At 30.9% G+C, this 144,179-nt stretch overlaps 15 protein-coding genes and 1 long non-coding RNA gene across 24 annotated transcripts; 9 read left to right on the forward strand and 7 right to left on the reverse strand.

Moving 5' to 3' along the window:
• Positions 1 to 9,348: 9,348 nt before the first annotated feature.
• LOC107930972 (tRNA-specific adenosine deaminase 1) lies at positions 9,349 to 10,048 on the reverse strand. The gene has a single exon (XM_016862752.2). It carries the CDS (start codon positions 9,847 to 9,849, stop codon positions 9,439 to 9,441), a length of 411 nt encoding a protein of 136 aa, XP_016718241.1. The 5' UTR covers positions 9,850 to 10,048; the 3' UTR covers positions 9,349 to 9,438.
• Positions 10,049 to 17,211: 7,163 nt separating this feature from the next.
• On the forward strand, positions 17,212 to 17,757 carry LOC121211487 (ethylene-responsive transcription factor ERF117). Its single transcript, XM_041084253.1, has one exon. The coding sequence runs from the start codon at positions 17,212 to 17,214 to the stop codon at positions 17,755 to 17,757; it is 546 nt and encodes a 181-aa protein (XP_040940187.1).
• A 3,800-nt stretch (positions 17,758 to 21,557) lies between these two features.
• On the reverse strand, positions 21,558 to 26,573 carry LOC107931064 (carbon catabolite repressor protein 4 homolog 5). Of its 4 annotated transcripts, XM_016862848.2 has the most exons (15): positions 26,127 to 26,573; positions 25,746 to 25,909; positions 25,560 to 25,625; positions 25,420 to 25,472; positions 25,152 to 25,250; positions 24,952 to 25,033; positions 24,377 to 24,423; positions 23,814 to 23,901; positions 23,514 to 23,606; positions 23,367 to 23,399; positions 23,125 to 23,222; positions 22,546 to 22,684; positions 22,286 to 22,371; positions 22,127 to 22,211; positions 21,558 to 21,978 (listed from the first exon to the last, which is right to left on the reverse strand). In XM_016862848.2, the coding sequence occupies exons 1-15, from the start codon at positions 26,455 to 26,457 to the stop codon at positions 21,910 to 21,912; spliced, it is 1,533 nt and encodes a 510-aa protein (XP_016718337.1). In that variant the 5' UTR covers positions 26,458 to 26,573; the 3' UTR covers positions 21,558 to 21,909. The 4 variants fall into 4 exon arrangements, 3 of the variants coding, with proteins under 3 accessions (XP_016718337.1, XP_016718338.1, XP_016718339.1); XM_016862849.2 differs by lacking the exon at positions 25,152 to 25,250; XM_016862850.2 differs by lacking the exons at positions 24,952 to 25,033; positions 25,152 to 25,250 and adding an exon at positions 24,903 to 24,951 and having other exon boundaries at positions 26,127 to 26,559.
• A 6,959-nt stretch (positions 26,574 to 33,532) lies between these two features.
• LOC121211241 (CRM-domain containing factor CFM3, chloroplastic/mitochondrial) lies at positions 33,533 to 40,257 on the reverse strand. The gene is made up of 10 exons (XM_041083808.1): positions 39,296 to 40,257; positions 37,972 to 38,425; positions 37,753 to 37,883; positions 37,178 to 37,522; positions 36,611 to 36,767; positions 36,240 to 36,532; positions 36,091 to 36,150; positions 34,429 to 34,512; positions 33,984 to 34,260; positions 33,533 to 33,816 (listed from the first exon to the last, which is right to left on the reverse strand). The coding sequence occupies exons 1-9, from the start codon at positions 40,118 to 40,120 to the stop codon at positions 34,042 to 34,044; spliced, it is 2,568 nt and encodes an 855-aa protein (XP_040939742.1). The 5' UTR covers positions 40,121 to 40,257; the 3' UTR covers positions 33,533 to 33,816; positions 33,984 to 34,041.
• A 792-nt stretch (positions 40,258 to 41,049) lies between these two features.
• Positions 41,050 to 49,858, reverse strand: LOC107931020 (synaptotagmin-5). Of its 3 annotated transcripts, none has more exons than XM_016862794.2 (15): positions 49,701 to 49,858; positions 49,295 to 49,498; positions 48,108 to 48,182; positions 47,924 to 48,031; positions 47,587 to 47,619; positions 47,385 to 47,474; positions 47,127 to 47,252; positions 46,566 to 46,709; positions 46,046 to 46,462; positions 44,970 to 45,104; positions 44,089 to 44,307; positions 43,721 to 43,993; positions 42,627 to 42,761; positions 42,013 to 42,315; positions 41,050 to 41,613 (listed from the first exon to the last, which is right to left on the reverse strand). In XM_016862794.2, exons 2-15 carry the CDS (start codon positions 49,484 to 49,486, stop codon positions 41,392 to 41,394), a joined length of 2,472 nt encoding a protein of 823 aa, XP_016718283.2. In that variant the 5' UTR covers positions 49,487 to 49,498; positions 49,701 to 49,858; the 3' UTR covers positions 41,050 to 41,391. The 3 variants fall into 3 exon arrangements, with proteins under 3 accessions (XP_016718283.2, XP_016718282.2, XP_040939743.1); XM_016862793.2 differs by having other exon boundaries at positions 49,594 to 49,802; XM_041083809.1 differs by having other exon boundaries at positions 49,295 to 49,808.
• Positions 49,859 to 53,216: 3,358 nt separating this feature from the next.
• Positions 53,217 to 56,119, forward strand: LOC107930981 (uncharacterized). Its single transcript, XR_005906555.1, has 3 exons — positions 53,217 to 54,097; positions 54,166 to 54,267; positions 55,553 to 56,119. It is a non-coding gene; the product is annotated as an uncharacterized lncRNA (long non-coding RNA).
• A 7,194-nt stretch (positions 56,120 to 63,313) lies between these two features.
• Positions 63,314 to 65,021, forward strand: LOC107930975 (transcription factor MYB62). The gene is made up of 4 exons (XM_016862754.2): positions 63,314 to 63,500; positions 63,587 to 63,790; positions 63,867 to 63,996; positions 64,369 to 65,021. Exons 1-4 carry the CDS (start codon positions 63,368 to 63,370, stop codon positions 64,925 to 64,927), a joined length of 1,026 nt encoding a protein of 341 aa, XP_016718243.1. The 5' UTR covers positions 63,314 to 63,367; the 3' UTR covers positions 64,928 to 65,021.
• Positions 65,022 to 70,272: 5,251 nt separating this feature from the next.
• LOC107930994 (40S ribosomal protein S7-1) lies at positions 70,273 to 71,971 on the forward strand. Its single transcript, XM_016862772.2, is given in 5 exon segments — positions 70,273 to 70,299; positions 71,023 to 71,196; positions 71,459 to 71,589; positions 71,591 to 71,612; positions 71,683 to 71,971. Coding segments are annotated over 5 exon segments (474 nt in total). The 3' UTR covers positions 71,803 to 71,971.
• A 3,920-nt stretch (positions 71,972 to 75,891) lies between these two features.
• On the forward strand, positions 75,892 to 77,371 carry LOC121211242 (uncharacterized). Its single transcript, XM_041083810.1, has 2 exons — positions 75,892 to 76,124; positions 76,252 to 77,371. The coding sequence occupies exon 2, from the start codon at positions 76,427 to 76,429 to the stop codon at positions 77,108 to 77,110; it is 684 nt and encodes a 227-aa protein (XP_040939744.1). The 5' UTR covers positions 75,892 to 76,124; positions 76,252 to 76,426; the 3' UTR covers positions 77,111 to 77,371.
• A 930-nt stretch (positions 77,372 to 78,301) lies between these two features.
• LOC107930969 (protein ENDOSPERM DEFECTIVE 1) lies at positions 78,302 to 81,523 on the reverse strand. Of its 2 annotated transcripts, XM_016862748.2 has the most exons (7): positions 81,258 to 81,523; positions 80,541 to 80,804; positions 79,973 to 80,092; positions 79,086 to 79,202; positions 78,901 to 78,990; positions 78,712 to 78,819; positions 78,302 to 78,595 (listed from the first exon to the last, which is right to left on the reverse strand). In XM_016862748.2, exons 1-7 carry the CDS (start codon positions 81,471 to 81,473, stop codon positions 78,512 to 78,514), a joined length of 999 nt encoding a protein of 332 aa, XP_016718237.2. In that variant the 5' UTR covers positions 81,474 to 81,523; the 3' UTR covers positions 78,302 to 78,511. The 2 variants fall into 2 exon arrangements, with proteins under 2 accessions (XP_016718237.2, XP_040939745.1); XM_041083811.1 differs by lacking the exon at positions 79,086 to 79,202.
• Positions 81,524 to 85,397: 3,874 nt separating this feature from the next.
• Positions 85,398 to 88,588, forward strand: LOC107931021 (AP-3 complex subunit delta). The gene is given in 2 exon segments (XM_016862795.2): positions 85,398 to 86,093; positions 86,096 to 88,588. Coding segments are annotated over 2 exon segments (2,775 nt in total). The 5' UTR covers positions 85,398 to 85,585; the 3' UTR covers positions 88,363 to 88,588.
• Positions 88,589 to 91,812: 3,224 nt separating this feature from the next.
• Positions 91,813 to 95,786, forward strand: LOC107930958 (protein SAR DEFICIENT 1). Its single transcript, XM_016862735.2, has 7 exons — positions 91,813 to 91,986; positions 92,580 to 92,646; positions 92,982 to 93,525; positions 94,092 to 94,252; positions 94,350 to 94,544; positions 94,837 to 94,933; positions 95,311 to 95,786. The coding sequence occupies exons 1-7, from the start codon at positions 91,895 to 91,897 to the stop codon at positions 95,535 to 95,537; spliced, it is 1,383 nt and encodes a 460-aa protein (XP_016718224.1). The 5' UTR covers positions 91,813 to 91,894; the 3' UTR covers positions 95,538 to 95,786.
• A 1,709-nt stretch (positions 95,787 to 97,495) lies between these two features.
• LOC121211243 (kinesin-like protein NACK1) lies at positions 97,496 to 103,248 on the forward strand. 3 transcript variants are annotated; one of them, XM_041083813.1, is made up of 16 exons: positions 97,496 to 97,641; positions 98,234 to 98,513; positions 98,609 to 98,695; positions 98,784 to 98,884; positions 98,984 to 99,100; positions 99,206 to 99,287; positions 99,371 to 99,438; positions 99,526 to 99,585; positions 99,755 to 99,879; positions 100,028 to 100,226; positions 100,310 to 100,420; positions 100,517 to 100,609; positions 100,704 to 101,663; positions 101,744 to 102,066; positions 102,474 to 102,816; positions 103,047 to 103,248. In XM_041083813.1, the coding sequence occupies exons 2-15, from the start codon at positions 98,276 to 98,278 to the stop codon at positions 102,799 to 102,801; spliced, it is 2,892 nt and encodes a 963-aa protein (XP_040939747.1). In that variant the 5' UTR covers positions 97,496 to 97,641; positions 98,234 to 98,275; the 3' UTR covers positions 102,802 to 102,816; positions 103,047 to 103,248. The 3 variants fall into 3 exon arrangements, with proteins under 3 accessions (XP_040939747.1, XP_040939746.1, XP_040939748.1); XM_041083812.1 differs by having other exon boundaries at positions 102,474 to 103,248; XM_041083814.1 differs by having other exon boundaries at positions 97,535 to 97,641; positions 98,207 to 98,513; positions 102,474 to 103,248.
• Positions 103,249 to 104,146: 898 nt separating this feature from the next.
• On the reverse strand, positions 104,147 to 104,747 carry LOC107930957 (non-specific lipid-transfer protein 2). Its single transcript, XM_016862734.2, has one exon. The coding sequence runs from the start codon at positions 104,664 to 104,666 to the stop codon at positions 104,373 to 104,375; it is 294 nt and encodes a 97-aa protein (XP_016718223.1). The 5' UTR covers positions 104,667 to 104,747; the 3' UTR covers positions 104,147 to 104,372.
• A 15,880-nt stretch (positions 104,748 to 120,627) lies between these two features.
• LOC121211244 (beta-1,2-xylosyltransferase XYXT1) lies at positions 120,628 to 123,041 on the forward strand. The gene is made up of 2 exons (XM_041083815.1): positions 120,628 to 121,189; positions 121,785 to 123,041. The coding sequence occupies exons 1-2, from the start codon at positions 120,745 to 120,747 to the stop codon at positions 122,945 to 122,947; spliced, it is 1,608 nt and encodes a 535-aa protein (XP_040939749.1). The 5' UTR covers positions 120,628 to 120,744; the 3' UTR covers positions 122,948 to 123,041.
• An 876-nt stretch (positions 123,042 to 123,917) lies between these two features.
• LOC121211245 (WAT1-related protein At3g18200) lies at positions 123,918 to 126,222 on the reverse strand. Its single transcript, XM_041083816.1, has 7 exons — positions 125,980 to 126,222; positions 125,831 to 125,893; positions 125,619 to 125,735; positions 125,323 to 125,524; positions 124,755 to 124,913; positions 124,503 to 124,654; positions 123,918 to 124,413 (listed from the first exon to the last, which is right to left on the reverse strand). Exons 1-7 carry the CDS (start codon positions 126,171 to 126,173, stop codon positions 124,245 to 124,247), a joined length of 1,056 nt encoding a protein of 351 aa, XP_040939750.1. The 5' UTR covers positions 126,174 to 126,222; the 3' UTR covers positions 123,918 to 124,244.
• Positions 126,223 to 144,179: the final 17,957 nt, after the last annotated feature.

Here is a 144,179-nt window from a genome sequence, read left to right on the forward strand (position 1 = left end):
ATAAAACAAATCAAATAAATACATTAGCATCCAGAAATCCCGACTCGATTTTGACTCGACAGTGGCATGTACTTCTAAACTCACTTCCGAGCCCAATTTAGCCCGAGAATCGGCTAAACCTGATAGCTCTGATACCAATAATTGTAACACCTCCTAACCCCAAGCCGTTATCGGAACGAGGTTATGAGGCATTACCGGACATATCAGACAACTTACTAATAATTTACAATTAATATAACTTTTACGGTATAATATAATAATTGAGTCCCTATCTTGAACTCTCAAAGTTCAAGCACGTGTTAAAAGTAGAAAGGAACTTGTTCGAATATTCTGAATTTTTTTTTATAAAAATTTCGGTCTGCTTATTTTTACCTAAAACCTTTTGCAAATTCAAACTAAAACAACCAGCACCAATTTTTCACATTCATATAACTAATATTTATATCATTAACATAATTTCAACTTAATAACTATCATAGCATCATTTAAAATTGATTAAAAACTTCATTCATTTAACAACTTAATGTTCATGTATCAAAATATCATATACTTTTCTTACCATTTCATTTAACCATCTAAATCTTATAATTCAACCTTCACTACCCAAAGTAATATGCATATTCAAGTGACTATATAATACCTATGTACATGCCACCTTTACCCAAAAGAAAAATATACATCACCAAATTTGTGTTGGAGTCGGGAATGTTCTGGATGCTGAACCGGGACACTTGACTTCTACTAACCTGCGCACGGAAACAACCGTACGCTGAGTATGGATATACTCAGTGATATTACCATAATTCAAATTATATCAACAATAGTAAAAACATAAATATTAAAATACCTAACAATTAATGTCATATGTACTAATTCATAAATCAATGTATTTTCTCAAACTTAAATTTATATCACTTATGAATATACATTTCATACTTTTCTCTTATTATCACAATTCCAATTTCAATTCATAATTCAATTTATTTTTCTCGTTTCAATGCCTCAAATTCACATTTCAATTTTTCACCCTATTAACGTAACTCGGACTTTGGCGGATACACGGATCCAACCAAACACGCCAATATGGCACCCAGTGCCTCATCGGATAGTTCGAAGTAATAGTTGACACCCAGTGTCTCATCGGCCTAGCCGAAGTAAAGTTGGTACCCAGTACCTCATCGAATCTATCCGAAGAAATATAGTGACACCCAGTGTCTCATCGACTCGAGGTCGAAGTATCCCTGAACACTTCCAATCCTATGGCATGCCAACTATATCCGACTCAGCCCGACTAGTTAATAGGGTATTCAATTCACTTTTTCAATCCTATATCACTTTCAATTCACAATTCAAATCACCAATCATTTTTCAATCAATACGCTTTTCAAATAATTACATCTTCCATAATTCACTTATTCAATTCAATTTGATTCAATTTGCATCACTTTCATTTTCACTCAATATTCATATCAATTTCATATACTTACCTCAAGTCTTACTTACCATACATAACAATAAAAAAAATTCAGCAATCAATAATAATTAAAATTCGAATTATAGTAATACACACCGTAATTCTCCCGTTTTAGTACTCGATGACTTTCTCCTTTCCTTTCGTTGCTGATGCTTCAGGTTCTTTGTTGGCTACGAAAATAATAATTTATAATCATCAATACAACATGATTCAATTTAATTCATGAGCCTAAACATGCAAATTTAACCATTTTTAATGTATATATATAATTTCACCATTAAGCTGTCTACTTGAGTCATTATTACTAAATTATTTATATCTTGAGCTACAAAACTCCAAATTAATATCCGTAAATTTTCCTTAAAACTAGACGCATATATCTTCTAATCATAAGACTTCTAAAATATCAAAATTATGAGAAAATGACTTGATTGAGCTTACCAATTAACTCCAAGCTTCATAAACTTATTTCCCCTTTTCTTTATTCTTTCCTTTCTTTCTCCCCTGTTCTTCTCTGTTTCGTTTGCTTTCATTATGTTTATTTTAACTTATTTGTTTCTTTTATATATAATAATAATATAATATAATATAATATAATATAATATAATATACTTAATTATTAAATAAATATATATTTTTTTTAATCAATAAAATCTTTGATATTTTCCACGGCTATAGGAAATGGTTTAATTTCCTCTTAAGTCCTTCTAATTTTTCTTTAATCTATAATTAAACTTTTACTCTTATTCAATTTAATCCTTTTTACTAATTACTCTAAATTAAGCTAAATTTACTTAATTAAAACCTAATTAAACACACTACTAGACTCATAAATATTTTTAATAATTATTTTCGAACTTATTTCACTAAGACGGAGGCCCGATAACACAGTTTTATGGTGCCCACGGATTTTGGGTTGTTACAAAGGGGCAATCAGTTGTAAAATTTGGCTATAAAAGCCATTCAAAACTATTGTAAAGGGGGAGTTTTTTTTGGACAAAAGGAGAGGAGATGTTGAATACGAACACAAAAAAAACGATTCAATAACGGTGTTTATTTCGAAGGATTTGCGCATCGTTTTAATTTGCTCCTCATTTAAATACTGTCTTTTGTGAGTTGGAATATTTGTATTTTAAATCCCTATTTATTTGGGCACATTTCATTCTAGTCCTTGTCTACGCTTTAGAAATTCTATTTGTTTACAAATTATCCCCTTAATTTTGTTTTTATTTCCATTGAGTTCTTTTAAAATTCATGTTTTTATATTCTTTATAATTCATTCATTCTTCCCCCTTTTCATATTATCTTAACATTTTGTTAATTGGTTCCACCTTATTTTAATTTTTTCTTGTTGTATTTTCTTTTGTATATTTTCATTTTGTTTTATTATATTTTATTTATTTTCTCTTTTATGGACATTTTTTAAATATTATGTTATTATTTTTATATATATTATTTATATTAAGCTATTTGTATTTTGTGTATATTATTTATTCGTGTATATATATTGTTTTGTATATCATTTATACTGTTTCGTTACAAAATTATTTCTTACACTTATATATATGTAAATGTTTCCTATGTCATCAGCTTTGAATTGTTGCACATTATTTTTTTTTATATATACATTGTTCATCTTATATAAATTTATGCCTTTTAAAGTTATTTTATGATGTATTTTTGTTTATTTCAAATGTTTTATATTATTATTTCTGTACATATATTTATAATAAGTTTTTCATTATATGTATATTATTAATTTAGATAGATCAATATTTTGTATTTTATGCATTAATTATTTTTATTTATTTTATAATTAATTTTAAAGTTTTGCATATAGTTTATTTTATGTATTGTTTGTCTGTATACATATAGTTTATTTTATGTATTGTTTGTCTGTATATATATAATTTATTTTATGTATTGTTCGTTTGTTTATTGTTTGTTTTTGTGTGTTTTAATTTACATATCTGCACCTTTCTAATATCGTTGATAAATGGTGTAATATATTAACTATGTACATGTTCCATATTAGTTACTTTGCTTTTGGATTTCTGTGTATTAATTTATGATCGAGCTTGCTTACTTTGTCATCTTAAATTGTTCAATTCATTTTTTTTATATAAACCGAATAAATGTACTTCACCGCTTTTATAATCACCCTCATTTAAAAAAACCTCTAAAAATGAGGCAATATTTCGTGTTTGGAAGTTTGAGAGATCGTGCTCAATCGTGCTAGGTTTCGATTTTTTATTCGACTAAAATGCAAAATATCCTTTTGAAATTTCATCCATGTTTTATCAAATTAAAATGAGGCAATGTTTCATATTTGAAAATTCGATAAATCGTGCCCAATCGTGCTGGTTTCGGTTTACCGTTTGGGCCGAATAGTCAAATATCTTTTTAAAAAGTTTTAAGTGCATGTGTTTTGGAAATCCTGAGATGATCTTGTGTCGAGCGTTCGAAATATTGTATCCAATCGTACTGGACGTAATATTTTATTCTTTCTAAGCAAGAGAATCTCAATATCCAATTCAAGTTATCCAAACGTTTTAAGGGAATTGTATTTTAAAATTTTTTTCAAAGCTTCAACATTAGGACGTAAATTGATCAATACGGTACTAATTTTGGGCGTTGCGAGGGTGCTAATCTATTTTCTAGTTTTTCGTAGACCAAAAACGTTGTTTTAATAAACCGAAATACTTTATTAAAATGATCTATCACAAGGTGACCTGATCACACCTAAACAAAAAGGATTGGTGGCGACTCCATTTTCGTTTTAAAGTCGATCCCTGTTTTCAAAATAAAAATGGTTTCGACAACGTGATTTTAATTTATTTGGTCCTATGACTTTTTGAAAAATCATTTTAGCTCCTCCATTTATTCTTTTACCTTTTTTAGCCTTTAAACTTATATTTTTTTATCAAATCACCCCAAAATAAATAGAAAAAGTTAAACATTTTTTTTACTATGTTTACGTGTGAAATACGCGTGGATGACACATTAACATTTAATTAATTTTTAGAATTTTTAAAAATTCAAAAATATTTAAAAACTAATTTTAAAATTTTTAAAATTTTTATTAAATGCTAACATATCATCGACATAGCAATCCACGTATATTCCACATCAGTAAAGTTAATAAATGTTAACTTTTTTATCCATTTTGGGATTATTTGACAAAAAAACACAAGTTTAAAGGCTAAAATATATGAAAATTAAATTGAAGACTAAAATGATTTTTTTTTTGTAAAGTTTGAGGGCTAGAAAAGTTATCTTGCCAAATTTAAACTTACGATGAGCATAGCGACTTATAGCATATTTTAACCTTGTTTCATCTCACACTAATGCCGAGCATAAAATATCAAGAATTTGGTAATAAAATACTAGTATTGTTAGTAAAGGTTGAGGTTTTAGGTTATGAGAATTAAAATTCGAGTTCCATCATTCACAATTACGCATTTTTGTGTCTCTAGTCTCATCAAGTGCAATTGTGCACGTGTGATTTTAGTTTGAATAATTTCATGTTTTTCATCCGTTCGTGCATTTTAATGGTTTGATATTATTTTATAATTGCTTAGACATGTACTTGCATTGTATTTGTACGTAAAAGATCTTTCAATAAAAATTGAGAAATCGAAAAGTGATCTAATTATTTGTTTTAAACAGTTTTAGTTCACGGATTAAAAAATCACGGTTAACTAAATTGTTTGAGTTATATTTTTTATTTAATTTACAAATGATTTTAATATTTAATCACGTAACAATAAATATTTATTATTTTATAATAATGAAATTAACTTTATAAAAATATTTCTCAAAAAATATTATAAATGATTTATTGATTATTTATTTATTTATTTGAAAAATTAATTTTTTATACATGTTCATGAAAAAAAAAACACTTTATCAAATAATGTATAAAAATTAATTTGTCAAAATAGAGTATAAAAATCCAAAAAATCAAATTTAGTGTCAGAGAAATTAAAAATCGAATTCACAAATAATTTGAAAATTATATAAAAAATCCGATTTAAAAGGAAATTTCATTACAACTTTAATTTGTTTCAATTAAATCTCTCAAAAATATTTTATTATATCTATTTTTTTATACAATATTTAATTATTTATAATCTCTTTCTAATTTTTAAATAAAAATATAATACGCTTTAATATATTTAAATAATATTAGTACCAATCAAATAAAAACCAATCTAAAGTAAAACAATCAGCAGTAATGCATTATATGAGAGGTCTGAATCAGTGAGGAATAAAGTTGTTGGTGTTTAGAATGTAAGAAAGGTGGATGTTTGGGCAGAGCATGAATTAGAGAAGTATCCTAGTAAAGGATAATATGATGAGAATGAGATATTGGTGGGACGGAGGAGTATCTTGTTGATTGGAAGTTAACGGTGGAGTCGTTCAACGTATTGGTTGTCTTAATAACGAATCCCCATGTGGGTTTCCACGTATTTACGCAATATCAAGCTCAATCGTTTAATGGAGATTAGCTTTTAAGGTCCCCATGATTAGACCTTCGTTTAATAAATTAATGGTCCATTTTATTTTATTATATTTATTTTAAATTATTTTATTAGAGCTAAGATAAGGATGGAAGATATTAATTAAATTGATTTAATGGGATGACAATGAGATAGAGATCATGTTTTTGTTAATCTCGACTAGATTTTTACTCATAATAAATTTTTTTAGTACAAAGTTTTTTAATTTTTTATTTAAAAATTTACCATGTTTACAGTTTAAAATTATTTTTATAATATGACATATGTGTGACAACGTTAAATTTTCTATTTATTTTAAGATAATTTGATAAATAATATAAATTTAATAATTAAAAAAATAAAAAAATTAAATGAATAAGTAAAATAATTTTTTTCTAAAATTAAAAGGTCAAAAAAATTATTAAACCTAATTTTTATACCTCTTACTCTGATCTTTCGTCCAACTCAATCTTATATAAAAAAATTTCCCCGACTTCGATGTAACATCCAAAATTTTAAATGATATTTTTTATAATATATTAATATTTACAAAATTAATGCAAATATATTATAAAATATATTTTAAAATTAGAACAAAATATATAACAAGTGTTTATAAAAAAACCTATATGTTATAAATTCTAATAATATTAAGAAATTATAATTAAAAAACATAAAAATATACTTATAAAATGAAAAAGGACATTCTAATAAACATATATGAGTAAGAATGTTAGGCCCGAAAATATAAAGAGGGGGTGAATTGGTATTTTAAAAATCTTTGCAAATTTTTCTAAAAGATGAGGAAATGAAAGAAAAGCTTAGACACTTCGATTTATAGTGGTTCAGCCCCAATTCTTTACCTCAACAAATAATTTTCTAATTCATTATACTTAAATTGATACATTTCAATGAAACTATATAATATTTACAATCTTTAGGTTTTTCATAAGACAAAAATGAATTTTCTCAGTTTCTTTTTATGGCTTAACTAGAACCATTTAATTTTTACAATAATCAACTATAACCTTTAACAAATAACAAAAATCTTAAGTAACTCTTGCGATATAAAGAAAAGATGTAAACAATGAAGGCCCTTAAAGGTGCGTGTTTACAAGTATTAATCTCTCTCTTAAAGAGTTGAAACGAAAATGATAAAAAAGAAATCTAACAATAAGCACCTAAGAGATATGTACAAGAAAAAATGAAGAATTTGAGTCTCTTCCCTTAATTTATATGCTCGGATGTTCATCTATTGTATCTTGAAGTGTTCTTGATGTGTATATATAACAAGGGAATATTTTGTGATAGCTTATAATCGTCAAGAATAATTTCTAGCTGTCGGAAGTATTGCAGATAGACTTGTATAAAATGTGTTTAAAACACTTGAAAACATTTAAAACATATTTTTGAGTATTTTACAAGTCTTTGAAAATATTTGATAAAAATTTCAATCATATTTTCATTAAATAATTTAAAACATATAAAATATATAAAATTTATCTTAAATATTATTATATCAAAAGTCCATGTTGTCAAAGCTAACGAAGAATCTACATGCGAGGATATTAATCAAATTTAATTATTATTTTTTAATTAGGTGAATGGGTTTGGGTTTTGAATAATGGTAATGGGTTCATGCTTTATTGGGTTAGATATTTGGATTTTGATTATAATGAGTGGGGTTTTAATTTGGTCCATTGTCAATTGGGCTGGTTCAAAATTTTTTAAGTTTTTTGCTTTTTTATATATATATATAACTTGGAAGTTTGGATTATTTAAATATTTGAGGATTACAAATGAATATGATCATGAACATATAATTACGTATAAAACGAATATAAATAAATTTTTTTCGTGTTTAGTTTATAAATGAACCTCAAAATTTTATTCATGTTCATTTATTTAATTTAATAAATAAACAAAAATTAAACTATTCATTTACAACCATAATGTAAATTGAATAATTAAATACAAATTTTTTTATTAATTCAGACATAGTCCAAACAACAAAATTTATATTATTTATTTGGATATTTATATGTTGGTTTGTTGGGTTTTTTTTTCAATTTAGAATATTTGAGAAAATAACTTTAAATGAGCTCTTACTTACTATTTTAGTATAAATGATAAATAAGTTACCATAAATTGGTGCCTAAATATCATTTCTGCAACAGAATTTCAAAAGTGAAGAAAGATAAATTGATAATAATCGTACAATAGAACTACTGAAAATTGCATCATCGTTCCATAATCATCAAACCAACCTAATGATGAACTTTTGGTTAACCAAGAAACTATTGTCAAGAGCCTTGAGAGATTACCGCATCAATGATGCAAAGAAGACTAAGTCTCAAATGCTCTATCCTCCTTTCATCATATTAACTTCCAATTTTATGATCATTATCACTATGCTTTATCACGATAATGTGTTCCGATAACAATTCTCAATAAATCTAGTGACACATTTATCTTGACAAAATCTCATATATATATATATATACTACCAGTAACATGATTAAAATTTAAAACTAAAACCTCAAAAAAGTGAACAAAAATCACGATATTGTAGACTAAAATTAAAAATTAAAAAACAAAAACAAAAAAAACTATCAAAGAAGCTGCGAGTAGCACCAACTCGAAAGTTGGTATATATCGCCAACAACAGAACAAAAGTTTAGGTTGAAAAAATCGAGCAACTAGAGTTTTTTAGAATTTTTTATTTTTTCACCATTTAATTTCGACTTAATTTAAAGACTTAGCTCTTGAATTAAATATATATTTTCACTTTGATATCTGCTCAAATTAAAGACTACTAATATTGTAAACTGAGTTTTAATTTAGTTAGCATCGACATTAGTATTAATATAGAAGTATGCGGATTTAAACATGTTGAAATGTATTTATAAATTGAGAAAAGTTATAAATAATTTTAGAGATTATATTAAAAAAATTTACTGGCATATTTTTATTATTTAATTTAATAATTAGCTTTAATTATTTATTTTTTCAAATATTTCTAGTATAGATATAATATAATCATAATCACAAAATACTTCTAAAAAAATAAGCCCAAAACGGATCATTAGCAATAATTAGCTTTACGTTTTTTTTCATTTGTTTTCTTTAAAAAAGCTGTTATTTTTTTATTTGACCGTTTTTTTCCTTCTATTCTAATATTAAAACGAAGAACAGATCATCAACTTGTGAGAGACATGAAGAAGAATTTTGCTTTTTTTAATTTTCGTTTTATATGCTGATTTACTTTACAATGATAATATATTAAAAATAACGTGAAAATGGATGAAAATGAAAGTATTTTTACTATTTTTCTTAAACATATAAAAATAAAATTTAGTTGAAGTACGTACGTCCATAAAAAAAAAACCTTCAATTAGAATAAAAAGGAAAAAAAAATACATATGGAATTAAACCACCGCCGTTCGGCGGCGGTTTTCATGATCAGCTAATCGGATCCTCCTCTTCCTCCGGCGCTTCGTTTAAGTCCAAAGCACCGTTCTCCGCCACGGCTTCCCTTCTGTTATTATTATTATTATTATTATTATTATCGTTGTTATTATCGATACCATCCTTGACGTCATCGTCATCTTCATCGACTGCCGCAACCGTTTTCTCAGACTCCACCGCCGCCCTCCACCCTTCGCTTCCTCCGCTTTTGTTGAAATACTTAACCACCGCTTTCATTTTCCTCAGTATAGCGAAGAACTCCTCCACTTCCTCCTCTTCTTCCTCGCCAACGCTGCCTTCTTCTTCCTCTACCTTCGTCACCTTCTTCTTCTTCTTGTTCGTTGACTCCATTGTTACTCCTCCTTTCCTTTCTTTCTCGCTCCTTTTCCTCTTCTCCTTCTCCATAACTCTCCTAAATCTAAATTTTTCACAAAATATTTGAAAATTTCTCCTCCTTTCTAACGTATCAATAGTTCCTTTATGGCCAATAAAATTTCCAAAAAGAAAACACACAAAGGAATTTGATCTGGTTTTTAAGAGTGGGAGGGTGAATGGATTTCTTATATTACAACGGCCATGACTAACATAAACAAAGTCATTCTTTAACCCATTTTTATTCTCTTTCTTACTTTTTTTTCCCTTTAATTATTTTAATTAATTATACTAATATCATAATTCATAAACTTTTGATTCTGTTGAAAAATACAACAAATATTTATATTGTAGAAATCTTTAGACAAACCATCTCAATCTTTTTTTATAAATATTTTCATCCATACAATAAATGTACCGGAACAATAATTACTTTTTATTTATGGAAAAAAAATTATCTACTTATTTTTATTATGATTTTTTACTTATTTCCTATATTTAGATTAAATTCCAACACAATTTTTACATTGTATAATAATATTAGATACATTGTTAATAAAATTTTTAAATATTAAAAAATAAATATTTAATTAGCAAATGCTGACCTTAAATTTAAATGCAAGAGTTTACTAAAGTAATATTTAATATTGAGGTTGATCACTTGATTGTCCATCTTTTAAAAATAATTATTATTTTATTTATATATTGAATATTTGGTTTTTCGAAAATTTCAAATATGCGTGTAAATGGTAACGCATGGCCAATAACTTATATGAACCCGACACAATCTCTTTCATCCTTTTGATGGCGTTGTAATGACGTCAGCATAGTTACGTAAGCACACGTTATGGAGTGGGTATCATGGGTACTAATGAAATGCTTGAAACGATAAGGACAATGCATCACGCGCATAGTCGGCAACGCGCTAACACTGTAAATGTAAGAGGGAATAATAATAGGTGGGCCCACTAGAACAATGGTGCTAGTCGACTTTATATTTGTCCGAAATGTAGGAAGGGAAAGGGTAACGTCTATGGTGATATTTTATTATAACGGGATTTTGGGAGTTTTTTTTTTAAATAATAATTGTGGCTGAGAGATAAAAGTGCGAAAATAGTACTCGTTTAATCAAGTTATATTAGAAATAAGAAAATTGTAAGTAAAAGTATCAAAGTCCCCGTCGTACTATGATTCAAATTATATTTTATTATTTTTATTTAAAAACAAGTAAATTAATTATTAAATTGTTATATGTTAGATTAAAGAGTAAATTAATTTTTTTGGTAAAAATATTATTTTTTATTGTTAAAAATTAGTCTCTATATGTCAACATGAGGTATACATGGTACACCATGTGTAACTATATAGTTATTCTATCAACCACAACAATTTTTAACAGAAAAAAATAAATGAAATTTTCAACATAAAATATTAGTTTGCTTTTTTATCTAATGTACAAAATCTAATTTCCCTTTTTAGTAAAGGGGGTAAAATGTAATTTGACTACTTTTACTGTAAATTGTACTGGTGACTGGAACATGTTAAATTGGTTATCGAATACATTGCTTTTATCTGAAAATAAGTTTTCTCATTCTTTATTGTTGAAACCAAGTGAACTGGTTAAAGGTAAACGTATGCTTCTCAAATACAAATCTTACATGGTATGATCAACGGTAGATTAGTGTTTATTGTTTTCTTTTTTTTTTTCAATTGTTGATTTAAAAAGAACAGACTATAATGGATCTTTAAATAGATGCCACCGAGTTAGAGTGAAAAAATTTAAGTTTGAAAGATGTGTTTGGACAAAAAAATTAAACTTATGTAAAATGTGGATCAAGCTTCTTGTACTTAGCTTGAGTCGACCCATTTTCAAGTTTTTAATATGTTTTTTTTCCCTTTTCCTTTATATATTATGTAATTTATAAAGTAAATATTTAATAATATGTTAAGTTTATACTTTTAAAAGTAAAAATAACTTGAGTTGCATTAAATTAGATTGAGTTAACCATTTACAAATTTAAATAGGTTCAAACAAAAATTGACTCATATTTCGAATCGGGCCAAACTTGAAGTTTTAAATTTAGTAGCTATATTTTTATTCTTATGAATTTAATCACTCTATTTTTTAGATTTTAAAATTTAAATTTAATTATTAACACTATTAATTTTATTGATGGGACATTTTGACATAAAAAATACTCATCGGTAGTCATACAACTAAAAATTGATGTCGTAATGAACATAAATTTAACAAAATAATTTTAACAATGTTAATAGTTAGACTTAAATTTTAAAATCTAAAAAGTAAAATGAGTGAATTATTATAAAAAGAAAGTTGAGGAATTAAATTCCTAATTTATAAAGAGCCCGAAAGATTTATGGTACATTTTAACCAATTATATATTGTATTGACACCCACAAACATCGCTTAAGTACTACAAAAGAAAAAAAAAAAGTAATGCGCGATTGTTCAATACGCGGGGAGTGAGGGACGGTGCAACGTGGCACTGTAAAGAGAGAGAAATTTCCGCGATGATTCATGAAGACCTTTCTTAAAACTAAGGTCAACATTTTTATTTGTAAGAATTTGGAAGTTATAAGCTGTAGCTCAATGTAGAGTAAGCGCTTGAGAATCGAATTGTATAGCCGTTTAAAGTTTGAATGGATTGGTGGAAGTCATCTGCATCGTAGATCAACAATATTTGAATTTGAATTTGTCTTCCTTAAATAAAAAGGAACAGGAAAACAAAGGCAAAAAGTGATTGATTTGAAATTTGGGCAACTTACTGCCCATATCAATTAAGAATCTCAAAAAGGGTTTTGGTATTAATATTTAATTTAAATTAATAATATTCCAATAATTATAAAAAAAGTGATACCCACATTATCAGACAAGAAAAATAAATATATAAAGAATATAAAATCGACAATAAAAATTAAATTCGCACTTAAAGGATTTTAATTTAAATTAATAATTTTCAGGGAAAGAGGAATTTTTGCCAACACCACCTTTCCGTTTCGTGACAACTTGTACGTCGCTATGCCATCTATCTAACTCTGTATTAGAATGACAAAATATGGCAACAAAATTGGGAATCCTTTGCACCGTGCTGAGGCTGACCCCACGTAGATCAAAAGAACCACAAGCTTACTGAATATTGCTTACAATGGTGTCCTAGATGTTAACAGCATTGTCGATAAATTATTGTTAATCCTCCTCGTATGCTCAATCAATAGTCTGTTGCGGGACGCTCAAGTCTCTGCATCAAATTTAGCTTAAAGCTCCCTCGCTACTAGTTCATTCCATGCATGCTTAAGCTTGCCATTCAACTTCGTAACTTTGGTCTCAAGATTGATAACCGGAGTTTCAAGATGGCAACCTTCACTCATATGCATCAAATTATTGACGTTATTCTCTTTCTCATTGAAAAACCTCTTCTTCCGCGAGTTTAACCTCTTGCTTACATGTTTTAGCCTTTTGCTCCTCAAAAGGTGAGGGGTTTTTTCACATTATTCAACTCGAATGAATAATGCTAAATTGCATCCTTTAGATCTTTATTCTTTGCTAGCATTAACTCAACCTCAAGCGAAGAGTTAGAAAACCCTATTCTAAGCAAAAGGTGACCTTAGAACCCTCTCCATCTATCCTAGCAAGGCAGGCAAGAGCCCTCAACACCAACACCAATTACCAAAGGCAAATTTAGGGGACTGGCAGGGCCCGTCCCTCTAAAAAGAAAAAATATTATTTAAGTACTTTAAAAAATTTTAAAATTGTAACATCCGCGTTTTAACTCGGGGTTAGGTATAGTGATAAATCGGGTTAAGAACTAGTGTAAAATTTTTGAAATATAATAAATAGAAATTTTAAGTATTAAATTAGGAAATATATAGATCCAATAAGAAATTAAAAAAAAAAACTCTTTAGATAGAAAATTTTAAAATAGATACATTGATTTAGTTGAAAGAATAAAGAAATTGTTGTTGCCAAAGTAGGAAAAATATTAAATTAGGAGATTTATAGTAGTAGAGGAAAGGAGTAAATAAAGGATTAAAAAGAAATTTAACCAAAGTGTGGTATGAGTCACCTAGGAAATATGAAAGATGAGGAAGGACAAAGTGGTAATTAGCCAAATAGATATTTATTAGATGTAGTGATGATGGTAAAAGTATAAAGATGAATGGCTTAAGGACTTATTAGCAATTTGACCATTTTAATTAAAAAGTGAAATATTTTAGTAGAATAGTGTAGAAAAGTGGAGAAAAGCGCTCAAACACTAAACCGTCGCTACTTCTCCTTCTCCCCTCAACTTCCATCCAACTTTTTTTTTAATTACCTTCATGTCCTTCTACCATTGTTGAACCGTCCAAGCTTCAAACCTTCATTTTTCTTTGAAATTTCCTTAGTAAAAACCAAAGAGAAGACTAGTGAACAATTTTATTTCATGAGAAAATTTTCATAGATGGATTAAAAGAGAGAAAAGCATGAGTTAAGTTTTTGGGTGTTCAAAGAGCTAAGGTAAGAAATAATAAATTATCATACCATACATGTTTATTTATATTAAATAGTAAAGTCACTTTATTGTAGTTTTAATATATAAATGTTAATTAGTTAACTTTTGGGTAATATGTAAATGGTAGACCATTGTTCAAAGTGTTTAGTTACGTTTAATACCTAGATAATTTATGTTTTGGCTGGAAATGTAGTTGGAATATGTAGAGCAGAATGTCAAGTCGCAATGTCAAGTGTACGTTGTCGCTACAAGATCAGGCCACCACATTATGTCACGATGTTAAGCATAGTTTTTGGAGACGAGCCCAAAATAGTATGTTGCATTGTGACGAGGAACCCACTAAGGCTACCACGTGAACTTAAACTTTTAAAAATATTACAGTTTAGTCTTAATTCAATTTCGAGTTGAAATTAGAGCTTTCGTAAGTTTGTATATAACCTGTAAATGAATACGAATTGTTGTATATGCTTGTTTTATTAATATTTTAATGTTAAAAGTTTTACATCAAACTGTAATTTGATCATAGTAGTCTTAACAATAAATGTGACATCTTATAATTTAAATTCGACGATCGAGTCGAGTATAAGATATTACAAAAAAAAGTCACATATGACATATATATCCATCACATTTAAAAAACACATTGTCTAATTTCTTCAGGTCAATTCCAACAGTGCCTTAAGTTAACACTGCCACCCTATTATGACACCAATGGAGTAGGAAACTCAATGATCGGAACTTGTGTCTAACCTCCATTCCTCTATAAACTCCCCTTCATCCCTTCATCATTGAGGTAAAGTGGACAATAAATCTATGTGGCACTTTCCAAAATCTCTACCACATTCACTTTTTTAAAACTTCCAAGTTTGGCAGCTCTCCGTAGATTCGACGACGTGAGCTGCTTCCATCATAACAACTCTTTACACCCTCCTCTTTAGTGTGAACTATCACAGCCACCCACCCCCAACTTTTATGGTGTAACAAACAAAATAAAATTGTTAATTTTATAAATAATTAACTAGATCAATCTAGAAATTGTAATTAAACCTCAATTATACTAGTTCTTGTACCTATATTTGTACTTATAAACTCTGAACTCTCAGAAGAAAAATTAGGATTAATATATTATTTGGTACATGAGTTTGGCTTTACTGTCAATTACTTATATTTTTACTAGAGTTTTTTTGTCCCACTTAAAAACACAAAATTAACTTCAATGGTTAATTTGATACTTGAGCTATTTTTGTCCCAATTAAGAGCTTGTGTTTTTTTTTACTATGACACATGTATCAAATATTCCTTCGGTCATATAATACCATTTAATATAAATATCAGATTAAACATTAAAACTAAATTTAAATACCAAATTAAATATTAAAACTAAAAATCAAATCATATATTAACCTAAGAGTTATTTTTGGGACTTACATGTCGCGCAAAAAATTAGAAGTGATTCTCGATTGTAGATTGGACATTCGGTGGGGCGTTGTGGTACATGCAAGTTGGCTGAAAAAATGGGCCACATTGGAATTCCATTGGACAATATGAAATAGTATATATAAATATTTAAAAAATGTGAAAAGCATTATCTGTTGAAAAATAATAGTAACGAATAAAAAACATTTTTTTTGTTAAAACTTTAAAAATGTGAAAAAGCATTTTTGTTGAAAATATTTAAATTGATAATTTTATTAAATTGTTTTGATATTTAATGATTAATTTAAAATTCAGATCACAGTTTGAGATTATTAATATCATAAACTCTAATTTATTTAGAATGTGTTTGAATGAGCGGAATGTTTATCTACGATTAATGTAAAGATAACGATGATGATAATATTAGATATTATAACAGTACTGTAGCGTGAGACAAAAAATAACTAAATGTACTGCATTGTTCATCCAAACTTACCTTTAATAAAAATGGTCTCATTATTGCAAACACAATTTATCGAAAAGATACGATGATGATAATAAAGAAAACAAATGGTATAGTAAATAGAATATAAAATAGTTCAAATTTTAAGAATTCTGTATTTAAAATTAATTGATTAATTATTGAAATTATATCTATTACTATGTTATATCAACTTATAGATTAAAAATCTTAAATCTCTACTTATTATATGTAATTAATATTTGAAGAGGCTTAACCAATTAAAAACTTAATTTAATTATTACTAAAATTAATATAAAATTATTTTAAATAAAAGGCATTAATGTTTTATTTCTAACTTAACTGTTATTGAGTTAACTTGTAACACCAAATTTAATTAAAAATATAAATTATTTAAGTAATTTAATTTAAAAATTATATTAAAAAATATTAAAATAACTAATAAGAGTTTAATTAAAATAACGTAGTCGATGCTTTGAGGATTTGGGTGTTTGAAATTTATTTTGGGTTTTTTTAATAAAATTTTAAATATTTGTCCAAGTGAATTAACTCAGTTTTTGAATTTATGAGTTGAAGATATTCTTACCTTTACTACCAAAAAAACAGATTTTTTGTTACCTTTTATAATGGTCGGTGAAAGAATTTATGGTATTTTCTTGATAATCAAATTTGTCAAAACATAGTCAAATATTTCTTTATTTCATTGACTTTCTCAGTTAATTTAAAATCAATAGTTCGAAGGGAGGGAAACAGAGCTGTGTTTAACTTTAAACACAATGCCAGCCTTTGAACCCTAAAATCAATGTTTAAACTCAAGAGAATTCGAAAATTTCAAAGAAGTTTCGAATCAAATACACCGATCCCAATGCTACAGATTCATCTAGTGAGGAAGAAGAAGAGAATCAAATTGTGGGTATTAAACGAATCGTCAAAGAGATTTCTTGGTCAACCGTCGTTTCAGATAATGACTTCACCAGTTCTGCTTCAATGGCGGCGAAGGGTGTTCGAAAAAGGCCTTGGGGTAAATTCGCTGCTGAAATTAGAGATCCTTTTACAAAGAAACGATTATGGCTTGGCACTTTTGATACTGAAAAGGAAGCTGCCGTTGTTTATAATAAAAAGAAACGTGAATTTCAAATTATGGCGGCGGTGGCGGAAGATGAGTTGTATTGTCGACGGTCGCCGTCATCGGTGCTTGATGTTTGTGTTGGTAAGGTTGAAGATGAAACGGATATGAAACGGCACGTGGTGAAGAAAGTTGTGAAAGAAAGTAAAATTATCGAGCCATGTAAAAGGACTATTGAAGAAGATGAAGTATATGTTAATGCTGTTTGGGACGATGTAGGATCGGTTATGGAGTTATCATGGGAACCTCCGCCGCCGTTATGGGATGAGGAGCTTTTGGGGCCTTGTTGCCTTCAAGATACGGTGGATTACGAGCTGACGTTGCCGGAGAATCTGCCGGAGATTGAAATTGACTTTGTGCAAGATATGGCTTGGGTGGATGAATTATTCAACGTGGAAAGCAAGTAAAACTCAATTTTGTTAGTGTTGTTGCGGGAATTGTTAATTTTTGGGAGATGAGGCCTCTGTATTTCTTTTATAAAATAGAAATAGTTTTTATATTTTTATTTTAAACAATTTAACTTTTTTATTTTTTATATTTTAAATTTTAAATTTGATTATTAATACTATTATTTTTTTATTAAATTTATTAGTATAACATTTTGAAATTAAAAAAATTATTAGCTTAATAATAATATAACTAAAAAGGGAAATTAAATTTTTAAAAATAAAATAAGAGAAATTAAATTTTAAAATTTGCGAGCAAGAACTTATATCATATTTTAATTGAAAACTAATATTGTGATTGTATTTTCTTAACAGATAATTATAACATTTATTTAAAAAATTTAATTTTGAAAATTTTAAAAATTTGAATTTTATTATAGTGATCTAATAGTATCATGATATTGACATCATTTTTAAATACATCATGATTATCTGATAATTATTTAATAAGTGTTATTAAAAATAAAATGTTTTATTAAAAAGAATTAAAATAATTGTATATATCAAATCATAATTACAAATTTAAAGGTGCATAGTATTTGAGGTTGAATTATGGGGCATTTTAGATGGTCTTCTTGTTTTGCTTACTAAAGATTTCAGAAGGGCGATAATTCGGTTAGATAATCAAAAGGAACCACAATGCTTAGAAGGAACCAACAGATTATGAGAGATGAAGGATAATGGTTGATTAGGTATATTCCTAGAGAAAATAATGTAGTGGTTGATTGTTTGGTCAAGTTGAGTTTAGTATGGAGGTCAAGTCTTCAGATTTTTGATGATACGTCAAATGAAGTTTTGGAATTTTTACAACAGGACAAAGTTAGTGGTGCTTTTGTTCAATTTAATCAGATGTAATTGTTGTCTCTTGTTTATCACAAAAAAAAACGGTATATATATTAAAATCTTATAAAAAAATCAAATAAAGGAAAAAAAAACTTTTTATATAAAATTAGATCAGTTAGTGATTAGATTGATTAGATTCTTTCCGACAATCCATGATCATACTACTTATGAAATTATGACTAAAATGTAAAATATTAATTTAAAGTTTTAATTTTTTTGGTACATTGCATTTTATAAAGTGATTGATAAATGTAAAATTTAAATTATAAAAAAATATTATTTTTTTATAGAAAATTTTATTAAGTGATTTTATTTAAAGAAATAAATCATTAAAAATATTAATTTAAAAAAAATCTAATTATAATATCCTTTACTGAATAGACTTATTTATTTTTTACTAGATCCTTTACTGTATAATATCCTTTATTGAAGACTCACACAATTTATTATTATTAATTATATCGATAAAATGAAATAAAAAAGTGTAATTTCTTATTCCTTTGCGTAAAATAATTACCATATATATGAAATAAATATAGGAAGAGGAAGAAAAAGCTTTGACTTGAAGAACAAGCAAACACCCAAAAACTTTTAATCCATTGTCATGGTTTCAATAAGAAAGATATAAATAATAAAAGAAAAAGAGAAAAAGTTTGAGCATCCAAAATACGCGGTGTATATAAGGTTTTTATGTCAATTTGTGGACCGCTCAAACGAGATTGCTTTCTTCTTACTCCCTTTACCGTATTAATAATAATGGTCCATTTTCCCTACTCCCACTATCACCCTTGGACTAGGACGCGCGAATTTAGGCTTTAGAATATAACATTTTCAATAAATATTAAAAAATAATGAGGCTATTATATTATTTACTATGTTAGCTCCCTTTGGTATTTGAATTTTGAGATTTTCTTTATTTCAGTATTTAAGTTTGATTAGTGATGGTAACAGGGTGAATTTTTGCTCACTTCGACCTTAACCGATACTCTACTACTATACCCTGAGCTCATCCAACCTCAAGCTTAAACAAATTTAATCCACCTCGAACTTGAACATAAATTGTATTCTCGACTTGATTCGACTAGAGTTTAAATTTTTTACTTGAAATTATGATTAATTAAATTAAAATATATATTTTAAAAAGAGACCATGCTTCGTATAAAATAAAAGAACGAAAATGAGAGGGAGACTTGAAAAAATAAATTAAAATGAGAGAGAGAGAAAGAAATTAGTGTGAAATGAGATTAAAGGTGGTAAATTGAAGTTGGTAGTGATAAAGTTTAAGAATATTTTAACCTAATTAATATTAAAAGATATATAAGGATAATTTTGTAAATATCTTGGGGCGGGGTGGTTTCATGTTAAAAAAACAAATCGACCCTATTGGATTAGATTGGCTCAAAACTCATTGATATCGGGATTTTTTTTTTACCCTCCCTAAGTTTATAGCAACATTCTATATTTTGGGCCACATGACGTCTTTAAAGGGCGATTCTAGCAAAGAACTCTTAAAATGTAAAAAATTACTTTTGGCTCTTTAAAATTTACAATATTTTAATTTAGTAAAAAGTAAAATTATATTTTGATTCTAACAATAATGAAATTTTAATTTAATATTTTAAAAATTATAAAAAATAAAATTATATTTTAACTCTTATAAAAATATATAATTTAATTTCAACTCCTTAAAAATTTTCTAACTTCAATAAATATGTTAATTTAAATATTGAAATCAGACTCAAATACCAAATAATATAATAATTATAAAAAAAAAAACATATCTAAATGCAACTAAAACGGTACAAGCAATAATTTCACAACCATATTTGTAGCCTTACCTATACATAATAATATTGTTGTCATGCATTTCCTAACCGAAATGTAACCAATACCTTTACCACCTCTTCAGTGTACACCCACTTCACGTCCTTCAAGAATTACTATTATTTTCCTTCTATCAATTTTAATAAACACGAGGAAAAAGGTCGTACTCTTGAGGTTGACAACCTTGTGCGACATTAAATCTAACATATCACGTAAATTTATCATGCAAGTAATATATTGTATTCCATTTATTTAATTTTAATATTATAGAGATTTTAATATATACATATCCTCTTTAAATTATTAATAAATTTATATTTTAATTATTTAATTTTAAAAATTTATAAAATGATTATTAAATTTTTAAAAATTTTCTTTTAAATCATCAAATAATTTTTAACAAATTATTTGTATCACTGGTCTATTATGTTTTCCTTTTCAATGTTCAAGTATCGAGCTCCAAATGACAATTAAATAATTAATATGATAGATTAATATCCATCGACGAATAAAAAAGTATACCTTAAATTTAATTCGATCAAACAGCCAGTGTTGGAGATTAAAAAAAAAACTGTTAAAAAATTTTGATATGCAAATTCACAATATTTAATTGTTTCGTAAAAAAAAATTAAACTGTAGAACGAAAAAAGCCAGACAACATTAATTTAATGATTGTTTTATAACTTCTTAATAGTTTAATAATATATTCATGCATTAATACTGTTTTTTTTTACAAATACATAATAAAATAAAATCAATACATAGAAGACAACATAATTCACATCACAATTATACGTGATGAAACTAAAAATTATGCTTAGTAAAACTCCAACTCAAATACTAAAAGAAAAAAAAATTAACCTTCCGTTATCAGTACAAGACCTCATTAGCTTTTCAATTTATTTTTTTGTTAATATCATGATTTTAATTAATATTTTTCCTTATTGGTTTAATCTCAAATCTATGTCTCAATCCACCGGCGAAAGCCCTAAATCAAATAATAAATCAGTCAGTTTAAATCAAATCAAATTCTTAATCACTAGCAAAAAAAATCTGAAAACTGGTTTTACAGCCACAAACTGTAATCAAATCAATAGAACAAAACTATTTCCACAATTCTCATTAAATAACAATCTAATATCGACTTACATCAGGATTAAAAGTTAAAACACCGAATCAGATAAAATTAGAAATAAAAAAATAAAAAAATTGCATTATCTACAAATGATCTATTTGGCTCACCTGCATAATTCATAATGGCACTTCTTTGTTTTCCATATAAATATAGAATCCGGCTCCGGCTCCGGTACATCAGTAGTTTTCTTCGGAGAAAAATTGAATGATTTTGCGTTTTTCTCCCTATGCATGTCAAAGAGGATATTTCTACATAATTTTCAGATCCCCAAGAAAACCATAATGTTTATAACTCCATAGAAAACATAACAATCAGGGTTCCTTGCAATCATCAGCAAAGGCCAATTCACATACAAGAGCAAGATGGTCGCTACCCCACCTCTGCAAAGTCATAAATTCTCGATTAATATACCAAGAACTCGACTCATTATACACTTTGTTAATCGATTTATAACTAACATCCCCCACATGGGATGTTAGTACAGCTATGTAATGCTCAACCAAGCTCACTAAATTGAACAAGGGGTACCTCACTAGGAAGGCTTGCATTCCTTCTCAATACGTCTACAGGCAATGTGTCGAGAACTTTCACAGGAATAAGTTCCCCTGTATGCCTGAACGAAACACTGAAGTTGGTAACTGAAAGTTCCTGAAATATGTGGACATTTTCAAAATGCAATCGTTATACCATATATAATCTACAGTTCCCATAAACTTGGAGTGGTACGATGTTGCCGAGGGCTCTCCATGACTATCTCTTGTTCCATGGCTCCCCTAGAAAAAGAAAAACCACTATTTATTAGACAAAAAGAACCAAAAAGAAAGTTTGGATTCAAAATATTAATTACGAATCATACAAGACGATCATGGCTTTCTTGAAAGGCCTAGCCATTTATTTCCAAAGTCCAAAATTATAATGAGAGAGCAAAGGAGCTTGAAAAAACATACAGGAGCCCCAAGATAAGCACTGGAAAGGTTTAATTTGTGCTGCAGATGAGTGACACCTTTATTGCCAGTTGCAAGAACTAATTCTTCATCACTCCATGAAGATGTTAACTGCCTGGAGAAAGGCGTCCAAACATGGTGTCTGATATACCAAATCCAGTTAAAAGCAAATAAAACAAACGAAAGCTATGTTATTTATTGCATCCAAAAAGTATACATACAAAAACTAACCTCATATGCACTCGCTCACATTAGTGTATAACAAGAAGTACTTGTACAGAAGGTCTTTTAATATAGGATTCTGAAATTGACCTCAGCAAACAACTTTTTATCATTTTTATTAAACTACCTTATCAATTCAAAACTGAATTGCTTTCAATGAACTCAACTGCGACAATTTCACATTTTCCAATATATCAATGGATATAAAATAACATCAGTGAATATCCAACTTAATTCATAATTAAGCTGATAAGTTCAAAACTGTGCAAGGAAAGTGAGCCACTTCAGATTCGTTTCTCAGTCTCCTTTCAAAAATGCTTCAAAATTTTAAAAGAAATCTAATATATATATATATAAAACCTGTCTATATCCTTGTTTTGAGCTCTAATTTTTCTTCTCTGCGATGAATGTTCAAGTTGCCCTGAAATCTGTCGGCGATCATGGAGTTGGATATTGAGCTACAAAATGAAAATCAAACTACAATTAATGATGCATATAGCCTGTCAATCAAAATAATACCTCTCAGTTAAAAAAAAAAAAAAACAAGAATACTTAAAGGATGTGGACTTCAAACTCTACAATCTACAAGAACCAAAACTCACCTCAGATGATGCCAGAAATTGATACATAGCACTCTGGAGACAAGATGAAAACAAGCTCAAGATACAAATGGGCCAGCAGAAACTAGATAACTAATTGAATACTGAATCCGTATGTATTCATGTAGTGGTTAGATTGCATGACCCCACCTGAGGAATGCTGTTAAAATCTCCTACAAGTATAACGGGGATGTTGCCCCATTCTTGTGATAGCTTGTAAGCCTTCTCAAGAAACAGCCGGACCTAAACCATTGCATGTCATATTTCTAAGCATCAACAGCTTCAATAATAAAAGACAATGGATCCTAAATTAGAAAGATTCCCCCACCCTCCATAATTTTTTTAAAGGAAAAAGGCACAGGCAAGAACGTTTAGCATAAGAGGACCTGGCATTAATTTTTTGGTGTAGAAAAATAGCAAACATCATGCTGAGCACTCAGTAGTCAGTACCTGGCCCAGCTTTATGTCTCCACGGTTTGGGTTGAACAGCACATGTATATTCCCAACCAATAATCTTCGACTTCGCATTTGTCTTTTCCTGTATATTCAGTTTGCAAGAAAAGGTTTTTAAAAATTAAAAAAATTCACCCAACTAATTATCAATGAAAATTTTCCTCTTAGCCATAAAACACATATGTGACTTTCTTAATACTTTACCGTCCAAGTAAAGCCATATTTTATCTAAAATTTGTCTTAAGTTCAAACTAAATCCCATCAATCATCACTAAGAGGCATGGATAAAGGGGAACAAACTTACGAACCTTGATGATTCTATGGTATACTCCTCGATCCAAAAGTTACCAATTACTACATTTTCTTTATTTAACCCAAATTCATTTAAGTGATAACAACATTCATTTTTTAATCTTATTTTGATAAAATAGTAAGCTAAAGTTAGTTAATTTAAAAAATTAAAAGTATATCAATAAAAAACTGACCAAAGGTTACCAAACACAAGTAATTCCTACTGCAATCTATACAAAGTAGGATGTGGCAAAAAAGTTTAAACTTACTTTGATGGTTTTGCATGTGAACTAGACTCCGATTGATGTCGATTCATCTGTATAATGAGAATTATTAAACATCCAGGCAAGGAACCACAGAAATTTACCGCTAAAATAAGTATATACAATAGTAATGGATATGTAATAATTATAGAAAGAGAGAGAGAGGACAATACCAGATTATGTCAAGGGTTCAATTGGTAAAAGTAACAGAATAAATGCTTAGGTTAAGACTTTTATCAAAGTTTGAGGTCATATTTTATCACTAAGCCAAAAATAAAGACATGATAATTGTAAAAGTTAGAAGACCTAATATCTTTAGCAGGAAATGGATGGTAGAATTAGAAAAACCAACTATCTCCGCAATTGATAAATTTCCCAAACATCTTTTAGAAATCATCAAAATGAGGAAATGCCTTGAGGGGAACAGAAAATTACATAATTTAGCAAAAGCTCAAGAAAATCAACCAGCTTAATAGAATTAAAACAATTAAGGTTTAACTGATTGGATAAACGACAATGTACTAAAACCTACAACAAGAGGGTGAGATGAGCCATGCAGCAATACATCAGCCCCTAAATACCTTCAAAACACAAAATTGTGCAACATTGTTACGAAGGTCAAAATCCTGGAACTCTATATTGTCTTCATGCAATAGGGTAAATCTGCATTCGGAATATAACATTTTACAAGTTGGATATAGCACAGATGAACACTGAAAAAGACAACAAGATAAATGAAACGATTTTAATAAAATATAAGCTCAAAAGAAGTGAAACAAACTTTGGAAGGGCCAACTCTATGTAAACAAAAGCCATAAGCATATATAACTGCTTGCGACATCTCTCCAGATGTTTATTAAGCAAATGAGGTGAGAGTAGACTGTCATGACAAATAAAATAGTTGCGATAATAATAGCTCATATTTATCTTCAACACATATGAAGAATAAGCATCTAGGCATTTACAATTATAGGCAATAAATGTTGCATTTGGCAAAAATAGAAATTATATCAAATCAAACTTATATTAAAGGAGGTTGATAAGATTACTTTTTTTCAGTCCAGAATAAAGCACAACCATCACATGCATCACCCGTGCGAACCTGGAGTAATTTGTAATTACAATTGTGTTAGTAGAAGAAGTTATAGCTACTGGACTGGGGGAAAGCACATAGAAAAATTTAGTATACCTTGTAAACACCTTTAAAGCCATTTTCATGCAGAAGATCATCCAAATCCTTAAAACGATCAACCTCCTACAGAAGTAAGAATGGACTATAAGAATATAACCAACAAATAAATTGTCAAGTCTCGCTGACTTCGACTAGGCGAATGTATTTGATTTTAATCTTATATCAAAAGAATCATAAACTCACCTGAAAACACAGGATGTCAGCATTGTAATGATTGACCTCCTTACATATTAGGTCTTTACGTCTATCCCACTTTAAGAACTTTCGCGGGACATTAAGATACAAATCGGGATGCTTTGCTGCATTTTCCACACCAAGTATATTATATGAAACAATGACAACTTTATCTGCAAAACAATGGTTCAAAGATTAGGCAAGGATAAAACAATTTGAAAATTAGATGAAAAATTCATCTTCCCAGAATAACTGAGATTCAAATACATTCTTAACTTTCTAGAAAAGGGTAATATAGAGCAGTAGTAATAAATGGTACGGAATGCTAATGCCCAATGCTCTAACTAACCAAAATACACTTACCATAAAATTTATATGAAATTTTTATACCTTTGCAATCAGAACAATCATAGGAAGAGAAGACCCAGTTGCGAGAAGCTTCCGAGCTTCTGAAATTGTTTCTCTTCTGCCACCGTTTGTGCACCCGAGACGACGAAGATGAGCAAGGACGAATGGCGTGGAAACGATTCCAACCCGGCGGGTTTCGTACCGGTTCCGGGTTTAGAGTTAGGGTTTTTGTTTTAGTTTTAGTTTCAGAGGACACCAATTTTTGCCGCTTGGTTTGTCGGTTACAATGAAATTCTTCAAAGTAAATATGCTTCCGTTTAACGGTGGCGCTCGACGTTTCCTCCGGAATAATTCGGCATTCTTTTTTTGTCATGCTGCCGGAGATTTTTTTTTTTATGGATAAGCCGGAGAATTATTCGACGACCGACGATTTTTTTTTTCCCCCCTTGCAGTGAGGCTTGCATACAAAATAGAATAAAAGTATACGATAATAATTTTGTAAAGAATCGGTCCTTTCAAGGCTGAATAATTCGTAGGAGCCTGCTTCATTGAAATTTGGGCCTGTTTATGTAAGCTGCTAACAATGTGTTGTACATGTCCACATGATATTTTCTCATTAAATGGCCTTCGTAGTTTGGCCCATTACTTTGCGGACAAATTTATTTACCAACTTACGCGGCATAATATAACACAAATTATTACCCATTTTAACTCGAAGTATTCTAAAAGTTTTTTATTAAAAATTGAATTGTATTTTATTTTTGTACTTAAAAAAATAGATAAATTTGTTTATATATGTTCTTTCAGTAAAAGTTTCATTTATTTCTACTATTATAAATCAGTCATTGAATGTCAGAACAGGACGTTATATATAACTATTTAATTAGTCTATCAGTCACGCCGATTTTTAATAGTAAATTTGGATAAAATTTTTAACAAATATTTTTTTTCTTAAACTTGTAAATACTAATTTATCTATTTTTTAAACAAAAACGATAAAATATAATTTACTCGATGTCTATTTGACTTTTACCTTATTAAGCTGAACATCTTGTGTCTAATTTCTATTCCCAAATGCTGAATTTCCATCTCCAACTCTCTATTTGAAGAACCATAAACACACCTAGCCAACTTGTGTGTTTAGTTGTTATATTTTAATTTGTTTAAATTTAATCATTATAATTTTAAATATGTCAACTTTAATGTTTGTATCTTATTTTAAAATTTGAAATTTTAATTTTAATTTTAATCAAATAATAATTAAATCTATTTAATTAAATATTAGTATTAGTCTAATGGGAAGTTTTAAAAAGAATCCGACCAAAACTCTGTATTGGGGTGATTCTCCAAGGGTTTGTGGCAGGTGCAATAGCTGCACCATTATCTAATACTGCGAAAAATCTAGGTAGAAGAATATCCTATGAATGGGTGTTATCCATTTATGATATTAATAAATATATTATTATTTTACTAAATTTTTAGAAAAAAATCTACCTACCATTTGATAATTATTATATAGTATTTAAAATATATAGGCTTAAAGCATCATTCTATCTTTAAAGTATATTATTATTATTTTTAATTTATTTTGATATCTAAATCTTTTTTAGCTCAAATTAGTACCTCATGTTACATTTTGTTATTAGTTCACTTCACTACCGTAAAAAAAAAAAAGCACTAATCGAAACTAGGTGATTATGACTGCTAATGCTATGACTAAATGAGTTAGGGTTTGCATAATAGGGTTTTATGCTTTGGCTCACTCGCCCCAATGGTGCGGGATGTTATGTTGCTAGATAAGTGCTAAGTAATAGAACTTTGGCTTCTTGGTTGAGTTTTGAAATTCAACTTCTTTCATTGTAAAAAAAAAAAAGTTCAAATATGATCCAATTAGAATGTGCCATGTGACATTTTTTAATTAGATTAAAGTATCGCGTGATATATTATAATTGGATTACATTTTAATGAGTTTATTTTAATGGTAATAAGACAAATCGATAATAAAATGTAACTTTAGATACCAATCTAAAAAAACCTAAAATGAAAAAAATGATATGCGGAAATTGCAGCCTTTTTTTTCATTTCCTTTAGGGTACAGTACGTATGTTGGTTGGATTAAGTTATATCAATTTGTTGGTAAATATAAATAAGATTATTTGTTAATTTTAAATTTAAAAAAAATTAAAAAACCTATGGACGGATATAAAATTAGGAAATTTAAATCAAAATTATACTATTAATAAATAAAATAAGAACACAATTTACAACAATAGTTTTATACCATTTTGTATCTCTTTGTATAGTAAATATTTTAACGATCTAACCGTTGAATTTATCAATATAATTATTGTAACACCCCTAACCCGTATCCGTCGTCGAAACAGGGTTACAAAGTGTTACAAGTTACCAGTACATACAGAACATTTACAGATTAATCATCAAGCATTCATATTTAAAGCTAGATCATATCTTTATAAAATACCACATTTCAGATGCGCAGAATAAAATACTTGCCTTAGACATTTCAATCCAACTTCATACCCAACAAGCATCATATTGAAACTAGTCATATATATACATGTCATGATATGTATCGTTCTCATACTGTTTTCTTATAAACATATATCATTTATTTCCCTCCTCCTCCTCTTCATTCCACATCCTTAATGTATATAACATTCTTGTAAGTACGATTTCACAATTTACTCATTAATGCTCATATCAAGCTGTTCACACGAGTCATAGTCACTCAATTATTTATAGTTTGAGCTATAGAGCTCCAAATTAAGATCCGTAAATTTTTCCTAAAACTAGACTCACATATAATTCCACCATAAAATTTTCAAAATTTTTAGTTTAGCCAATTAGTACATTTTATTCATTTAAGTTTCCCCCGTTTCACTATCTGACAGTTCTGAACTCTCTTCACTAAAAATTAATTATATCACAGTACGGAACTCGGATAATGTTCTCGTTGATTTCTATTGAAAATAGACTCATTAAGGATTCTAAGCATATAAATTTTAGCCTCTAATTAATTTTCTCCAATTTTTGGTGATTTTCTAAAATCAAAACAGGGGAACCCGAATTCATTCTGACCTTGTCTCACAAAATTCATTATATCTCATAATTTACAATTCAATTTCTTACACCGTTTATTCTATAAGAAACTAGACTCAATAAGCTTTAATTTCATATATTATTCATCCTATAATTCAATTTTTAAAATTTATGGTGATTTTTCAAAGTTAACCTACTGCTGCTGTCCAAAGCTGTTTTAGTTCAAGATGTTTATTACCATTTTTCCTCTAAATTTCACAGGTCATACAATTCAGTCCTTGCTCAATTAGCCCATCTATTAAGATAATTTTTCTCAATTAACATTTTATTCCATCATTCTAAACTATTACACAACCTTTTAAAATTATAATTTTAACACTAAACCTTAATTCACAACTTTTTCACAATTAGGTCCTAAAATCAATTTCTATTGAATTTACTTGATAAAATCATCAAACAACAAAATCAAAGCTTAAAATTCATTTTATTTCATTATAAACAGCCAACACTTATCAATTATAGCTTTTAATTTTGTCCATAAAGTCAAAAACTAATGAATTAAACACTGGGACCTAATTGTAAAAGTCACAAAAACATAAAAATCTCAAAGAAAAGGGCAAGAATTGAACTCACATATGTCAAAGTATGAAAAACCATCAGCTTTCAGACCTCCCATGGCGTTTTTACTGAAGAAATATGATGATATTTCTAGATTTTTTAATTTTATCTTGTTTTATATGTTTAATTTGCAAAATTTCCCATTTTGCCCTTGTTTCTCTTTGTCTTTTTTGCTGATTTTCTTGCCCAATCGTCCAGCCCATACAATTTGGGTCCAATTCATTTTAAATCCCTCCTTTTTAATCACTTAAACTATTTAATCACAATTTAATAAATTTCACACTATTTTCAATTTAGTTCTTTTTAATTAATTGACTAACCAAACGTTAAAATTTTCTAACAAAACTTTAATACTCACTTAATAACGCTCCATAAATATTTATAAAAATATTTATGACTCGGTTTATGAATCTGGGGTCTCGATACCTTGTTTTCAACCCAATTTACCTGATTAATTTTTTTAAATCGAAAAATTCACTAATTTAAAATAATTTTTTTAAGTTCGCGCTTGGCCTATAACTATTATTTGTTAAAATTTCTAAACTTACTCGTCGGATTTAATGATCTCAAATCACTGTTTTCGACACCACTGAAAAATTTGGCTGTTATAATTTTCATACATGTAAATTTTTGAATTGATTCGATCTCTTTATCTTATTTATCTAAAATATTCTATTTATTAATATTTATTGAATGACTAAAAGTCTTTTTATATAAAACAAATAATTAAATTTTTTTAACTTACATAAAATTTAACATATTAATCGTACAAAGATATAGAAAATAATATAAAACCCACTTTAATTTTATATCGATACAAATCAATCTCTTCCTTAAAATTTATATTATAAATAAGTAAAATATGGACACAAATTAGAATAATATTATTAATTATATGATAATCAAGTAATATATGGATTTTAAAGGCTTAATATATATATTGGTCCCTAAAAATTGGTAACCTTTTTTAAATTGGCCCCTAACTTTTTTTATTCTTTAATGTTTAAAATATTTTTTTAATTTTATATTTTTACAATTTCTTGTAATTTACCAAAAACTTAACCAAATTTATTTATTTTTTGATTTTTTAAATATATTCCATTTTTTTATTTCTTTGAAATTTTAACGAAATTTATTGTTTTTATTTTAAATTTATCTATATTCTTTTTTTTATTTTCAATATATATATATTTGAAGTTTTAAAATTTATATATTTTTTTAAACAAATTTTCAAGGTGATTTTTAAAAAAAATTAAGAACGGTTAAAAATGAATACATGTGTCGTCCCCTTCTTTCTCCACGTGTCAGTCTCATACTTGTCTACATCAATAAATTTTTAGAAAAATAAATTATGTTAGTATCGGGACCAATTTATTTAACAAATGCTAACCTTAAAGATCAATATGACAAAAAAAATAGAAGTGAATCTATATATTAAACCAAATTTAAACTAATTTGAAATAAACATAAGAGTATTCACTAGAAAACATCACATTGGCAAGGATGAAGTGCATATATTTCCACCATAAGATCAAGACCGTCCCTTTAATCTACGCCGAGGGAATCCAACGGTTGGGGTTTAAAAGGGGTGTAGATAGGTCAGTGTGGTGTGTGTATCTGGGAAAGCTATTTTAGTTTACGCCTTTTATATAATAATTCTACTGTCTTATTTGTCTTCTTGCACGAAATCAGGAAATAATTAAAAAAAGGGACAGTGCCAAATGTGAATCTGGTGAGAATAAAATGGTACGGCCAAATCTTTACAAAGATTCCATCAAATCTCAATCCGACAACACATGCTACATTGCTATGCGTAGACTACCCTTTATTGTTTGACCCATTGTCTCTATATTTTTGTCGTGTTTATAAAAATTTTCATATATTATTATATTTAAGTAGTTGGTATTTTTCTTTATGTCAAGAGGTGGACTTTTTCCTGATGAATTATTTGAAATGTTTTCCCCTTAAAAGTTAATGGAATGGGGTTTTATTTCTTGATTTTGTAAAAAGTTAAGTAAGTTCAACGGAGTAAAAATTTCTCGTCATAATGAATTGCACGTGATAACTTAACAATTTTCAAGAAAATAGAAGTATCTGTACCTGGTATTCTATATAAAGTTAAGAGATAAAACTTGAATTAGAGACGATATTAGCCCGTTGAGATTCATCAACTTTAAATAAATGATATTTGAAGATTATTATTATTATTATTATTGACCATTTCTAGTCTGAAAGAAAAATAGAAGAATCCAAGAGAAATGAAACATAGAAATCATAAAATAACCAGATGAACACGTATTTCAAGTACTTATATATTCATAGTTGATGAACCTTGTGGTTTGAAGTATTCTACCAACTAATAAAATTGCTGGGTTGTTGTTATGGAATGAATCAATGATTCAAGACTTGTTAATATAATATGTAGATCTCATATCTTATTCTTAAACTATATTTTTAATAAAAATTTGAATCCTCGAATGAAGACAAAAAGGTATACAAAAAAGAGCTTGACTCTCATCTAGGTTCCAACTCGGCTGGATTGTGCCAAACTTTATTGGTAGGAGAGTTTTTTTTTTTTTTTTTGGGGGGGGGGGAGTGGATAGAGTTTGTGTTAGTATATAAAGGAAGAAACAAGGGAGGGAATTACACATCCCTTTTTCTTCTTGTTGAATAAAAGGAAGCGGAGCTCCTTTTGGTCCAATACAGGGGGCAGAGAAGGGGATAGAGCTGCCATCTCATGCATTCCGGCTATGCTTAAACCTTTACCTCCATCGTCTAATGTTAAGCAGAGCCAGATGCATGGTGTGGGAGCAACTCCTTCCCCATCCTTTGCCCACCCATTGGACTGAAGGGAGCTCCCTGCTTCATTGCATGCATGCATCTTAAATATTTCTCTAAATCATTTGCCATTTTTGTTTATGCTTGCTTGTTTTCCGAGTCTTTTTTTAACTCTATTTTTTTATTTTTTCGGGTTTTTATTCAACTTCACGCAGTGATGAAAATGGAGGAAAACAAATTGCAGCTAAAGAGACAGTACTGTTGATGACATACAACACAACGATAATGTCTCAAGATTTAAGAAAGTCCCCTCACCTTCATATTTCCCTTTGCAAAGGGTGTCTACAGAAAAGGGATAATTATGAACACCGTAACAGTGTAAACTTCAGTTTATTTTCCTGTAAGCATGTATGAGGTAAATGAGATTGTTAAATTTGGCTTTTCCTAAACCTTACATTTTTCTTATATTTGAAATTATGTTATTTTGAATTTACCTTTAAGAATTAGTTTTTTTTAATAAATTTTTTGAGTTTAAAAATATTTCATTAAAATTTTCGCTTACATGGCTGACATGATTTGAGTACCTCCATAGGCATAAGGCCATTCAAGAACAATATCTTAGTTCCTTTTAAATTGCACTATTATTATTATTTTTTCTTTTGAGGTGGTTTCTTTAATTATTGCAGTTACTTGAGGATCAAATTATGGTTGCTTGGAATGGTTAAACGTATAATCTGTAGCATTCAACACATTCATTATTGGTAATATACTACATGATTCCAAGCAAAATATACAGTAATTATGCTACAATGCATGTACTCCTATGATAGGCTACACCATATTCATGCATTTATTGTGTATATGCTAGTTAAGGTTCAATACAATTATATACTTCAAAGGTATAAAAATATACATTTCAAAATTCATAATAAGTATTTAAACTCGAAAATTTAAAAAAAAAAAACATCAGACACATCATTACATCTAAAAAATAATCAACATTTACATGTATTTTTATTAAACAAGTTACGCTAATTTTTGAAATTCAAGTTCTCAAATGTACCCCAACCTTAATTGAGAAACGAAATACATTACAAAAATGGTATGGCACAACTACCCAGATTGAACCACCTTGTTTCACATACTCAAAGCATCAAAATCTTTGATGGTAGTCCATGACACTTGATACATGTAAGCCCTTCCCCAATTCAGCCATGATGTATAAAATACTCGCTGGTAAAAATATGCGCATGTCACGGCCTGAGACTTCACATACCTAACATTATCAGGAAAAGGAAAATATTATGATTTTATGGCTTCTGGAATGCACAGCAGAAAACAAAAAAGCCAAAACAAGAATATTATAGGGGACTTTGAGATGATAAGCTTTCTCATCAGCCAAATGGAATTTCATAGTCCCTAAAGAAGCAATATAATGATTACCTCAAGGGGCTATGGCGAACATGAGAAACTGTTAACTCCAAAATTTTCAGAAACTTGATCAACGATGGCTGCGTAAATTGGAGTTTTTAATGTTTGATTGTAAAGATTCTTCATCTTCCCACTCACTGTTGTCAGCCTCATCTTCATCGTCTTCATCAACAAATTCGCTATCACCTTCATCATGGTCGTCAACGAATTCGCTATCATCTTCATAGTCATCAAACTCATTTTTGTATTCATCATCAGTGTCAGATGCTATGTTTTCTTCATCCTCACTCTGCAAACGAGCATTTGACAAAGTTAAAAAAGAAACATTTCCCCCCAACATTAACAAGATATTTCAAATAACCACACTGAAGGCTTCTAACTGAAAACCATCCCCCACTCAAGAAGTTATACATGCAACAAATATCAACAAGAATACTAAGAACATATAGTAACTCACTTCGGTGAGTTCTGAGACGGGATCAAACTGGCCATGCTCGCCTGAGCCCCTATTATTATCATCATCACCATCTTCCGAAGCACCCTACAAAATCAACAATAATTTCTCCAGTTTACTTCAAGCATACCAGGACAGAAAATAAGAACAACAATGTACTCAGCAAGACCATTGCAGGGCTTTTTTACGAAAATAATATAAAATAATTAATTAATTGTTGAAATAGGATGAGAAAAAAATTAATTACCGAAATAAACATTTGCTACAGTAACCAGCCGGTTCCGCCTAACCAACCGGTGGCACCACCCCCACTCCCCCCAATCATTGCGGCATGATTAGTTTTTTTTTTTTAAAGAATTTTTTTAGGTACCATTACTGTATCAGGCAGCACCAATAATATTTTTTTAGTCGGTAAATTAATAGGTTTAGCTTTTTTGGTTAGAAGGTTAAATGTTTGTTAATTTATCAACTAAAAAAAATATTTTATTGGTGCCACTTGACACAGTGACGGCACCAATTTTTTTTTTTTTTAAACTTATCATGCCGCAATGATTGGGGGGAAGTGGGGGTGGTGCCGCCGGTTGGTAAGGCGATACCGGTGGGTTACTGTAGCGGATGCTTATTTCCTTAAATAATTCTTTTCCTAACCTATTTTGATAATTAATTAATTAATTTATATTATCTGGGTAAAAAGCCCCATTGCATACTCTCTCATTAAATAGGTATTACTGAAGGAAACGTACAGAAATCTACATGGCATACCAGTAACCATAAATAATGTAGCATTATGAGTAGATTATCAATCAATTTATTACTTCAGAAAGCGCTACCCTATGTTGGCTCAATTCTGTGATCCACCTAACAACATTACCATGAACGACAATGCCTTTCTAAATCTTCGATCTTGATTGGTTTAAGTCAAAGCCTTGAATTTTTCTTAACTATTTACAGCTCACCTCTTTTGCAATAGGAAAATAATCTAGTATCCTTTAGTGTTCTTTCATTATTATTACTTATTTTCATGTAAAGCTTAAAAACAAGACCTATATTCTCTTGCAGTAGAGAACCCCTTAAAAAAGGCATGAAAATTGTATCTTAAATTAGTTCAGCCAACATTTAAAACTCATGTCTTCTACTATGAAGAATTACCTGCTTATACCAACCTTTTTTTAAGGATAGCTTAAATATTTAGGCTATATCTTAAGACTTTGCACCATTTGAAAATTGAAATTCAAGGTTTGCATGTAATAAAGATCCTAAATCATTACAGTAGTATGTTAATATCTTATAGCTTAGCAAAAGCGTTGAACTAGTTCAGCATTTTATCTTCGTAACTTTCTCTTATCTCCAATAATGAAATTAGAATCTCATAGTCAGAAGAGGTTTGACTATGAGAGGCAGAACTCTTGAAACAGAAACCAGAATAACGGGAAAACAGGAGAACAAGACATCTAAATTATGAGTAACCTCAGCGTATAATAAAGTGCAACTAACATTTATACAACCAGTTTGGTTTCAACTATTATAAAAATGACTTAGGCCCGACGAAAGTTCATATACAAAGGTGAGTCACGCAAGAAATGGAAGTCCATACCAGTTGCTATATATATATAGCATAGAAATAGAGTTTCAAAAGTGACTGTATATAGGAAAAAGAACACTTACAATTTCCTTTTTCATTTGCTCAATGGTATTCTCCAATTTAGAAATATGCTGACTTAGAGCCTACAAATAGTATGATGTAAGACATAAAAAGCAATATGGAACAATTGTTATGAAGCATAACGATAATATCAGAATGTAAGAGATCAAACCTCATGGCGTTGCATTGCAACTGAGCGCTTCAATGCCTTTGCCTTTGTTAGAAGGTTTCTTGGCCTTATGCTAATGGGTCGACGGTAATTTTTTCCACGATAGTAGATAAGAGCATATCCTTTGGGGACCCTTTCTATTGCCACCAGTATCCCACCACTTTCATACTCCAATAACCTTGCTGAATCTTCAACAAATGCAAGGACCTTTTGTTTGGATATTAGCTTCACAAGTTCTCGGTGCTTCCAATGCAGATGCATATTTTCAATGACACCATCGAAAACACCACGAACACCTAGTATATTATTATACAAACCGTCAGCATTTTAATTCTAGATTCAAATTTCAATCACCAAATGAAAAGATCACACACCAAGAGGTAAGTACGGTTTCATTCTTAAACCAACTCTGCGAAACATAACCCGTTCCTCATCAGTGATTGTTTCTTGGTCATAATCAGGAGCAGCAGGGATCATGGAGGCTTCTATTTTAGCTAGTAGTCTCTCTGCTCTAAGCTTTTTGGCTTGGGCCTGTTTGCATATTCAAGCATGCAATAAATGCCAATAACCAAATAAATAAAATATCTAAAATCATATTGTGAACTGGTAGCAGGTACAAACATGGAAAAGTTTATATCATACAGCAACTACCTAGATGCACTAAACAGGAAACTGATGGATGACCTTCAAAAATAAATAGCAAACTAAGGACCAAAAATAGCAGCCTGTTTCAGATCTTCAGAAAAGTAAATAAATCAAGCATATTTGACAGACGAGATAATAGCAGTAGCCTTTCCAAGAAGCTAGACATGCTTATACAAAGAAGCTTGTATGGTAATTTTCCAATGGTTACTAACAATAAACTAGTAACAGATTCAAAATTGCATATTCTTTTGTGAGATTTTTCATTTCAACCAACAGGGTATAGATATTACACTTACAATAGCTAACTTATGTTCCACGCGTTTTATGAGTTTAGCATGCTTAGCTTTGGAAGCTTCTTCAATCATCTTTTCACGTTCTTCAGCAGATATATCTCTTCCCCAGCGGGCTTGAGCCTCATAAAACTCAGCCAAAGTACCAGCTGGTGCCTGTCCTTTGTCTTCACCTGATTGAGCTGGCTCAACTGCTTTGATCCGGAGTTTCTCTTCAGCATCTTGTATCTGTTTTGTCAAATCTTGTCTTTCTGCCAGAGCAGCTGCAACATTTGTTGGAAGGAAATCTTTTCCGCGGTATATAACAATAAAATACTTGTTTCTAAGCAGCAAGACACCTCCAGTTAAGTTCTGCAAAATTGTTAGTACGCATGAGAAGTATATTCTTCCGTCTCTTTTGAAAGTGCAGCATATCTTAAATGATGAAGAGTCCAAAGAAAGACAAAAAAAATGTCATAAACCAGTAAAAAAGATCACTTCAGTATGAGTCAGGAATATGAATATGCAATTGCAATGAGGCCGAAGAATATTATCATGCAAAACACAAGATACCAAAGCCTATAAGTTGTAAAAGAACATACCTTTAGCTCCTCAGCCATAAGCTTGTTATTTGTATTCTGAATACCTCGTTTTACAGCAATCTTTGCAACGAGGCTTTTCTCCCAAAGTTTAATTATTGCTGCTGCCAATCCCTGGTGGTTTCTATTCCTCCCTAGAAGAATATTTAAATAGTGAAACTCTGTATAATGTCACCAACAGAAAAGGTAAAGTAAGAGAGCATGGAGAAAAGGTGAACATACCTAGGGCAAAATGACAAGGAAGTGATTTAGCAATTTTCCGTAAATTTGTCATCTCTGAATTCGTCAGCCGTGGTCTCATTCCAGCAGGAAGAAGCCTGAAAGGTGTTTTATAACCAGGTATCTTTGGAGGAAGTAAATCAGCATCAACTGGAAGTATTCCTGTACCCCACCACTCAACAAATCGAGGTCCTAGACCATCTAGTAGGCTGTTATACTCAGCTTCCTCCTCAGTCATGCTTTCACTACGTTCTGGCTTCACCACAACTTTATCAGATTTTTCTGAAGTTGAAGCTGAGCCTGTTTCACTTTCTCTTTTGCCAGCAGAAGAAACATCTGGGATAAAAAGAGCTTCTCCTTCTCCGGATTGGGATTTAGAAGGACCTTCGTAGTTACTCCCACGATAGACCACCATAACACTTCCAGATCTCCATATAACTAACCCTCCTGTACGACGCTGACCATCAATTCAAGCCGTGAATATTTCATGTTGTAATAAGTGCTCAGAAGTTAGAAACAGACACCAGATTAAAGCACAGAAGCAAGGAATTATAGAATTTGGCTACACACATCCTAGTTACTTCAAAACCTACCCAAAAAAACAAACAATCCGATCTACCACTCAACTTAAAACTAAATGGCCTGTTACTTATATGGCAAGCTCCTTATTTATGTCCAACAAGCAATTCATATGTCCATGAAACATTTGATCTATCCATTTCAAATGAAAAACTAAATCAATACTACATCATTATCATCATTCACCATGTAAAAACAAAAACCAAAAGTCTTAAATGCTTAATGTATCAACCAATCTATATCTACTCCATAGAAATCAAAATCTTATTACAACTATATTGCTTCCATGATAAGATCATTCAAATTTTCTTTTAGAAAGCAAAATTCTTAGATATAAACTTAACCCCAAGGCTAAAAAACGATCCTTAAGTCAGACATTTATGCATGAATAACAAAAACTCGAACCAATAACATAATCTCGAACTACATTACTCGGACTCTTCATTTTTCATGCATAACCAAAAATTCTTAGATATAAACTTAACCCCAAGGCTAAAAGATGATCCTTAAGTCATAGCCATGCATGACTATGTTGCTCGGTCTCTTCATTTTTCATGCAGTACTTGTGTCTGAGATTCGTATCCGAAATATCGGGATATTGGGATATGACCTCCTTCAAATACATACAAAAACTAATCATATCCATGTCGGATATATACCCGTATCCGACGCTCACAACCGAGTCCAAATAACACCGGCAAAAACAAAAAACTCTTTAACATTTCTCTTGACAAGAGCAAAAACCAACCTCAACAATCTCATGAGCAGTCCTCATATCGACGGCGAGAAATTCATGAAACTTAAGCCTAACTAGCTCCTCCTTTCTCCACTTATCATGAATCTTTTCAAGAACCACCTTCGTAATCCCCGCCTTGGGTACATTGATTCTTTCCCTTAAATGCATCCCCATCCTCCTCAACCTCCTAAGCTCCTCATCCTCAATTGTCAGCTCAGCCAATGTTGGCGCCTTGACTGTCCTCTTTTTTAGTAGACCTCCCTCCTTCACCACCACCTCCACCACCGCCTCCTCTCGCTCCCACGGCAGCACAGCTTCTTCTTTTTCTTTCTCTATCAGCCTCGTATCAGGCCGAACCCATTCTCTCTTCAACAAATCACCTAACCTCTCTTCTCCAGTCACCGGCGTCGAATTATAATCGTCAGTTCCGTCATCTTCTTCGTCTTCGTCATCTGATCCTAACCCTAAGTTCCGTAACCTGAGAACAATTCTGTCTATAGCGCTTTGCCCTTTATTGAGATACCGAGTTTCAGAGTCCACCTTACCGTTACCGTCCGATTGGATGACTTTTTCAGAAGGAGAAGACCAAGCTTGAAGGGAAGAAGAACAAGAACAAGAGGCGCCGGTGGATAGGCGATGATACCACGGGTGAGAATAGCGGTTCGAAATGGAACCCGGATTAATTCCGGAGCGGAGAGAAGAGGAAGCAGTGAGGAAACGAAATGAAGGCTTTGGAAGTGAGAAGAAAAGGTTGAGAGAAGAAGAATAGGAATTGGATGAGAAAGGGAGTGGGGTTCTGAGGGGCATTTCCGTCAATCTTGTTGTAGTAATGGCCATTACTCTCTTTTTCTTTTTTGTTATTGAGGATTTGCTGCCATTGTTGTAGCTTTGGTTAAGTGACAGTGAACTGAGGGAGAAGAGATAAGATCTTTTATTTTGGATTTTAAAAGAGAAAAAATTGATATTTTTGGTAATGGATATGGCTGATTTTATTATTGGGCTTTTATCCTTTTTTGCTACTGAATTTTAAAAAGGGATAATTTCATTTTAATGCCCCCAAATTATGGTTTAATTCATAAACTAGTCCCTAAACTATAAAACAATTCAGTTGAATCTTCAAATTAAAGTATCATTTCAATCGAATTATTTTATCAGTTTAACTTCATATTCTTACTGTAAATGCTAATCTAATTTTGGTACCTATAATTTTTTATAATTTTTTAAATGATGACATGGCACAATCTCATAATGCCACGTCATTTAATTTTTATATTTGCTATGTTTAGGGCTAAAAGTTATGTTAACACTATGACTATTAAGACAGACTATTAAATACTAATATATTAAAAATAAGGTTAAAATACCATAAGTCCATGTACTCTTCACAAATTTAAAATTTAATCCCTATAATTTTATCTTTAAAAATTTAATCTCCCTACTTTTTAAATTTTAAAATTTAGATCCAATTGTTAATACTGGTAAATCTTTTTTAATTAAATTGAATCTGAATTTTAAAATCTGAAAATTAAAAAGACTAAATTCCTAAAAATAAAAATACCAAGACTAAATTCTAAATTTATAAAAATTGCATCAACTTAAAACATATTTTAATCTAAAAATAGTTAGGAATGTAATTACATCTTAAATAGTATAAACTTAATCCTTTCCATTATGTAACCTCTAATATACCAGACATTTTGCAGGTTATAATATGAATAAAATTAAAATTGTGAAAATAATAATTTTCACAAGTCAACATTTCATTCTTATCAAACCACGTTAACACTTAATTTTCAATATATCAAATAATTTTTATAATACAAATTCAATGCTGATAAATTTAATACTTAATTTTTCAACATTTAACTTATTTCGACCTGTAAACTAACCAAATATAAATACAAATACATGACCTTATCTACCATTTTAGATTTGAACCGACTTGAACTAGCAGTAACCCTTAACGCAATCCATGTTATTTGCTTGCAGGCTACTCTATGAAGATTATTATGTTGAGTTTGGTGAACATGATGTTATCAGTAAGCAAAAGCTATATCGGTGGAACGGTAATCGTAACGTGTAATATCGGAATATGGTAAAGATTGGCTTCAACTTCCAAACGAATTTCTACTGAGAGAAGGCGATGAGTTCAACATCTCTTGACCGAGCTCCTTTATCTTGTTCAGTAGAAGCATCTGCTCGGTTTCGAGCTGTACCATGTATTCGTCTTGTATATCTTGAAGAGCTTCGAGTTCACTGAGTGGAGTTGAAATCCCTTCGAGGTTGCCATTATCGATTAAAGATTGAAGCTTGATCATCATTTGTTTCATCTGTACAGAACTCGCATCCAACAAAATATGTCAGGGTTCGATTTGTTCGGTCTATTCACGTGATCGATGGGTAAAAGTACTACAGAGGTCATTGTACTAAAAGTCGAATTGTATTTTATCTATTTTTCTTAAAAAATAAACAAATTAGTCCATGTATATTAGATTCAAGAGCAAATTGTTCCCTCTATTAAAAAGTTCATCCATTCCTACTATTAAAAATAACATGGCTGACAGAATAATAGTAGAAATTGATGAAAATTTTAACTGAAAGAACCAATTACTCTTTGATTTAATACACGAGAACTAATTTACTCATTCTTTAATAAATGGGATAAAATTCTGACTCCTTGGTACTTTTATTGTGATCAATGATGATCAAGATAAACAAGATGTTTTCACCTGGCTCGATATTTGATGAGCTTTTGTCAAGGATGTATCAGGGTTGACACTCGGTTTTTTCTCTAGTTCCGGAACTTTTCTCGTAACTTGAACGTGAATCTCTCCCCTTTTGACCCCTTGAAGCGGTATCCACTTGTCAGCCATCTGGTTTGGAGGCAATCCCTGATATTCTACAACACAATCACCTATGCTCGATGTCGGTAGCACCGCGTTGTGGTCTTTCACGTGCAACTCTAAAGAACTGCCATTGTCGGGGAATTCCAATGTTTGATGCCACTTAGGATTTAATGTTTTGTACATAACCTGCAGGGGCAATCCATGGAACCATCAAACACTATTGCCACTGTCACTGCAAATATTTATTTTCGTGAAGGATGAAAGATCGTGTAGCTATTATTGACCGCCAAAAGCAGGGGCGAAGGGAGAGGGGTGCAGGCAGTGGCCTTGACCCCCAAAAGATGAAAAATTGTTTGTATAGTCCCTTTAGTTTTTAGAAATCACAAATTAATATAATAGAAAAATTATACTTTGACCTCCCAAAAAATAAAATTCACTTGAAACACATACCAGCATAGATATATTGCAATTATTTCAAAATTATGTTGTCTCAATACCTTTGTTCGTCTCTTCAAGTTTCCATATTGCACCCTAACATATGGATCACTTGTCCCCCTTAGATCAGCAGCTACGAGATCTTTTGCTTCGATAAGCACAAGTTCAATCCAACCATTGCCAGAATATGAAGAACCCTTGAGGAAAAAACGAACACGTATCAGCTTAGATGCACTTCAGATCGAAGATCATCAATTAGTATGCATTACATCATAAAGGCCATGCAGGTAGGTTTAGAAGTGCTACCCAACTTGCTTGTGCACATGACCTTATTTACTAAAAGCATTTACAAATATGTTGCATATGTTCGTAGTTTTCTTTCTCTGAATCAAATGATTCAGCCTGAAGTTAAATGTCTTTTATATATACATGTAGGTTTAAAAGAGCTACCCAACTCGCTTATGCACGTAACGCTATTTACTAAAAACATGTATTTCTGTGAATCAAACGAACGCCACTTTTGCATATAAACGACGTTTTATCTTTAGGCTAAATCGTTTGGTTCACACAAAGAATATTATGAAAACACGTGTACATGTTTTTAGTAGATAAAGTTAAGTGCATTAGTGAGTTGAGAGTAAAAGTATATAGAGGTTTTTGTAGTAAGAGTCGAATTGCATTTTGCTCCCTCTACTCAAAAAATGTGTAAACTAGTCTTTGTATATTAGATCAAAGAGCAAACTAGTCATTTGTTAAAAGTTTCATACATTTTTACTGTTAAAAACAAATCCTTATACCTCAACATGAAGTACACATGGCACATGTAATTGTCTAGTTATTCCTTCAATTAAACCAGTTTTCAAAAGTAAAAATGGATGAAATTTTTAACAGAAAAAACCAATTTGCTCTTTGATTTAATATACAGAGACTAATTTGCCCATTTTTTTTAGTAAAGATGGCAAAATGCAATCCAACTCTAGAAGCCTCCATGAGACTTTTGTCGTGAGCAGAGTAGCACTTTTAAACCTACCAGCATGGCCTGTGTAATATATTATTTTAATTCTTTTTCCCCATAGCTACAATTTTTTTTCTTTCCTTCGAAAGATTACAGCAATGCTCTACCACTTCATGCAAAAAAAAGAAAAAAAGAAGTTACCCTTGATCCTTCATAGTCATCGATCCGAACTGCTTCTATCTGGATCCTTAGTTCTCCTGAATTCACTTTCTCAAGAGGGATCCACACATCCCTCGGTGACCCTTCTACCAATCCCTCAAGACTTATATGCGCACTGCCAATGCTGTCATCTCCAAAGACCTCTTCAGTGTAGCATTTTATCTTCAGATATTCGCCATCTCCTATTTCATCAAACTCGAAACTCTGTTCCCATTTCGGATTAGAAGAATGTGCAGTCTTTGTTTTCTGAAGAACCTGAAAAGAATTAATAGTAAAGATCAACGGTAAGCATAATTAATTCCGGTATACTAATGTGTAATACTACACTCACAACCTCAACTCCATCGTACCTTTCCATATTGCAATTTAACATATGGATTACACTTTCCACTTTTGTCTTTCGTAATAAGATCCTTCCCTTCCACAACTTTTACAATAATTCTCCTTCCAGTTCTTGAAAGGAAATTTGATGACCCGTTCAGTGACGATTGTGAGCTAACACGGAGGTTGTTGAAGCTAAGAGAACCATCGGAAAATTGCCATTCTTTTATCACAAGCTTCACTGCCAACTGCTCAGCACATATGAATTTCGATAGTTCAATATTCTACTGAAGAAATTTATATACACATACATTACACATGAAAGGCTAATAAATATTCATTCACCATTAAATCCAAAAACACACTGATAATTGGCAATGATTTCTTGGACCTTAAGTGCATCCAACATACCCACATTGCACAATTAATTTAGGATATAAGCAACATCTTTTTATCAAATATAACAGGTTATAATATGCCATAAGTCTATGTAGTTTTCAAAATTTTGGAATTTAGTTCCTTTACTTTTATTTTCATAAATTTAGTCCCTCTGTTTTTTTAGATTTCAAAATTCAAGCCTAGCACTGTAAAAATATTTTTGCTAAATTCAGGTTAACATTGTTAAAATATCACGCCAATAAATTTAACAAAAACATTTTACTGTGTTAACAGTTGAACCTGAATTTTGAAATCTAAAAAGTAAATGAGCTAAATTAATGAAAATAAAAGTAGAGGGACTAAATTCCAAATTTTTGAAGAGTACGGGGACTTATAACATATTTTAACTAGTATAACACATCATCATAACATTTCTTCTTATGAATTCTATACTTTTACCTTCCTATTACGGCAATCGAGAAGTAGGTTTACTGAGAGAGTAAGAAACAGAAAAAAGCACGTTGCGTCATACCTCCCCTACATTGACACCTTCAAATGGAAGAACCATTTCAACAGCTTTGCCACAAAATTCAGAATGCCTAGCTATTACACTCGAGTCTGGCCCTATAGCCCAAAAGGTTGTGGAATCATCTGTATTGTATCTCATCTGTTCAATGGACATGTAAATGGGAAATCAACTTACCAGTGCCACAAAAGATGATCAATAGCATGATACTCTGTCATATTCATAAGTTAATGCTTTATCCAAAATTGGAAGCTTGGAAACAGGAAAACCAGAGGCAAGCATAACAAAAAAATTACAGGTTATTTTCCTATATAGACCTTTTCTGCAGCTAAACTACTTATGTAACATATAAAAGCAAAGCCGGCATTATGCATGTTTAACATTAGGGTAAACTACACACAAGTTCACTAAACTATTAGTAAGTTTACGTTTTGGTCACTTAACTTCAAAAGGTTATAAAATGGTCATTATACTATTCGAAAGTTATCATTTAAGTCACTAGGCTGTTAAAAGCGTTGTTGTATGGCGTTCTTTGTTCGCACTGCCTGCATAATCAAAAACTCTCCTTCCCCTTCTCTTTTACAATTTAGTTTTTTTTTTTTTATGAAATAACTTTTAACGTCAGGAATCTGCAAACCAAAATTCAAACAACTTTCTTCTCTGACCTCCGACCTTGACTGTTAGACCAGCTTGGATCTAAAGTGTGTTCTTTTACCGCCAATGGGTACGGATTTACCGTACTGATCATCGAATTATCACTTAGAGCTTACTAGCTGAACTTTTTTTTTAAAAAAAAAACACCTTAACCCAGTGACTTAAATAAAAACTTTCAAGTTAAGTGACTTAAATGAATAATTTAGTGACCATTCTGTACCTTTAAACCAAAACATAAATTTAGTAATAGTTTAGTGACTTTGGGTGTAGTTTAAGCAAATTTTATTTCCATAGGGTCCCAAGGGTCCAATATTTATATTGCGTGCATTTCTCTTACACCATAAGAAATTTGTGCATTTCTACTTAACATCATACATCAATCTTTGGATTTGGAAATTTTGATAAGATAAGCATCAACTTTACATTACCTTAATCTCACAGCTTGCTAGATAGTCATACATCATTCTGCCAGGAGTATGCTCAAAGAGATGGAATCGAACAATTCCTGTATTATCATGTAAAATCATGTTAAATGTCGAATCCCATCGCGGACTGGAACCTGGCCTCACATTTGTTCTTCTGGTTAGTTCTCCTAACTCAACTTCAACAAATGTCTGTAGATCTTTATCGTCAGAGTGCTCTCGTAAACCATCTACACCAGAACTTGGTTGCCTTCTTGATGGGCTTCCTTTTAAGCTACTCCTCGAAAGTTTTTTTCCAGAAATGACTGTCACATAAACAATACCACCAACAGCCTTCTTCCTTAAATCTACAGCTGATAAAGAGAAACATTGTCGACGAGGTTCAACCATTGTCTTAGCTAAGGTATCAGTCAAAAGTTTAACCTGCATTACGGGAAACAAGTTTAGAATTAGCCAATTAGTAGCAAGTAAAAGTTAAAATTATTGAGATGACCTGTTGGTGATGAACAGTATCGAAGAAACATACCAACCAAGAAGAAACACCTGGCAGCTCTGTTGCTGGTAGTGATTGGCTTCCTCCACTGCCAAAGGCAATTGATATCCTAACTTCAGGAGTGGATACAAACGAGTACAGAATTGCTTTCCCATCCAGAATTGGCATCAAGAGAAGCTGCAGAACGTAAATAAGGCATAATATCAATATATCATAATCAACATGCGAAGAGTCAATACCATTTAAAACTCATCAATGGTATTGACTTTAAAACAAGGGCAGCAAGTTGGATGACAGCCTTTTTAAGCATGAGACAACAGTAAAGAAAAGTTTTTATTTTTTATCATCAAATGTTGATGGCCGTTTCTTAAGATCCATATCTGAAAGCTCTATACTTGTAACAATAATTTTATTAGAAACATAAACAGATCAAGCAGTGTTCGTAAAAGAATTTGTTAATACTCTATACCCAAAGACTTAAATAAGTAAATTTATAAATCAATCCATCAAATAGGTCAAGTTTCTAGATAGGACTTCATTAACCTATAAAAAGGAAAGAATGAAGGGATACATGGCAGAAACATTTCAACGTACATCACCCTTAATGCGAAGGCTATTTATAACAATCTTTGCAGTTCCAAAGAATGGCTTAGCCACCTTGGCAAGCAACATAATGCTGATGTCAGTTGTGTCCCAATCAAAACCCAAGTGCATAACTTGCTGTCAAAATGAACAACAGATGCTTTGGTGAAGATGTCTTTTCATATTAACCCTCTATTCCTTCATAGTAGAAAAAAATAAAGGAAAATGAAGTTGGATAATAAGTTGTAATTGAAAAACCAAAACCCAAACCTGATCACCAAAAGTTGACCAACGAGTCCCTTGAAGACCCAACCAAGGTGGAGACGAACCTAGTGAAAACTCCAGCAATTCTAACTTTTCCTACAAGAATAAAAGTCTTATTGTTGAACATATTTCTAAGATTAACATCAACCAAAAGGCTCAAACTGTTAGTTTGAACTTTTTCATCAAAGCTGAATGCAAACTCACTTACAATAAGTCTTGATTTGTTACGTTTCAAGCGTTTCTGCATGCAAGAAGATTCACTTAGTCACTTCAAAGTGGAGAATAGAGGATAGAAAGAACAACAGATGGACATTCAATTTGTCTATCAATAGAACCTTTGACAGATAAGATTTAGATGCAAACTTAAGCATTTCCCAAAGTTCATATAAACAAACATATATTTGTGTGGGTGCATCACCAGGCAATCCAATGTCCGGTATGTTAATCTAGAAGGAAGTGTCATGCAAAGATCCAACAAGTTTTGGACTAGATATGCACGCTTAAAACTGGAACTTGTAGTAAGACTAAATTCACACAATTCTCACCTCAACAATGGATTGAAACCTTAATGAAAGCTTTGGATTTATGTAGTTGGACCAAATCTCTATTAAAAGCTTGTTTAGCCACTCACAGTGCTCCAATGGTGTTTCTGCCTGTTTAAAAGTGTCAAATATTTGATTATGGTAAAACTCATATATATAAGTAGAAAATTAAAGAAAGTGTAGGTACCGAGGAACTTAGTGCAAATCGCTTCCACTTCTTATTCAAGTCTTCAACAGCCATTCGATGTTGATAATTACGATGCTGCAATGGAAGAGAGATACCTTATGTCACCATAATAAAAATTTTAAATACCAATTGCCATAACACCCTCAGCAAATGGCAAAGGGGAAATCCTACATAAAGTTTTCTTCCCCCAAACATTTAGATATTACAAAATAGTATCAAATAAAGTCCAAAGTGAAGAAAAGAAAAACATGACTAAAATGAACCACAAGGTCCATAACAACGATTAAAGTGCTTAGTTATTATTAGTATCAAATAAAAGAAACCGAGACAACCTACACCATTACCTTGGATTGAAAAATATAAATAATGCTTAGAGAATGGTTGAGCAGCTATATTGATGAAAGGGGAAACAGAAATTGGACCTACATATCGCTTTAAATCTTTTAATGCGACCCTCATAGCTAGCTGAATCTCCAAGCAAATATTAGCTAATAGGACTATGCCTAGCTAGTTCAAAATCCAACTAAAAGACAGATAAGCATACAATAGAAATTCAATAAAGCCAGTTTCCCTTTCAAAAATGAACTTCATCAGCATTCTTGTCTTAAAAGTAACAATGATATTTGACATGGTAAAGGAGAACAATAGCAATTGTGTAGTATCAAGTGCCAGAATAATGTAAAAGACCATGTTACTCCCCAATGAGAACCATTGTCTGGCTATTTGAGAACAATTTACAAATATTGAGCCAACTTGAAAGTAATTATCAAAACAGAAGCAGGTCAAAGGGGGGAACTTAAAATCCAATACATGTTCTATCAAAAAAGAACAACTAATTTATATGTAAGCCTATTTACAGTTTGGACCTAAAATGGAGCAACTTAGGAATATTTAAAGTATTTTGTAATACTTTAAGCTCTCCTCACACTGCATTTTAATGGCAGATAGAAAATCTATAATGGGAAAAAAAAGATAAAAAAGTAATGAAGAACTGTAATTTTTTGTCAAAACTTGTCAAAAAAAGTAATACAGATTCCAATAACTAAGGAATATTACACTGAAAATTGTAATTCAAAAGACAAAGTACAACAGAATCATTTATTTACTAAACAATCTCCTATCGACATTAAAGCTGTTTAGATATCCCACTAAGCATATAAAACAGATCAAAAAAGAAGAGAATTTACCTGAACAGTTACCCAAACAGCAAGAACAAGAGGAACCCAATTAGATAAAGAGAAAATCCATTTCTCCAAAGCCCATAACATCAAAACCAAAGGGATCAACAAAGGAAGATAAGGCTTCTCCATCATGACATTGTTGAAAAAGTCCATAACTCCATCAACATTAAACACGCTTCTTTTTTTTCTCCTACCCATTTCAACGAACACCTACAAGATTAAAATAAAATCTTTCAAATCTTTTTTTCCCCCTTTGAAGTTCTCTGCTTGAATTCACCAAAATCGATACTTTCAAAATTCCCCACCATTAAAATGGAGGAAACAAAGAAAAGGGGATATAAGAATAGTATTCAGTTAATTGAAATTATATTGGAAAACCCATAAAAGGAAACAAAGATCCAAAGAGACAAACTTTGGGTCTCCATTTCTTTTTTTCCTGTAAGAGAATTAAGAACCAGAGACTAGATGGAGAAGAAAAGTCAAAGTCAGTCTAAAGGGTACAATACAACTAGAAGAACCATAATGACTAAACTATAATTAATTAATATTTTTTTTCTCTTTTTGGTCTTTAATAATTAATATAATAATATCGTTAAAACTTTAAAAGAAGAGAAAAAAAAACCCAAAAGAAAGTGATAATATAATTTTTGGCCCGTGAAATTGGAAATTAGATCACTTTGGTACCTGAACTTGGCAACTAGGTCTATTTTGGTTTCCGAACTTGGATTACGTCAAGATTTGATAATGTGACCAGTGTTACTGAAATAGGATTGGACCAATCAGTTGGATTGATTGAACAAAGAACCAATCAATATAACGGTCCAAATAAAGAAGTTGAATCGATTGAATCAAAAATTGTTTGAAATTGGTAAAAATAAAAAATTTGAGAAAAAAATTAACAGCCGAACAAGTTGAACAAATTTAATTATTTTTTTATAAATTTTTTAATTATTATTGTCTAGTGGTCAAATCGGTTGAATTGGAAACCAATGGTCTAACCAATTCAACCATTGGTTTGATTATTAAAACATTGAATATAATACTCTAATATTGTATCGCATCATTTCCAGAAAATTTATATAATTTTTTAAAAATGTCAAGTGTTGATGTGGCACGATTTTAAAGTATCACATCATTAAATTTTTATATTTTTCAAGTTTAGGGACCAAAATAAATCTAATTGTCAAGTTCAAGTGTGAAGGTGAACAAAAAATTTTACAGATACAAAAATTGATCTAGTTATCAAAATCAGGGACAAATTTTATATTATCCCAAAGGGAAAATATAGTTAAGAACAGGTTTAATTAATGTAATAAGAAAGCAGATTTGGATTTTCTTTTTTTCTTTTTACCAAATTAATAAAATACCATTCAAAACCAATGGTTGAATTGTTTCTTAGGGCCCACCAAATGTTTGTCTTATTTTTTTAATACATAATTAAAACATTTTATCGAATTTGTTGAAAAAAGTTATAAATATAATTTATTTATTTAGTTATAAATTTACTGTTTTTGTTGCTCTTTTTTATTGACCTTCTAGATTTGATTAAATTTAACTTTTTTTTGTAAGGTGATTAAATTTATTTGATAGTTTTTTAATAATAATTTTACTTTTAATTTTAATTTTTTATCATATTAGTTCTTTTCAATATAATTTTTTATTTTTTAAATAAGAGAATAATACACTTCAGTGTACTCAAATTTATGTCATTCTGCACTGATAATAATACAAATACAAATCAAACTAAAACTCTATAGATAATTTTATTTGATTATTAAAAATGAGGGGAACAGTTAGAAGAAATTATTTTATCATCAAGACATCAACTACCACGAAATTGAAGTAGACCATGAAGGGAAAGGTGTGGCTTACATATATATATATTTTTTGAAAAAATAAAAAATAAAAAAAATATCTTTTTAATTACTTTAACTTTAATTTTTTAAATTTAGCCCTTATTCTTTTAAATTTAGTTAAATTATTTTTCTAATTAAAAAACTAATTAAATTATTAAAATTTTAACTTTAGTAAGTCACATAACAATTTGAGTGCAATTCATAAAAATATCAAGGTGGACACTGTTAATTTTATTAATTTGTTGTAAAAGAATTATCCATGTCGACAATAAAATTAATATTATAATATATTAAGTCAAAAAAAAGGATAAATAATTTTTTTTGACGGAATTGATGTTAGATTAACTCGTGATACTGACTTCATAAAAAATTTATAATAAATAAAGTTATATTAATAATTTTATGTATTTTTATTAAAAAATAATTTTATGTAAATAGTTGTCCCCACATCTTATTCTTGGATCCACATTAAGATTAGTGTCCATAGATTTTGCTGCTAACTTTAAAAGACATAAAAATTAAATTTTAAATTTACAAAAATTATATGAACTTATTATATAATTTAACTATAAAATTAAAATATCGATTGAAAAAATTGATTTCTACAATTTAGCAACTGACCGTTAAAAGAATTGACAGTGGGACAGTGCTAAATGTAAAATACCCAATTAACCCCGTTTCCTCGACAAAGTTATCACAAATATGACATATTTTAAGTACTGTTAAAAAAATACTTTAAAAATATACATATTTAATGAATTGTTTATTGAATTCAATAAAATTAAAATAAATTTTTTACATCATGCACTGGACATTTTTTTATTAAGGAAGATCACCAGATGAGATACTTGCACATATGAGCTTATAACTTTTTGTGAGCTTGAATTATAGGACTAAATACCTAAAATAAAAAGACGTTTGTCATCCACGTATTGTGTATCTTCATTCCCCAAACATTAACAATGTGTTTGGTTCGCCGTATTACCCAATCCATTACGCCCCGATTACGCGCGTATTACATTACGCCCCTAATCCGGCGTTTGGTTCGTTGTATTAGCCATTACGCGCGTATTATATTACGCCCCTAATCCCCAAATTCCCGTGTTTTACAATCCGTTCCCAAATCGTTGTATTAGCCATTACGCCCGGCCTCCCTCCCCATCTCTCTGTTTTACCCTCCCTCCCTACCCGACCCTCTCCTCTTCCGTCCTAATCATTTTCTCCTCCCATTTCCCACTGATTCCGTTGATTAATCTGTCGTCATCGTTTCTTCTCGTCTCAGCATCAAATTTCCCTTCCCCATTTCCTCCCAACACTATCTGCTCCGCACACCAAAACCTCTCTTTTTCTCTTCAATATATTCACAAAATTGGAAATTCTAGCAGCAGCAGCAGCAGCCAAAACAGTAACCAGCAGCAGCCCCTCTTTCTTCTCTTTCTTTCGATTTCACACTTCTCATAAATGGAACATTTCAATCAGAAAATGGAAAAGAGAAATCAGTTGCATGAGAATGAAAATTACTAAGGTTATTGGTTTGCATATTTAACTGGGTTAATCTTAGAAATCTTGAGGGAGAAAACTTGTGACATAATGCAGACTATTAGTTAGAACAGGAACTATGTTTGGTGATACCCTCTGAGAGTAGTAATTTTTGGTAATAGAGAGGATGGTTAAGCAGTACAACTTTCGATTATGACTGCAGGAGGGTCTGACTAGGACATTCATTAAACATTGGCTTAGGACTAATAACTATTTGTGTGCAAGAAGGTAGAAATATTTGTTAGTAAGACTTCTTAAAAATTGGATGTAGGGTTAATAGTATTAAGAAAACTGTATTAGTTGTATGTTTGGTGCCGCCCTGGTCTGTGAATGGTGATTTGCTCTTTAGGTGGGGATTTTGATGATTACCTGATTTTGGTTTATGCCTGTTTTTGCAAGCAGCATTTTGGCATCTATGTTGAAGCTAGTAGCCAAAAGAATGGAGGCTTTATGCTTGGTAGCAGTTTTGAGTAGTATTGAAAATTTTAGAAGGGGACAAAGATAAACACATCCACACACATCGTGTAGGTGCAAACCTAAAAAGAAGAATGAAGTTCCTCTAGCAAGTATCTTAGCCAAATAAGTCCACAGAAGAATGAGCCATAGCTGTGTAGCCTTATTTGGTACTTGGTCTTGCAACAAGGGCCTTCTTCTTAATCTTCCATGATAAAGATAGTTGTAGAGATATCTATCAATATCTTGAGGGTGGCAGTGAGTGTTATACAATTGATGACTATTTAGGTTGATCTGATGTATTTGAGAAGTATGTCGTAAATAAAAGTAATATGCTATGTTTACAACTGATGGGAAATTTTGAAGTTCAGTGATGTAATGAGGTCGGAAATTTCCATGTCAAGATAACCATGTAGCATTTCCAACTTTTTCTATAACGTATCAGCAACTAGGGCTGTTATTCTTTTATTTTAGTCATAACCTTGGTGTTTGTTATGGTCATTGTAATGTCATTGCAAAGGCCGATGCATAATTTGGCTCCTTTTAGAGTTTCTGATTGTACCGGATGCACATCTGCCTTTGGAACCTCGAGTCAAAATGAAATGTTATGATCTTTTCTTGCCCTAGATTATTGAAACCTGTCCGGATAACATGATTAACACCTACTTTTTAGATGCTTTAAGCTTGAACATGCTTTATTGTTCTTTCATAAAACCGCAAATTTGTTGCTCATGTCTCAGCAATAGATATGAAAAAATTTGGGACTTGTTTATGTGTAATTTCTTTTTCCTTTGAAAACTGTAAGTATAACTCTTAAAATTGCTTCTGTACCTCTATGTTTGAATCATTGAAATTGCATTTGCTAATTTTTGAACTCATTGATATTCTCTTCAGTGGCTCTCTAAAAACATTGGTAAGAAGGTGGATAAGTCAGCTCTCTCTAATGGATCTGCAATGACAGGTACACCGTTTCTTGTTCCAGGTTACTATTAATACTCATTGGGCTAATTTTTGTTTTCATTTGTGCAGATAAGAGTACATCAGCACCATCAGGTGTTCCGACTGCTTCTCTTAAAGTCCTTCGTCCAGATACATCTCAGATGGTGATTTATGATCCAAGGCAGCATCATGGTACAAGCTTTTGCTTGAGTAAAAATATATGCCTGTGATTTTTTCAATGGTATTCTATTTTTTTAGCAACTTCATTGGGCCACGAATGGATGGAGTATCTCATTTTGTCATCTTGTTTAATTATGGTGTTGACTTGTTCATATACATTGGTCATTAGCAGTATTGAACTTGAAACTAAATATATCCTTTGCGTAGACTTATGCAGTCATTTATGCATGAAATAGGCATATGATTCTGTAGAAAAATTAGACCTCATTGCCTCAATAATCGTGTGGTTGTTTCCAATAGTTTTTTAGTTTCCTTTTCTACTTTAGGTTGTTGTCTTTGTTTTAATTAAAGTCTTATCTATTTGCTTTGGTCATTAGCGAGATTGCAATAGAAGCTTTCAAGAAGTCCTTTTTAGAGAATTATGTGGTCATCTGTGTATGAATATTCAAGCACTGCTTTGATGTGATTAACAAATTTACTCTTCTGATTTTTTCTAGTGAACATCTGATGTAATTTGACTTGGAAATGAAATTAACCAAAACTATTGTTATTCATGTAAGTGATACGGGAAATGAGAGCAATTAAAATGCTCCGTAGGTTTTGTTTGTCTGATCGAGCTCTTCATTCTTAGGTGAGCTCATATGGCTGATTCTGGGATTTATCTTATTAGAGGTCATATGCCTATTCATCTTTGTATAACTACCGTCGTGAATCTTGGAAATGGCAAACCAAATATGAGTATTAAGAGAAAAGAAATATAAAATGTATTAGAATGGTAAACGATAAAGAGAAAAGCTCAAGTTAGCCAAAGGGCCAGGCATTGAAAAGGAAAAGGAACCATAGAGATTCTCCAATTTTCAAAGTCAAGGGTGTTGGCTTAGAACGGGTCAAACATAAACATGTATCTCTTATGCTACTATTATGCGTTTAGAAGTGGTGACCCCTAACTAGCTTATAACTTTGTTGAAAACAGTATTGTATTAACTTCAAGAGAAATGATGCTGGGTGATCGTGTGGTGCAGTGTAGTTATATTTCCGTTTTCAATATATTAACTTCAATAGAAATGGTGCTGGTTGATCATGTGATGCGGATTATTTTATTTTGCTGTTCTTTTGGGCTTGATAATGGCTTTAAAGGTCACCAGCTTTTAGCAGTTCTGCTCATTTACCTTCCGGCAATTGACATGACTTAGAGTGGCAAATGTTATGCTTTTACCTCTTATAACATTGAATTGTATGCTTGTTGAATCATATTGAAATGCTAGATACTTAACTGACTAAACTTGTTTGAATGTAGGAACTACAGTTCCATCAAACACCACTACTGCAATTCTTGCTGCTCCCAATTTGTCGAATCCCATGGCTACAGTTGTTGGTGCTGCTTCAAACCCATTAACCTATAATTTGTAGTTGAATTTGAATTATGATCCAAAATGCAACATATCAATGATGAAATACGGCGATGCATCTGCTTGAATTTCTCTGTCTAGTTGGCCTTTTAAGTCCCTTCTGATTTGGTATCCTTGGAAAATTATTTGTTTTGCACTCTTGGCATTTTAATATCATATTAGAATAACTAGTTTATAACTTTGGAGTAATGATTCATTGTAATTTTACCCATTTTTATATATTTCTTTAATTTTTTAATTCATCACAAGGTTCATGCCATAGGGGCAAAGCTAAAATCAAAAAATAAAAAAGAACCTCATTGAGGAAGAAAATTCAGAGAATAAGGTAAGAAAACCAAAAAATATAGCAACTGAGAGAATATACAGAGCTATGTTTCTCCGACTCTTCATTTTGCTTGAAGTATCCCTTTTTTATACCCCTGTCAGAGTATTCATTTTTCTTAAAGTATTTGGTTTCAACACCCATGCCCGACGATGAAAGAACCTCTTTGAGAAAGTTATACAATAGATTTATTATATAAATTATTTTAAATTATATAAATTCATATAAGAAAATTTATTATCAATAATTTTATGAAATTATATCTTATTAAATTATATGTAATAATAATTATTTTAAATTATACAAATTCATATAAGATAATTTATTAGTTATAATTATTTTAAATTTTATTAAATCATATATTTTAATTAAAATATATTTAATATTAATCATTTCAAATTATCTTTTATAGTATCATATATTATGATTTGAGTAAATTCATATAAGAATATTAATTATTAAGAATTTTATTAAATTATATATTTTAATTATAATATATTTAATATATTTAATAATAATTATGTTTAAATATGATTAAATTATTTATTTTTGATAATAAATAATCTTATTAAAATTTAAATAACAATAACAATAATCATTTACCAAAACAAATTTATGCTAAGGGTATTCTAGTCATTTTAGTTTTCTCCATTATGCTATTACACCTCTATTACATTCAACCAAACACAGTTTTACTATTACGCCTCTATTCCATTACATTCAACCAAACAGTTGATTTGCTATTACACCTCTATTCCATTACACCTCTAATCCAATACACCTCTAATCCAATACAGCGAACCAAACGTGATGTAAGACTTGTATAGAACAACTTACAATGATAATGTCATAGCAAACTTATTAACTTGCAAAAAGTTTAGAATCAATATGAAGACCACACATGACAACTCAATAACTAATAAATTAATTTTTTTATATAATTATTAAAAATTTAATTAAAAATAATATAAATATTTTTAATAAATAATATGAGTAGACCTAAAATGGATTTAGATTAGACATTTATAATAAGCAGGTAGGGACAAAATTTTAAGCCCATATTTTGAGTCGGGTCAAACTTAAGCAAGTATAAAATGTATTAATATCATACTTAAATTTAACTCAAACACCTCTAAAACCGATTCATTAGAGAGAAATTTATGAAGTGTCGGCCGTTGAAAGTAAATGGGACCCCTTAACAAGTCTAGCTCAAGTGTAGTATTCTCAACAAAACACTTATATGTAATAAGATATGGGTTCAAATCCAACTATACACAACTTTAATTTACCTTCTCAAGCAACCCAATGAAATATTCTCACTTTATAAACTTTTCGTTTCTTTAAATACTCGAATTCTCATAAAAAAAATTTATAAATAAAACTTTTACCGAAAATAATACAAAATTCTATTAAAAAATCAGGCCATAAAGTTGGGGTGGTAGACATTATGGAACATATTGGTTGCTTCGACATATTTTCCTTCTCGATAGAAAACGAGATGAGATAGTGGAAGTTATTATTTAACATATTGGTTGCCTTTTGACATTTTGATATGTTGATAGAAAAATGAGACGAAACAAGGCCCGTTCAATAGATGACAATCCCCAGAATATTCTCTTTTTTTTTTTTACTTTTAAATATCTTTTCTCATTTTTAACCATTTTCATTATCATTTGTAGCATAAAAAATCATATATTTTTACCGATTGCGTTTTAATTCAATTAGTATTATGGATATTATTGTTAATGCAGAAATACGTGAGTTTGAGTATATTAAAGTGTATTATCTTCCTATTTATGGGATGGGAGGAATTATAAATAATTCTAGACATTATGTAAAAAAAATAAACATAATTAAAATTTGTAATGTGATGGTTTAAAAATATATTTTTAATTAAATTAATGTTGTTCTTTCCTACTAAAATAACACTGTTTATCATTAGACATATTTATGATTTGGATAGTCCATTTAATTTGGATTTCTTTGGGCTGATTCGGATGAAGTATTCTTAATTTTAAGTTCGCCTAATTTGATTTAAAATCTAAATTAAATGAAAAATATATATTTTATTTTTACTTAATTATAAAATATATAAATATTAATATAAAAATACAAACTAGCTTTTAATGTTTTGGAATATTAAACACAACAAAGTTTTAATTTGTTCATGTGCCGATTCAACTTAAGAGTATAGATTTTTTTTTATAGATTTATTCATAGAGTTATTATTTTGATTCGAATTGGATTATATATTGGATATAAATTTATATTTTGTAAATTAAATTATAAAATTTACTTTTAATAGTAAAAGTACTACAGAAGCCTTTATATTATGAGTTAAATTGCATTTTATTCATTTTGTTAAAAAATAGGCAAATCTGTCTTTGTACGGTAGATCAAAGAATAAACTAGTCATCCTATTAAAAATTTCATCCATTTTTATTATTAAAGATTGGTTATTGTGAGTCAATGAGAAGTATACGTGGGTGCTGTTGTCGAGTTATTGTATTAACTATATCAGTTTTTAACAGTACAAATGGATAAAATTTTTAACAAAAAGAATCGATTTACTCATTGATCTAACATACAAAAATTAATTTATTTATTTTTTACTATATGAGGAAAAATATAATCTAACTTTCATGATATTTTTACCAAATTTTAATATATCTTAATTCGTATGACAAAATAACTTGTGCTAAATGGGTTCCAACCAGCCCAATGCCCCAACACATTAAGGGCATTCTTTTAGCCTAAAGGATATATATAATTACACGAATTTTTAAATATTTAAATATTTAAATATTACATATAACAAAAGATAAGTATATATTATAATGGGTTAGCATGTGGTAACTGAAAGTATATATTTTTTTAATTACACAAATTGTGTTAAAAAATTATCATGTGTTTTTTTAATATTTTACAATATTTCTAAAAGACACTTGTTATTCTCTTAACCGTACTTATAATATTTAAAATTTTTAATGACAATGTACCACTACCAAATATTCAAACTTGAAAAGTTCGCATTAGACATATTACTCAGGCACAGAATACAGTGACAAATTTTTTAGCCAAAATTAAAGATTTAGAGTTATTACAATTTTATTTATTAGAGGAATCTCCGCCTTTGATTAGGAAATTGCTTATGGCAGATTTTAATCTACCCGCGTTAAATTAAGATGTCATTTTGTTTCGCTTATACTGTTTTACTTTACCAAATATATATATATATAAAAGACAAACAAATGACTTTCTTTTTCTTTTACTTTTTAAATTGAATGTTTTTTTTTTTTTGAGATCTGCATTTTCTAGGGTCATGTGATACATAATCATCCGTTACATACACATAAACAATTACTTACATTGAAAAAACCAACAAAAATGTAAAAAAGAAACAATACCATCACTTTATCTACCTTAGAGAGAGAGTAACTCTTGATCCTACACGGTCTTTTTATTAGAGGCGTGTATATTGACGGAGAGTAAAATAATTTTTATCTTTGAACAGAGCTGAATTTAAAAAAAAAAAATTAAAGGCGGGCGAAATTAAATTATAAATTTTAAAAGATTAAAATATAATTTTATTTGTATTAATTTTTTATTTTATCATCTTTAAAAAAGGACTGAACATTTTTTTAACCAAATTACAGTTTTATTATATATAAATTTATAATTTAATATTTTTAATGGGTTGAATTACAAATCTTCATTTTTGGGTAAGGCCGCTGCCAGCACCATTACATTCACCTTCGTCCCCGGATGTCTTGATTGCTTCCTCACTCTCCTCTCTCTATCACAATTGAGTGGGTTTGAGACTAGGGTTTGTATTTGAATTGAGGTTTGGGCCTAATTTATGACTCCATAGTTCTATTGCGGTGCCATTGGTTTAAAATAGGGATGATGACAAAAAAATTATTCTACTTAACTACTTTAGCAAAATTTTCAATGGAAGTACTAAATTAGAGAAATTGAAAATAAAAATACCATTGCCATTATCTAGTTTAAAAAGTTTATTTCATCAAACACAAGGGTTTTGAGTTTTTTAAGCAACAATCGGTGAAGTGAATAAAACATGTGGTTTAACAATGCCATCTCATGTTTCAAACTAATGACACATAATTTCATTAAGTCCATCTCATGAAAGTAAATAATCAACAGTTACATGAATGAGCATAAAACATGGTGCCGAGATATCTATCAACCTAAACATTTGGCCAAATTAACGCAAAATCGAATTAAATTAAATTAAATTTGAAATCATCAAAATATAAAATAATTTGAATTCATAATAACTTGATCTATGAGAATCCGAATCTTAAATTTAAAATTTAACTCGAAGCACCTTAAATATAAAAAAGAAATTAAAAATTCGAATTAATCCGATTCAAATTAATTTGTTTACAAACTTTCATTAAATCTATATTTTGATGCAAGTAAAATGAATAATAATATTTTTTTGACCATCCAAATTTACTAAAAAACTACGTTAGTAGAAGATTCATCGGAGTCCGAATTTTGAATATGATATCGTTGAAAAAAATAATCATAAATTCTAAAAAATTAATTTTCATAAATTATAAAACTAATTTTTAAAAAAAAAATACCAATTCAAATTTTGACCAAACCTCTGTTATCGAGGTCAAGGCCACTTACCATAGAATTTATTTAAAATTCAAAATTCAAAATATTGAAATATAGTTGTAGAAAATTCTTCAAATTATAACTAAATTCACTTATTTTTAACTATAATAAAGAGATTAATAACACAAATTCAAACGAAAAAGTAACAATAATTGGAAGCTTTAATTAATAATTTAAACGAGACTTTGAATCTTCCTTAAAATTATAAGTGTTAATGCTATATATTTATTTTAATATAAAAAGAGAGTAAAGTCGCAATAATAATACGATTAATATGGAACCTAAGTTACACTTAAAGCAATATACATTTTGACTGAAAAGTCAACACACGTAATTAAATTAATTTGATTTTTAATCTCTATATATTTTAATCTAATTTTATAATTACTTCAACACACTATCATTATCGTGTATTATAGTTGTAAAAAATAATTGAAAATTGAATCGTGGCGTGTGTAAATTCAACGACTTGAAATAATTAACTGTTAAATGTTGCAATCATAGGTACTGGCGTTAATCACGCGTTGATATATCCATTGCTCTCGTCACACACATTCTATTTTCTAACCTAAGTCTTCGGTCATTCTTAAATCCTAAATAAATAATTTCATCCAATTAATTTATTTATATTTTGAATTAACAAATTTTCCATTTATTAAAAAAAATGACCTTCCTTAACATACTTCAAGTTACCTACATAAAACGGGATTCGAATTTAGAGATGGAGCTCCCTCCATTATTAAAATTTAAAAATATGGTTATGAAATTGCCACAGCAGCAGCTTGACGTTTTCAACTGAATTTCTTACTTATAATAATTAACATATTAAGCAATATGCCTTACATTATACTCAATTACTCACCTTTGATTCATGTCCACATCTATATCTATATGTCTTGGTCATAATAATTACAAAAATGCATCTATACCATGGAATCATTCCTCTTTTAGATTATACTTAAAAAGTTGTAATAAAGCCACATCTATACAGCAATATGAGTTCAGTTTGTGCACGTAAATTAAATACTCTAAACTCTAATCTTACCATAATTGTTTCCATTTCGAGGTTATTATAAATAATGTCTTTTTTTTTTATCTTTCACACTAACTTAAATTTAAGTTTTTATTATGTGCAAATATAGTATACAAATGTTTGTTTGTATTATTGTAAGTTTACGTTTTATCGTATGTGGATCTCGTTTGAATATATTTCAAATTTTGAATTTATTTTATTTTTTATTAAGTTAAATGCATTTTAACGCATTTGAACCCATGTGCTCCCGCATAAACAACAATACCAATATTAACCGAACTAGGATTTAGTTGGTAATTATCGAAATAATTTAGATTAACAAAATCTAAAAACAAAACATAATGAATATATTAATAACCATTAAACATAAATTTAATAAGTATTAAAAGTATAAATTAAATAAAAATAATTAATTACACAGAGGAATTTTTAGACTCTAAAAGTAATGTTAAGGGTTGACAAATGTCTTATAAGATATAGTAAAATATTAAAAATTAATTTTAAAAAATACATGTTAAATTTTAAAACTTCTCGTGGAATGAAAAATCTTAATTTATAATTAAAATAATATTTAAATATTAAAATTTGACAACTCAAAAAATAATTATATATATTTAAATTTCCTTTAGATAAAATGCTTGCTCCTTTGGCCAAAGCCAATTTACCCACGTTTTCTTCTGCACTTACTAGTAGTAATGAATACTTTGTTCAGTCAAGCACGTTTCATGCTTTTGAATAATTTAAGTGAGGAAAAAACTCTATCAATATTCAGTACTTAAACTTGTATTAGTTTTCAACTGAATCCGTTTTCTCAATTTTATCCATAAATTTGGATTTTTGTAAAGACGTCACTTGAAAAATTTTAGAAAATTTATATAAAATTTAAAAATACAAAAAATAAAATTTATTAAAAAATGGATTTAAAAGAAAAAAAATCACAGACACAATCTCAAAATTTCATACCATCATATCTTAAGGAAATTAAAATTCAGTGATTAAATTTAAAAAAGTTTCCAAGTTAAATCCCATTTAGAGTGCCACTCTATTATAACTTAACAAAATTTAAATTCAGTGACTAAATTTAGAAAAGTTACTAAATTTCAAGACTATTATGTATAAAAAAGTTGACAAGTTTGAGGACTACTTTTTTTTTTATTATTATTATAAAAAATGAACTTTCACCTAACAGCACCACATTTCATATTCTTTAGAAAAAAACACATTTCCATGGTAAAAATATCATGGAGGCCCCTACACTAGGAGTTAAATTACATTTTACCTCTTTTACTAAAAAAATGAACAAATTAGTATGTTAGGTCAAAGAGTTAATTGGTTACTTATGTTAAAATTTTCATCTACTTTTACTATTAAAACCTGACGTGACTGATAGAAATATTGGGAAGTTAAACGTGGCATTCTGACATACGAGACCAGTTTTTAATAGTAGAAATGAATAAATTTTTTTACAAAAGAATTAATTTACTCTTTACTTTAATGTATAAGAATTAATTTATTATTTTTTGAGTAGAGGAGAGAAAATGCAATAAAGATATTAGTATAAGTGCATCCATTGTAATTTTACGGAATTTCATTTTCAAAATCAAAAGGGAATAAAATAGGCCAATATTTGCAGTGATTCGTTAACTCTGTGTTGGCATAATTATATCTATCCGTCAACCGTTTTGATGAAACTAAAGGGAAATGAGATTAATCGGTGAGATTGATAGGCCAAAAGATAAAATCCATTGCTCTGTTTTCTTTGACCAAAGGAAAGGAATTCCAGTAATCCATTTCCTTAAAAAACAAAAGTTGTTGATTAAGTACAGTAAATTAGGTGAAGAAGCTTTCAAACTTTTCTGCATATACATATATATATAAAGCTTGGCCATGGCTGTTGCTTATTAAAGTTTCATTTTCCAGTTCAAAATCGAACCATGTCACCATCATCATCATCGTCATCATCGTCTCTTAAAAAAACAAGCACAAGTTGCAGTGAAGATGAAGGTGATCATCATCAACAGCAGCTGAGGAGAGGACCTTGGACTATAGAGGAAGATTCAGTCCTTGTTCATTACATTGCTCGACATGGTGAAGGTCGATGGAATTTTCTTGCAAAACATGCAGGTAACTGATAAAAGAAACAGCTGGTTTTATATGTTGAACAAGACAAGACTAAAACCCTTTTTTTGTTGGCTTTAAGGTTTAAGGAGAACAGGCAAGAGTTGCAGGTTGAGATGGTTGAATTATTTGAAACCAGATGTTAAGCGTGGGAACCTTACTGCTGAAGAACAGTTTTTGATCCTTGAACTCCATTCTAAATTGGGTAACAGGTATGTCTGTCTGTCTTAGGGGTGAAGGGAGAAGTTTATCTTTGTACATGCTTGTTATTTTAGAATTTTAAAGGCATCAAATTGAAAAAATCTTACTTTTTTGGAAGGTCAGTGTATTTTTACCATTAAATTAACTAAAAATTTTAAAAACTTAACTAAAATAATAATTTGCACGCAGATTAAACTTTTCATTTTATGGAGTATCAAAGTGTATTTTTACCATTAAACTAACATATAATTTTAAAAACTTCAAGAGACTAAAATAATAATTTGTCAATTTTGGGCTTACCTCCTTGGCATGTATGTATGTTTTTTCAGATAAAAGTTGGCTGTTTTGATCGGACATGACATTGTGTTTGTGATTTTTTTTAGGTGGTCCAAGATTGCACAGCATCTGCCTGGAAGAACCGATAATGAGATTAAGAATTACTGGAGAACCCGTGTGCAAAAACAGGCTCGGCAGCTTAACATCGATGCTAACAGCGCGGCGTTTAAGAACATTCTCCGATATTTTTGGATGCCAAGATTGGTTCAAAAGATGGAAGAGTCGACGTCGCCCTGTTTTTCATCGACGGTTATTCCTCGGAACCAACCGTTAACGAAGACCGATTACGTTGACGGGAATTCATGTGTCTCTTCATTACAACATGTGGATAATATGAAAATGTCCCAATTTGAGATATTTGGTAACAATGATTGCAATAGTAATGCTCTTGCAAAGGATTGGTATGGTTATGTTGGTGATAATGGTAGCTATTGCCATGGCATGGAAACCATCAACATGGCGTCCACGTCAGCACTGGTCGGGGAGGGATTTCCGACCCCCGCCGGGGATTGCCACTTGGCGGATGATAATTGGGTTAATGATGGTTTTTTAGATGGGATATGGAGCATGGGGGAACTATGGGAACTTAGAAATGCATTGCATTGAAGTGAACCTTGTCCATTTTTTTCTTTCGTAAAATTCTGATTTTGGTGCTTCTACTATATTTAAATTTAAATTTGATCCCTATACGTCAATTTTACATGATTTTCATCATCTACTTCTAAACACTTTTAATTACCTTGGTTAAAATGTTATCATGGATTTTTATTTACTACCCCTTCCAACACACACATAAATTCATCTGGAGTTTTTTTAAGAAAAAAATCAATGTTAATGTTTTAACTGAACTAGTTCTATTTAAATTACTTTGTAACGTTATAAAAGCAAAAGATCAAAATTTCAAATTATTATATAGGGACTAAATTTTAAATTTAAACATAGTTAGAATTCAAATTCAAAATTCGAAATTTTTTCCTTTTGACAGTTCACCAATAGTTCATAACTTTTTTTTTCTTATTTTTGTCCAAAAGTTACAGTTGGATTCAAAGTTTCTTAAGTTAGTAACTATAAACTGTTAGATAATTTAGAATAATGAATAAACATGTTTGTTTGTTTGTTTTAGGGAACCAATATATGTAATCTTTTTCTTACTTTCCTTTTGGATGGTTTAATGTTTTGGTATGATTAATGTATATTCGTTTTTATTTTACTATCCATAAATATTAATATTTTTAAATTTTATAGTTGCTTCTTTTAATAATATTAATTTTGGAATTTAGATTCAATTTTTTTAAAAAAAATTATAATATAGTAGCATCTACATGTATGCGATGCGATGTTAACAAAAGTTAAATTTTTTATTCACTTTGAAGTAATCTTATAAATAATATGAATTTAAGAACTAAAAAATATAAAAAAATTAAATGAAAGGTTAAAATAAATTTTTTTAAAGTCGTACCTATATATTACTATTACATCCAATCGTAAGTGGTTACATCAAATTTGAAAATTGCATAAATTGAGCCAATTCTAGGAAACAAAAATTTCTTGTAAACGTCTCTTGGGTGACCCACCGACGTTTGAAAATTGGGAAATCAAAATCTTATATAAGGTAAAAATGTTATAGAGATATTTGTTTTAGGAGTCGGATTTTATTTTATTTTTTTATTTAAAAATTAAATGGATTAGTCTTTGTACGTTAGATATAAAATTAAATTAACTATTTTTATTAAAAAAATTATCAATTTCTAATGTAAAAAACTAGTATATTTTTAATAATATTTTTAATAGTAAAAATCAATGAAGTTTTTACCAAAAGGAACAATTTGCTCATTGATCTAGTGCTTACTGATTAATTTGTCCTTGTTTTAGTAGAGGAGGTAAAATACAACCTGACTCCTAGTATAATGATTTTCATGATATTTTTACCCCTTTTATCATCAATATCTATGTTTATTGAATGGTTAAACATAAAAAAATTATTAACCAAAGACAAAGCGATAAGACGTCTCGAAAAAAAAATTCAAAGTTCAAATTTGGAAAGCAATTTGATTGCTCAATTTTGATACATGTCTAAACTCATATAATCATTCGATCAAAACCTAGGGATAAAAGATTGTTACGACCATTTAAAAACACAATAATTTTTTATTAATTAAATCACAAGTGAAACGATATATGATTTGTGTTTATATTTTCGATCAACACTCATTTCGAATTTAATACACTTTTTTTTATTTAGAGAAAATGAAATAAATTCAATTTATGAAAAAAGTTGGTAGTTTTGATTGTCATCATATAAGCTCCAAATTATTTCACAATCAACCTTGACTTTAGTCGGTTCATTGATATTGACCCTCCCTAAATAACAAGCAAATTCGTATTTAAAGTGTGTAATAAAATGAAATTTTAAAAGACTTATAAAATGACAAATATCAGTAATAAATAATACTAGAGGCAAAGTTTTCTTATTATTATATTAGTTTATAATTTGATTGTTTTTCACAAGAATTAAATTATAATTTTATTATTTTTGAACTTGACAATTATTTCTCTTTTAGTTATTGAACTTAAAAATTTATATAAAATTTCGTGTGACGATTTTGTACAACCTTAGAATGTCACATTCAATATTTTAATAACTGGACTAGTGGTTGAACTAGTTAGACCACTAGTTCCAGGTTCAACCTGTTAAACTATTAATTTTTATTTCAATTTTCAATTTTTACTCTGAGTCAATCGGTCCAACCTCTTTATTCTAACCGTTATATTGATCAGTTCTCTATCTATCTGATCTGATTCTGTTTTAGTAACATTGGACATATCATCAATTATTAACAAGATCCAAGTTTAAGGACCAAAATAAATTTAATTACTAAATTTAAGAACCAAAATAAATAAAAAAAATAGAAATATTAATGTGAACTTAATTACAAAATTTCATATTTAAATATATATTACAAATTAAAAAAAGAAAGAAAGAAAAGATCAACTCATCCAAAATCTGTGAATATGAACCATGATTTTCATGATGCAATAATTGTGATTAGTTTACTGTTATATCAAATCAAGATGTCGAGGGCTCGACAAAGAAATGCAAACCTATCCATTAATCCAACGGCCTAAAACCAATGGAATCAACCATTAATTATTGGGAAATTATTTGCTCCATTTTCAATCGAGATAAAAAAATTTGGGGATAAAGCATAATTTAATCCCTGAATTTGATATTTTTTTATCTTGATCCTTAAACCTTTTTTGTCCACATTAGTCTCGGAACTTTACAGCTTTTCCAATTGTGTCCCTATACTTGAATTCCATTGAAGTGTGGTTATGTGACACTATGAGATTTTACCACATTATTATTTAAAAATATTTATTTTTTAAGCTCAATTAGATGTAATGATGATCTACATTTCATTTTTTAAAGGGCGAAACAAGAGGCAAGTATGGGCATTAACCTCTTGATTAAAAGGGGTAATTGCAAGTTTAGCCTCCCATAAAAATTAATTAGTTAATTTAAGTTTTTTTAACCCTTTTAATTTAAGAAAATTTTGCATTTTTTGGCCCGTGCTAAAAATAATAATTCAATTTTATAATACTTAAAACAAATTTATTTAGCTTTAACCCCTTAAAATTTTATAAAATTATCTCGCCCCTTTGAAAAAATTTGGCTTCATCCTTGCTCCCAGCCTCCCAGGTAGGGACCTAAATCCCTTTATTTAAATGGGATAATTAGAAGTTTCGTCCCTCTTGATAATTAATCAATTTATTTAAGCATTTTTTAAATTTTAATCCTTTTTAGTTATTGAAATTTTACATTTTTGGCTCTTTCAAAAATTTAATAATTCAATTTAAACCCTTTTAACAAACAAACAAACAAAAAAGAAAAAAAACAAAGAAATAAAGAAGAAGCTCTAGCCCGCTAAAATTTTATAAATTTATCTCACCTCCCCTCAAAAAAATCATGGCTTTGTTTCTACTCTCAAAGAAAGAATTCATTTTCGAATCTCGAAAATAACATTATTGAAAAAAATAAATACTTACAGATATGAAAGATATCTTAGTTCTATCGGAAAGTAGGGAACTTGGAGGACACGTATAGTAGATTACATGGGATTTGGAAGCTAAGGAATTTCTTGTCACATAGATTGCGGAAACTTTATCTCCATCAACCCTTTTTTTCTCCAATCTTTTAAATTTATTGATCCATCAATTTGGTCATTATCAAATGGAAGCGTGGTGAGATGAAACTCTGTTTCTTTGGGTCTCTCTCTCTCTTTATATATATCTTTTAAAGATGCATAGTGTTTTAGTTCCTTTCCATGCATGACTTGATCACGATGGTTGATCTTCAAATCTCATGGCGGGCCATCAAAAAACCCTTCCCATGTCACTCTTTAATCTCACCTCCTTTCAACATATGTTATAGGGTCCTGTTTGAATACAGGGACGAAGCAGTAGGGGTTAGAATTGAAAATTTTTGTTTGAGAGGAATAAAGTGTAATTTGGTTGTTACATTGACTTATAATTTCAAAATTTTTAAAGGGATTGAACTGAAATTTTACCATTTTTGGAGCAAAACTTTAGATTTATTGAATTGGGATGATGATTTGAGTAAAATATTAAACCTAAAAAATGAGTTTGAATAAAAAAAATTATGTCCGTTTTAAATATGGGTCAGATTCAAATTTCAATATTCAAAAGCTAATCTACTCGTTTTTGAGTTTATAATATGTTTTTTCCTTTTATTTTTTATATGTTGTATTTATGTCCTATGGAATTAAATATATTATGCTATAGTTGAATATTAAAAATATACGAAGTTGCTTATGTTTAGGGTTTTAATAGAAGAGAAATTATACAATACTAGTAAAAGATATATATAATTATTAAATATTAAATAAAATAAATATATTTAAAAATATTAAAATACAAACTAGTTTAAAATGGGTTTGGATTGATGACTTAGATTTAGATAAAATTATATGTTCATATTCTAGTCAAATAATATTATATATAAATTTAATTTGACTTAACTAGATCTATGAATCCCTTTATTGAGTTGATATTTAATAGGCAATTAATAAGCCATTAATCATAACAGGCTTAAGAAATTAGAATTGGAATATTATATTATCGTATGTGGTCCAAAAATATATATATATATATTTTTTTAAAAAGAAAGAGTTGTAGGTGAAGTGTGAATCTTAAACAAGTCGAATTGTAAGGCTTGAAAAGATTGAAGTGAAAAAAAAAGTTACTTAGTAGTTATCTCAATAACACAAGTTGTAGATTTATGGCATGATTGATGGAACTTACATATAAAAACAAAGAGTTCAAAAGGTATTGGAAGAACATGCTTGATGGAACTTACAAGTTAAATCAAGAATTTTACCCTTTTTAAAAAATATAACCAATGTTGATTGAGCCAATTAATTTAGGTCGTCCGGCCGGATTAATTAGATCGAAAATTAATTGGGGTGTTGAGTCAAAAAGGGGTTTTGAACTGATTAATTTGAGAACCGATATAAATAAGTTAAATCGAATTTTTAAATTGTTAATAATTTTTTAATCGAATTGGTTGAATCGATTGGACCGACAAACCAATGGTTTGACTAGTACGACCACCGATTCGATTTAAAAAACATTGAATATAAGTGGTTCTTAGTTAGTTAGCAGGTTGAGTTGAATTAGTTGTTGAAATTAATTAGTTAATTTTGAAATTTAAAATTTAAAAAATAGAGAGATTGAATTCTTAGAACGGAAACTATATAGACTAAATTAAAAATTGAAAAAATTACATAGACTTATAGCATATTTTAAAATTTTTAATCCAAAACTGAGGATGAATCCTTACTTGATTCCTTGGGTAGTTTTATTTGGGGAATAATTTAGGGTTCCTTCATAAACGTTATTCTATTTTACTTTATGATTCAATTAATGCGGAAATGCAAATAACCATGAAAAAGAAGAGGGTAAATTCTACTAGTATTCACTCAATTATGAATAATTTTTTGTTTTAGCCATTCAATTAAAAAAAATTATAAATTCATGACGTGTCAATTTTTTTAATTAGTATAATAATAAAATTGGTTCTCGATATTTTTTTTGAATTTGATCCTAATTTTATATAAAATTATAAAAATATCGTTAAAAATAAAAATATAAAAAAGTAATATATATATACACACATAAATATAAAAAAATGTATAGAGATTTTTAAATTTTTTTAAAAATTTTATTATCTTGTAATTATTGAACTGGGGATTCAACTGCTAGTCAAATTAGTTCAACCACTTATAACATTGGTCATAAGGTGTTAAATTAAACTGTGTATTTTTTATTTAATTATAAAATTAAAAAATATATTATATATTTATTAGAAAGATGTTAGAAAAAGAAGCGGTTCGAACAAAAAAAGAAAAGAAAAAAAAGCGGCCCACCCATACAGACCAAATTATCCAAAACCTGGCCCAACTCTAATTTAAGCAAATAAAAGGTAATCTACACAGCTGGTCATCCAACTTTCATAGAATTTTATTTGAGGCACTTGAAATAAAAAGGGTTGCAATATGGGCACTGTTATTACATACTTTTATCATTTTAATCACCTAAATTTTAATTTGCCATTACATGCACTCACTTTTGTCACCCAACTTTACTAACCAGCAGTAATGTAATGTAAAGTGACCTTAAAGATCATTACAAGCAGTCAAATCGATGTTTCCAGTAGCCGGAAAGCTGTTGTAATCCATGTTCCCTACAGATTGAGCAAAGCTTTTCGTAGGGTTCATGTTAAGCTCGTGAGGGAACTCGAAAAGAAGTTCAGTGGCAAGGTGGGGGTTGTTTCATGTTCGAGTCATTGGGGATTTGTAAGTCAAGACTTTTTGGGTTGGGTCATTTTTGGTTTGGGTTGTTTCTCTTTTATGTTCGAATTGGGTTTTTTGGTTCGAGTCAGTTGACGGGTCTATGTTAAGTACATGGTGATTTTGCGATGCTTAATTTGCATAAGTTGTTCTTCCCACACTTGATTTGGGTTTACCGTTTTACATAAGTTTCTACTTTTCCCGGAATATGAACACTTATAGTCCGCACGTTTTCTCAGTTTTAACTTAGTTTATCCTTACATGATAGGATGTGATTCTCATTTCCACCCGAAGGATATTAAGGCCTCCAAAAAAGGGCTCTGCTGTTCAGAGGCCACGCACCGTACATGAGGCAATGCTAGAAGATATCATCTTACCTGGCGAGATTGTCGGGAAGCGTCGATGGATTGAAGATGAATAAGGTACAAACAGTACTATAATGTAGTTATTGATGCTAATGCTCATTCATTCTTTGCCACCCTTGTTGTGTAGGTGTATTTGCATCCGAAGGAACGAAACAACACGGAGTATAAGCTCGAGACCTTTTCTGCGGTTTACAGGAAGCTTGCCGAAAAGGATGTTGTGTTTGAGTTCCCCGGTACAGTGGCATAGATAGATCCTTTTCAAGTGTATTGACACTTCGTGTTTTGGTCTTCTTTGCCTCCAAAACTGTTTTGTTGTAGTGTATCTTAAAATTTTGGCATTCATTTCATTATATAGTGCATTAAGCTGAATGTTCAATTAGGAAAACAGCTATAAAATAGATATTTGGAGTGTTTTGAGTTCTAAATGCTTATTAAATTTTTTATATTTGATGATATCAAAGAGGGGCTCATTGGGCTAGAGGTTCACTCAACTAAGACCCAACTAAATCTTCTTCCTGTCACATTCTAAATCTCCTGTAGTTTTGTTGTCAATCTTGGCCGTGGGAGACCTAAATTAAGCTCGTTAATTATATAAATTTTTTCCGTCACTAAAAAGAAGTCAAAATCACTTTACGTATGCTCACTCTATTAAGATCTTTTATAATCTTTACATTTTTTTGTAAAACAATTCAAAACTATCACCGACGATTCTTGACATATTGTATGAATTATTTTTAACCTTCAAAACCATATTTTGTACTAACACAAATGTTAAAGAAGAAAAAGAATAAAACTCAATTCAGTATTCTTATTTGGACTGATATACTCGTCAATTCTTGATTTAACTAATCCAATTAATCTGACTCAATTCTAACAACATTCTACCAAAATCTTTTATGATCATTACATTCTTTGTAAACTCTTCAAAACCATCACTAACGGCATTCAACATATAATGTGAACCGCTTTCAACCTTCAAAACCATATTTTGTATCAACAAAAATGTTTTTTAAAAAAATCCAGTTTAATACCCTTATCTAAGCCGATATACCCCTCAGTTCCTAATCCAATTAGTCCAACCAATCATCTGAACCAGTTCTAAGGACCCTTTTACAGGTGAGTACCGTGGGGGGTCTCTAGGTATGTGGATCAACCACTTTTTAGGACTTCATTGTCTTCAGCTCTGATTCCCTATCGTCCAACACCAGCTAGGTCGACAACACATTCAAACACTGCTCACATGCCATTGCCCAAACTTCACTTATGCACATTAGGTAACTTGTCCTTAACCCAAATAATATAACCTAACCTAAGGTCCTCATCTATTAGGGTCCCATTTTACTTTTGAACATCTCCATCGGCCTCACAATATTGTTTCAAAAAATGGGTCTGAACATATAGATTAAATAAAAGTTGAAAAATCAACATTTTCTATCTGCCCCCTGGTGAAGTAGGGTCAAGAGGATATTGGACCTCATATCCATAAAGGGACCACTTTTTTGGCTTGGCTCTGTTCCCTAGTTTGGGATCTTTGGCCACTCTTGTTTACACTTGCATTCACCATATGATACATGGACACAACTACTGGTACCATTCCTTTCCTCCAAGATCGGTTCCGGTACAATGATGTTGGGGTTGCAAATACTGTCATTCGATTTTATAATGGTGATTATTGGAATCGATTGAATTAAAATCGTAAAGTAAATCTGAAACGATTATATTATTACAAAATATTGATCATTCTTATGCCTTTGTTGAGGTCAATGTCTATTGTACTAAAACAGTTGAAGATTCAAAAAGTATTAGATTCCTGCATTAATATTTAAGATGGTGCCATTTTGTCAAAACTTTAAAGAGAATAAATTTTGTTATTAGTCATTGCATTATTTATAAATTGTGAATTTAGTTCTTTTAGTTTCGTCATTTTTAGTCATCATATCTTTCGAATTTTAAAATTTCAGTTATTATCAAATAATACTTATTAAATGCAATAAAATAAGTTATGTTATTTTCAAATTTTGATGTGACAAATGTATTAACAGGTGTAATGCCATATTAATTTATTGTTTCCACATATTACTAAAAAAGATCCAAATAATGAATTTAAATGTTGTCGCTTTACATCAAGATTGAAATTTTGAAATTCAAAAAGTATTAAGGACTATGAATGATCCAATCGAAGAACATGAACTTAATTTATAACTTTAAGCATAGTAAAAGACTAACAGTAGAAGTTAACCAAATGGATTTAGCTGTTGTTGTTTGGAACAAGATTGAAATTTCAAAATTCGAAAAGTACAATACTTAAATCTACAGTTCGCACATAGTACAAGGAGTAATAGTAGAATTTAACCTTCCAAACTATATTTTGACTAAAAGGCCTCAAACATTGTATTATTTCGGGATCTAAAAGGGGAAATGATTTATTTAACCCAAACAATATATTGTAGGGATAGAAGGTGGATGGCATGTCTTCGAAGACCTGGTTCAAATGCCAAACATCTCATCACAATTATTTTCTAACCAGTCCCAAAATTTGTAAGAAATTAATAATTACAACATATAGAGGGACCCCTTTGTATAATTTAAGAAAAAATTGGTTGTATTAAGTCAATCCAGATATTGCACTTCTCCCCCTAACCACATAATTTTTTTTTAATAATAGATATTTGGAGCTGTTTTTCCATTAGAATTTTTTTGAATTAATGTGTTGCAATTATGATTATGACAAATTTTTTAACAATTTTTTTAAAGAATCCATGTGGAATTATATGCCAAGTGGAGATTGTGTGTTTGAAATTTTCAGCACCATTTCAAGAATATAGATAGAGACAGTAGGTGGGGGTGGGGGGTTTACTTCAATTGATGCAACATTTTTTTTTATGTTCTTCAATCATTAATTGTTTTTTAATTATATTTATGGATAGATATTAATTTGAGACGTGTTGTTATTTCTGGGCTTATATTTAAAGCTGAACAAGTTGATGGCAAAAAATCCTTTAAAATAAATGCTGTGGCTTTCAAATAGCACAGTGTGTTTGAAAAACTACAAGGACTAAAATGTAAATGTTTGAAAAAATACAAGGACTTGGGGTAGAATTAGACCTAAGGAAAAATGAAATAGCTTCACCGCCCATATCTATAATGGTAGATGGTGGGGGAAGGGCAAAAACATAAATGTTGAAAATGTGTTTTCTTCTTTACTTAGCTTCAAATTTAACCCAACAACACAAAAAGGTAAAATATCAATTTCAAAATTTGTGAAAAATAACAACATAATAAAAGCTTTAAATTCAACACCCAAAAAGGTGAAAACAAAATATGGTTTCAAAAAGGATTAGCTTACCTAAAAGGAGATTTCAAATGGTTTAAAGTGGATGACATGGGAGAAGAATGGTTCCTCACACTTTGTTATCTATTTATTTATGTGGAGGAATTTTATATGAAGGTTTAATTTAAATTATTGTATCAAGTTTTTTTTATTTTATTTAATTTCATCCTTGTAAAAAAGATTGGTATTTTGGCATGATATAAATAGATTCATCCACAAGTTATTGGGTAAAATAGTAGTGATTTTGTCAAAAAATTATTATTATTATTTTTTACAATGGTTAAAATTCTTATCTTGTACGTAAGTTATATGGTTCAATTTCTGCCATCCGATTAATAATTCCATTTCTTTAAGGTGAGTTGAGTGTTTTTTTTTTCTTTGTTTCTCATGTAGTAGTATATATATATTTATATGAGATGAATATTATTCACTGACATGATGTATTAGTTAGGTAGACCTTATACATATAGACACGTATCATTCTTTGAACTAAATACGTGTTCATAAGATTTTATGCGAGCCCATATTGTAAGTGTAACTCCGTGGGAAAGCGAGCTTGACCTGTGAACCTAGCTTGTGAGTTTATAGCGATCTAGCCCAAATCCATTCTGACTTTGGGCAAGTGATGATAATTATCCTAACAAGGTGAATTTAAAATTTATTTAAAGGGAGTCAAAATTGAATTATAATTTTTGTGTAAGTTTAAAAGTGTAATTTTATATTGTATTAACTTATGATTTCATCATTTTAAAAAAACTAAATAGAAACTTTTTTATATTTTGGGAAGTCAAAGTATAATTTTACCAATTATTAAGGGACTAAAAGATCAATTTATCAAAATATCCAACACACCGTAGTATAAAAAAAATATTAAAAGTTGATTATTTTTTTCAAAGAATGAAAATTGACATGGTCATATATACTCATATTGGTGGTTGAGACGGCAATTCCAAATAGTCAATTTTACGTTTAGAACGGTTTAACCTTTCTTTTTTCTCACAAAAAAGAGAGTAAAATTTCTTAACATTAAATTCTCAACTATTCCCATCATTTGCGCCGTGTTTCTTTGATTCCTTCCAAAGAGATTAAAAAAAATTCTTCCTTTTGTTCGATTCATGTTTTTTTTTTCTTTGCCTAAGAATGAAAAAGATAAATCCTTTCACAGCTTTCTCTCTCTCTAATTTTCCATCAAAATTTTGCAGAAAAACATGAACATATTTGTGTCTCATCATATCGCTGTAAGTTTATGGAACATATCCATTATTAAGACAAAGCTGGTCTTTTGTCTATATTTCCTCGAAATCCACATAAAATTCCAGTCACTCTCCTTTTTTTGACTTGTTTTTTTCTCTTTTCTTTTTTCAGTTCAAAGAATCTTTGTCAATGTTCAAAATCAAAGCTTCAAATTTCTTCCCCGCCTACCACTATTGAATCCTTTTCCCATTTCCTCAAAAACCTTTTTTTTTTTTGTGTATGTGTGTGTTAAGAAATTAAAGCCAACCCCCCCCCCCCCCAAAAAAAAAAAAAAAATAAACAAATCATGTGTTCTGAAACAAGTCCAAGGGTGTCTTTTTCTCATGATCTAAGCCAACCAACAATGGAACAACATGAACAACGAAGAGACACAAAGTTGTTAGAACAGCCTCCTTGTTCGGATTTCGAGTTCAACATTTGCACCACCAGCTTCGACCAACAACAATGGTCATCAGCCGATGAGTTGTTTGCTAATGGTATGTTACTCCCTAAAACAGTAACCCCAAAACATGATGCCATTGCCCCATCACTTGTTTCGCTTCCACCCCGGCCTAAATTGTCCATGGCTGATGATGTAAGAAAAGACATGGTGGAAAAAAAACCAGTTTCCAACAAGTCTTTTTGGGGTTTTAAAAGAAGTAGCAGCCTCAATTGTGATGTTAAAAAGGGACTAATTTGTTCCTTACCCCTTCTTTCGAGAAGTAATTCAACCGGTTCGGTTTCGAGTGCGAGTTCGAAACATAAGCATAGTTCACCAAAGCTACCATCATCATCATCATGTTGTAATGGTTATCAGTTTCCTCAAAAGCCTCCATTGAAGAAAAACCATGGGAATTGTTCATATGGTAATGGTGTTAGAATCAGTCCTGTCTTGAATGTGCCACCTCCTTACATCTCTAAAGGAACAGCCAACCTGTTCGGTTTAGGATCCTTGTTACGAAATGGGAAAGTCAAGAAGAGCAAGAAATGAATTTCCTTACATGATGTTGGATTATTTTTTTGTAAACTGTTCAATATTACGATGAACAAAGAAAGGAAAAGTTATGGCATATGTGTTGATGCATATCTTTGAAGTGTGACAAAGCCTAGGAGACAAGAAAAAGACAGGTACCGTTTTCTCTCATGGCTTGTTGGATTCAATGGAAAAAGAAGGTTTTGGCCTTATTAGTTCACAATTATGTAGATAAAAAGAGGGTTTTGATTTGCTTATATGAAAGATTTCTCTTCTGTTTTTGTTGGTGTTACCATTTGTTTTTTCTTTGGAATATGATGCTGTGTATGTTGCCCTTTATGGATATAACTTGTTTGTATTTTACCTTATGATACACTTATAATCTAATCATGGACCATTTTGGTTGTTGTTGGTTGTCCGGAGTGAAGCTAGAAAGTTTTTAGGGGCCAAGATTAAGTTAAATATTGTTACGAGAGTTAAAATGTAATTTCATCATTGTATTGGTTTATATCTTTATGGTTTTCAAAAGGATTAAATCGAAATTTTAATATTTTTAAGTGCCAAACTATAATTTTATCATACATTAATTTAAGATTTTATGAATTTTGAGAGTCTAAAGCTGCAAATTTTCACCCCTGCCTGCCCCCTCCCTTCGCCCCTGTCAGTTGCCTTAGCAATGGCCCTTTGTTTCTTTTTTAGTTTCTTTTTTCTTTGCTTGTTGTGCCAGCAAATTCAAGTGAAGGCAATTTGTAGATTCTTGCAAGGCAAGGAAATTAAGGCTTTTTTTCCCACTCTTTGCCCCCATTATTCCATAATTTCCCTTTAATATGGAAATATTGATTGAGTGCATATTTAATTATCCATGTTGAATTAGATTTAGAGTTTTCTATTTATTTATAGAAATATGCTTTAAGTCTGTGTTGTCAGTACATTTGAAATATAGTCTTTCTACTTTTATTTTAAAGAACTCTCTACTTTTAAGATTTAAAAATGCAAATTCAATTGTTAAGATTGTTAAAATTACTCGATCAAATTCATATTCATCAAGTTTTTGTGATATAACTACCAAATGAATATTTTTTATTATTAATTCAAAGTGTCACTAGTGAATTTAATAGAAAATTTTAATAGTGCTAACAGAGTATTGATAGTTGAACTTGAACTTGAATTTTGAAATTTGAATAGTAGTGAAACTAAATTCCAAATATACGAACAGTAATATTTTCACTCTCCGTTGGTAAGGTATCCAACTATGGATGTTGAGAAACATAATATACAAAAAGATAAATGGTACATGAACTCATTGCTTGATTAAAAAAATGAAATCATTAGTGAATTTTATTATGAAAAGTGAAAAACTTTCACATCCAAACCAAAAAAGAAGAAAAGAATTCATTTGAGTCAGTCTCTGAGTGTGTATTATTCTTGTAGGAGTAGTTTATTGTTACATGAACCCATTGCTTGCAACTGAATAAGCTGAGCTCTTAAACTGCACTCTTCAACCTAAAAAAAACACAGTAAGCAATCGTTGTAAGTGTGCACATTCAAGTGAATAAAATTCCACAGCACATATAAAATGGTTTTGAGTGATGCATTTTCATAATGGGGGAAGGCCAAACCTGAAATGTATTGGTTTTATATAACAAATCTCCACATTCTTCAATAACAGCTCTTTCTCCTATTGCCACTCTAGCCAATTCTGAAACTGAACTTTCCATTTCCTCAGCCTGCATCAAAAGGACCAAATTGCATCAATGTTTGTCACTTTTCTGTGAGGTGTTTTGCATGCTTTGAAAATCAACCTTTACCTTTGGCATAAAGCTTTGAACATTGGAAACTATCATTTCCATCATTTTTATTGCTGAAGTCATTGCTTCCCCTACCTCTCTCGTATCTACCTGCAAATAAAAATATAATAAGAAACTGAAATTGCTTCATTTGAATAAAATGATGAACATACAAAAATGGGAAAAAAAGGGGTGGAAATATGTACCTTAACATTCCCATTGATTGGCAGTCTAAGAGAAATGTTCAACAAAGATTGAATAGCTTTTGATAAAGAATTTAAGTAATCTCCTTGGAATGTAGACCATTCTTCTAGATATGGCATCTAAAAGGAGACCAACAACAACATGTAAAACTGTGTGTAAATAACGTTTTAATTTCATAAAATGACGGTCAATAAAAGTATTATAGAGGCTTTTGTAGTAGGAATCAGATTACAATTTACCCTCACTACTCAAAAAATGGTAAATTATCCCCTATATATTAGATCAAAGAGCAGATATGTCTCTTTTGTTAAAAATTCCATCCATTAGTACTGGAAAAAAACTGATGTTGCTAACACGTGGACACTCCACGTATACCGCATGTTAATGCACTGAGATCGGTGTTTAATAGTAAAAATGAATGAAATTTTTAATAGAAGACAAATTTACTCTTTGATCTAATATAAAGAGAGTAATTAGTCCACTTTTTAAATAAAGGGGCAAAAGGAAAGCCAACCTCCAATACTTTTACCGGATGTGGTCTTTATGGAATTTGATGCATTACTAACATCTGTAATTAAGGATAATGACACATAGAAGTACGGTAACTTAAGATGCACGGAGAGCATTAACATCTATTGTCAAAGAATTACACTACATGTAAATGCTCTTAAGGCCTATGTTGCACCACCTCTTTATGTTTGAGAATGGTTATGGAAACCGATTAAAGGGAGTATATGGAGTGTGGGAACATGAACTATCTATGATACAAAATCAAGCTAAACCAAAGCAGTAATGCAAAGTTTTAAGGACAAAAAAGGAATGTGTATATACCATAGGTGCATGAATGCAAATAAGATCAACACAAATTTGACCAAATTTACAAACTTACATGAGATTCTAGAATATTTGATAAGGTTTTCATCCTTTGTAGTAGTTGAAGCTCCATGCGTTTCCTTCTCACACGATCATACAACTCTGATATCTTCACCTCAAGAGAATAAAGTATTCTCTAACAAAAGTGGATCAAATCATCATAAAGAAAGAGTGAGATGCTTAATTATATCATAAACAAGTTCCTACATGAACTAAAACATACGCGTACGAAACAAAAAAAACTGAAGTATACCAATCAAAACCATTTCTTAAACAAGAAGATACTATATGAAGTTCTGATGAGTTGATTAAGGTGAAAGTATCATGGAAGCCCTTGTAGTCGGATTACATTTTTCTCTATTTACTAAAAAAAAGAGTACATTAGTCTTTCACCCATTTCTACATGGACTAATTTGCTTCTTTTTTTTAAGTAAAAAGAGTAAAATGCAATCTCATTCTTTGTATAAGGGCCTCTATGGTACTTTTACCATTAACTAATCAACATTTCACGATAATGAATTGATGTAACATAATAAGATGCATATGTTAATAAAAGAAAGAACATTAAGAGCATAAGGGCTAACCTCAGTTTCTCTTTTCTGAATTTGAGTAGAGTTTTCTGCCTTGGCATTAGCAAATCTCCCTTGTAAATAACAATTGTAAAGCAATTTCAAGGAATGTAAATCCTCTTGATGACGAGAAATTTTCTTTGATCCCCTTATTGTATCAGTCCTTTGTAGAATATTTGATAAGGTTTTCATCCTTTGTAGTAGTTGAAGCTCCATGCGTTTCCTTCTCACACGATCATACAACTCTGATATCTTCACCTCAAGAGAATAAAGTATTCTCTAACAAAAGTGGATCAAATCATCATAAAGAAAGAGTGAGATGCTTAATTATATCATAAACAAGTTCCTACATGAACTAAAACATACGCGTACGAAACAAAAAAAAACTGAAGTATACCAATCAAAACCATTTCTTAAACAAGAAGATACTATATGAAGTTCTGATGAGTTGATTAAGGTGAAAGTATCATGGAAGCCCTTGTAGTCGGATTACATTTTTCTCTATTTACTAAAAAAAAGAGTACATTAGTCTTTCACCCATTTCTACATGGACTAATTTGCTTCTTCTTTTTTTTAAAGTAAAAAGAGTAAAATGCAATCTCATTCTTTGTATAAGGGCCTCTATGGTACTTTTACCATTAACTAATCAACATTTCACGATAATGAATTGATGTAACATAATAAGATGCATATGTTAATAAAAGAAAGAACATTAAGAGCATAAGGGCTAACCTCAGTTTCTCTTTTCTGAATTTGAGTAGAGTTTTCTGCCTTGGCATTAGCAAATCTCCATTGTAAATAACAATTGTAAAGCAATTTCAAGGAATGTAAATCCTCTTGATGACGAGAAATTTTCTTTGATCCCCTTATTGTATCAGTCCCATGCTTTGTGTGAGAAGGGACTGGTGGTAGTGAAAATGGAGTCACCTTAGCAGATTTCCCCTTCATTATCCATTAGGAAGATGAAACAGAGAAGGATCGGAACTTAATAGTGGCGAATTCAAAGAGCGGGAGAGTTTCAATGACGGCTCGGCACCGTCGCCGTTGTTATCCGCCTCAGGCAATGAGGTGCCTAAATCTATAAGGGACAGAGCAGTACGGCCAGACTCATTGACAGAGGGTTCTTGAGAAGAAGATGAAGAAGCATTAGGTTTCGATGATAAACCGATCCCACTTGATTGCAACAACTTGGCGGCCGCCGATGCCTTTGCCGTCGCCAACGTTGGCTGTCCGGTGGTTTAATCTTATTGTTGATGATGGTAATGATGAAGTTCTTTCAATAGTAGGCGTATCTGGCCTTAAAGGCGTATTATTTGCTGTGCTTCTCCCAAATAATTTGCTGGTATCGCTATAAGTTCTTGAATGGCGATGCTTCTTTTGAACAGTAGTTATATTTATGAACGGCGATTCAAGAGAGGCTCGTGGAGTATCACAAGGGGCAACGGCGGGGATGTTCTCGTCAACCTCCGGTTCCGACTGCCGTCTCTGCCGCTGCAAATGGTGTTGCTTATGAAGTGGAGATCTCGAATGATCGCCGGAAGAATGGGAGGATGATACCGGAGACATGAACCTGGAACTGACTTCTCTTACCCTCGGCCGCCGCTGAGGGTGGGGAACGGCAGGCGGGGGTGCCGCCGCCGCAACTTCTTCCGTTTCAACCGGCATTGAAAGGATCTGCTGAAATTAGATCGCTCTCTGTGTGCTAATAAAAAATTTCCGATCACTAAACCAAAAAAGAGTATTGAGTGAAAAATGAAAATACTATTTTCATATTTTGGTTAGAAGAAAAAATAGCCGTTGGAGCAACGTTCGAGTTTTCAAAAGTGAATCACGTGATCCGATGGGCACGTGATTTCTAGCACATTCACGGGTCTTGTTATCACTGCTGGCCCAACCCACGTAAACAAAAAAAAAAAATTCCTATTAGACCTGTTAATTGGGCTGGTTTTGGGTCGAATTAAGGTGAATATATTTGAGAGGTCCTTTTATTATAAATATCTAATTAAATTAGTTCTTTTACTATTGAATGAATAAATTTAATCTTTGAATTATTAAAAAGAATCAAACAAGGTCAAATTGGAATAGAGTTATAATTTACTATTTAACAGAGTTAACATTTTTGAAGTTTTTGTAGTTCTATAAATGAAATCTTTTATTTAAAATTAATCTGTAAATTAAAAAATAAATTTAAAGGCAATTTGTATACAAACAAATGTTAACTCTGTTACAATTTAAACTTATTTAATTTTTTTAATAGTATAGAGGCTAAATTAATTCATTTAATATAGAAGAATTAATTTAATCCAGTGCTATAATCTTAATAGCTTTGATAACCCCAAACCATGTATAAATCCCCAAACTTGGTAATTATTCTCATACTAGGGCTTGAACTAAGCAGTTGTTTTTGCGTTGTGGCTTGAATTTTTTTTTTCAAGTTAATCACTCAACTTAATAATTGTTCCCATGTTGTAGCTTAAACTTATAATTGTTCCTGCATTGAGACTTAAGCTTCAGGATTTTTAAGAAAATATCATGAGCCTAACTTAGATTAAAAAATTAGACATGAGAACAATTATAAAGTCCAAAAATTAACTTTAATTTAAAAATTTTAAACCTAATATAAAAATAATTCTAAAAAAATTAAAAGTTAAAAAAACTCTCATGTCCCTAACTTATAACCCAACATCCTTAGCACAGTCCAAACTCTCAAACCTCCGATCTAAAACGTAAACAGTGATTACTTATAGAATAATAAAAAATACATTGTCCAACCCGTAATGAAATTATAAAAATAAATAAAAAAGTTAAAAGACAAATTCTTGTCCAAACCTACTTTTGCCTCCTCACTTTCCTTCCTTTGAAACATGAAAAGACATTTTTGTACGGCCGAATGCTGAAAATCACTATGCGACCATTTTTCCAAAGCTAGAAAGGAGCTAAAAAAAAAAAAAAATCGGCTTAATTCAAGAATTGGCCCTTAAAGTACACCTGTTTTTCTATTTTGGTACTTATTGTTTTTTTACCAATTTGATTCTAAAGTATATCTCCATTATATTTTTAGTCTATTTTTGACTGGTGTTAAACATAATTTTATAGCCATTCACAAAGTGCTACGTGATGTCTTTATGTAAAAATAAATAAATATTTTTTATTAAATATATTTTCACAAGATATAAAAAATAGAAATAAATATATAAAAATAAAAAATGTATTTATAAAATATAAAAAACATATAAATTGTAAAAAAATTATAAAAAATAAATTTTACAAAAGAAATACGAAAAGAAATTAGTATAAATTAATAATATTATTAAAAAAGTGTAAAATTATAAAAAAACTTTAAAGATAATATTTTTATAAAATATATAATTCTAAATTTCTAAAAAGATATTTAAATTTCAATTTTTTTGCAATTACTTGAAATTTAAATATATATATTTTAATTTTTATATATATTTTTTGACTTTTTAAAATTATATATTTTAAAATCTTATAAAAAAATTATGTTTGAACTTTTTAAATTTTTATATATTATAAATGTTCTTCTAGTTTTGATCAATATAATATATAATACTAAAAAATAAAAAAAAAGACACGTGGCATATTTGAATAATGCTACATGATCGACTGTTCAACGCTCAGTCAACACTAGTAGACAATCGGTCAAAGTCAATTTTTTTAATATTTAAATATTTAATATTATAATTTTCTATTTTTTTATTTAAATTTAATGTTTTTATTTTAAATAAATTTAATTGTCACATGACATTGTTTTTATTGGCCAAAACATTTCATGTAGTGCTTTTTCATTAGCTAAAGTTGCGTAATAGTTTTTTTAAACATTCATTACAAAATAGATTAAAAATAGAGGAAATTGATACTTTAAGTGCCAAATTAGGAGAAGAAAAAATTTAGATACCAAAATAAAAAATAAGTATAGAGGCTAAATTATGAATTAAGCCAAAATAACTCAATGGATGATGAGCTAGCAAATACACAATAATTTATCTCTTATATAATTTTTTTTAACACAATCAAATATCTTTTACATTCATTTTACGAGATTAATCCTTTCGAGATTTTTTATTATCTTTCTTAATAATATCATAATCTAATATTCAAATATGAGTTTTACAATTGAGAGTATTTCTATATACTTTTATTTCTCATTCCATACATACACTTTTGATTTAGTTAAAATATACTCTAAGCTTATACATTATTTGTATATTTGTAAGTTAGTAGGTTTTTTTATTTTATTTTAAAGAATTTATTATTTTTAATTTAAAAATATAAAATCAATTATTAAAACATTTTAAATTTAAATATTTTACAACATTATATTTCTTTGCTACAGTTGTTCCAAAATTTTAAATTTATTAATACATTTTTGAATAGTTACAAAGTAGAATAAAATCAATACAATACAAAATTAATCTATGGCGATGATAATAGTGACTCTTGATGTCTCGGCTTTACCAATAATACTAAAGCTTCATTTGCCCGTGATATAATTTTTAAGATAAAATAAAACATAAATTAGAAAAATGAAAAAGAAATTCACTATTAAAGTTATTATGAGGGAAATTAAAACTCTTAATTAATAATATAAAACAAAGCCAGCTTTATGTTCCTCAATTCATGCATATATAAAAAATACCCCAAAATTTCAAACAACCGCATCATCAAATATTACGAAATCGGGGCTAAATTGAACCTAATCATTAAATTCATGCATCAAAGAGTGAAAAAATATAAGTACCAAAATGAATACAATTGACAAGTGTAGGGGGCAAAAATTATATTAACTCTTGTATGATTGTATCCAATTCACACAATGAATGTCATCATCCTCTGTCGTTTCTCTCATTAAAGTAAAGCAAAATCCGAAAAGAAAAAAGAATACAAAAAACGCCCTTCCTTCTCCAATCCAAAATTTCCCGAGAAAATTTCACCTTTTCTATCAATCCCCAACCCTCAAAAACCTCCCAAATGCCAAATTCCATCAAATAACCCTAAATAATCAAACACCCAAATCCCTTTCCCTTCATAAATCCCAAATGTCAGGTCCATCACTCATGGATTCCTTATTTCAACGCACTTTAGAAGACCTAATCAAAGGTCTAAGACAACAACTGATCGGCGAACAAGCTTTCATTTCCAAAGCCCTTGAAGAAATCCGCAAAGAAATCAAATCTACTGACCTCTCTACCAAATCCACTGCTCTTCTCAAACTATGTTACCTCTCCAATCTTCACTTCCACGACATGTCTTTCGCTGCTTTCCATGCCTTAGAAGTCCTTTCTTCCCCTCGTTTTTCCCATAAGAAGATAGCTTACCATGCAATCTCACTTTCATTCCATGATTCAACCCCTGTTCTTCTCCTTATAACGAATCATTTGCGCAAAGATCTCACCAGTACTAATGAGTTTGAAGTAAGTTTATCTCTTCAATGCTTGTCTAGAATCGCTAATGTTGATTTGGCTAGAGATTTGACTCCTGAAGTTTTCACTTTGTTGTCTAGTAATAAGCTTTATGTTCGTAAAAGGGCTGTGGCTGTTGTTTTAAGGGTTTTGAGAAATACCCAGATTCTGTTAGGGTTTGTTTTAAACGTTTAGTTGAGAATTTAGAGAATTACGATCCTCAGATTTTGTCTGCTGTTGTTGGGGTGTTTTCTGAACTTGCTTGTAAAGATCCCAGATCGTATCTTCCTTTAGCACCTGAGTTTTATAAGATTTTAGTTGATTCGAAAAGTAATTGGATCTCGATTAAGGTGTTGAAGATTTTCGCTAAATTAGCTCCTCTTGAACCGAGGTTAGCGAATCGGGTGGTTGAACCGATTTGTGATCTTATGAGGAAAACCGGGGCGAAGTCGTTATTGTTTGAGTGTGTTAGGACTGTGGTTACTAGTTTTAGTGAGTATGAATCTGCTGTGAGGCTTGCGGTTGAGAAGATTCGGGAGTTTTTGGTGGATGAGGATCCAAATCTTAAGTATCTTGGATTGCATGCGCTTTCGATTGTAGCCTCAAAGCATTTATGGGTGGTTTCGGAGAATAAGGAAGTTGTAATCAAGTCATTGAGTGATCCGGATCCTAATATAAAGATTGAGTCGTTGCGTCTTGTGATGGCAATGGTATCTGAACATAATGTGGCTGAAATTTCAAAGGTTTTGGTCAATTATGCACTTAAATCGGATCCCCTGTTTTGTAATGAGATACTTGGTTCTATTCTATCAACTTGTTCAAGGAATGTCTATGAGATTATTGTTGACTTTGATTGGTATGTATCACTTCTTGGTGAGATGTCAAGAATCCCGCATTGTCAGATGGGAGAAGAAATTGAAAACCAGTTTATTGATATTGGTTTGAGGGTCAAGGATGTTAGGCCGGAACTTGTTCGTGTTGCTCGTGATTTGCTGATTGATCCTGCTTTACTCGGAAACTCTTTCTTGCATAGGGTATTATCTGCTGCTGCTTGGGTATCTGGAGAATATGTTGAGTTCTCAAGGAACCCGTTAGAACTTATGGAAGCATTATTACAGCCTCGTACGAGTTTGTTGCCACCGTCTATAATGGCAATTTACATTCAGTCTGCGTTTAAAGTGTTAGTTTTTTGCCTACATACTTGCTTTGTGCGAGGGGGAAGTACCGCTGGAGTTTCAGCATCTGCGTCGTATGAATCGTTTGATGATCTGTCCGTTGAAAATGGTGCAGATTCAACTGTTGCACATGGTCAGACATGTACATCAGCTCCTATCACCAATGAATCCATTGTTAACCTATTGAAACTGGTTGAATTAGCTTTGAGCCCTCTATTAGGAAGCCATGATGTGGAAGTACAAGAGAGAGCACGGAATTTGCTTGGCTTTGTTGATTTGATAAAATTAGAAGCACTGAATTCTTCGGGACAAGAGGAAAATGATTCAGAACGGAAAGGAGTGGAAGCTACCAAAATCATCAGACTGGTGCACGATGCCTTTTCCAAGGAGCTCGGTCCTGTCTCTTTAACTGCCCAAGGTAAAGTTCCTGTACCAGATGGGTTAACGCTTAATGAGAACCTTGGTGATTTGGAAACGATATGCGGTGATATTGAACTACCTTCATCGAACACATTTTCTTTTGGATATCCTTCTGAGGAGAAGGATGTGTCGTCTTTCTCCAACCTTCAGATTAAAGAAGACTCGGGACAATCGAATGAGTCCACTTCTTTGTTAGCGGAGCACCGTAAGCGCCACGGGTTGTATTACCTTCCTTCGGGGAAAAGTGAAGTAATTTCAAATGACTATCCACCTGCCAATGACCCCGCATTACAGGGTGATAACAATGATAATGCCAGTGATCTTGTTAAACTCACGGCAGAATCACTTGTTCCGAAGAGAAAACCAAACCATAGCAAGCCTAGGCCTGTGGTAGTGAAATTGGATGAAGTGGATGAGAAACCTGTTGCAGTAAAGCAGCTTGAGTCTAGAGATGATTCACTCTCGGGTGCTGTTCGTGACATTCTTTTCGGTAGTGAAGATATTCTACCCACTTCATCTCGAAGCAACCTTCCTAATAGCAATAGAAAAGGGAAGAAAAAACAACACATGATTACCCAAGTCGAATCAAAAGAAAATGTAGTTGATGATGGAAATTCTAGTTCGAGAAGGAGAAAAGATCATAGCCATGGTAAAGAGAGAAGGCATAGGAAGAAAAATGCTGAGGAAAGAAATGAGACCGATCGGAAAGAAAAAGAGAGTAGTAGTAATCACCCCAGAAGGCATAAATCTCGACAAAGAGCCGAGGAGCCTTTAAAAGTTCCTCCACAAACATCGGTGATTCCTGATTTCCTTTTATAGCATTAAACTTTTTTTCTTTATCCGCTCATTGGAAACTGCTTGAGAGAAATTGGCTGATGATATATCCCCTGTGTTCTGCCTTCTTGCGCTCTTCGGGTTGGTTCTTCTTTAAATTTATACTTTGTTTTTTTGTTTTTATATTTGGGGTTTGTGGTTTATTGAAAATTTGAACACTGGGATTGTTTATGTTACTTATTTTGAAATTCAATTTTGAAACATTCTGGCCCCTTGATACTTAAAAATGGATATATATCTGTGCATGTACTCATGTTGGATGTGGAAATGATCAAGCATCATATAAACATTATTTAGTTAACAAATTATGCTATATTCACCATATATGTGTGTATATATTATCATCAGTATCTTCATGCCATGCACGTACTTGTCTTAGATGCGGAAATCATTGCATCATTGTAAAACATTATTCAGTCAACAAATTGGGTTTGGTAACAATCTGAAAAGGATTAGTAGAAAGTTGATGCTCGTATGTTGTGGGATACTGTTGAGGATTTAGTATTGTGGTGCTTTTGTTCTCCAATGGCTGCCCTCGCATTAGATGCAAACTGGGTTCATCCTGCTGATTTTGCTGGTATGTTAGAATATGCTTGGAACAGTGGGGGAATCTATGTTTCCTGGATTCAAAAGTGCACGTGGGATATGAATGTTTGTCTTTATAAGTACCATGGAGGCTATTGTACTAGGAGTCGGATGCATTTTGCTTCATCTGCTTAAAAAACAGACCAATTAGCTCTTGTATGTTAGATCAAAGAGTAAACGAGTCCTCCATCTATTTCTACTATTAAAAATTGGTCCCCATATGTTAGCATGAGGTATATTTTTTATCAATCATGTTAATTTTTAACAAAAGATTTAGATATTTTTAGCTGAAAGAATCAAACTCTTTTAATTTAATGTATATAAACTAATTTAACTATTTTTCAGTTACTGGAGTAAATTAAAAGGGTTAAATGTAATCTAACTCTTAATATAAATGTTAGTATAAAGGTCTTCACGGTACTTTTACTATATATGTCCAATATATGCTTGGTGACTTTTTTTTTTAAAATTATCCCTTGGATCTATGTTGACATCTTGAGAATGAGCCTAAAATACTTCAATTCAACTGATGGTGTTTGGCAAAACTTTTAAAAAAATTTTGATAAAAAGATTTTTTCAATTTATCTTGAAAACTCTAAGCAATTTAATTCTTATTTTGAAAGTAATTTAATTCCTATTACTTTCGAAAGTGAGCGACTAAGGATAATTAATCATGGCGTTAATATTTTTTGTCAATTGTACATATAATTTTGATTGGTATAATAAAAAATTTAGCTTTCAATTAATTGTGCATAGTCTTAATTCTAAAAACTTCAACAAATTTAATCTCAACATTTACACAAATATTTTTTAAAAAATTTGTTAAACTAGGACTAAATTGACAAAATGTGTAAATTTTAAGAGTTAAATTTGTTATTATATCAATTAAAATAATGTACAATTGGTTAAAAATATTAATGTTGTGATTAATTTGTCTTTAATTGTTCAAAATGTTCTAACTTTTTAAAAAGAGATCAATTTACTCAATCAAGCAATATTCAAAAAGTCTTCTTACAAAAAGAAATAAAAAATTAATTAGTTGGAATATGATAACTATTTGTATGCAAAAATAAATTTTTTTTTGAAATCCAAAATTTTCTTAATATTTTTTTCACAAACAATGAATGAAAATAATAAAGAAATGATAACATAAAATTATATTTATTTTAGTTTAGGTGTTAGTTTCTTAATTTCTTCCAGTTAAAAAGAAAAGAAAAAACTGTGTTGTATTCCAAATCACTCACGTGAAATAAAGTATATCATAAGATGCATTATTCATACAAAAATCAAATGAAATTAATTAAAATTCGTATTATATATATACATGTATTTTTATACAGTTATATTTAAAATATATATATGTATTTATATATTATATGCAAGAAAAATGAAATGATAAGTAAACCTACATCTGTCACATTGAATAATTTATCATATTTAATTGGTATCTTTTTATCGTAAAACTTTGGACTTCTTTTAAAAATTGTATGAAATTTGAAGAAATTTGATTTCTAAAGAATACAACCTTAAGAAGATCTCTATTACTATATCCCATATTGAAAACATGACCAAAGCTGATTTTAAGTAGGTAAAGTTTTATATTGACTGTATTTTTGTTAAGCCAATACATGTCTAAGAGGGGTTTACTGTTTTATGCATTATGTACAAGTTCAAAAGCATTTATCTTGTTTATGGAAGGAATTTTATTTTACAAATAGAAACGAAGGTTGCAACTTGATGAATATGTTGAATTTAAATCATGGATTGTACAAATAAAATTATAATAAACTATTCTTTAGATAAAATTCCACACACCTACGAAGTTTTTGTCCATCTCTGTCTCTATCTTGTACTATTTTGTACTCAATCTCGTTGCAATTGAATATGCATCTAAAAGGCAAAATTAACAAGCTATTATGAGACACGGTGACTTTTTAACCCGGCTTATAGAGATAAAAAACTCTACTAATGTATTTTAAATAACAAGATTTATTTTATTATTTTATTACACCCTAAAACCAAATGTTATCATTCTAGACTATTGTGCTTGAGAGGTCCCTATATTATAGGGACTAAATAAAATTAGTCCCTCTATTATTAAATAAATTAATTTAGTCTCTATATTATTAAAAAGAATCAATTAAGTCCAAGTTGAAATAGAGTTATTCAATTGTAGTTTAATATCAAACAAAATTAATTCATTTAAAGCTACCTTATTTGATTCTGTTTAATAGTACATGAACTAAATTATTTTGTTTAATAGTAGAATGATTAATTTAATCAAGTCCCTATAATAGAAGACCTCTCAGAGACATTCATCTATTTCTAAATACGTTTGTAAAATTTTTTACTCTACCAAAAATATACAATATAATAATTTTTTTATAAAATAATATAATTTAGAGAACAAAGAGGTTAAAACTATTCGTTATTTATTAACATGTAATTTAGAGTTTAAATTAAAAAAATTGTAAATTAAATAAAATTATTTGCTCAATCAAAATTTTTTATCTCAACTCGACTAGTTCAAAATAAAATTTTAATTTAAACTAATGTATCATTTATTCACGGTTCAATTGATTCAACCTATTAATTTAACTTGATATCGATATCAACCACCATGGAATTAACCCTAAATAATAAAAAGCAAATGATTGACTCAAAGGTTTGTTGACGTCAAAGTCATTGCATTATTTTATACATATATTTTAATTTACATAGGTTAGTACGTGGCTATTACACTGCTGTTTCCTCTAACGTTCCAAGAACCTTCTTTTTTTATTATTAATTTTTTTAAACTCTCCTGTATTTAAACTCCATTTTCGCCTTTACACCTTCTTAAACCCATTTCCTCTCATCTCTCTCTCTCTCCCCCTCTCCTTTTTGTTGGGTTTCAAATACCTGGGAACTAACAAATACTCAGCTGAAAAAAATGGCGGCTAAACGGCTTCTTAGCAACTCATTTTCCGACCAAGCCGATGAGCCAAAGGAGAAACGGACGAGACCCACCCCTTCTTTTACTTCGTATGTTTTACTATTTTTTTAAAATTTATTATATGATTTTTGTTACGACACAAATTAAATACAAGGGCGACTTGTGATGGGGATTTCTACATCACATTTCTCACCATACAAGTGCAGAGAGAATCGTTATATTTGACGATGAAAGTAAGGGATGGCAACTATTTTGTTTGGTTGGTTAATTCGGTTTTATCATAATTTTTAAAAAATTATTTAAGAATTGTATAATTGAAGTGATTTTAGGTTAATGAATTTGATTAGTTAATCAACTTTAGTTATTAGTCTTGAATAATATATATTTATTTTATATATTATAAATAATAAAATTTTAAAATAATTTGGTTTAAGTTATATAAGACTTCAGAAATTGAGATTATATTTGATATAATAGTAATTTTTAATGGGATTGCAACGTTGCTTGTCAAATCGTGTATTAATCTCTAAACTATTTGTAACGGCATGTGTTGTAGACCTATTTTGCCTTAAAGATATTATAATTTGCACGTGATAATATTAAATCCTTTTTTTTTTAGTTTTTAATTTAAAAATTGTAAATTATAAATCTAATTATTTTCTTATCTCTAATTGTTTAACAGTGTGATTGGGGAAGCTGTTATGGATAAGTGCTTGGGTACAGCTCTGGAACCAATCCTTCGAAGACTGGTATATTTACGTACTTTTCATTACATCAAACAAATATATTGGGATAAAAAAGAGCATTTTTTGAAGGATAAAAGTTAAATCAATATATATTATTAAAGACATGCGTGTTGGTTCAATTTCGATTTTCAAGTTTTTTTTGTTTTTTAGATTTATTGATTTCATGTATTTCTAAATTTATTTAAATAGAATGATTTTTAAAAGTTTTGAAAGTTAAGTCGTCGTATAATTTAAAATTTCGTAAAAATAATAAAATTTATAATAGAAATAATGAATTTATTCTTTAATCAAACAAAGCTTAAAAATCTTTATGATATTGATACCTAACACATTTGCAGGTGCACGAAGAAGTGGAGCGTAGTCTTCGAGCTCGAATCCGTTCTTTCAGCAGGTCACCATCGCTTCGAATCCAAGCACCGCAACCGTCAACTCTCGAGCTCATTTTCCCTAAGGCTCTTACCGTACCGGTCTTTACCGGCGGCAAGATCGTGGATGACGAGAGCAATCAACTTCGAGTAATACTCGTTGATACAAGGGGGAACCAAACGGTTCCGGTTCTTTTTCCGAGCCCATTTAAAGTAGATATCGTGGTCCTCGACGGGGATTTTCCGTCGGATGGTAAGAATTGGAGCAACGAAGAGTTCGATCGGTACATCGTGAAGGAAAGAACCGGCAAACGTCCCTTGCTCGCCGGTGAATTGGTTGTCACGGTGAGGGACGGAGTTGGTTTGATCGAAAATCTTGAATTTACGGATAATTCGAGCTGGATCCGGAGCCGGAAGTTCAGAATTGGTGCGAAAGTTGCGGGAGGGAGCTGCCAAGGTGTACGGATTCGAGAAGCCATGACTGAAGCTTTTGTCGTGAAAGATCATCGTGGCGAATGTAAGTTTTAGTCGTTCTCCATATTTATACCGAAATTTTCTTTTCAAATTTCCATAATCTTCTCTTAATTAAGGTTCTAAAGAAGTTTAGTTAGTTCTATAAAACATGTGATTAAGATCTTGAAGTTGAGCTTAATTAGAATCAATCTTCATTCCATTAAACATGTTTAAATTCTAAAATAATTTTAGATTTTAAAATATTCTAATTGAGGTTATTATAATGTTATATTAATTAATTTCTAATATTAATTTAATTTTAAGTATTAAATGTCGGATTAGATATGATCATAAAACATTTTTAAAATGTATAAATTAAATTATAAACATATGTAGTTTTTTGTTTATTCTCACAATATCAAATAGATTTTCGAGTTTAAATGATTAATTAATTCAATCTTTCTACTGAGTCTAATAATTTCTTTTATTTCTGTATGTTTTTGTTTTCATCTTTCAATTCAACAATTTGATAAAAAGCTGAAAAATGCATATAGATTGTATTCTTTGATGAATATATATTTCAATTACATGAAAAAAATCTTATACAAAATAATTGTGTATATATTGAAGTATACAAGAAACATCATCCACCAACGTTAGGAGATGAAGTTTGGCGTCTAGAGAAGATTGGTAAAGATGGAGTATTCCATAAAAGGTTAGCCTCTGAGGGAGTTCACACAGTGCAAGATTTCTTGAAAATGTGGGTCGTCGACCATGCCAAACTTAGAACTGTAAGTATTTTGCAAGCAGTAGTTGTCAAAATTTGTGTTTGCTTTTCTTTTATATATATATATATAAATCATAAATATAACTCGATTCTTGGAACAGATTTTAGGCCATGCAATGTCGGAGAAAATGTGGAATGTGATAATCAAGCATGCTAAAACTTGTGTTATGGGGAACAAACATTATGTTTTTCGAGGACCTGATTACAAAGTCTTGTTGAATCCCATCTGCCAACTTGTGAATGCAGAGATTAATGGAAGCATATATACTACTCACAACCTCAGTGATATTAACAGAGTAAGTGTTAGTAATTGGCTTTATTCGTAAATTAATCACTAAATTATAACTCGAATTTTGTATTGATCTTTAACGTTTTTTTTTCTGTTAAAAGTATAGATGTACGATAAGAATATATCACGTGTTGTTTTCTTATTGATTGATATTGTTTTTCTCGAGAAAACAGAAGAAAAATAAAAGTTTTAGATACTACTTTAGGTAAAAAAATATTAAGGACCAATATGAAAATTGGCTATATTTTAGGGCCAATTTATTTATTTGTTTTGGGTCCTAATGGCATTTGAAATTACAGGCATATCTTGAGAATTTGGTGAGAAAAGCATATGAAAATTGGTGTTCCTTGGAAGAGATAGAAGGAATTTCCGATGAAATTGGCCTTCTCACACAAGGTAATTCATTTTCCATGGAATTTTCGTAACATTAAACTTTTTTTTGGGGGTCGGATTAAATGCAAAATTGGCCTTTAAATTATATCATTTTTCCTATTTAAGTATCTAAAGTTTTTTTTATTGAAAATGATACTTAAACTATCAATTTATCTCATTTAACCATGGATCACGATACCAACCAATAAGAACGTGATACATGGCATGTTTTTATTGGATGTCATATATTTTGTTTTGGATAAAATGAGACAAAATTGATAGTTTAGATACTATTTTTAACCAAAAAATTAGATACTTAAATGAAAAATAATTTAATTTAAGGACCAATTTTGTAAATAAGCATTTTTAAAGTAGTGATGTATAAAGAAAATGTTACACAGGCGATCATCCCAGTCATCAACAACCGATGGTGGGATCATCTCAATACAAAGGGTATATGACGGATCGTTTGATGGAGGGATACATACCAAACGAAATGCAAGCAAATTGGGAAACAAGTCCGATATATTTCAATACCTCAAATGAAAATGGGGCTAGGTTGAACATGTTTCTATCGAACTCGGATGATGATTTGACATCCCCGAAATCTTTTGTTACATGGGGTTAAATTGTGAAAACTGTAATCGAAAAAAGTTAGATACATAAGTAAAGCATTTTACGTTTTTAAGGAGAGACGAAAAATTAAACCTTGAGGATATATTATTAGAAAGAATAGACATAGGCAGTAAAATTGATATAAAAAATAGTGTAAAAAAGTGAAAAACTGTTGAAGCATTTACCTTTTTTTTTATTGAACGAGAAGCATTTACTATTAGGCTGTAAATGAATCGAGTTTGAATAAATAAATTTTTGGTCATGTTCGTTTATTTATTTTTAAGCTTGTTCATGTTCATGCTCATGTTCGTTTATTTAAAATTATGTGTGTTCATGTTTGTTTGTTAAATGTTCACGAACAGTTCATTTAACTTAATTGAACATGTTCACGAACATTAAACGAACCTGTTCACAAACAAAGTTAATGAATAATAAATAAACAAACAAACAAATAATATATACATACACAGATGTTATTTTAATATTTTTATGAGAAAATATCATTAATAAATAAACAAATCATAAACAAGCTTATATAGACGAATCGGACACACCTCTATTCATGTTCGTTCGTTTATTAAATGAACATAAAAATTTTATTCATACTCGTTTATTTACCTTAGTAAACGAATATAAACAAATGTTATACGAACGGTTCACAAATAGTTCATCGAATGTTCTGTTCATTTACACCTCTATTTACTATTACATGTAGGAACATATATGAGTTGCATGTGTAATTTACTGTTAGTTATTTTTATTTTTCTTCCCGTACTTTCCAATGCTATCTTGTCACATGAATTAGAACAAATCAGAAATTAGTTAGGATATCAATTCGAAGAATGGTATTAAATTGGTTAGATTGAGAATTAATATGGATCAGTTTAATTGACTAAAAAGTGGATTGAATAATTTTTTTTAAATTTTTTTCATAATTTTTTAATTGAATAGATTGAACCGATCGAATTAATTTGATTAACGAATTGATAGTTTAACCGATTCAACCAACAATTTAATTTTAAAAAAATTGCTTGTGGGTATTTTTTTTAGAGAGAGCTTTTCAATATAAATACAGAAAAATTATAAGTACTTACCGAAGTAATTATAAAATAGAAACAAACTAATATTAAGTATAAATGTAAAGGGAAGGTTAAATTTTTTTTGAGAGAGCCGTGATTATGTTATATATACATATTGGAACTAAAATACAATATATTGACTTAAATTTTCATAGTTTGTAGAAGGATTAAATCAAAAGTTTACTATTTGTGAGTTCAAACTATAAATTTATAGGTTTTTTAGGGAGCCTAAAACATAATTTTCTAATTTTTAAGGGGTCATAGCCATTGCCTATCCCTCCTTTCGCCCCATATGTAAATGGACAAATAATCAAATAAGGGCTAAACGAAGGTGTTCGAATAAAGACTAAACATTTCAAAATGGCTAAACACCAAATATATTTTCGGAAGTGCTAAAAAAAAAACTTTTCAAATGTTGTATATTAAGTTTAAATTATGTTTTTATTATTTCCTTCTTTTCAAATAACAACTAATCTACCATGTGTTTTATTTTAAACATACTAGTATTCACCTAATTTTATATTACAAATTCTTACCTAAGCATCTTTAAAAATGTTTGACTCTTATATGACCAATTCTTAAAAGGTTTGGCTCAAATTTGACTGTAGAGAGCATTTCATAAAAATAATTTTGAAATCTTGGAGGGCCCGTCTAGCAAAATTACCGCCTTTATTTTTGTTCTTTTGTGTTGGGCAAAGTCCCAAGTAAATCAATCATTAAATTAATTAATACAAAATTAAAAAGCCGTTATTAAAAGCTTGAAAGCCGGTCCCGCTTCTAAACCAACGATAAATAAAACGAACCATATTATCGATAACTCGGCGCGAAATGATAAAAATGAAGAAATAATGACGAGAAAATGAACTAGCCGTTAGGGACCCTAAATTTCAAATCTCTTTCTTCAATGGCTTTTCAATTTTTTCCCCATTAAAGACAAAGCTTCGAATTTTTTTTTTCTCTAAATCCAATAGCTCTCTCTTTCTTTCTTTCTCTTTGTACGCTCCTCTACTGTTTAGAAGTCTTGATCCAGAAACTTGAGTAAGTTTTTAAATTTAAATTTTTAAATTTTTTCTGGTTTTTTATTTGGTAATTTTTGAGCTGAAAATGGAAAATAATTGAAGACAAGTGAACTTTCCTTTCAAGAAACTGGATTAAGTTGAAGATTATAGGGGGAAAAATGCTTCGTTTTCATCAGATAATTGGAAAGTTTCTTTTGGTACAACGATGGATAGATCATAACTTGGGTCCAATTAGAAAGTTTCCTTTGATGCTATGCAATGTGCGATTTGCTCAGATGATTTTTTTTTAAATATTTATTTTTATCATTCTGGTAACTGAAGAACTTTGAATTTACCTTTGATTTGCTTAATTTTTTTTCTAATTTAGTACAAGTAATGAAGGGTTTTACATAAAGGATGAAGGATTTGGCATATTTCAAAGCCGAACTTCTTTTTTCAGATTTCATTCATTAAATCTTTTAGGGATTTATAGATTTATATACGTTTAAATTTGTTTTCAGTTTTATCCATAATTTGCTAAGTGTTCTTAGATTGCAAATTGGCTAACGATTTGTTTATATTTTGCTGATTATTTCCATTTCCAGTTCATATTTAAGCATTTCTTTTGGTAGGTTTTCAAATTTCAAAAGACAAAAAGGAAGTAAAAGAAAAAGATGACAGTCAAAACACCAGGAACCCCAAGCAATAAGATAGATAAGACACCAGTAACAACCCCTGGAGGTCCAAAATCAAAGGAAGAGAAGATTGTAGTTACTGTAAGGTTAAGGCCATTAAGTAAAAGGGAGCAACTGGCCAAAGATCAAGTAGCATGGGATTGTGTTGATGACCACACCATTGTTTCTAAGCATCCTTCTCAAGAACGCACTGCTCAGCCATCTTCTTTCACATTTGGTAACTCTTTAACTACATGTTATTTATACAGTTGGTTTAAGTTTTCATTGAAATTTGGTGTTTGAGGTTCTTTTTTCTTTCTTTTGTTTGCTCAGATAAAGTGTTTGGACCTTCATGCTTGAATGAAACGGTGTATGAAGGAGTGAAGAATGTTGCTTTGTCTGCTTTGGGAGGCATAAATGGTATTTTCATTGTATTATTATCTTTTCTACTGATTACTGTTTTTGTTCCCTTTATTGAACCACTTGAGTCATGTAATTTTTTGTGCAGCTACTATATTTGCATATGGCCAAACCAGCAGTGGGAAGACATATACAATGAGAGGAATAACAGAGAAGGCTGTCAATGACATCTATCAGCATATAATGAATGTGAGACTGAGCTTCCCTTGAAGTTTAACTATTTTTTTCTTGTTGCACACAAGATGGGTGTGGATTTCTTAATTGTTCTGTTCTGTATTTGAAATGCAGACACCAGAGAGAGATTTTACCATTAAAATTTCTGGATTAGAAATTTATAATGAGAATGTTAGAGACCTGTTAAATTCCGAATCTGGCCGCAATCTCAAGCTTCTAGATGATCCGGAGGTAAATGGCCTTTGACTTCTTTTCATAGGAACAAAGCACTTATGCTTTCAATCCTCCTCCTTCTGTCATTTACTATATTTTTGTCTGTTTAATCTATGCTTGCAGAAAGGTACTGTGGTTGAGAAGTTGGTGGAAGAAACAGCAAGCAACGATCAGCATCTGAGGCATCTAATTAGCATTTGTGAAGGTAATTAATGAATCAATTGCTTCGAGTTAGCAGACCTTTTCCTTCTTTTAAATGCGAGTCTAATTGTTTTCCGGCATTTGTAGCTCAAAGACAAGTTGGAGAAACTGCCCTAAATGACTCTAGCTCACGGTCACACCAAATAATAAGGCTGGTATGAATGAGGGTTTCTGTTGGTTTTGTTAACATACTCAATGCTGTATGGAAGCTAATTCATAAATTTATTTGGCCAACAATGTAGACAATTGAAAGTACTCTTCGTGAAACTTCTGATTGTGTGAGATCATTTGTTGCAAGCCTGGTAAGACTGTATTCCTTCTCCTCCTTAGCCAATAAAATGAATAAATATGAGCTTGTACAATCCACACTTGCTTTACTATTTGCTATATGTATAGTCAAGGTTGAGGTTTACTCAGCCTCACCTAAAAAGATGCATGAATTATTGTTGCTGATGGGACCAACACTTGTAGAACTTTGTGGATCTAGCTGGAAGTGAAAGAGCTTCACAAACAAATGCCGATGGTGCAAGGCTCAGGGAAGGCTGTCATATTAACCTTAGTTTGATGACCCTGACAACTGTAATCAGAAAACTCAGGTAAGAATCTATCTTTAAATATTTCTTGTTCAGAATATTCATTGTATTTAGCATTTCATGGGAGACAATAATGAAATGAACTTCAAAACTAAACATATTTTAAGTTCTATTATCATTGTGTTCATGATTGACTGATCTTTCTTTGCAGTGTTGGAAAAAGAAGTGGTCATATACCATATAGAGATTCGAAGCTTACTCGAATATTGCAGCATTCACTAGGTGGAAATGCTCGAACTGCTATCATTTGTACTTTGAGTCCAGCACTAAGTCATTTTGAACAATCTCGTAATACTCTCTTCTTTGCTACCCGGGCAAAGGAAGTGACAAATAATGCACAAGTCAATATGGTACTTATCTTTTTTTTCATTCATGCTTATTGACAAGAATTTCCTAATGAATTGACATGAAACCTTTTTGGAAACTTTGCTAGGTTGTTTCAAATAAGCAATTAGTCAAACATCTGCAGAAAGAAGTAGCCAGGCTAGAAGCTGAGCTTCGCACCCCTGATCCATCTAGGGAGAAGGACTTGAAAATACAACAAGTAATAACTATTCAAAATTGGCTTCATCTTGAATCGATTTATTTCATACTGCAACTTGAAGCATAAGTAATCACATTTCTTGTGTTTGCTTTCTAGATGGAAATAGAAATTGAAGAGCTAAAGCGCCAAAGAGATCTCGCACAGTCTCAAGTTGATGAGCTACGTAGAAAACTACAGGAAGATCAGCAGGTTCCGTCACTTTTCCTTCTTATCTCTCTTCCCCTTTGCACTCTCTTTATTTCTGGATTCATTTCAACTTACTTGTATGTGTTTATTTATTCAGATTTCAAATCCAATTGAGTCACCAAGTCCATCTGTGAAGAAGTGTCTATCGTATTCCGATGTGTTGTCTCCAAAACTTGATGGAAAGGATCTAGGTCGTCATGATAAAACAAGAAAAACAATGTTGTTGAGGCAGTCTATGAGGCAATCATCAACTGCTCCTTTCGCACTTATGCATGAAATTCGTAAGCTCGAACACCTCCAAGAGCAGCTAGGAGAAGAAGCAAATCGAGCTTTAGAAGTACTTCAGAAAGAGGTGGCTTGTCATAGACTAGGTAATCAAGATGCAGCTGAGACAATTGCCAAGCTTCAGGCAGAAATAAGGGAAATGCGTTCTGTCCGGTCAGACCCGAAAGAAGTTGAAGTTGGAGCAGCTATAGCTCCTAACAAAAGTGTTAGTGCTAACCTTAAGGAAGAGATAACAAGACTTCATTCACAAGGTAGTACAATAGCTGACCTTGAGGAGCAATTAGAGAATGTTCAGAAGTCAATAGACAAATTAGTAATGTCTCTTCCAAGTAATCAAGAATCCAACTGTGAAGCTACCCCCAAAACAAAGAACCAGTCTAAAAAGAAGAAGCTGCTTCCTTTAACGTCAAGTCACGTTACAAACCGGCCGAATTTTATAAAATCTCCATGCGCTCCTCTGTCAACCTCTCGGCAAGTTGTGGAACCTGAGAATGAAGAAAATAGACCTCCAGACGATGATGACAATGTTTCCAAGGACACCGTCATCGACTTCGAGAAAGAAACACCTGTGAAGAGTGAAGACTGTGGAGATGTTACATCAAAGGAAGGCACTCCAGGATATAGACGTTCAAGTTCAGTCAACATGAAGAAAATGCAGAAAATGTTTCAAAATGCAGCTGAAGAGAATGTACGAAGCATACGAGCATACGTAACGGAATTGAAGGAACGTGTCGCTAAACTGCAATACCAGAAGCAGTTACTTGTTTGTCAGGTAACAGACACAAGTGCCTTTGCCGTTATGATACCTTCCATTTTTCTCCATTTATCTAGTTTTTGACTTGCTTCTTTTAGGTGCTTGAGCTAGAAGCAAATGAAGCAGCCGGATACAATTTAGAGGACAATGAGAGTGAAATTGAACCTGAGGAACCCCAAGTTGCATGGCATGTAACTTTCAAAGAACAAAGGCGACAAATCATTGAATTATGGGATGTCTGCTATGTCTCCATCATCCATAGGACACAGTTTTATCTGTTATTCAAAGGAGACCCTGCCGACCAAATATACATGGAAGTGGAACTTAGGCGCTTAAATTGGCTACAGCAACATTTTGCAGAACTTGGAAACGCAAGCCCAGCAATAACAGGAGATGAACCCACAGTGTCATTATCATCAAGGTTCACTTTCATTCTCTCTTTCTCTCAACCACACAATAACACACTTCGGTAAAAGTAACACAGAGGCCTAGTAGGAGTCAGACCTCTTCTACTATAAGCAAATTAGTCCCTGTACTAGTTAAAAAAGTATATTGGTATTTTCTGTTAAATTTTTCATCCATTTGTACCTTTAAAAACTGGTATGGCTGATGGAATAACCAAAGATTGATATATGGCATGCCACGTCATGCTACTTTGCCCAGTTTATAAAGTACATGAACCAGTTTATAAAGTACAAGAACTACTTTGCCCAATTTTTAAGTAGGGGAGCAAAATGCACTCCCACTCAAAGTACAGGGACCTTCATGGTACTTTTCCCACAAACATCTCTTGTCGCATCTGATTGATTATGTCTATTTTACTTACAGCATCAGGGCCTTGAAACGTGAAAGGGAATTCCTTGCAAAGAGGTTGACCACACGTTTGACTTTCGACGAGAGAGACGCATTGTACATTAAATGGAATGTACCACTTGATGGAAAGCACAGGAGACTACAATTCATAAACAAGCTATGGACTGATCCTCATGATCCCAAACACATAGAGGAAAGTGCTCAGATAGTGGCTAAACTTGTAGGGTTTTGTGAAAGTGGTAACTTGTCAAAGGAGATGTTTGAGCTTAATTTTGCACTGCCAGCTGATAAGAAGCCTTGGATGGTAGGGTGGAACCAAATCTCAAATCTTCTTAATCTATAAGACAAAAATCATCTTGTAAGTACTTTTCTCATTTCTGTATATGTAAATGAATTTTTGGAGTCCTTTCTCCAAGTTCTTTGTGACCATTTGATGAGCACATTGTCATTTGCTTATTGTTTTGAGATATACTTTGTATTCTTCATGTTTCAATAATAGAATTTGCTTCATTTTGATGTCAATGAAATGTTTCACAATGCTAAGCTATTTTTCTTTTTTGGCTTTGTTTTCTGGGTTATTTGCACCAGATGTCCCAAAATTATGGTCCGAATTTCAGACTGGTCCCTAAGCTTTTCCCATTTCTGTATATGTAATTGAATTTTTGGAGTCCTTTCTCCAATGGTCTTTGTAACCATTTGTTTTGAGCACACTGTCATTGCTGATTTGTTTTGAGATATTCTTTGTATTCTTCATGTTTCAATAATGGAATTTGGTTCATTTTGATGTCAATGGATTTTGCACAATGTTAAGCTGTTTTTCCTTTTTTGGCTTTGTTTTCTGGGTTATTTGCACTAGATGTCCCAAAAATTTGAGTCTTTGAAGTACTAATATCATATCAATTTGGTCCTTTCATCAACTATGGCATGCTTGGATTTAAGACACTTGGATCAAATCTTTAATATATGTATACCTATTACAAGTATAACTTAAATCAAACATGTTAAAAAATACATGATATCATTATTCAAGTTGTCAATGTGATAGGCACAAACATGTTTAAAATTTTATGTATATATTGATCATATCTGAGCTAAAATTTAACATCCAAGGTAACAGTTAGATGGATAAGAATATTTAATTGATAAGATAATTAAACTTATGAGCATTCAATTAAAATGTTTTAAAATATAAAGATTATTTAGAATTTATACCATAATTTGGAAACATCAATGCAATTATCCATTTTTGGTCAGGTCCATTGCAACAGTTCATTGATATACTTTGTCCAGATAATTTAAAGAAGAGAATTAATATACTTGTTTGAATGTTTAATTTGTACTTAATTTTTTTTTCTCAATTAAATATTTAAGTTTAGCTTGAATTTGGTACCAAAATCAAGCAACGGTATATGATCCAATAAATATTTGACACGTGTACTTTAGCAAAAAAGAACATAACTGCTTAATTGGAGAAAAAAATGCAGGTATCAAATCGATCATTAAAATTAAACTGAAGTGTTTAATTGGGACAAAAAAAAACTCAAGTATTACATTGAAAAAATTAATGTACCAATATAAATATTGAAACCAAACTCATGTATCGAATTAAGAATAAAAAAAAATTTAAATACTAAATGAAACATTAGAATAAGTCAAGTACCAAATAATATATTAACCAAAAAATAATCTAATCATCCAACACTGATTTCCATTAAATAAATTACTTCTTCAACAACTAGTAGTACATGATATAGATCTCACACACACATTAAAAAAAAAGTGAACACATTGGTGAAATATCACTTTAACCCCCAACATATTGTTTCCATCACAGACTAAACCATACAGTTTTTTTTTTCACTACAAACACCAAAACAAAGATATTATAGCACAACACAACTTGAGTCTTTTCTTTTAGCATTTAGGGAAGGGAGTACCACAAGTGCTAGCAACTTTCCTTGCATTTGGGGTATTAATGAATTTCTTGAGATTAGGGTTCTTAAGATATTGGCAAAGGCAAGGCTTTTGCTCTTTGATCTTACTGCAACATAACTTTGATGGTGGGGATGATGATGTTATGGCACTCACACATGAGCTTAGCTGTGTTGGGCTACATGTTACAGCCATTGACACCTTTGCTTCGGCCAGTAGGAGGAGGACCACCACTGCTGCCGCTGAGAATGCCGCCGTATAGGATGCCTTCTTCATGATGATGATGCCCTTTGTTCTTGTGTTTTTTCACTCTCTATGTGTATATAGCTTTGATGTTTTTGCTATGAGAGGTATGGTGGGTGTCCTTTGTAATTTATAGGGTGGAGGGTATTGGGTGAAAATGGAAATTTAAGATGGAAATTAGTGGCAAATTGCAATTTTCATGTAGCATTTACAGAGAGAAAAAGGGGGGGGGGGCGAATGTGAAATATACATTCAGTTTTGGCCCACTTATTTTTATGATTAAATCTGTGGGGTTTACTAAATGAAGAAAATGCCTAAATAAAATGAAGGTGTGAAATCTAAGCATGCAAGTGAAAACTACTTGACCTAATGATTTCAATTCACTTTATCTGACAAAAACAACCATCAAATGATTTCATGAATGTATAGCTATTCTATTTTTCTATTACCATTCCAATTTCACCGACAGTTTTGATACGACAATTTATGAGGACATTCATAGTCAAGTTTTCCACAATATGGTGCGGAATTAATGAAAATGACACTGTATTTCAGCACAAGCTTTTTTGGCATAGAGTCAAAAGTTTTCCACCGAAATGAGGTTTTTCCCTTGTCTTGCTCGATAAGTATCCACATGTCTTATATGCTAGCATGTCCGACGAAATTGGAGGATTTTAAAAATATTTTTATATAAAATATCGAATTTAATTTACAGTAACATCATGAGAGGTGTAGAAAATAACTACAATAAAAATTATTATTACATAAGATATTGATTTTTACAATAGAGACCGTTCACACCATGAGAGGTGCAAAGAGCAGTTACAACAAAAGTGATTCGCATTATAGGAGATGTGAAGAATCATTAAACTTAGAGGTTATTTTGGAATATGTAGGATGGATAGTTAAGCAGATTAAGCTTTAGGTCTCTTTTGTCATTTTACCTCAGTGATGAAGGATAAGGGATAGGGGTTGGGTGTGGGTGTGGGTGTGGGTCGCAGCCGCGGAGTTCCCTCTCCTTGAGTGCAATGATAGGCTGAAGTGTGTCAACTGGAGGCATTATAGGAGTTGTGAAGGGATTAAACAAAGTGTTTGCTGGATATGATGGATTGAAAATGTTATTGTGTGGGTCTATTGAGTATGATGCTTAAGCGAGGCCATAAGGTCGAGCTCTCCTAGTGAAGCTATGGCGAAATTATGTATCGTTAGTCTCTGTAATGATTAATTATTTCGATAACGGGAGTCTAAATCGAACAATTATTGTTGTTGTGAGAAAGGATTAGATTTGAGAAATTAAGAAAATAATTTTGTAATTGTTTCAGGTTAAACTATAAATTTGTTGAAATTTTTTTTCTTCTAAATTACGAGTACAATCACATTTTTAAATTAAAAAAACATATCCATTTAATTATTATCAAAATTAACTATTTCAAAAACACTATTAAACTGATAATCAAAATATATCTAAATTAAAAAAATTTAAATTTAAAAGAGAAAAAAGAAACCATTTAAATTCAAATTCAAATTAACTTTATTAGATTGATTGTGACACTGATTTATGTGTTTTTTTATTTCCTCTTTTTCACACCTCTCTATGATATATTGTCAATGATTAAACATAATTTTGAAACATTATAAAATGGGGAAATAGGTGTTTTTATACCATTCTAAATTAAAATGCATTTACCAAATCCCAAGCTTCAAATTAGGGTTTACAATTCGAAATCAATTTCATATTAAATTCTTTAAATATGATTTATTATTCTCTTATCACTATAAAATTCGTAATTAAATTTATTAAGTTTTTACTTATGTTTATAAAATTTAATAATCATTTGAATTTTATAAATAATAAAAAAATAACTATAAAAAGAAACTTTACCTCTCATTTATAGATCAAATTTGATTCTACGAAATTAAATTTAATCATGAGACACAACTCATCATGAATAAATTTTCAAACCCATTTTGATTGAAATATTATAGAAATATATATAATAGTGCCCATATTAAGGGTATTGTAATTCTTTCCTTTTTGGTGATGTTTCATAATGTATTTTTGGTATACATTGTGGACTCACATGCCTTATTCATCATTAATTTGCATTTCCATTTGGTAGGAAAGAAAAAAGAAATTAAGGATATCATATTTGTTAATTTAATGATTAAATTTTACAATTAACTTTTCCTATTTTAATTTGTAAGTTAAAATACGTGCATATTTTGTACATTTAAAATTTAGTTATCGTGTTTTTCATATTAAAAAAAAATGTAAGTTCAATTGTTAACATCATTAAATTTTTTTTTGACAAATTTAATAAAAGAATTTTAATGGAGTTAAATTCCAAAAAAAAATAGAAATTCTAAATTCTAAAAATATGAAAATTACACAATCTTGGAGTATATCTTAACTTAATTTATATTAATCAGAAATTATGTTCTTATTGAACATTAAATTGTAACTTATTGATTGGACGTTCATCTTCACTAAAAATAGTCTGGATTTGATTTTCAATTGTATCGAAAAGGAAAAAAGATCATGCACTTATTATCATCTTATAACACATTGGTTACACTTACACAATGATAAAAGAAATCTTTGGATTTATATTTTACTAAAAAAATATCAACATTTTAAATTAATTTAATTAAAATGATTAATTAAATAATTATCAATGATATATAGTTTATGAGAAAAAAAATTGACATTAAGCTTTACAAAAAATACAAATTAAACGTGGTACGTGGTAGTCCTACTTTTTTGTCCACATTGTTTATAATTAGAGCCATTTTCTGGATTTGCTCTATAATTAAAGTTGATAAGATCATAATCACTTTTTTTTAAGTCCTTGTATTTTTTGTATATTTGTATTTAGTTTATTTGTTTGTTAGATTTCAAAATTCAGTTTCAATTATCATTAAAATTCTTCTATAAAATTTATTGATTTGATATTTTAAAATTTTTAAAAAATATTCATTTTAATAATCCTGTAACAAAAGAAAAAACGTAATGAATTGGAATTTAACAGAAGAATTTTAACAATTAAACTTATATTTTCAAACTCAAAAATTAAAAGGCTTAAATTTCTTAAAACAAAAATTGAAGGACTAAATTTTAAATATATAAAAAGTAGATGAACTTATAGTATACTTTAACCTTATTAAGCTAGCATGTGAATTAAGGAGAGTTGTAATTAGTAAGCATGCTCTTAATTTATTAATTCCTTTTTGACAAAACATTACATCTTATGTCATTTTCAGAAAATTGATTATCTGATTGACACCGCTAATTTTTTATTCAGATCAATTCAGTCCAATCGTTTATTTTAAAAAGAAAAATTTTAAAAAATCCGGACTGATATTGGGCTTTAATGATGATATGTACATGCCACAACCAAGGCATGAATTCTAATGCTATGATTAACTCCTCATTGCAATTATTTACTGCAATTATTACTTTACTTTCTTGAATTTCTTTTTTTACTGCAAGTAAAAAGTTTCTAATGGTTATTAAACGTCTCTCAGTATTTTCTTATTTAATTAAATGTGGATTATTTACTCTAAAAAAAGAAGTAGTAAATAATTTATACTATTCAAGTTTTTACTGATATCTGGTGGTTCAAAATTTTAACCCATTGAATATTATTAGAAAATCCCTCTAAGTAATTTAATTTTAAAATAAAATAAAATACTTATATTTTTTAAGAATTTGAACTTAGGTATATCAGAATTTTAGAATCTCAATTTTACCGACACAAATAAACTCTAATTAATAAAATTATTTTTGTTTTTATTACATCTTCAAAAATTATGATTTTTTACCCAAATAGTAAGTCTACCTCATAGATGAGCTCGTCAAAGTGTTGCATGGTTATACATATGTGGACTATACATAATTTATATATAACAAGAGTGAAGTTAGAAATTTTTTTCAACGAGTTGAAATTAAATTTTATATTTTGATAAGAATTAAAATATAATTTCATCATTATATTAATAAATATCTTTATAATTTTTTAAAAATCTAAATTAAAATCTTATTATTTTTAGGAATCAAATTAGAATTTTGGAGTGAACCGTGAAACTCGTATTTGAATATCAACAAGTTTATATAATTGGACTGCTTAAGCAAAATCTAATTTTAAAGTAAAAAAGTTGGACAGCTTGAAATAATAGCAGGGGCCAATAATTTCACTTTAAATCTTCACGCCTTCCGTGGCATCTGTTGTTCTTTGCAATCATTATCTCACTTCTGGCAAACCCCGATTTTCATTTTCTTTTTCGTCCTTTTACACTTAATTTTTTTCCACCTCCCCACCTATTATTATTTTTTTAGTTTTTTCATAGTTATCAATATCAAGGTGGTCAACTCCATGGTGGTAAATATTTTTTAAATTAAATCAGTGGTAGAATAGATTAGGTGATAATTTGTTGATCCGACTAATTTTAAAAATTAAAAATTATAATTCAATTGATTTTTTAATTGGTTTAATTTTTTTATATCGGTTTCTAATTTAATCGATTCAAATCCTCTAAATTGATATCTCAATCAATTTATTCCGATCCGGTTGAAACATCTTTGGTTAGTATGTATTGATACCAATGTGTTTCAACATATTTTATAAATTTTTTAATATTTTTCATATATATACACATGGATATATATAAATATTTATTTGCAGAAATTAATTTTAAAATTATTAGTTATTTTTTGGCAGAAATAATTAAATTTCATAATTTAATTAAATGATTATATATTATTTTTAAAATTTAATTATAAAAATAAAAAAAATTATACTGACCTAGATATGCACTAATAAAAATGGATATAAACTGAAATGACGGAAACAGCCTGAAATGCAATTTTGATATAAATAAATGATTAAATGAATGGTAAAAGCAGTATGATTAGATTCACTACATATATAGATAATGATTAGGCATGCTCATTGCATTTCCTATTCTGCAAATCCACACCCAACCACACCTGCCTTTATTAATAATAATGAAATAAATATACTTTCATCCCACGAGAATTATAATTCATTTTTGTAACTAAAAGTATTATCAAAATTTTACTACTCAAGTTGTGTCTTTTATTCTTTTATTATAAATAATAATAAATTAATTTCTGATGAAATAGTAAATTGGTTATTATGTTAAAAATTCTATTTATTTCTATTGTTAAATGATGATATTTGTAGGTTAACATCAGATATACGTTTGTTTGGTTATATAGTTAATCACGTTAGTTTTTAACAGTAAAATGAATAAACTTTTAATAGAAAAAATCAATTTACTCATTAATCTAAGTATAGAGTTGTAGGAATGTGTATTAAAAACTAAATAAATCAGTTAACTAAAAAAACAAATAAATTGAACTGATTTTAATGTCAAAATTAAATAAATCAAATAAAAAAATTTAGTTTCAATCAGTTTATTCTGTTTTTTTTTTATATATTTATTTACTTATAAATTGATAATATCTTTTAGCATTATCGAATTAGCACCATACACAAATAATTATATTAATCCAATATGAAAATAAATAATGTATTCTTTTAAAACATGTATAATTGAATCAAAATAAAAAATTTTACACATACAAAAACTGTTAATTCAAATTTTATATGTACAATTACACCAAATTAAAATTTATATATCGAAATTAAATTTTATATCTCAATTCAATATTTATGGATTCTTAAAATGGTCGGATTTTGATATCAATGCCCAAAATAATAAATTCGTACCGTCCATAGATTGCAGCTCTTATTAGATTTGATAAATTAGGGAAAGAAAAAGTTTGTTCTTTCTTTTTTAAGAAATATAATAATTAATAATATTTTAATTGGGTATTTATTTGGAGTGTTTTAATTGATTTGGAGTGGGTTTTATATAGGTACTAGCAATATCCGTACGATGTGCGGATTAATTTATAAAAAAACAAAAATTATATTATAAATTTAATTCGAGTTCAAAAAAATATATATTTAAAATATTTCAAGTTCAATAATATTTGTGAGGATATGATTAAAAATATTTGGTTTGAAAAATGTTCTTTTGAGAAAAGAAATAAATATATTTAAAATATGAATCGAGTATAAATTTCAATATTTAAAGTATGAATTTTGCTTGACTTATTTTTTTATTTTATTATATGTTATTTTTATAATTTATATAAATTATATAACATGAAATTAAATATATAATAGTATAATAAATATTAAAAATGTGTTTACTTAATAAGTTGTTTTTTTTAAATTAACTAAAAAGGAAAGAAAATATAAGTTACTAAGTTTTAAATAAAAAAATTATACATTTTTAAAAATTAAGAAAAGAAATTATAGTGAATTTGATTTAACTATTTACAAATATAAATAAATTTAAGAAAAATTAAAGTAAAATACAAAGATTAAATCTCGAATTTAAGCATGATAGAAATACCAAAATTATAATTTGACGATTAATAACCCACTAAAATATGAGTCTAACAATGAGATTCTTGGAAAATAAAAAAGTTTTTTCATTTTAAATTTTTAAAAAATAATCACATTCAATTACTCTAATTATCAATAAATTGTCACATAAATTTTAAAATATAGTAAAAAAATAATTAAAAAACTTGAGACATATGTGAACTTAATGTTGCGGAAGCGACGATAATATTAATAACAATATTATCAGAAATATTTAGATAATTATTATGCCAACAATTATACTAAGAAAATTCCCAGTTAAATTGGAGGGGTCACAATGGTCCCGCTTAAAACCCAACAACTAGACAGAACTCACTTAGATATTTATAGCAATAATAACTAAATAAATATAACCAACATAAAGCTATTAAATAAAAGCAAACAAATAAGAAATAAAATACCAGAGTTTTAACGAGGTTCGGCCAATTTAGCTTACGTCCTCGGACACTACCAAATCAATATTTCTTCTAGAAATATTACAAAGGAGAAGATTTTGGGATCATACAACCAAAGGGGGAGGGGTTCTATATATAACAAACCAAACCCCTCCCTTTCTATCTTTTCCTAATGTGGGATATTGCCAATATTCAACAAATCTCCACCTTGGCGATATTCCACATCTTCGAACATCTTCTCATAACACAAACTTCAATAGTGTCTTCAATTTTGCAACCAATCGCCTTCTTCCCTTTTGGTAGTTGTGCCAGCTTCCACATCTTGTTTTTCTCTAGAGATTGCATTTCCTCTTCCATTGCACCTAACCATCTATTATTCTCTAAACTCTGAATGGCTTCGGTGTAAGTGGATGGAATATTATCAACAACTGGAAGTGCATAAGCTACCATGTCAGTGAAACGAGCAGGTTTCTGAATTTCTCGTCTCTGCCTTCTGACTGCAATTGGCTCTGATTGCTGTTGAGGTTCTTGGGTAGAAACCTCTTCCTCATCTGACTCTGCATCTGCCAATGAAGAATCACTAGTGGTACCTTTTGCTGGAATTACCACACTCTGCTCAAACTCCACCTGCTGCGGAGTACACTCCACCTGCTGCGAAGTACTACTCACTCCTTCTGGATTTACCTTATTCAACATGGCAGATTCATGAAAGGTAACATCCCTACTGATTATCGTCTTCTTTGCCTCTAGACACCACAAACGATATCCCTTAACACCAGCATTGAAGCCCATGAATAGAGCCTTCTTTGCTCTTGGATCTAACTTTGATTCTTTCACATGATAATATGCAATAGAACCAAAAATGCGCAAGGTGTCATAATCAGTAGCAGGTTTTCCATACCATTTCTCCAAAGGAGTCTTGCCATTTATAGCAGATGATGGCAAATGATTGATGAGATGTTGAGCGTACGTCACAGCCTCAGTCCAAAACTTTCTATCTAATCCAGCATTAGATAACATACATCGAACTTTCTCCACAAGCGTTCGATTCATACGCTCTGCCACCCCATTCTGTTGCGGTGTTCCACCTACGGTGAAGTGCCTTACTATGCCACAATCTTGGCATATCTTCAGGAAAGGATCGCTTTTATATTCTCCACCGTTGTCTGATCGGAGAACCTTAATCTTCCTTCCTGTCTGATTTTCAACTTTAGTTTTCCACTTAAGGAAAACTTCAAGCACCTCATCTTTGTTCTTCATAGGAAACACCCAAACTCGTCTGGAAAAATCATCAATAAAGGTGACAAAATAACGTCTTCCTCCAAGTGATGGAGTCTTGGACGGTCCCCATACATCAGAATGCACATAATCCAGAATACCTTTAGTATTGTGAATCCCAGTGCCAAATTTCACCCTTCGTTGTTTTCCCAGAACACAATGCTCGCAAAATTCAAGTTTGCAAGTCTTTGTACCTTTCAATAATCCTTGCTTGGCTAGAGTTTGCAAGGATTTTTCACCAGCATGGCCCAAACGCATATGCCACAGCTGTGTTGCCTCAGCGTCCTTCTTGGTACTCGTAATTGCTGCTGCTGTTGTCCCGACCACTGTACTACCTTGGTAGTAATACAGATTGTTCTTTCTTATGCCTTTCAACATCACCAATGCTCCTGAAGTTGCTTTAAGAACTCCATCTCGTATTGTCACAACTAGGCCTTTAGATTCTAACGACCCCAAAGAGATGAGATTCTTCTTCAACTTTGGGACATATCGTACATCCCGCAAAATTCTAGTAGATCCATCATGACTCCTCAGTTTAATTGAACCTATCCCGGCTATTTTACACGTGTTATCATTACCCATGTAAACAACCCTTTCATCTAGTTTTTGAAATTCAAAGAACCATTCCCAAATGGGACACATATGATAGGAACAACCAGAATCCATGATCCACTCATCTGCATGTAATGTTGAAGATGTCATACTAAGAGAAAAGTCTGACTCTGCTTCACTATTGCATTCTGCAACATTTGCATCTTGCGGAGTCTTCCCTTTTTTCTTCAATTTTGGACAATCTTTCTTCCAATGTCCTTTTTCTTTGCGAAAGGAACATTCATCTTTGGCAACAACTCGACCTTTGGACTTTCTTCTCTTCCCCTTAGACTGACTTTGCTGACGACCTCTTGTTACCAATGCTTCCACTGCTGCTTCACCTGAACCTTTCAACTTATCCTTTCGGCGTAGTTCATAGCTATACAATGCAGCAGTTACTTCATTGAAAGTTACTTCCGATTTTCCATGAAGTAGAGTAGTTTCAAGGTACTCAAACTCCTCAGGAAGCGATCCCAACAACATTAACGCCAAGTCTTCGTCTTCAAAAGTCACATCCAAATTCAACAAATCAGCCACCAGCTGATTAAAATTGGTAATGTGCTCGTTCATCGTGGTACCAGGAACATAACTGAAACGAAACAGTCTTTTCTTCATATGTAACTTATTTTGACTGTTCTTCTTCAGAAATTTCTCCTCCAATGCTTTCCACAATTTACTTGCAGAAGTCTCTTTACTGAATGTATACTTCTGCTCTCTGGAAAGACATGATCGAATTGTACCACATGCCAATCGGTTGATGGTCTTCCATTCTTTATCATCAACCCCTTCTGGTTTTTCTTCCTCAATGGCAATATCTAGACCCTGTTGAAATAGGGCATCTAGAAGCTCACTTTGCCACATGCCGAAATGACCTGTTCCATCAAAAATTTCCACTACAAACTCGTATTTGCAGTTCCAATCCTCGGCAAAATGTACGAAGTGGAAGTTGTTGATATGGATGGTTTTTCTTCTGTCATTTTTGCCATAGCTTCTACTTAATAGCCACCAAATGCAGAATACCCACAAGCTTTAGGAAATGTTTCTGATGTGTAAGATCAGACTAAGCTGCAAACACAGAGCATACTACAAAACCTTGGCTCGGATACCAATTGTTGCGGAAGCGACGATAATATTAATAACAATATTATCAGAAATATTTAGATAATTATTATGCCAACAATTATACTAAGAAAATTCCCAGTTAAATTGGAGGGGTCACAATGGTCCCGCTTAAAACCCAACAACTAGACAGAACTCACTTAGATATTTATAGCAATAATAACTAAATAAATATAACCAACATAAAGCTATTAAATAAAAGCAAACAAATAAGAAATAAAATACCAGAGTTTTAACGAGGTTCGGCCAATTTAGCTTACGTCCTCGGACACTACCAAATCAATATTTCTTCTAGAAATATTACAAAGGAGAAGATTTTGGGATCATACAACCAAAGGGGGAGGGGTTCTATATATAACAAACCAAACCCCCTCCCTTTCTATCTTTTCCTAATGTGGGATATTGCCAATATTCAACACTTAATTATTTGGGAGAGTGAGGTAGCTGAATTATTTGGCCCTAGCTATAAATTATGATTGATTATTATTCCTAAAAACCTTACTATTTCCCATTCTATCAAGAAATTGATGGTCCTCAAGGCAAAGGATTATTTTGCAATTAAATTCAATCTTGTAATTGAAGCATCCCAATGATAAGGGAATGCAATTGTAGCCCAAGTTTCTAAATTGGTTGTAAAAAATTTAATGCTATTAGTTGGGGGTAGTTTACACTTTATCCCACCCTAAAAAAATTGAAAATAAATATATATTTCATGTGGAAATGTTTATTTAAGTTTGAATTTTTTGAATAATTTGATTTTAAATCATTTGAATTTATAGTTTACATTTTTTAAATTAAATCATTTTAAATTTTTACCATTTTACCTTTAGAGTATTTTGGTTTGAATTAGTTTTGAGTTTGAACCAATCTGGATTTGAGTAAGATAAATTTATATTATTAATCTTTTATAATCAAATCAAGTTTAGTCAGGTTTAAAAAAAATCAATTAATCTCTCCACGTCATCATTTCTTTCACGTCAACTTGTTCTGTCATTAATTTTTAATGTTAGGTGCCACATTAACAATTAACCACTCCCAAAGGACTTCGACAAAAAAATAAATTTAAAGATTTAATTTGATATCAATCATAATTTAAAGGAAACAATTTATTACATTTTTTGACAAACAACTTAATTAAAATTTTAATTATTTTGAAATGAATTATTTGGCATTTAATTAGCCGATGAAAATAAACTATGTATTTAAAGAACTCTAGTGATAACGTGTTTCATAACCTAAAACAGTGACTTTATAAGTTGTATCAAGCATGGACTCCTTCCATTAATAGCTTTTAAGTCACTACACTTGAAAACCCCCTTTTTGTTGATAAAATTAGGTCCAAAATTTCATCTACTCTGCAATTCATTTCATTGATACATTTTAATTATAGCCCCCCAAAGTTCAATTTACTTATATTCTTCGCATTTCGCATAATGCCCTTATCTACCGTAATCTCTTTCATACTAAACATAGAAGCTGCTAAAGTTCCAATTTGTTTGAGCATGAAGAGGTACATGAAGAGAAAAAAGTACCGCAAGCTTAAACGAGCTGCCTCCACTAGGGGTACTAGCCGCCACGGTGATGACGAAAATGAGACGGTTTTGATGTTGGGTGAGCGCCGTCGAAAGGGAATGATCAAAGGCAGAGTGAAGGTGCCATTGAGGAAATGGAGAGATGCATACGTGGAGACTATGCTTAGTTTTGCTGGCCATGTTGCACAGCTCAACAATGGTAATGTTTATCTGTTAAGAGAATTCCAAATGCCTAAATGCTAAGTCCCAAGGTTTTGGAGATTATTAGTAACTAGTAATGTGAATCAAATTTTAAATACGTGTGTATTTAAGTCATATACAATTTGGATTTGATGTGTTAAGAAAAATAACTCTTATAAATTTGTTGATATTATCTATTTTTTAACATGTTAGAATCAAGTTGTTCATGTAGTAGGTACGCGTGTTCATAATTTGATTTACGTATTTTGAATATGTTTCACTTGATGCTCCCTGATATAATATTAGTACGGTTTGAAGTTTAAGGATCAATTTGAAACATGTGTGATAATTTGATGACATTTCATGAAATTAACCCTAATTCTTTATAGTAGCTGATAGCAAATTTCTAAATTTCGTTTTACAATTAAGTATTTTCAAGTGAAGACTTTATCATAAGCTACTGCATGTGATTCCAATAAAAGGCCTACTAATAAAGTGTGCTGGGTCAAGCCGAGTTGGATTAGCATGTAGTGTTGTTTAAAGTTTGACTCCATAAATTCAACATAAGCTTCAATCACTAATTCAAAATATTAATCTTTAATATATTGTTTTGGGTCAAAATTCTTTTATAATTTCATTATCTATGAAGGGAGTAAATATAATTTCATTTATTTTAAAGTGGCCAAAGTGTAATTTATAATTTGATTATCTTTGAGGGAGGGGGTGCTTGCCCCTTGTATTCACCATTGTTCTGGGTTTTTGAACATCTAAGTTTAAATTTCATTATGTGAATAATGTGCGAGTTTTGAGTCTCATCATATACATATGGCATGTATGAGTTTTGTCTAAATTCTTTATTATTTTATACTTTATATTAATTTAATTCTACCTTATAACTGCATGAATATATAACTCTATTTATAATAATAAATTTTTTAAAAGAATAGTCTTATATATTTTATTACTTTTTCATTTTTCATCCCAATGATAACATCTCTGAGTAATTAAATATATATATATATATAATTTTAGCTCAAATTACTTTTTCATCTCTTAATATTTAATGCATCATTCACAAATTAATTTTCGTATTTAATAGATGAATCTTACGTAAAGCATGTACGTTGATATTCTTTGTATTAATTTTTAAAGTAACGGATGGATTTTAACCCAAACATGGAGAGGTGATTTTCATACCAAATTTTGACAATTTTTTCCGACAGCAAGTAATGTGATAGTTGTTTTCATGTTACTTTCACTGTTATTTAACAAATACAAAATAATTCATTTCTAACATTATCACGTATAATGCAATTACGTGACGTAATTTTAATTTAAATAATTTACAAACTTTGAATTGTCCTGGCAAATTAATACTTCTAATTACAATTAAACTCCACATTTATCTAAAGTTTGATTAAGTTTTATGAGACACAATATATTAGGAAACATATTATAGTCTCTTATCGAAAAAGAAAATAAAGCCGAATTGGTAGAAAAAGAAGCAGTTGATCGATAACATCCTCTTATTATCATCTGGTAAAATTTTTTTTTTTCTGATTTCCATAAAGAATTGTCGCTCATTGCGAAAGACTCTATTACTTATGACGTAATCAGTTATCAATATCTACAACTCTCGCTTTTATCATTATTCTTGATCTCAAATTCTATGTAAAAACTATAATCATTCCGAACTTAAAAATCAATGTTATTCTTCTACAATAAATTAATTATTTGCATGGGTACAATAATCGTGAAATGTAGAAATATAAAAAGGATAAACTACACTCATGGTCACTTTTGTTTACCTTAAGTTACATTTTAGTCACTTATATTTGAAATGTTACGTTTTAGTTACTTATGTTATCATGTTGTAACATTTTAGTCACTGAGCTGTTAATTGTCATTAATTGTGTAACAATAAGCTGACGTGGCACGTTAAATTATCATTTCAAACAAAAATTTAGGTTAAATTATTAATTGGTACCCGTAATTTTTCGTTTTGAACAATTTAATTCTTTTATGTTCTTTTAACTTTTTTTTTCCGTTCTCTTTTGCTTCTCCCTTTGTTTTCCTACCTTCTTTATTTCTTTTAACATACCAGGAAGTCGAATTGGCAATGAAGAAAAAAGCATGGTATGGGTTTATGGGTTTTGGTTATAGGCAATGATGACCGTCGACTTCCTACTTATTTTTTCACTACCAATTTGACTTCCTAATATGCTAAAAGAAATGGGAAAAGTATGAAAACAGAGAGAGAAACAAAAGAGAATGGAAAAAAGAGAGAGAAAAGTTTAAAGAACATAAAAAAAATTAAATTGCTTAAAACGAAAAAACATAGGGACCAATTGTATAATTTAACCTAAAATTTTGTTTGAAATGATGATTTAATGTGCCACATCAGCTTATCGTTATACCATTAACAACGATTAACGGCTCAATGACTAAAATGTTACAATATAATAACGTAAATGAATAAAACGTAACATTTCAAACATAAGTGACTAAAACGTAACCTAAGAAAAACAAAAGTGACCATGGGCATAGTTTACTCATATAAAAATCATATAAAGGAAGAGAATATAAATCAAAACTAATAATATTAAACTAATTTCTCTTCTCATATTATATTACAAAAATTATCTTCCAAGGCTTTCAATTTTGAACATTTATTTTTAAAAAATTCATATGATTATATTTTTGAACACGTAGCATATAATACTGTCCATATTATTTGACTTTACTTGTTGAAATATTCCCCCAATAGGTATTAAATTTGTCACGAGACATAAACATCCAATGAATTTTATTTTTTTAACATATATATGAAAAAAAAAAAGAATAATCAAAAGAGTATAAAAAAAAGAGAGAATAATAATAATTAATAATTAATAATGAAATTATTTTAATGACGGGATTTTAGGTATACAAAGTCCAAGGGTGGTTGTATTATTGTGAAAGCAATCCCTTAACAACTCCTTTATTTTTATTTATTTCATATCTAATTTAGTTAACCCTTAACTAATTAAAATTTTATTATATAATTAAATAAAAAGACACGTATATTCTTCAACAAGAGACAGCAAATTTTTAATTCAAGCTTTCTCCTACTCCTTACATTCATTATGCATATCCAACCATGACCGAAGTGACAAAGATTGTTAACATGTAATAAAAAAAAGAGATTGTTAACATGTCTTAGTCTACCCTTAAAAAATTCAACATATTTGGTGTCTCTAAAATTTTGAAACTCTCCTACCTTAGAAAATTTTTATTATTTTTAGTTGGTTGGATACCCTTCAATGTGCAGTCCATTGACTGGCTATAAGATCAACAATCAATTATTGTAACAAAATAAAAAATATATATGGTAGTTTGAATATATCAGATTCCCAGTTTGCTTTTTTAACGTTTTCTTTAAGGAATTGATTTCTAAATTATCTATTTTATTTTATTTTTTTATTTAAGATTACTTTTGACAAAATAAAAACAAAACTTTAAGGATTGATTTGAAATTTGAGATATAGTTTAGGAGCTATTTTACTAATAAAACCCTTTAACTTTAACGGGTTGGTATTGTTTCTAGGTTAAGCTAGAGCAGGATTCTCTTGTTGAAAAAGATTGTGTGTGGCGCACAACCATCTATTAAGGAGATATGAACATTCACGCTTGGTAGGATTTTAGCCCAAATACTTAAATAGCATCAATGAGCAAGTATGCTACAATGCACGGTCCTCTAAGTAAGTGGCGTCAAACGGGGATGTTGAACTGAATTTAAGGGGGCAGGCAAGGGGTCCAAGTCTCTCAAAATGAAAAATATTCAATTTAGTCCTTAAATATGAAATTTTAAGTTAATATATGGTAAAATTTCAATTTCACCCCTTTAAAAATGAATTTTTTTATTTAATCCTTTTAAAAATAATGAAATCATAAATTAATAAATGACAAAATTATATTTAAACTTCTTAAAAAATTATAATTTTATTTCAAACCCACTAAAAAAATTTCTAGATTCGCCCTGGTTGAAGTCCTAGCATCAAGCGAGGATGTCCACTTCCCATTTGTAGGTAGGTAGTGCACCACGAATTATCTTTTCTGGCAAGGTGCTTTCATCTTGTGAACCTATGCCTCTTACATCTTCTTCAGGCACTCGAGCTCTCATCGGAGTTAAGAGACAATATCTCAACTCGACACAAAGATAATATTAACCCGTCAAAGAATAATATTTTGAAAACTTCTCCAAAAAAAATCTACCCTCAATATGACTCTTCTCATATATACAAACGCTCAAAATTACATTACACTATCGATTGTTTGTCTCACTATAGAAATATAACAACAACAAAAAAATCGTGGGGAGCAATAATTCCCAAAAAGAATCCTCCATTATTGTCCTTCAAAATATAGTATCCCCAACCTTTGATTCGCCGCCTCTTGAAAATGTCTTCACATCCTGTCTTCCTTTCATCTTCATATCCTTCTATATATATATATATATGAAAGTTGAACGCAGTTAAAGTTTGCAGAGTGGAAAAAAATGGGTGAGAAAATAATGTACGATACAATATTTGCTAGAAGCTTTAGTCGATATGACCAGAAAAAGTTAGGATATGGAGCATTTCTAGCTTGTTTTCTTATTGCATTGAGCTTCTCCACTGTCTTCAAGCCTTATTTGGGTCCTTTAACTGTAAATAAGAGACTATCAATCAATGATGGTTTGAAGATGGTGAGGGCCAATGATACAATCAGCTCTAATGCAACATTTTTTAGTAATGTTGTAATTAGCTTTAATGCCACAGTTGAAATGGTTAGTGACGGTTCGAGTAATATGAGTTCAACGTCGAGAAATGACACGATCGGTTTCAGTACGAGCAGTTCTAAGACGTTGGGATTCAATTACACTAATGGTGTAATAAGGAATGATACAAGGTTGATGCCGGTGTTAGAGATCAACAATGGAAGCAGTTCTCAACAAGGACAGGGTAAGTGTATGTTTTGTGGATGTGTTGAGGGTGAGTTAACTCTTTCAGGAGAAGGTTTTGAAGTGTTGTTTGTTGGATAGTCAATCGGTCCCTAAATAACTGAAAGTATTGTCCCTATGTTGGAGTTTCATCCCTAACCTTCACGGAGAGCCGTGTATGGTTCACGGAGGGGGTGTCTCGATTGATGGAAATGCCAGTATAGAGCGTGTGAATAATTATTAAGCTACTTGAGATTAAGGTGACTCGAACCACTAACCTAAGGCCAAGCCTCAAGTTGATGGTTCGAGTTAACCTGTACTCAATGGACTTCATTATTATTCACACACCGTATATTAACACTTTTTTCAAACCTTTCAGGTCATATTTCTACCAATTGAGGTACTCCTCTCCGTGACTTTCCGTAGTGGCTAAGGATAAAACTCCTACATGGAGACAATACTTTCAGTCGTTGAAAGACCGGTCAACTATTCAACTGAGAAGAGTTCGAAGACTTCTCCAGAAATAGTCGACCCACAGTTAACAAAATTTAAAACCCATGTTGAAAACTTAGGATTGTTAGTGATTCTGACATTTTTTTTTTATTTTGATTGATTAGGTGGCGTACCAGAGAAAATAATAGAGCCAATTTGCAATATTGAAGGAAGAACAGAGTTTTGTGAGATGAATGGAGATATAAGGATCAATGGGAAATCCTCTACGGTTTTGCAAGTTGGTATGATGACTGAAAATAGTTCGTGGATTATCGGTCCGTATGCTCGAAAAGGAGATCGCGAGGCTTTGAGTCAAGTAACAAAATGGAGGGTGAAAACCGGGGTAAAGGATGGTGACAACGGAGTGCATCAATGCAATCGGTACCATGGAGTTCCGGCTGTTGTTTTTTCGCTTGGCGGATATGCGGGGAACAATTTCCACGACTACACCGATATCATTATTCCTCTTTATCTAACATCTCGACAGTTTAACGGAGAAGTGAAGTTTCTTATCACCAACAAGAACCCATGGTGGATCAACAAGTTCAAGACCATATTACGAAACCTTTCCCATTACGACCCAATCGACATTGATAACGAACAACAAGTCCATTGTCTCCCAACCGTGATCATCGGCCTAAAACGCGACCCTAAAGAACTAACCATCGATCCATCGAGATCACCTCATTCCTTGAAAGAATTTCGACAGTTCCTTAGAACAACGTACTCATTGAAAAAAACCACCGCCGTAAAGCTAACCAACAACAATCGAAGAAAACGACCTCGTCTCCTCATCCTTTCAAGGAAAAAAACACGAGCCTTCACCAACACGAAAGCAATTGCGACAATGGCAAGAACCTTAGGCTACAAGGTAATCATCGCGGAGACCGATTCAAACGTAGCAAAAGTAGCTGAAACCATAAACGCTTGTGATGTAATGATGGGTGTCCACGGTGCTGGGTTAACCAACATGGTTTTTCTCCCAAACAACGCAATCTTAATCCAAATCTTACCCATCGGTGGGTTCGAATGGTTAGCCCGAACCGATTTCGAAGAACCATCGAAGGACATGAACTTAAGGTATTTGGAATATAAAATTAAAACAGAAGAGAGCACATTGATTCAACAATATCCACCACACCATGAAGTTATAAGGAATCCAGGTGCAATTGCAAAACAGGGTTGGAATGCATTTAAGGCAGTGTATTTACAGCAACAAAATGTGAAGCTTGATATACATAGATTTAGACTCATTTTGTCAAGAGCTATTGAGCTTTTACATGAGTAAGTTATTATAAATTATATTCAATCATTTTTCTTCAATGTATAGTGATTAAACAAGTGTAAAGTGTGAAATAGAATCATATATATTTTTTATTGGGGATATATTTGTTTTGTTTTAGTCAAATAAAATATTTTTTTGTTTTTTAAATAAACATTTGTATTATCAAAAACCCAGTCTTAAAAAGGAAATTGATCATTCATTTGGGGTCTAATGTTGATATTTGGGCTCAATAATTTGTTTGGGTTAATTTTCAAAATCATGAAAACGTGAAGCTCATTGGTGATTTAATTTTTTGGGTAAACTACACTAGTAGCCACCCAACTATTAGTAAATTTCTTTTTTGATATTAAATTGACATAATAGCCACTTTAACCATCAACATTGAATTTAACTGAATTTAGAGATATAAATGAAAAAGGTCATTTAGGGTATGCCTAGGTGAATCGGGCTTGAGCTCAAGCCTGAATTCTTTTTTTAGAATGGACTTCGACCTTATCCATAAACACTTCTACTTCCAAATCTCAATAATTTTTTGTTTTTAAATAGTAAATTCTTTAACGAAGCCTTAGTTGTGTTGACAAGATTAAAGTTTTAAGGTCAACTAGATTCGAGTCCCACTCTAGAGCATTATCTATGGACTAGTTAGTTAATTTGAGCCAACTATTTGAGCTCAAAATATTAGTCTCAACTCAATACCTAGCCCATACATATTGTTCAAAGGGGTGAGACTCAAATCTACTTGATCTTAAAACCTTAATCTTGTTAATACAATTAAGGCAACATTGATGAATTTACCATCCGGCGTAAAAGCAAAAATTTATTGAGATTTGACAATAGAGATGTTAATGGGTCAAGTGAATACCCATTAAAAAAAAATTAGACCCAAGCTCAAGCTCGGTGGACTGAAAGTTTAAAGCACATATTTCAATTAGCCCAAACTTGACCAATTATAAGGTGTTAAATAAATTACTCCTTTCCTTCCCAACAATAACATCAAATTTTACCATATGAAAGTGGCTAAATTTTAGCCTCTAAAGTTGCCATTCCTTGGGAGCAAACGCATTTTCATATGGTATACACAGGGAAATGAATTCAACTAAAAGCAAATAAAGATTTGCTTATACACTACGTAGAATGTTTAAAATGCTGAAATTTGTAGTAGTTTTACACTATACAAAAGTCATTGTCAACAAGCCCTTGGCTCAATGGTAAGGTTGACGGACTAGAAACTTTGAGATCGCATGTTCGAATATCATAGATTCATCGCCATGTTTGAGTCCCCATGCTTTCCTCGATACATTTATGATTTATTTCTTTCATCTTGTATGTGATCTCCAATTTCAGGGTCAATAAGAAGATGTTGCTTCAATGTTTCTTTATCAATGGCTACATTTCCTATTTTTTTCTCCTCAGTTTTACCCCATAGTACCAAATAAAGGCCTACCACTATCAGAACTGCACCAAATACACTACAAGGACCAAAAAAAGAATATATAAGTGAAAAATATGCCATGATCAATGCAGAGCTAACTTAGCTAGTTCCCTTTTTTTTTCATACCATCCAGAGTATAATTTGTCGCCGAGGATTACGAACGCCATGATCGCGACTAAAAGCATCTGTAACGGCTGGAAGATGGCAACAAAAACAGGGCCAACTTTGTGGATACACCATGTCTGAATAGAAAACACTATACCAGATGCCACTATTCCCTGACAAAACACACACACATACAATAACATTACGTGAAACAGAACATATTTATGTATATGTTTCAGATCATGCAAAACACTGGGAAATACATGTACATACAGCATATAGAATAGTGAAAAGCTCTTCCATTGATTGAATTTTCCAATTATTGAAATCTGTTTCCACAAATGCTGCTATAACCAGGAACTGGATTAGTCCAAAAAAGCATGTGAATGAAGTGAGTGTGAGTTTTGCTGGATACTTCTTCAATACAGGTGCCTGCAATTCAACAAGGAAAACCTGCCAATTTCAATGATCATATACTACATATATATATGTGTGTGAGAGAGAGTTAAATCAGGTCTGAACTAGGCAACTGTTCCTACATTGGGCTTGAACTTTTTTTGTTCAGGTTAGTCCCTGAACTTGACAATTGTTCCCACATTGTGGCCTGAATTATAGGGTTTTCAAGGAAATATCATGAACTAACTTGGACAAAAAAAAAGTTCAAACTCCAATGTGAGAACAATTGCCAAGTTCAAGGCCTAACTTGGACAAAAAAGAAAGTTCAGGCCTCATGTGAGAATAGTTGCCAAGTTCAGGCCTTAAAAAATGATTTAACCCTATATATGTGTATGTATATATATATATCATGCATGTATAGATGGATTGTATAGATGACTATAACCTGAAAAACCAACCAACCAGCCCAGGATAAGCAGTGGCCGAGGAGGTAAATGCATCCCAAAGTCCAATTCTGCATATTGTTTGATTGGTGTAATAGAATGGGACCTTTATAGAGAGTAATTACAGTAGCACCTCCTACACTCACTATGGTTCCCAACACTTTAGCCAATCCATCTTTTCTTGCAATATTTATTTGCTCAAGTCTGCAAAAAGAGAAAAAAAGAAACAAGAAAAAAACATTACCATTGTTCTTATGAGACCATACATACATACATACATACATACATACATACATACCTTAGAGCTGAAGCTGCAAGAAAAGTAATTGCAGGAACTGAGTTTTGCATTGCTGAAGCCAATGTTGGAGATGCATAATATAAACCCAAAATGTAAAATCCCTGGTTTGCTGTTATTCTGAAGTAACATAGACTATATAAACATATATACATATATATAATAAGCTCATAAACAATGAAGAGCTATTATGGTTGCTAGTGTTTTCATCTTACCCCAATAATGCCAAAAGGAAGAACTGAACCAGCAATGAAAAAGTAAGGCGTGGTCTTTCTTTCCTGAAATTAATTAATTGATGAACATTAAATACTGTACTATTGTGAACTATTCAATAAGCAAAAAAGTTTATATAACAGGGGCTTACTTTTCCAAGAAATAAGCAAAGGGACTCAACAAAAGCAAAGCAATGATATTTCTATAAACAGGATAAACTACTTTGCTAACACCAATATTAAGTGCAACCCTTGACACAATATGGAACCCTGAAAAGCATAATTGCAATGTAACTAATGCTAGAACAAGTTTCATTTTGTATGAAACAATACTCTCTTTCCCCATTATTGCCTGTTTATCACTTTGGTTGAGGCAGTATCACAAATACATGGTTGGCATATGCTTTATAAACAAACCATGGGGAAGAACCATTTTTTTTTTTCTAAAAGCACATGCAAAAATAATCATGGCAGTGGAAGGGCATTTCAATCATCTGGTCTTAAACTTCAACATGGATTTTATTTTCCATTTTGACTTTAGAAATTATATAGGCAATTTGATACTTGTAGTTTTTTTTTGTCCACTTCGATCCTTAAATTTGGTAATTAGATTTATTTTTGTCCCTAAATTTGGATTCTATCAAGATTTGATGATGTGATTACTGTTACTGAAATAAAATTATATCGAAAGGACTGAGAATTGATCAATATAATAGTCAGAAAAAAGGGGTTGAACCAATTAATTTAATAACTGCTTGAAATTGGAAAATCGACAGTTGAGCATGTTGAACTAGACTAATAATTTATTTTTATTTTTTTGTATTTTATAAATTTATAATTATTATTGATTCGACGATTGAATCGATTAAATAGATTGAATCAAGAATTAGTGATATGACTTGTTTAACCACCAGTTTGGTTATTAAAATACCGAATGCGACACTCTGAGATCATACTATTATCACCTGAAAATTTATATAATTTTTTAAAATTTTTCAAGTGATGATATATTTTTCAAGTTAAAAGACCAAAACGAATCTAATTGTTAAATTCAAGAGCTAAAGTAAACCAAAAAAAAAAGTACAAGTACCAAAATAAATTTAATTTTCAATTATCCTAATTATATAATTTCAATTTTCTTGGGGAGACAAAGAGTAGATTTAGCATGTTGGACAGATATTAAGGAAAGGCCAACTTGAAATTTTGTTTCACATTTGATTTCATGTTTGGTATAACTTCTGCAAAAAAAGAAAGAACATGTTTGTTCTCATCTCAATTATTGAAAAACTGTAATTGAAATTGATTTACCTTTTTTCTTATTTTTGATTGGCCACATTGAAGAAACATAGAAACAAACAAAGCTTGAAGAAGATTCATGTATGTGTGTATCTATATTTTTGTTCGAAAAAGATAAACCAGAAATATTTTTAGTTAAGAGAAGAAAAATCTAAGATGAGATTCATGAACCTATTTATTGAGAACTAGTGGGAATATTCTTGCCCTTTCAATTTATATATATAAGATGTAATCATTTGTGGAACATGGTGTTGTCCAAAATGGTTCATCATTGGCCTTGACAGAGATGCTGCTGTCTTGAAGAAAAAGAGTTAGGAGATAAATTTTGGAGACATGTTTTTATTGTATAAATTATCATTTGAAGATCTCTGCACAAGTGGGGGTGAGATACTGAGTTTATTACCAAAATGTTTGCAGAGATCTTATCAACTTTATTACAACATGGGTTAAATGTCCATTGACTTAAAAAAGACCAAATATAATTAAGAATACACTTGTGGGATTTAGCTGTATTCCTTGATTATTACAATAGGTGAACAAATCCAAGTTTACGTGCTTCCCACCATTACATGTAGAAGAAGAACCTTTCCAGGTTTTCTAGCAAGTTGTGGATACTGTTTTTATTCATTTTACTGTCTGAATTTAATATTTTTCAGATCAAAATCATCTTCAAATAAAATCTTTCAATAATGTTAACTTTAAATTTTAAATATCGAAGAAAAGAACCCACTTCCAATTCTTCCCATCATTTATTATTTTAGAAATAATGGTTTTGATTGCAATTTCCAGCTATGCTTTTGTTGCAAAAGTTGTCAAAGGAAATTTTGGATATATATGCACATTAAATAAGTAAACAATAACATGATATTTTGAATTTATGGTTTAGGGTCTAAATTTTTAGACTTGAATTATAATAAATTTTCAAGAGAATCCATATACGATTTACACACAATAACACTTAAATTTGACTTGTTAAAGTTTTAAAATTTTCGACATTACCATTAACCCAAAACTTTCTTAAATTTGAGGTTATTTCAAAATTAAAATATTAATGCCATAAATCAAATGAGTCCAATTAAATAATTCTATCTATTCAAAATAAGTAAAAGCCAACGTTTTGATCACTTAACTTTAAAATGTTACAAAATAATTATTAAATTATTCAAAAGTTTTTATTTAAATAATTAGTTGTTAAGTTTTTTTCTATAAAAAAAATCTGGCTAGTGAGTTCCAAGTGACTATTCAATGATTGATACGTGAATCAGTACCCATCGATGAGTAGAAGGATATAACTTAGATCCAAATCAATCTAACGATCAATGTTGAGGATCAAAAAAGAGAGTTGTTTAGATTTTGGTCTGGAGATTCGTAACATTTAAAGTTGTTTATGAGGAAAAAACTAATTGTAGAAGAGAAAGGGAATGAGAGCTTTCAATTGGTGCAGGCGGTGCAAACAAATAAGGCTATACAATCGCAACTTTAACAATCCAATGACTTAAATGAAAACTTTCAAATAATTTAATAATAATTTGGTAACTTTTTGAAATTAAATGAACAAAATATAAACTTACTAATAGTTTAGTGACCTTGAATGTAATTTACTCAAAAATTTTAACAAATCAGGCCCAAAAGGATTCATTTGAAAATATTGCACCAAAATTAGTCCAAAACATGTGAAAAATGATGCTTGGGATTTAAGATCCAAGCAAAATTTATTTATATATTTATAATTAAAAAATTAAATATCTATCAAATTATCTATACTCTTGTAATTCTAATTTATTCAAAAGCTGTAAAATTATAGTGTTGATTATATAAATTAGATATAATTTGTGGCTCACTCCATTATTTTTTCTTTATTAATATTCAGTGCATATTTAATTATCATTTATAAGTTAATTTTTACATTTAATAGATGGATCTTTCATGAATCTTACACATTTGAATGGTGATGATTACTATATTGGATAGGGATAATGTAGACCTGTTCATAAGTCGAGCTACCCACCTAAGCTCGAAAAATAGACTTGGATAAAAAATTAGTCTAGTTTAAAATATACGTTCGGCTCGGACTTGAACATTTAAAGTTTGAGCTTGGTCTGGGCCATTTTTAAGTTTATAATAAATTTTATATATTATTTTTATATATTATGTAATTTATAACACATTAAAAAAATAAACATATACTAAATATATAATATTACTCTAATTAAACATTAAAATAATGTTAATATAATATAATATAATTTTTTTTAAAAATTTAAAAATAATATGGGCGGGGGCCTAAAATGGACTTGGGCTAGTCTTTTGCAAATTTGGACAGAACTGAGTAAAATTTTAGACCTATATTTCGGGTTGGGTCTGGCCAAGCTTGGGCAAAAATAAAGTATGGTAATATTATCTTAGGCCTAGCCTGACCCGACCCATGAACACCTCTAGGATAATTTAGCCAAGTAAAATTGGCTTTATATTTTCTTTTTCCTTTTTTAAATTTTTATGATTTTTTAATTATTTATGTAATTATTGTTGGTCTAATGGGCAAAACCGATCGAATTGAGAACTAGTGGTCTAACTTGTTCAATAATCGGTTCGGTTATTAAAATACTAAATATGACACTTTGATATTGTACCACATCATCATCTATTTGTTTTTATTTTTTAAACTTAAGAGTGTCACATTATCAAACTTTCAGATTTTTCATATTTAGAGATCAAAATGGACTTAATTGTCAAGTTCAGGGGTCAAAAATTACATTATCCTCATTTCTTTTTTGCGGTCATTATCACAATGAACTTAAATGAATAATAATGTAACACCCTTAACCCATATTCGTCCTCGGAACAAGGTTACGAAGTATTACGAGAATAAACAAATCAAATATAGACATTTCATATTATTTAACATTCATGTCAAATATTATTCATAAAATCCCTTATATGAGCCCTCGAGGCCCAAAACACGCATTAAAAATAAGTAGGGACTAAATCGGGTACTTAGAGAATTTTTCAAGAAATTTCAAAATTTTTCCTAAGTGCGGGGTACACACACTCGTGTGATCAGGCCGTGTGGGCATTCAAATTGGGGCACATGGTCGTATCCCAGCCCATGTCTTTACCCGTGTAACTCTCTGACTTGAGTCGCACGACCAAGTCATACGCCCGTGTGCTAGGCCGTGTGTAGGTGCAGGGGTCACACAGTCAAGTCACACACCCGTGTGCTAGGCCGTGTGATCAATTCTAAGCATTCTGTTTTGAAATTTTAAATATGCAGGGGACGGCCGAAACACATGCCAATATGCTAGACACACGGTTGAGATACACGCTCGTGTCTCTGCTCGTCTGGACAAAATAAGGTCATTTCCAAGCCTTATTTCTCACCTAAACTTGTCTTCCACCTCTATTAACAATTAAACACATTCCCAATCCAATATAAAACATTTGAATCAAGCCATAACCAAGTCTTATACATATCATATCATCTTATATAATCAAGTATCCATGCTTAACAATTTGATCACTTATATATATTTGTAACGACCCGAATTTTACCGTTACCGAGAAAGTGTATTTTTGGGTCTCCGTTTCTGAAAAACGGATTCGTAAATATTTATTAAAAATATTTACGAAGTAAAATGAGTGGTTAATTAGAGTTTAATTAAGTGAATTTAATTTAATTAAGAGTAATTAAGAAAAAGGACTAAATTGAATAAGGGGTAAAAGTTGAATTATAGATTAAAAGAAAATAAAAAGGACTAAAAAGGAAATTATACAAAAAGTATAAATTGAGGTGGTTTACCGTGAAGAAAATCTAAGAATTTTTTTTATGTTTAGTATATTATTATATTATTATAAAGATATTTTATGTTTTAATTATATTATATTATATTATATAAACTAAAGAAACAAAAGAAAGGAAATAGAAACAGAATGAAACGAAACAGAGAGCAGGGGAGAAAAAGAAAGAAAGAAAGGGAGAAAAGAGAAAATTTAAGGTTTAAAGCTTTAAGCTTTAATAGGTAAGTAAATCAAGCCCTTTTTACTTAATTTTGATGTTTTAGAAGTTTTAGAACAAAGTTTTTATGAAATTAAGTTGATATTTTGAAAGTTATTAGATTTCTAAATATTGTCCATATTAAATAAAATGATGAATTAAGGGCTAAATTGATAGAAATTCAAGTTAAAAATGATACAATGATTGAATTGTAAAGCGATTCATAAGTTTTATGCTTTAAGGACTAAATTGAAAGAATTTCGAAATTATGGTTTTATGATGAAAAATAGATAATTATGTCTAAGTTTGGTTAAAAATTGAGTAGAAATAAAGTATGAATTAAGATAGAAAAGTAAGTGAATTTAGTTAGAATTAAATTGAAATTAAAGTAAATCAACATTTTGTACTAAGACTATTTTGGACAGCAGCAGTAATCTAAGTTTGAAAAATCGCCAAAAATTTTAGAAATTGAATTAGAGGATGAATAAAATATGGAATTAAATCTTATTGAGTCTAGTTTCTTGTAGAAGAAACGGTATAAGCAATTGAATTGTAAATTATGAGATATAATGAATTTTGTGAGACAAGGTCAGAATGAATTCGGGTTTCCCTGTTCTGACTTTGGAAAATCACCAAAAATTGAAGAAAAATAATTAGAGGTTTAAAGTTATGTGTTTAGAATCCATAATGAGTCTATTTTTAGGAGAAATCAACGGGAATATTATCCGAGTTCTGTACTGTGAGATAATTAATTTTTAGTGAAGAAGGGACGAAACTGTCAGACAGCAGAATAGGGATGAATTTAAAGAATAAATTGTACTTAATGGCTAAACCAAAAATTCTGGAAATTTTATTGTAAGAAGATTTGTGAGTCTAGTTTCAGGAAAAATTAGCGGATATTAATTTAGAATTATGTAACTCAAGATATGAATTAGTAATGTATTAATGATTATGAATTGTATTAATTTCGTAGTCAATGTGGTACCGGAAATCTCGGCTAAGAAAAGACAAGACAAAGTCAACGGGAGTTAGCTCGAAAATTACGGTTTGTATTTCTATAATCTGAACTTAGTCATTATTTATTATATTTATATACATATGGCAATTGTTAGTGATTGAATTATGATGTTTTACAATTGAAATAGATTGATTTTAGTATGCGATGAATTTATTGAATTTATATTGATTTAAATTATTTTGATTGAAATTATATTGATTGAATTATATAATATATATGACTTATGTAGAAATTTGAATATTGAATGAATGTTATATTGAAAAATATATTGATTAGAAATATGAGGAAATTGATATGAATATATGAGATTGTGATATTTGAATATTTGATATTGAAAAGTGAACTGAATTGTATTGAATTATGAATTAATGTGAATAATTGAAATATATTGTTGAATTGAATGAAATTGTATGAATTGTGAAAATGGGTGAATATATGTGATTATCAGAATGGTTTATTGATGAAAGAATTATTAAATTGAGAAAGTGAATGAAATACCCTATTAACTAGTCGGGCTGAGTCGGATATAATTGGCATGCCATAGGATCTGGAAATGTACGGGATTTGCCGGTTTTATCGATCAGGCACCTCGTGTGTCGTATCAGGACCTCGTGTGTCGTTTTAGGCACTTTATGTGTCGTATACTGATCAGGTACTATGTACCGTTTTAGGCACAATGTGCCGTACTGATGTGTTTGGGTTGGAATCCGTGTATCCGTCAAAGTCCGGGTTTGTTAATAGGGGTAAATAAGTGAAAGATAAATCGAATAAATTTGATTGATCAAGCTATTGAAATGAAACGAGAAATTGAATTGAGAATTGAAAATTTAGATATGAAATTGAAAATATGAACCAAAGGTTCATGAAATGATTGGAGTTCGAATTGATGATATATGATGCCACTTGATGAATTGAAATGTGATTTGAGATATATGAATCGTATGTATATATTGAAAGCTATCAGGGATAGTAAGTTGATATGATATAAATGAAATTGACTGTTATTGAAATGAATTAAAATGGAATATGATTGATAAATGTATAGTTGAATATAGTTTAATGATATTGAATTGTGAGTAAATTAAGGAAAGCTATACCGAGTAGTAAGTGAAAGAATGGAGTAAATAATAATGGATTTAGTTAAGAATTGAACAATTATGTTATTGTGTTTATTATATGATTTGTATAAAATTTATATGGTAAGTAGTTGAAATTTATCTATGAATAAATAATTGAATAATTGTAATTGTTATGATGATCTTAAGTATTTGTTATATTATTAATTGTTTGGATTATAGAAATACCACTGAGTATACCATACTCAGCGTACGGTTTGTTTCCGTGCGCAGGTTAAGTAAAGATAGTACGTTGAATCAGCATCCCAAGACGATCCCGAATTCATTAAGGTAAAGTATGTTGAGTATTGATAATGGCATGTACCCAGGATGTTTAATGAGAGTCATTTAGGTTGTAAAAGTATTGATGAAATGAGTAAATTATGGTTGGCAACGGTATGTAGTATGAATTTTGAAATTTACTAAAAAATCGTAGTGATTCTAAATTAGTCCCGAATTGAATTTACTGTTCATATTGGACCGCGAGGGCCCATTAAAGGGACGACGTGTAACACCCCTTACCCGTATTCCTTACCGGAACAGAGTATGAGGTATTACTAAATTTTTAAAAATTTTCGACAGCATTCCTACTTATTTTTGCTTAAACCTCCTGCAAATTTAGAACACATTCCAATATACCAACCAATTTCATTTGTATAAACACACATATAGTTTAACTATTAATAAACACTACATTTAAAAGGGAACCATAACATATATTTACATGATGATCCCACATTACATAAAGTGTCTATACATGCCATAAAATTTCGGAACACTAGTAGTAAAATACCCCAAATGTGAAGGATAGTGTAGATGATTGTCTGACTTCGTTCCAATTTCCGAGTTGTTGGAAGTCACTATAACCAAGAGAAAAATAAAATCGAGTAAGCATATAGCTTAGTAAGTAAACACATGATAAATAAGTAATTACTCCCATAACTACACCAAAATATAAACATATTCATGAATAACTTTATTGTTTAGGCAATTTCCAGCAAGCTGTTTTTCTGCGTCATAGTCGCTAATTTATTTTTATCTGGAGCTACAGGGCTCCAAATTGAGTTCCGTAAATTTTCCCTGAAACTAGACTCATATACCATTTCACCATAAAAATTTCAGAATTTTTAACCCAGCCAATTAGTACAGTTTATTCATTAAACCTTCCCCTGTTTCACTGCCCAACGGTTCTGACCCTTCCTCACTAAAATTTACTTAACTCTCTGTACAAAATTTGAAAAATGGGTTTTCTTGTTTCTAATAAAAATAGACTCAATAAGGATTCCAGGGATATAAATTTCATGCCATAATTATTTTTTTACAATTTTTGGTAATTTTCCAAAGTTAGAACAGGGGATCTCGAAATCAATCCAGCCCTGTTTTAGTAAAATTCAGATATCTCCAAAAATACAACTCTTTTGCTTATTCTATTTCTTTCATATGAAAACAGACACATCCAGCTTCAATTTCATATATTATTCAGCTTCTCATTCATTTTCCACCATTTATGGTGATTTTTCAAAGTTACCCAACTGCTGTTGTTCAACACAGTTTATAATTAAATCGTTCCTTTTTCGTTTTTGATATTTTCTCCCATCTCATACATGGATCGATTTAGTGTCCAACTCAATATTTGCCCCATAAAAATTTCCACCATATGGCAATATTCACCTTCCACACTTTTTCGTTGAACACTCGGAATGTTAACCGTTATTGGTGGATCTCGCACTTAGCACCACCACTGAATCGGGGAATCATCACTTAGCAACCCCTCGGGGAATCAGCACATAGCAACCCCCTTTTCATTTCAAATATACAATGGATATCGCACTTAGCAACCCCTCGGGGGAATCAGCACATAGCAACCCCCTTTCACATTTCAAAGATATGGTGGATATCGCACTTAGCACCACCAATGAACCGGGGAATCAGCACTTAGCAACCCCTCGGGGAATCAGCACATAGCAACCCCCTTTCACATTTCAAAGATATGGTGGATCACGCACATAGCACCACCCATAAATCGGGGAATCAGCACACAGCAACCCCTTTTATATACAACATACTACGGCTTATTCCGAGTGTTCAACCCATAACCCATATATTGCAACCCTTTATCACCTTTCCCGATTTAACAACATTTTTAGGATATTGCCAAACATTTATTTTAATTCCAAATAAATCTCAACATATATCAAATAATATCAAAATAATACATTAAGTCACGTGTTTACTTACCTCGGTGCAAAATATCGTAATTTTGCACTTTACTCCACTATCTTTTCTTTTCCTCGTTTGATATACTCTTCACGTCTTTCTTGATTATGGAGCTTGAAAGCTTAAAAACCCTAAATATGGCTTCCCCCTTGCTGATTTCGTTCACCATGAAGAAGATGAGCATATTTTGCCATCTTTTTCCCATTTAATTCTATTTAATAACCAAATGACTAAAATGCCCCCATTTAAAAAAAATCTATTTCACCCATTTCTTATGTCTATTTTTGTCCATCAACTAACTAATGGTCTAATTACCACATAAAGACCTCCAATTTAAAATTTCATAACAATTAGACACCTCTAAGATGTAGAACTCAACTTTTGCACTATTTACAATTTAGTCCTTTTGACTAAATTGAGTGCCCAAACGTCGAAATTTTCGAACGAAATTTTTACGAAAATTTTCCGTGAAATTGTAGATCATAAAAATATAATAATAACCATACTTTCCCTCGTCGGATTTGTGGTCCCGAAACCACTATTCCGACTAGGCCCAGAATCGGGCTGTTACAACTCTCCCCCCCTTAGGGATTTTCGTCCCCGAAAATCTTACCGAAAAAGAGGTTTGGGTACTGTTTCCTCATAATTTCCTCCGGTTCCCACGTAGCCTCTTCCATTCCATGTTTTTGCCACAACACTTTCACTAAGGCTACACTTTTATTTCTTAACTGTTTGACCTCCCGAGCCAAAATCTTTATGGGTTCTTCTTCATAAGTCATATCTGGTCGAACCTCAATCTCTGTAGGAGAAACTATATGTGAAGGATCCGAACGATAACGTCGCAACATCGACACATGAAATACATTATGTATCTTTTCCAACTCTGGCGGTAAAGCTAACCGATATGCTACAGGGCCAACTCTCTCGGTAACTTCATATGGTCCAATAAAACTTGGACTTAGTTTGCCTTTACGACCAAATCTCAGAATCTTCTTCCATGGGGATACTTTCAAGAACACTTTATCACCCACTTGAAACTCAATTTCTTTTCTCTTTAAATCCGCATACGACTTTGCCGATCTGAGGCAGCTTTTAGGCAATCACGGATTATTTTCACCTTTTCTTCAGTTTCTTTCACCAGGTCGACTCCATGAATCCGATTCTCACCGAGTTCAGTCCAATATAAAGGGGTTCTACATTTACGCCCATATAATGCTTCATACGGTGCCATTTGTATACTTGACTGATAATATTATTATAAGCAAATTCAACCAGTGGTAGATATTTCTCCCAACTGTCCTTCATTTCTAAAATACAACACCGGAGCATGTCTTCAAGAACTTGAATCACCCTTTCTGATTGTCCGTCAGTTTGCGGATGAAATGCAGTACTGAAATTCAATTTCGTACCCAAAGCTTCCTGTAACTTTATCCAAAACCTCGAAGTAAATCTCGGATCTCTATCCGATATAATAGATTTAGGCACCCCATGTAGTCTCACTATTTCAGCAACATATAATTCAGCCAACCTGTCAAGTGAATAATCAATGCGTATCGGAATAAAATGGGCTGACTTTGTCAATCTATCCACAATTACCCAAATAGCATCTTTCTTCTTTGGAGTTAAAGGCAATCCTGTCACGAAATCCATCGTGATACTGTCCCACTTCCATTCTGGAATCGTTATCGGTTGAAGTAAACCCGATGGCACTTGATGCTCAGCCTTCACTTGTTGACAGATTAAACATTTTGTTACAAATTCCGAGATATCCTTTTCATGCCCGGCCACCAATACAACTTCCTCAAATCATTGTACATTTTCACACTACCCGGATGGACTGATAAATCACCACTGTGTGCCTCACCTAAAATAGTCCGAATTAGCTCATCATTTCTCGGTACACATATTCTGTCCCTGAACATCAGGCAATCATCTGAACCAATTTGAAAATCTGAGTCAACACCTGCTTCACACTGAGCTCTCTTGGCTTGCAATTTACTGTCATTCTTTTGAGATTCCCGAATTTGCTGAAGAAATAACGGTCTAGCTCTCAATTCAACCAACATTGAGCCATCATCAGATAAAGTTAACATCGTACCCATAGCTCTCAAAGCAAATAAAGATTTTCTGCTCAAGGCATCAGCAACCACATTAGCTTTCCCGGGGTGATAGTCAATCACTAGCTCATAGTCTTTGATTAGCTCGAGCCATCTTCGTTGCCGCAAATTCAAGTCTTTTTGACTCATCAAATATTTCAAACTCTTATGATCAGTGAAGATTCGGCACTTTTCACCATACAAATAATGACGCCAAATTTTTAAAGCAAAAACAATGGCAGCCAATTCTAAATCATGCGTCGGATAATTCTTCTCATGCGGTTTCAACTGTCTCGAAGCATAAGCTATTACTTTGCCCTCTTGCATTAACACACACCCAAGGCCATTCAACGATGCATCACTGTAAATCACAAACTCCTTCCCGGACTCAGGTTGCACCAACACTGGCGCCTCAGTCAAAATGCCTTCAACTTTTCAAAACTCTGTTGACATTTATCGGTCCATTCAAACTTGACATTCTTCTGCAGTAACTTAGTCATAGGAGAAGCAATCATCGAGAATCCCTTGACAAACCGTCTGTAATACCCAGCTAAGCCCAGGAAGCTTCTAACTTCAGTCACATTCTTTGGTGGCTCCCAATCAACAATTGCTGAAATTTTGCTTGGATCAACCCGAATACCTTCACTTGAAACTATATGTCCCAAGAATCCAACCTCACGAAGCCAAAACTCACTTTTGCTGAATTTAGCATACAATTTCTTTTCTCTCAGAATCTGCAACACAGTTCTCAAATGTTCTGCATGTTCCGATTCAGCCCGAGAATAGATTAAAATATCATCTATGAACACCACCACGAACTTGTCTAAGTACAGCCGAAAAATTCGGTTCATCAAGTCCATAAAAATAGCTGGAGCATTAGTCAACCCAAAAGGCATTACCAGAAATTCATAGTGTCCATACCTCGTTCTGAAGGCGGTTTTCGGCACATCAGACTCTTTAACTCTCAACTGATAGTAACCAGACCTCAGATCGATCTTGGAGAACACTGTTGCCCCTTTTAATTGATCAAACAAATCATCAATTCTCGGCAAAGGATACTTGTTCTTTATGGTCACCTTATTGAGCTGACGATAGTCAATACAAAGTCTCATAGAGCCGTCCTTCTTTTTCACAAATAATACAGGAGCACCCCAAGGAGAAAAACTCGGTCTCACAAATCCTTTATCTGTCAACTCTTGTAACTGAGCTTTTAATTCCTTCAACTCAGTCGGAGCCATTCGATACGGTGCAATAGAAATCGGTGCAGTACCAGGTAACAGATCAATAGAAAACTCAACTTCTCTAATCGGAGGTAACCCAGGCAATTCCTCTGGAAATACATCTGGAAATTCACAGACTACCGGCACTGATTCAAGCTTCGACCCAGTTATATCAGTATTCAACACATAAGCAAGATAAACTTCACATCCCTTTCTCAAGTATTTCTGAGCAGACATGTGCGAAATCACCATAGGCAACTTATTCGGCTCCTCTGTTTCAATCCGGAGAATTTCACCATTTTCACACTTTAATTCAAGAATTTTCTGTCTACAATTCACCTTGGCATCATGCAATATCAACCAATCCATCCCCAAAATAACATCGAACTCATCAAATGGTAACAACATCAAATTAGCCAGGAAAAGTGACCTTGAATCATCAAGGGGCAATTCTTGCAAATCTTATCAACTAAGACATACTTGCCTAATGGATTTGATACTTTAACTACATATTCAGTGTTTTCAACAGGCAATTTCTTACTAGATACCAATTTCATGCATACATATGAATGAGTAGAGCCGGGATCAATCAAAGCAATAACATCTATATCATGAAGAGAAAACGTACCAGTAATCACATCGGGAGATGAGGTATCCTCTCGAGCACGTATGGCATAAGTCCTGGTAGGCGCTCTAATTTCTGATCTCCAGCTGCATCTTTCATCACACTTTTACCACTGACTTTGCTTCCCACATTTCTCGGCGGTCTCCCTCTACTAACAATATCACCCGATCCAGCTCTTGGCAAATTTTCTTCCTCTCTTCTCTCAGGGCAATCTCTTACATAATGCTCTTGGGAACCACACCTGAAACAAGCTCGTTTAAATCCCCAACACTCACCAATATGTCGCCTGCCACACTGTTGACATTCAGGCCGGGTGTTTCCTACATTGCCCACACTTGCTACAGAGGTAGCTCGAGTTGTAGCTCCAGAATACGACCTCCCTCGGTCTCTGCGTGAATACCCAACTGAACCAGTTGGTCGTGGATCCATCCCTTTAAACTTCTTCGAATGAGATTGAAATGTTCTGCCCATTGTCCTCTTCCTTACATCTCGAGATTCCATCTCTGCCCTTCTCTTTTCTCTACTCAGTTCTTCAGCTTTACAGGCCCGATCAACTAACACCACAAATTCTTTTAACTCTAAAATCCCAACATGCAATCTGATGTCTTCATTTAGCCCCTCTTCAAATCTTTTACACATAATAGCCTCCTAGGCACACATTCCTGGGCATATTTACTAAGCCGAACAAACTCCCGTTCATATTCTGCTACGGACATTCGGCCCTGTTTCAACCCGAGAAACTCTTTGCGTTTTTATCAATAAATCATTGGCTTACATATTTCTTTCTAAATTCTTCCTGAAAGAAGTCCCAAGTAACTCTTTCTTTTGGAACCACCGATATCAATGTTTTCCACCAACGATATGCCGAATCCTTCAATAAAGACACAGCACATTTCAAACATTCTTCAGGGGTGCAAGATAATTCATCAAATACCCGAATAGTATTTTCAAGCCAAAACTCGGCTTTTTCCGGATCATCATCAACATTGGCCCTAAAATCTTCAGCCCCATGCTTTCGAATTCTATCAACAGGTGGCTTACTTGATCTCACCAATTCGGCACTCCGTGGAGCTACGGGGACCGGTTGAGGAATAGGAGGGGGTGGAGGAGGAGGAACATTCGGATTTACACGGACATATTTTATATACCAATCACTCATCATTCGTAGGAAGGCTTCCCGAGCCTCATCCTGTCCATGTGTCTCATGTCTACTCTCTTCCTGCGCAGTCCCTTGCGCGAGAGCCGGCGCGTTACTTTCAACATCATCTGCCACACTTCGATCAGGATCCATTTACTATATAAAACAAAATTTTAAATTGTCAGAAATCATCACACTATCACAATAATTTTATGGCATGTATAGACTGACTTCCACACGTATTTTATTGGTCCGAGAACCGACTAAACCGTAGCTCTGATACCACTAAAATGTAACACCCCTTACCCGTATTCCTTACCGGAACAGAGTATGAGGTATTACTAAATTTTTAAAAATTTTCGACAGCATTTCTACTTATTTTTGCTTAAACCTCCTGCAAATTTAGAACACATTCCAATATACCAACCAATTTCATTTGTATAAACACACATATAGTTTAACTATTAATAAACACTACATTTAAAAGGGAACCATAACATATATTTAGATGATGATCCCACATTACATAAAGTGTCTATACATGCCATAAAATTTCGGAACACTAGTAGTAAAATACCCCAAATGTGAAGGATAGTGTAGATGATTGTCTGACTTCGTTCCAATTTCCGAGTTGTTGGAAGTCACTATAACCAAGAGAAAAATAAAATCGAGTAAGCATATAGCTTAGTAAGTAAACACATGATAAAGAAGTAATTACTCCCATAACTACACCAAAATATAAACTTATTCATGAATAACTTTATTGTTTAGGCAATTTCCAGCAAGCTGTTTTTCTGCGTCATAGTCGCTAATTTATTTTTATCTGGAGCTACAGGGCTCCAAATTGAGTTCCGTAAATTTTCCCTGAAACTAGACTCATATACCATTTCACCATAAAAATTTCAGAATTTTTAACCCATCCAATTAGTACAGTTTATTCATTAAACCTTCCCCTGTTTCACTGCCCAACGGTTCTGACCCTTCCTCACTAAAATTTACTTAACTCTCTGTAAAAAATTTGAAAAATGGGTTTTCTTGTTTCTAATAAAAATAGACTCAATAAGGATTCCAGGGATATAAATTTCATGCCATAATTATTTTTTTAAAATATTTGGTAATTTTCCAAAGTTAGAACAGGGGATCTCGAAATCAATCCAGCCCTGTTTTAGTAAAATTCAGATATCTCCAAAAATACAACTCTTTTGCTTATTCTATTTCTTTCATATGAAAACAGACACATCCAGCTTCAATTTCATATATTATTCAGCTTCCCATTCATTTTCCACCATTTATGGTGATTTTTCAAAGTTACCCAACTGCTGTTGTTCAACACAGTTTATAATTAAATCGTTCCTTTTTCGTTTTTGATATTTTCTCCCATCTCATACATGGATCGATTTAGTGTCCAACTCAATATTTACCCCATAAAATTTTCCACCATATGGAAATATTCACCTTCCACACTTTTTCGTTGAACACTCGGAATGTTAACCGTTATTGGTGGATCTCGCACTTAGCACCACCACTGAATCGGGGAATCATCACTTAGCAACCCCTCGGGGGAATCAGCACATAGCAACCCCCTTTTCATTTCAAATATACAATGGATATCGCACTTAGCAACCCCTCGGGGGAATCAGCACATAGCAACCCCCTTTCACATTTCAAAGATATGGTGGATATCGCACTTAGCACCACCAATGAACCGGGGAATCAGCACTTAGCAACCCCTCGGGGGAATCAGCACATAGCAACCCCCTTTCACATTTCAAAGATATGGTGGATCACACACATAGCACCACCCATAAATCGGGGAATCAGCACACAGCAACCCCTTTTATATACAACATACTACGGCTTATTCCGAGTGTTCAACCCATAACCCATATATTGCAACCCTTTATCACCTTTCCCGATTTAACAACATTTTTAGGATATTGCCAAACATTTATTTTAATTCCAAATAAATCTCAACATATATTAAATAATATCAAAATAATACATTAAGTCACGTGTTTACTTACCTCGGTGCAAAATATCGTAATTTTGCACTTTACTCCACTATCTTTTCTTTTCCTCGTTTGATATACTCTTCACGTCTTTCTTGATCTATAATAGCAATTTAACTCGTTAAAGTCCACATTTATTAAAATAATCCACCACCCAACTTTTTGAAATTACAATTTGCCCCCAAACTTTTGCATAATTACACTTTTGTCCCAAGCTCGAAATTAACTTCATCACTTATTCTTAAGTTTTATAACATGCTGAACATTTTTCCCTTCTATGGAAACATCAAATTCCCACTCCAACACATACTTTTGAATATTAATTATTTTACCGATTATGTCTATTTACCCGTTTTCGCTTAAAATTGCTTAGCAAAAGTTGTTTAACATAATCTCTAGCTTCATATTCCACCATAAAACAGCAAAATAAACACATTTCACCTATGGATATTTTTCCAAATATGAACCCTAACATGAATTAATGGTAGAATAAGCTAAACCAAGTTACCGGGACTCCAAAAATACGAAGAACATTAAAAACGGGGCTTAGAATCACTTACTATGGAGCTTGAAAGCTTAAAAACCCTAAATATGGCTTCCCCTTGCTGATTTCGTTCACCATGAAGAAGATGAGCATATTTTGCCATCTTTTTCCCATTTAATTCTATTTAATAACCAAATGACTAAAATGCCCCCATTTAAAAAAAATCTATTTCACCCATTTCTTATGTCTATTTTTGTCCATCAACTAACTAATGGTCTAATTACCACATAAAGACCTCCAATTTAAAATTTCATAACAATTAGACACCTCTAAGATGTAGAACTCAACTTTTGCACTATTTACAATTTAGTCCTTTTGACTAAATTGAGTGCCCAAACGTCGAAATTTTCGAACGAAATTTTTACGAAAATTTTCCGTGAAATTGTAGATCATAAAAATATAATAATAACCATATTTTCCCTTGTCGGATTTGTGGTCCCGAAACCACTATTCCGACTAGGCCCAGAATCGGGCTGTTACAGTCTGGCACACGGGCATCTGAGGCTATTTCAAAGGGTACACGGGCTAGTCACACAGGTGTGTGGTTGGCCGTGTAACCCAAGTCAAAGGTTACATGGGGTCGGACACGGGCTGGGAGACGGCCATGTGATCCCATTCGGAATGTCCACTTGGCCTATGACACTGGCGTGTCTTGGCCCTGAGAGACATACGATTGGGCCACATAGGTGTGTGTCCCCTGTATTTTGAAAAATTTCTATGTTTTCCAAAAATTTCCTAAGTTATCGTTTAGTCCCGAACCATTTCTAATGCATGATTTGGGCCTCGTAGGCTCGTATTAGGGAAAATACGATTGATTGTGAATGAATTTTATTTGGTTATGAAAAATGTATGATAATTGTATATTTGTTTAAGTAATAAGTTCGATAATACTCTGTAACCCTATTCTGGCGACGGATACGGGTTAGGGGTGTTATAGTCGTACACATCATCTCGAACGATCATGGGCCTTTCGTAGGGTCGGTATGTGATTAAATATACTATAAAACATGAAATTTGGTCATCTGTTAGTATAATTTCTGATATTTGCAAGTATATTTGAGATGTCATATGATAAATAAAACC

This window comes from Gossypium hirsutum, chromosome A12 (genome assembly GCF_007990345.1).
Source record: "Gossypium hirsutum isolate 1008001.06 chromosome A12, Gossypium_hirsutum_v2.1, whole genome shotgun sequence".
Classification (NCBI taxonomy): Eukaryota; Viridiplantae; Streptophyta; class Magnoliopsida; order Malvales; family Malvaceae; genus Gossypium; species Gossypium hirsutum.

Bases quoted from the DNA above. Each gene is read 5' to 3' on its own strand.
- LOC121211243 (XM_041083812.1), top strand. From the start codon at position 98,276: ATGACAGTCAAAACACCAGGAACCCCAAGCAATAAGATAGATAAGACA. The intron at 101,664-101,743 runs GTAACAGACACA...TGCTTCTTTTAG, and splicing joins AGCAGTTACTTGTTTGTCAG to GTGCTTGAGCTAGAAGCAAA. The intron at 102,067-102,473 runs GTTCACTTTCAT...TTTTACTTACAG, and splicing joins ACAGTGTCATTATCATCAAG to CATCAGGGCCTTGAAACGTG.
- LOC121211245 (XM_041083816.1), bottom strand. From the start codon at position 126,173: ATGGGGAAAGAGAGTATTGTTTCATACAAAATGAAACTTGTTCTAGCA. The intron at 125,736-125,830 runs GTAAGATGAAAA...ATGTTACTTCAG, and splicing joins TTCCTTTTGGCATTATTGGG to AATAACAGCAAACCAGGGAT. The intron at 124,655-124,754 runs GTATGTACATGT...GTGTTTTGTCAG, and splicing joins TTTTCACTATTCTATATGCT to GGAATAGTGGCATCTGGTAT.
- LOC107930972 (XM_016862752.2), bottom strand. From the start codon at position 9,849: ATGGAGAAGGAGAAGAGGAAAAGGAGCGAGAAAGAAAGGAAAGGAGGA.
- LOC107931020 (XM_016862793.2), bottom strand. The intron at 44,308-44,969 runs GTATGACGCAAC...TGTGCTGAGCAG, and splicing joins AAGGTGTCAATGTAGGGGAG to TTGGCAGTGAAGCTTGTGAT. The intron at 42,316-42,626 runs GTATTGAGACAA...TTGCCCCTGCAG, and splicing joins ACTTGAAGAGACGAACAAAG to GTTATGTACAAAACATTAAA.
- LOC107930957 (XM_016862734.2), bottom strand. From the start codon at position 104,666: ATGAAGAAGGCATCCTATACGGCGGCATTCTCAGCGGCAGCAGTGGTG.
- LOC107930969 (XM_016862748.2), bottom strand. From the start codon at position 81,473: ATGAAGGGGAAATCTGCTAAGGTGACTCCATTTTCACTACCACCAGTC. The intron at 78,991-79,085 runs GTACATATTTCC...TTTTATTTGCAG, and splicing joins CAATCAATGGGAATGTTAAG to GTAGATACGAGAGAGGTAGG. The intron at 78,820-78,900 runs GTAAAGGTTGAT...CTTTTGATGCAG, and splicing joins TTCAAAGCTTTATGCCAAAG to GCTGAGGAAATGGAAAGTTC.
- LOC107931064 (XM_016862848.2), bottom strand. From the start codon at position 26,457: ATGACAAAAAAAGAATGCCGAATTATTCCGGAGGAAACGTCGAGCGCC. The intron at 25,910-26,126 runs GTATAAAAATTT...ATTGTTTTGCAG, and splicing joins TGATTGTTCTGATTGCAAAG to ATAAAGTTGTCATTGTTTCA. The intron at 22,685-23,124 runs GTTTTATATATA...TTGGTATATCAG, and splicing joins CAAAACAAGGATATAGACAG to ACACCATGTTTGGACGCCTT.
- LOC121211487 (XM_041084253.1), top strand. From the start codon at position 17,212: ATGGCGGCGAAGGGTGTTCGAAAAAGGCCTTGGGGTAAATTCGCTGCT.
- LOC121211242 (XM_041083810.1), top strand. From the start codon at position 76,427: ATGTGTTCTGAAACAAGTCCAAGGGTGTCTTTTTCTCATGATCTAAGC.
- LOC121211241 (XM_041083808.1), bottom strand. From the start codon at position 40,120: ATGGCCATTACTACAACAAGATTGACGGAAATGCCCCTCAGAACCCCA. The intron at 38,426-39,295 runs GTTGGTTTTTGC...ATTGATGGTCAG, and splicing joins CTGCTCATGAGATTGTTGAG to CGTCGTACAGGAGGGTTAGT. The intron at 34,261-34,428 runs GTGAGTTACTAT...GCTCGTTTGCAG, and splicing joins CCGTCTCAGAACTCACCGAA to AGTGAGGATGAAGAAAACAT.
- LOC121211244 (XM_041083815.1), top strand. From the start codon at position 120,745: ATGGGTGAGAAAATAATGTACGATACAATATTTGCTAGAAGCTTTAGT. The intron at 121,190-121,784 runs GTAAGTGTATGT...TTGATTGATTAG, and splicing joins CAGTTCTCAACAAGGACAGG to GTGGCGTACCAGAGAAAATA.
- LOC107930975 (XM_016862754.2), top strand. From the start codon at position 63,368: ATGAGATTAATCGGTGAGATTGATAGGCCAAAAGATAAAATCCATTGC. The intron at 63,791-63,866 runs GTAACTGATAAA...GTTGGCTTTAAG, and splicing joins TTTTCTTGCAAAACATGCAG to GTTTAAGGAGAACAGGCAAG. The intron at 63,997-64,368 runs GTATGTCTGTCT...GATTTTTTTTAG, and splicing joins CATTCTAAATTGGGTAACAG to GTGGTCCAAGATTGCACAGC.
- LOC107930958 (XM_016862735.2), top strand. From the start codon at position 91,895: ATGGCGGCTAAACGGCTTCTTAGCAACTCATTTTCCGACCAAGCCGAT. The intron at 93,526-94,091 runs GTAAGTTTTAGT...TATATATTGAAG, and splicing joins GAAAGATCATCGTGGCGAAT to TATACAAGAAACATCATCCA. The intron at 94,934-95,310 runs GTAATTCATTTT...AATGTTACACAG, and splicing joins AATTGGCCTTCTCACACAAG to GCGATCATCCCAGTCATCAA.